General features: G+C 32.0%; 2 protein-coding genes across 4 annotated transcripts; one reads left to right on the forward strand and one right to left on the reverse strand.

Moving 5' to 3' along the window:
- Positions 1 to 36,853: 36,853 nt before the first annotated feature.
- Positions 36,854 to 101,155, reverse strand: LOC143047842 (PH-interacting protein-like). Of its 3 annotated transcripts, XM_076221137.1 has the most exons (36): positions 101,005 to 101,155; positions 100,855 to 100,913; positions 100,748 to 100,777; positions 100,505 to 100,564; positions 98,956 to 99,106; positions 95,814 to 95,909; positions 95,162 to 95,322; positions 94,343 to 94,564; positions 86,244 to 86,344; positions 78,688 to 78,859; positions 77,563 to 77,699; positions 76,876 to 77,020; positions 76,273 to 76,407; positions 75,657 to 75,785; positions 74,818 to 75,043; positions 73,927 to 74,193; positions 72,754 to 72,910; positions 71,061 to 71,148; positions 70,492 to 70,629; positions 69,980 to 70,026; positions 68,872 to 69,136; positions 66,066 to 66,305; positions 65,714 to 65,838; positions 64,635 to 64,717; positions 57,773 to 57,884; positions 57,458 to 57,519; positions 56,788 to 56,808; positions 50,954 to 51,227; positions 50,127 to 50,252; positions 48,853 to 48,979; positions 48,196 to 48,351; positions 45,996 to 46,148; positions 44,347 to 44,471; positions 43,627 to 43,859; positions 41,334 to 41,453; positions 36,854 to 40,538 (listed from the first exon to the last, which is right to left on the reverse strand). In XM_076221137.1, the coding sequence occupies exons 1-36, from the start codon at positions 101,057 to 101,059 to the stop codon at positions 39,904 to 39,906; spliced, it is 5,433 nt and encodes a 1,810-aa protein (XP_076077252.1). In that variant the 5' UTR covers positions 101,060 to 101,155; the 3' UTR covers positions 36,854 to 39,903. The 3 variants fall into 3 exon arrangements, with proteins under 3 accessions (XP_076077252.1, XP_076077253.1, XP_076077254.1); XM_076221138.1 differs by lacking the exon at positions 56,788 to 56,808; XM_076221139.1 differs by lacking the exon at positions 100,855 to 100,913 and having other exon boundaries at positions 101,005 to 101,113.
- Positions 101,156 to 101,313: 158 nt separating this feature from the next.
- On the forward strand, positions 101,314 to 112,803 carry LOC143047845 (dehydrodolichyl diphosphate synthase complex subunit DHDDS-like). Its single transcript, XM_076221141.1, has 8 exons — positions 101,314 to 101,439; positions 103,547 to 103,736; positions 104,847 to 104,989; positions 106,209 to 106,325; positions 107,011 to 107,112; positions 107,766 to 107,880; positions 108,323 to 108,430; positions 109,526 to 112,803. Exons 2-8 carry the CDS (start codon positions 103,554 to 103,556, stop codon positions 109,754 to 109,756), a joined length of 999 nt encoding a protein of 332 aa, XP_076077256.1. The 5' UTR covers positions 101,314 to 101,439; positions 103,547 to 103,553; the 3' UTR covers positions 109,757 to 112,803.
- Positions 112,804 to 120,218: the final 7,415 nt, after the last annotated feature.

The following is a 120,218-nucleotide window of genomic DNA, read 5'->3' on the forward strand; positions in this document are numbered from 1 at the left end:
GTGACTTGGATAGAAAGTTGTCTCAATGGCACTCATACCACATCTTCTTAGTAAGGTCTTTCCTTTCACTTTAAGGAAAGACCCTACTCTATTTCTTCTTCTGATTATTATTATTATTTCCGCCAAACTTTAACGATTTTTCTCCAAAAAAATTACGCGACATGCTAAAATGATATTAGGTATCTAGTATCTAGTATCTTTGACCAAAAGCTATCTTACGGTGAGGGCACGACCCCGTAACATTTCCTTTATAGCGGTTATCTGCCCTAACACCGAAAACCTTGTTATCATTTTAACTCCGTAACCACAATAGGTAGATAAAAAAACTAAGGTTGGAATCTGTTCAGGGGCAGACCCTGGTTCAGCGTTACATTTGGATCGAAAAGATTCAACGACTCATTGGTAGGGTTAAGCTCCTTTGAAAATTAACTAATGTCGGTTGGCCTTTAAAACCCAGAAACCATAAGTTGTAACCACCTAGGATCTTCACCAATGATCATAAATTAACGTGGTTAAAGAGGCATTAGCTCACATATTTAAATTAAAGATCACATGAATACGGATTCAATGAGGTCTAATTTCAAGTGAATAATTCATCAGTGATGTTTTATTCACTTGAAACTAAAAAAATCATCAGCGATGTTTTATTCACTAAAAAGTGAATGTTTCTTAGCATATTTTGACAAAAATGAACCAAACTTGCTGTTAATAGTGAATAATTATTTCACTTTTTCACTTAATGATTGAAACCAATAAAATCATTTTTTTTCTTTCGTAGCTAACGCCCTGTTAGAAAACTTTATATAAAAACACTTTTTGAGCCCATTTCATTAAATATTAAATGAGTTTGAAGAGTCCTCCTGTCGATTTATTATTTTTTTCTTTCACTTTACTCTTTGGATGTTTATGTGAATTTGACTTCATAAACGCGAGACAAAAACGATTTTAATCTTATGCAACGGATATTTCTCGTTTGACGTCTGGTTTGTCTACAAGATAAATGTCACTGTATATATTATAAACGTGATAACAAATGCATTAAAAATGGTCTGAAAATAAATTCTTTGATCTTAAAATAAGTTCTATGAACTTAAAATACATGCTTTGGTCTTCGTATGAATAAAATGCATGTTCAAATTCATTTTTAACTCACTAAATATAAGGCGGACACAACAGAACAACAAGAACAATGAACCGCATCTTATGTTAGTATAATATGTTATTGTTGATGAAGGCAAAAATATAACGAAAACGTAATTGGATGAGATAAGTTACTTTTTGGACCTTTTGGATTATAGCTCTTCATCTTTTATATAAGCTTTGGATTTCAAATATTTTGGCCACGAGCATCACTGAAGAGACATGCATTGTCGAAATGCGCATCTGGTGCAGGAAAATTGGTACCGTTAATGTTATTAGTAATTTTAACTCCAATTTTGTCGAATCTTTAAATTCAAAGTATTGTAAATCCTGTAGATTCTTGAACTATCGACCTTATCTTTTGACAAATCGTAAATATTTATTGTTCAATATCGGATAACTGTTTGGTTAAATTAATGGAAAACATGTTTTCACAACTTATTTTGTGTTGCTCTTTTGTAAAAACAATGATATCAGCACTTACGTAAATAATAGGAAAAGAAGAAAAAGGGTCAACTATGGCTTTATACCTCTGCTTTATTTACATTTCTCTAGTGTTATTTTTAGCAATGACATTTATGTTGCTTCCAAATCAGACCTTAACGCTAGACACTATGTATATGATAAGTAATTTGTTCACTTTTAAATGTCAATTTCATTATTGTGTGAAATTGAAAATGACCCTGAATAGAGTGTTTACCATTTTGAACCTTAATCGGGTAGGTTAGTTGAGAGAAATGTTTAAGGTCAAATTCACATTATACAGCATAGAAATAACAACATAGACTCAGGTATACGAAAACATGTAAGACATCATTATCTTTTAAGCACTGTTTTGTGTACATGTGTACTTCAACAAGTCCATTTTAACCCTTATGTTTTTATTTATCAATAGTTTTGATCCATCTTTAAAAATATACTTATTACACACATAATCTACCAATCAGTGGAGCACATGAGTTCAATGCTATACAGAAAGCTCTCCCTGGTAGTTCTTATTGATGTATATTTGATTACTGAATTTACCTTTATAGATACATTTGCTGCACTGAACCAAAACTACAAATATGTTTTTTTTTTATTGAAATGAGGTTTAGTTCAAATAAAACATTCGAAACTGACATGTACATCATAAAATATTTCTATACACCAAATAAAGTTGACATATGACATATCTTATTAGAGAAAAAAGACCGAAACTCAAAAACTCGATTTTGACAACTGACCTATGAAAATGATTTCAAGGTCAGATGACACTTGCCAGTTGGACATATACATCATACAATCCTTCAATACACCACATATAGTAGCCCTATTGTATAGTGTATAAGGAAAATAGATCAAAACACAAAATTTAACTATAACCACTGAATCATGAAAACGAGGTCAAGGTCAGATGACACCTGCCAGTTGGAAATGTATAAATAATTGTATGTATAAAACAATGGCAATCGGTTGTATAAAAAGTAAAATCACAAAAATACTGAACACTTAGGAAAATTCAAAACGGAAAGTTTCTAATGAAATGGCAAAATCAAAACCCTAAACACATCAAACGAATGAATAACAACTGCCATATTCCTACTTGGAACAGCCATTTTCTGATGTAGTAAATGATTGATTGAACCTGGTTTTAATTATAGCTAGCTTAACCTCTCACTTGTATGACAGTCGCATGTATCAGTCATACGTGATAAAATCGATATCATTTCCGGTTGCAAAGGTTTTATCCAACCCTTGATCTGTTATATGTTATTTTACATAAAAAATAATAAAGCATTTTATAATCAAGTATACTTATGTTTTATGACTTTTTTGATATCACACACCATTTAAACAGTTTGTTGTAACAGATAGTTCATTACATCATTTGAAGGACGTTCTATGATATCAAGAATATCAACATGAAATACATGATGACGAAAACATTTCTATTTGTATAGTTGGTATTTACCTTAAACTAAGTTTATTGTAATAAATTAGCACGTGACAGTTTAGTCTACCTCGATGTGGGTTTTTGAACTGTTTATTGTTCTAAATCCTTAGAAGACTGACATTTCAATATAATACAAAATAAATATGAGTGTGTTGATGTGTAATTTATTTTGTATTTAATCCATTTTTTAGTTTTTGTGGTCATCAAGGATAGGCAAAGTATATAAATTAAAAATCATTACTTAAATTTCATTATTATTCCTCAATATCAAACAGACATGTTTTTCTTAACAAAGTGTAAGGAAAAATTTAACTGTTTAAAGAATTTGTCTTCGGCCTCTAAATACCAAATTGATGATGAGGAAGAGTTATTGTTTGCCTCTATTATTCAAGGCAACTTTAAAATGGCTGAAATATTGATCGACGGGAAAATGAATGTAAACTTGCGAAATTATTCTACACCTTTGATAACAATATGGAGAACAACAACCAGAAAGCAAGAAACCGATGACATTTTTGATTTTGTCAAGTTTCTTTTATATAGAGGAGCAGATCTTCAACTAACAGATATTCATGGAAACAGTGCTTTTAATAATGTAGATAGAAACTCATTAAAACGAGTAAAAGAACTGTGTAAAGAATACAATGAGGCATGAGTAATGGGTTTAAGTGAAAACAAACCAAATAGTTGGAACTCAGATATTCGAATATTCAACACAAATAACGGATGAAAGTGTCAATACATCAACTCAATTTATCTGGGTTTTACATACCAGAGGTTCATAAAGAGAAACCACTATGGAATAAGGAGATCAAATGCAGAGAGGAATAACCCCAGCTGTGTTTATCTAGTTAAGAATACATCAATCAAGAAAAATGGTAAAAATAAATACTTGTAGTATATGCTAAAGTACTGTTTTATTTATTCTAACGGTTAATGTTTTTTTTTAATTGCTGCATATATGTTTTGTTATATATCAATAAATTTAGAAATGACTTAGTATCTTTGGTTTCATCTGCCTATTACAGGGTTGATATCAGTGGGATTAGCTATTTAATGGCGATCTACATGTTCTCGTACTAAGAACACCAAAATTATTCAATTAAAATGTAAAAATATTTCCATATTTATTAAATGTATACTTTACAACGAAATTATTTTCAATAACCTGTGTACATTATTTTATTTGGCGTTATTTGGCCCAGGGTTATGGTTGTCTTTCTGATATCGTTTAAAATTTCACCCCTTATTTTATAAATTTTGTATTTACATTGCATCTTAGATCCAATTCATTCGCTCAGTGTATCTTCTCTTGTTTGTGTTGATATGCCTTTTGATTGAATTAAACCATTTCAATTGATATTTTATAGTGTGATTTTTTTTCTATGTTGGAAAGCAATAAGATTGTTTCAGGTAAACCCGCTGCATTTGTTTGCACCTGTCCTAAGTCAGGAACCTGATCTTCGGTGGTTGTTGTTTGTTGATTTGGTTCATATGTGTTTCCTTTTTTTTTACATAGATTAGACGGGTGGCTTTCCTGTTTGAGTGGTTTAACACTTGTCATTTTTGGGGCCCTTTATATCTTGCTGTTCTGTGTGAGTCACGACTCCATGTTGGAGACCGTACTTCGACCTATAATGGTTTACTTTTACAAATTGTGACTTGGATGGAGAGTTGTCTCATTGGCACTAATATGCCATCTTCTTAAATCTATATGTTGTCTTCATAAAGTAAAAAGGTTTAGAGAGTCATGTTTTCCTACACTTACACAAACAAGGCTCAGACGTATAAGTTGGCATACATACACGCAAGAAGGTTAAAATGGACATGATTTCGTTACTATACACAAAAGAAGGAGATTGACATTTGTAAGTGATGGAAGTACAAATAAAACAGATATTAAGGTTTGACGTCTGTTTGGTTAGCAGTTAAAATTTCAGTGTGCGTTAGTTATAACCATTATAAGTGTAAAATTTAGAAAGTCTTTTATCTTTTTGCTGACATCATTTATTTTTCTGAAAGCAACAACAATATAATTGCCAGTTAAAATAACATGTTTCCATTAAATAAAAGACATAGTTGTTCGCTATTAAGGAATATAAGTATAAAGTTCAAACGTAATGATCAATTACTTTTTGTTCTCTAGTATTGTTTCTTATGGTTCCACTAAAGTCAAAATATAGGACACTTCATAAACATATAAACTTTGCCTGTATTTTTCAAACTATATTGTATAAAGTCCTAAACTATGGGAACATGTGTTCATTTAAACATACTCTACATATACACACTGTGAAAATTGTAAATAAACTTGAAATTTTTATGTTGTAGTCAAACCGGTTTTGGGGGTGAACACTAAATTTTCCAAAAAATCTGGAGGTTTGCGAGATGACTTAATTTGTTTAAAATGGGTATGAATGAATACTGTAACATATAAACTATACAAAGTTTAGACATTACTGTAGTGTCCTATATTTTGATTTTAGTGGAACCTTGGTTGTTATCAAGGATTTGTATTCACTATACAAATCCTTGTTGTTATCAATAAAATCACCCGAAATTTTGTAACGAAATGTGCAAAGAATTGAAATAGTAGTTTGTGCTTATTTTCAAATAACATTTATTCCAACATAGTATGTGTATTCAACGAACTAAAGGTTCATGCAGTCTATGTCCCCTACGTCGTCTTTCACTTCAAAAGACTAAGATACGGTCAGATAGGTCGGTTATGTCGCGTAATCTCATTCTATTAAAAATCTCTATTAATATGACTTTAAACCTCAGCCTTATTAACATTTTTGTTTTTTTCACAATGACATTAATATTGCTTCCAAATCAGACCTTAAAGATAGACACTCTGTATAGAATTTATACTTTGTTCACTTTTCAATGTCAATTTCATTATTGTGTGAAATTGAAAATAATCCCGAATAGAGTGCTTCTCAATTTGAATCTTAATCGGGTACGTCAGTTGAGAGAAATGTTTAAAGTAAAATTTTTAATTTTACAGCATATAAATAAAAACATAAACTCAAGTATATACGAAAACATATACCTCTCCAAACAAAATCGTGTATGTGTCAGACAACATTATCTGTTGCACAGTTTTGTCGTGTATGTGTACCTCAACAATTCTTTTAACCCTCATGTATATTGTATCCATTGTTTATTACGGTAACAAAGCCTTTATCAAACCCCCAACCTGTTTTGCGTCATTTTACATCAAAAACATAAAAGGATATACTATTGTTATTATCATTATAAGTTACCGGTTTTTAATAACATGAGCAACAGCTGAAGCTGGATCTGCTCACCTTTCCGGAGCATATAAGATTATTCCAAACTTTAATGGAGTTTGTGTTGTTTAGTCTTTATGTTCTATATTGTGTTTTGTGCACTGTTGTTTGTCTGTTTGTCTTTTTTTTGATTGACATGGCGACTTATAATTTAAATGTCGCTCTGGTATCTTTCGGCTCTCTTTTATTTGATTGTTTTTTTTTCAATATCACACATCATTTAACCTGTGTGTTGTAAGAAATACGTCATTACACAATTTAAAGGACATTCTATGATATAAAGAAGAATATCAACATGATGATAATGATGACAAAACATTACTATATGTATAGTTGGTATTTACCTTAAACTAAGGTTATTGTAATAAATTAGCACGTGACAGTTTTGTCTACCTCGGCGTGGGGTTTTGTTCTGTTTATTGTTCAAAATCCTTACAAGACTGACATTTTAATGTAATATAAAATAAATATGATTGTGTTGATGTGTAATTTGTTTTGTATTTAATCTATGTTTTGTTTTTGTGGTCATCAAGGATAGGCAAAGTATATAAATAAGAAATCAAAAGTTAAGTTTCATTATTATTCTTCAATACCAACCAGACATGTCTTTCTTAACAAGGTGTAAGGAAACATTTAACTGTTTGAAGAATTTGTCTTCGGCATCTAAATACAAAGTCGATGATGAGGAGGAGTTGTTGTTTGCCTCCATTAATCAAGGCAACTTTAAAATGGCTAAAATATTGATCGACGGGAAAATGAATGTAAACTTGAGAGATTATTCTGATTCTACACCTTTGATAACGATATGCAGAACTACAACCAGAAATCAGGAGAACGATGACATTGTTGGCTTTGCCAAGTTTCTTTTAGATCGAGGAGCAGATCTTCATCTTACAGATATATATGGAAAATGTGCTTTTGATTATGCAGATGGAAACTCATTAAAACGAGTTATAGAATTGTTTAAAGAATACAACGAAGCATGAGTAGTTGGTTTAAGTGAAAATAAACCAAATAGTTGGAACTGATATTCCAATATTTAACACAGATTTGAGGTGAAAGTATCAATATATCAACTCAAATCATCTAGGTTCAACATACCTGATTTTCATAAAGGGCAACCACTCTGCCGAAAGTAGAAAATACAGGTAAAAAGGCAAAAAAACGTGGAAAATATATTCATGTAGTATATGCTGAAATACTTTTTTTTGTTATTCTATGTCAGTTGATGGCTTTTTTTTTAATTCATGCATATATGTTTTGTTATATATAAATAAATGTAGAAATTACTTAAGTATCTTTGCTTTCAACTGCCTTTTACAGCATTGCTATAAGTTGGTTTAGCTATTTCATGACGGTCTGTTTTCATACACATTCACGAAAGAACATTGTAATGGGCATGTTCTTGTACTAAGAACAACAAAATGATAAATTTTGTAAAAAAAAACATGTCCTTTTTCAATTACTGTATACCTTACAACCAAAAAATTTTCGTTTACCTGTGTACAATATTTTATTTGGCGGCATATTGTCCAAGGTTGTGGCTGTCTTTCTGATATCGTGGAACATCTCGTCCCTTATTGTATTGTTTTTGTATTTACATTTTGTCTCAGATCAAATTCATTCGTTCAGTGGTTGTCCACTTATTTGTGTTAGTATGTCTCTTGATTGAGTTAAGCAATTTCGACTGTTATTTTATAATGTGTCTTTTTAAGTTGTATTGTATATTATATTATAACGTTAACAATTGCTGCATGTTTTTGCATCTGAACCTGATGTTCAGTGGTTGTCGTTTGTTGATGTGGTTTATAAGTTTTTCTCGTTTTTTCTTTACATAAATAAAACGGTTGGTTTTCCTGTGCGAGTGGTTTTACACTGTTAATTTTTTGGGCTTTTATATTTGCTGTTTGGTGTCAAAGACCGTATTTGGACCTTTAATGGTTTACTTTGATAAATTGTGACTTGGATGGAAAATTTTCTCAATGGCACTCATACCACATCTTCTTAGTAAGGTCTTTCCTTTCACTTTAAGGAAAGACCTTACTGTATTTCTTCTGATTATTATGTCACCCGATCGACAATATCGGGTGACATATTGCTTTTCCTCCGTTTCTTTTTATTATTATGGCACCCTCAACGGAGTTGGGGTGACATATTGTTATTGTTCGTTTCTTTTTTTCTTATATTTATTCTTCCACCTTTTTTGTCCATGCTATTTCTCAGAATTGGCTTGAACAATATTGATAGAACTATACCATAATGAGGACCACTATACGAAATTGTGCAATCGGGATATGGCATAATCAAGATGGCTGCCGTTGCCATGGAAACTGATAAAATGTGAAAAAAAAATGCAAATTTTAAATCTTTTTTTGTAAGAGCCAACTTAATGAAACTTTATGTAAATGTTGGCAGTGGTGCCCTGAGGTACCATCAGTACTTACCTTCTAAATCTCTACAATTGCCATGGAAACTGGAGAAAAGTTTAACATTGAACCTATGGGAAAAAACATCAAACCAGCCTTTTCTAAAGGAATATAAGATCAAACTCAAAGAATCTTTATGAATATATAACATGGCATAAGTCGATGTTGAAACTGTTGTTGGAATTTTCGAAATGGACACCGTTACCTTGGAAACAGCAAAAATGTCCAAAAATCTCAAAATGCTCAAAACTTGATGAAACTCATTATAAATGACCAATGGCAAGTAAAGATAAGACTTTGGACTTCGGAATTTCCAAAATGGCCGCCGTTGCCATGGAAATCTACAAAAATTTCAAAAAATTTCAAAATGCTCCAAAATTGAGGAAACTTTACAACAATGTCTAAAATGGACATTTGTAAAAACGGTCTTTGACTTTGGAAATTTTCAAACTGGCTGCAGTTTAATGGCAATGTGGGAAGTAAAGATGAGACTTTTGACTTCAAAATTTTCAAAATGGCTGCCGTTGCCATGGAAACAGCAGAATTGTGAATTTTTTTAGAATGCTCTCAATGTACTGAAAATTTACAAAAAGATGTATTGCCATGCATATATGTGCATTCACTGTTAAACAATTTTGAAATGGCTGCCGCTTAGTGGCAATTGGGGGAAGGGTGACATCCGCTATTGCTTGCAATGGCAATTCTAGTTATGGCACCCTAAACGGAGTTTGGGTGACATGTTGTTATTCTACGTTCCTTTTTGTTTTTTTTTATTTTTATTATTATTTTTCTTCCACACATTTTTGTCCAGTCTGGAACTCTCATGGGAATGGACCCAAAAAGATGGAACTATACCATAATGTGAACCACCAAATGAAGATTTGCTTTTTGGGGTTGGCACTTTCAAGATGGCTGCCGTTACCATGGATACCTAACAAATGTGAAAAAATCCAGTTTTTTGTTTTGATGAACTATTTGGATACTATTTAACTCAGAATCATTATATTTTAATACAATGTAGGTGCCCACTATATACAGGTGTTGAATGATTTTGGCACTCATTGGAACTACTATGTTGCCATGGAAACTACTCCAAAAAATTCAAAAATATCAAAATGTTTCAAACTTAATGAAACTTCACAGTAACGATGAGCAACATTGAAAGATGTGGAATTTGGCGTTGGAATTTCCAAAATCGCTGTTGTTACCATGGAAACAATGCAAACAGGTCAAAACTTTGAATTTTCACAGAACATTCTAGAACATCAATGTTTAATTTATTCTAGAGACATTAAATGGTATATGATTGTATATGATTATGGAGGGGAAAAATTGCAGCGGGGGTTTGACTCTGGATTATTCAAAATGGCCGCCGTTACCATGGAAACAGCAAAAATACAAAAAACTTCAAAATGCTTCAAATTTATTATATCTTATAACAAATGTTGCTCAGCTAATGTAGACTTGACTTTTGAGTTTAGAATTTCCAAAATGGCCGCCGTTACCATGGCTACCGCTCACCTGGCAATAGGGGAAGGGTGCCATCCGCTATTGCTTGCAATCGCAAATCTAGTTATGGCACCCTCAACGGAGTTGGGGTGACGTATTGTTATTCTACGTTTCTTTTTTTTCTTATTATTATTTTTCTTGCAACAAATTTTGTCCAGGTGATTTCTCGAAATCCAATGGACCAATGTTGATGGAACTCTACTATAGTAAGAACCCCCAGGTGCAGAGTTGCAGGAAGCATGGAATGGTTCAAGATGGCTACCGTTTCCATGGAAACAGAACAAATGTGAAAAAATCCAGTTTTTTGTTTTGGTGAACTGTTTGGATATGCTTTATCTCAGAATCATTATATTTTAATACAATGTAGGTGCCCACTATATACAGGTGTTGGATGATTTTGGTGATCATTGGAACTACTATGTTGCCATGGAAACTACATCAAACATTTCGAAATTCTGAAAATGCTCCAAACTTCAGAAAACTTCACAGTAACGATGAGCAACATTGGAAGATGTGGAATTGGGCGTTGGAATTTCCAAAATATCTGTTGTTACCATGGAAACAATGCAAAAAGGTCAAAACTTTGAATTTTCACAGAACATTCCAGAACATCAATGTTAAATTTATTCTAGAGACATTAAATGGTATATTATTATGGAGGGCAAAAAATGCAGCACGGGTTTGACTTTGGAATATTCAAAATGGCCGCCGTTACCATGGAAACAGCAAAAATATGAAAAACTTCAAAATGCTTCAAATTTAAGGAAACTTATAACAAATGTTGCCTAGCTTATGTAGACTTGACTTTTGAGTTTGGAATTTTCTAAATGGCCGCCGCTCACCTGGCAATAGGGGAAGGGTGCCATCCGTTATTGCTAGCAATTACAAATCTAGTTCTTATTCTTCTCTTTCTGACCCCTTAAACTGTCCTACCATTTTTTGGAAGCAGTAGGGGATGGAAACTTTATATTTTTTCTGGGTATGGGTCTGCATCATAGGGGTTGCAGAACCCAATGTCCGTGATACCAGGGTGTCATCTTGGCATAATTAGGGGGGCTCAAAGATGGGTGGGGTCAATTTTTTTTTACATTTCTTAAATTTTCTACTGTATGTAGAGTAGATGGAATAATGATTACTTCTATGAATATTAAGAGACACATGTCTGCTTCAACATGGAACTTTTTTTATTTCAGTAGGGGGTCTCCTGGCATAATTTTAGGGGGGTGAATTTTCATGGAACATTCCAGAACATCAAAGTTAAATTTATTCTAGACACATTTAATGGTAAATGATGGTATATAATTATGGAGAGAACAATTTGCAGCAGCACTTTGTCTTTGGAATATTCAAAATGGCCGCCGTTACCATGGAAACAGCAAAAATATGAAAAACTTCAAAATGCTTCAAATTTAATGAAACTTATAACTAATGTTGACTATCTTGTGTACAATTGACTTTTGAGTTTTAAATTTTCAAAATGGCCGCCGTAACCATGGAAACAGCAAAAATATGAAAAAAATCAAAATGCTTCAAATTTAATGAAACTTATAACAAATGTTGCCTACTTGTGTAGACTTTAATTTTGAGTTTGAAATTTTCAAAATGGCCGCCGTTGCCATGGAAACAGCAAAAATGTCCAAAATAAATAAAATTCTTCATATTGAATTAAACTTTACACACACATTTTTTGGCATCAATGATACCGCAGAACAATGATGTGGGGTCCGTTTTGGTGACTTTTGTGTTAGCATCCTAACACAGGATTACTTGTTATGGCACCCTCAACGGAGTTGGGGTGACATATTGTTATTGCTCGTTTCTTTTTTTCTTATTATTATTATTATTATTTTTATTCTTCCACACTTTTTTGTCCATTCTATTTCTAAGAATTGGCTTGAACAATATTGATGGAACTATACCATAATGTAGACCACCACATTCTATAGTGCAGTGGGGTATGGCACCATCAAGATGGCTGCCGTTGCCATGGAAACGAAACAAATGTGAAAAAATCTAGTGTTTTGTTTTGGTGAACTGTTCGGATATGCTTGAACTCAGAAACATTATATTTTGATACAATGTAGGTGCCGGCCATATACAGGTGTTGGATGATTTTGGCACTCATTGGAACTACTATGTTGCCATGGAAACTACACCAAAAATTTCAAAAATATCAAAATGCTCCAAACTTCATGAAACTTCACAGTAACGATGAGCAACATTGGAAGATGTGGCATTTGGCGTTGGAATTTCCAAAATATCTGTTGTTAGCATGGAAACAATGCAAAAAGGTCAAAATTTTGAATTTTCACAGAACATTCCAGAACATCAATGTTAAATTTATTCTAGAGACATTAAATGGTATATGATTATGGAGGGCAAAAATTGCAACGGGGGTTTGACTTTGGAATATTCAAAATGGCCGCCGTTACCATGGGAACAGCAAAATTATGAAAAACTTTAAAATGCTTTAAATTTTATGAAACTTATATCAAATGTTGCCTAGCTAATGTAGACTTAACTTTTGAGTTTCGAATTTTCAAAATGGCCGCCGTTGCCATGGAAACAGCAAAAATTTTCTAAATGGCTGCCGCTGGCCAGGCAATGGGGAAAGGGTGCCATCCGCTATTGCTTGCAATGGCAAATCTAGTTATTATTATTATTCTTCCACCTAATTTTGTCCTGCAGCTTTTTTGGAGCTAATAGAACCAATCTTATTGATAGTTGAGTATAATGACGAACACAAAATTTCGGGTTGCAGTCGGTCTTAAGAACATAAAAAATGGCTGCCGTTACCATGGAAACGGAACAAATGTGAAAAAATCCAGTTTTTGGTTTTGGTGAATTATTTAAAGATGCTTTAACTCAGAATCGTTATAGTTTGATACAATGTAGATGCCGGCCATATACTAGTTTTGGATGATTTTGGCAATCATTGGAACTACTACGTTGCCATGGATACTACACCAAAAATTTCAAAAATATGGAAATGCTCCAAATCTAATAAAACTTCACAGTAACGATGAGCAACATTGGTAGATAAAGAATTTGGCGTTGGAATTTTGAAAATGTCTATTGTTACCATGGAAACAATGCAAAACAGGTCAAAATGGTCCAAAAACCTTAAACTTGCATTTACTTTCGTAAAATGGTTGGTCAAATTGATCGAAACTTTGATGGTATGGTCCCTCTCATGTACTAATGTGGTATATGCCATTAAATTCTGGGAATGGTCTCTGTTGCCATAGGAACCAATCAAAATGTCAAAAATTTCAAAAGTTTCAAAATCCTCCATAAATTGATGAAACTTAAGAGGACTGTTGACTGTCAAGTCTGCATGAGACTTTTGAAGTTGGAAATTCCAAAATGGCTACCGTTGCCATGGAAACTGGAAAAATGTCAAATATTTTCAAAATGCTCTAAAATTAATGAAACTTAATATTATTGTAAACTGGCATGTATAGATGAGACTTTTGACTTTGAAACATTCAAAATGGCTGCCGTTGCCATGGAAACAGCAAATATGTCATGTTTTTAAAAATGATCTAAATGTACTAAAAATTTACAGAAAAATGTATAGCCATGCAAATACGTGCATTCACTGTTAAAAGGTTATGAAATGGCTGCCGCTTAGTGGCAATGGGTGGGGGGAGGCTGACATCCGCTATTGCTTGCAATAGCAATTCTAGTTATTATTATTATTTCCGCCAAACTTTAACGACTTTTCTCAAAAAAATTACGTGACATGCTAAAATGATCTTAGGTATCTAGTATCTAGTATCTTTGACCAAAAGCTATCTTACGGAGAGGGAAAGACCCCGTAATGTTTCCTTTATAGCGGTTATCTGCCCTAACATCGAAAACCTTGTTATCATTTTAACTCCGTAATCACAATAGGTAGATAAAAAAAACTAAGGTTGGAATCTGTTCAGGGGCAGACCCTGGTTCATCGTTACATTTGGATCGAAAAGATTCAACGACTCATTGGTAGGGTTAAGCTCCTTTGAAAATTAACCAATGTCGGTTGGCCTTTAAAACTCAGAAACCATAAGTTGTAACCACCTGGGATCTTCACCAATGATCATAAATTTACGTGGTTAAAGAGGCATTAGCTCACATATTTAAATTAAAGATCACATGAATACGGATTCAATGAGGTCTAATTTCAAGTGAATAATTCATCAGTGATGTTTTATTCACTTGAAACTAAAAAAATCATCAGCGATGTTTTATTCACTAAAAAGTGAATGTTTCTTAGCATATTTTGACAAAATTGAACTAAACTTGCTGTTAATACTGAATAATTATTTCATTTTTTCACTTAATGATTGAAACTAATAATATCATTTTTTTTTCTTTCGTAGCTAACGCCCTGTTAGAAAACTTTACATAAAACACTTTTTGAGCCCATTTCATTAAATATTAAATGAGTTTGAAGAGTCCTCCTGTCGATTTATTATTTTTTTTTTCACTTAACTCTTTGGATGTTTTATGTGAATTTGACTTCATAAACGCGAGACAAAAACGATTTTAATCTTATGCAACGGATATTTCTCGTTTGGCGTCTGGTTTGTCTACAAGATAAATGTCACTGTACATATTTTAAACGTGATAAAAAATTCATTTGAAATGGTATGAAAATAAATTCTTTGATCTTATAATAAGTTCTATGATCTTAAAATATATGTTTTGGTCTTCGTATGAATAAAATGCATGTTCAAATTCATTTTTAACTCACCAAATATAAGGCGCACATAACAGAAGAACAAGAACAATGAACCGCATCTTATGTTAATATAATATGTTATTGTTGATGAACGCAAAAATGTAACGAAAACGTAATTGGATGAGATAAGATACTTTTTGGACCTTTTGGATTATAGCTCTTCATCTTTTATATAAGCCTTGGATTTCAAATATTTTGGCCACGAGCATCACTGAAGAGACATGTATTGTCGAAATGCGTATCTGGTGCAGGAAAATTGGTACCGTTAATGTTATTAGTAAATTTAACACCAATTTTGTCGAATCTTTAAATTCAAAGTATTGTAAATCCTGTAGATTCTTGAACTATCGACCTTATCTTTTGACAAATCGTAATTACTTATTCTTCAATGTCGGATAACTGTTTGGTTAAATTAATGGAAAACATGTTTTTACAACTTATTTTGTGTTGCTCTTTTGTAAAAACAATGATATCAGCACGTAAATAATAGGAAAAGTAGAAAAAGGGTCAACTATGGCTTTATACCTCTGCTTTATTAACATTTCTCTAGTGTTATTTTTAGCAATGACATTTATGTTGCTTCCAAATCAGACCTTAACGATAGACACTATGTATATGATTAGTAATTTGTTCACTTTTGAATGTCATTATTGTGTGAAATTGAAAATGACCCTGAATTTTGAACCTTAATCGGGTTGGTTAGTTGAGAGAAATGTTTAAGGTCAAATTCACATTATACAGCATAGAAATAACAACATAGACTTAGGTATACGAAAACATTGTAAGACATCATTATCTTTTAAGGGCATATCCAACAGTTTATTTTTGACGGTGAGAATTTTTTCCCTTGAAGATATTTCATTCTTCAATTGACAGAGAATCAAATTTTGCCAAAAAAAATATATGTCGTCGATATCGTTTTTGCAAAATATACTGCTGAAAATTGAACATTATTGCCATTTTGAGGAAAAAAATGTTTTTATTTAAAAAAAATAAATATGATTTTATAATCAAAATATACTTATAAAATGGGGCTCAAATTGAAGCCAAATAGTTCAAGATGGTAAGAAAAATCTAACTTTACCATTTAAAGCATTAGTTCTTACTCAAATACAGCCAAAAACGTTATGGTGGACCCAAACAACGGCAAGAAATGAACATTTGAAATGCACATTTTTTATTTTTTTAAATATTTCCAACGGTGTCGATTTGGCCAAAGTAAGATATGTTGTTCTTTGAAAAAAATGGAACGTCATAACGTTTTGAAAAATATTTGTCACCATACTCGTTTTTGAGAAAAATCGAGTAATATAATATTGTTTACTTGATCCCTCCCGTAAGCCTCACAAATTGCGCCAAAAATTAAGACGTTTTGGGACGTAACGTTATATTTCCCCGCTTATTTTTCAAAGGCAGTGCGACGGTGTGGCAGACAAATGTATTTATACACTGTGACTTTGTTGGATAGTTGTCTCGATAGCACTCATATCGCATCTTCTTATTTATAATGGACCAGTATATGGACGAGATAACAATTCAGTTAGCTTTACTAATGTGTTCGTCAAAATTGTGAAACCCGGGTGTGAAACATGCAAACCATGGAATTGCAAACTATTGAAATAATCCCCGAAACTCTGGTATCTTTCATCCCTTATTTAAAACAAAAGTATTACACGTTAGAAATCCGTTTCTGTGTGTCGGTCTATAGTACAAAGCAGGGTTAATTTTCATATTATATTTACATTTGATGTTTTTGTTCTGAATATTCATTTAATATGACACTTGACGTCCGTCATCCTTAATCATTATTTATGTTACCGTTACTTTACAAAGAAGTGTTTTTTTTAAATATTTCCAACGGTGTCGATTTGGCAAAAGTAAGATATGTTGTTCTTTGAAAAAAATGGAACGTCATAACGTTTTGAAAAATATTTGTCACCATACTCGTTTTTGAGAAAAATCGAGTAATATAATTATTGTTTACTTGATCCCTCCCGTAAGCCTCACAAATTGCGCCAAAAATTAAGACGTTTTGGGACGTAACGTTATATTTCCCCGCTTATTTTTCAAAGGCAGTGCGACGGTGTGGCAGACAAATGTATTTATACACTGTGACTTTGTTGGATAGTTGTCTCGATAGCACTCATATCGCATCTTCTTATTTATAATGGACCAGTATATGGACGAGATAACAATTCAGTTAGCTTTACTAATGTGTTCGTCAAAATTGTGAAACCCGGGTGTGAAACATGCAAACCATGGAATTACAAACTATTGAAATAATCCCCGAAACTCTGGTATCTTTCATCCCTTATTTAAAACAAAAGTATTACACGTTAGAAATCCGTTTCTGTGTGTCGGTCTATAGTACAAAGCAGGGTTAATTTTCATATTATATTTACATTTGATGTTTTTGTTCTGAATATTCATTTAATATGACACTTGACGTCCGTCATCCTTAATCATTATTTATGTTACCGTTACTTTACAAAGAAGTGTTTTTCTTAATCTGATTTATATTACACTGTCTATTGTTTCACATATCGAAATCAATAAAGAGCACGTGAAATTTTCAACCCAACACTTGTCTAAAATCTCACCGACTCCGTAATATATATATATTCATGTTGCAGTTCAAAGTTTGGGTGGTTTTTTTCTTTATAGGCTTCTAGCTATAACAAAAATCTGTATGTTGATTCTTAGTGTTTTGAATTATATGTGTCGTTGGGTTGCTGTCGTATTTATGTATACCTTTAAAATCTTTTTCAAAACAAAAAGATTGATTGGGTTTAGAAATATTCACATCTCTGGACTGCTCCCGTCTGACAGTTACGTGTATATCTTTGCTAAACAGATCAGTAAGACATTAACTGGAGAATAAACGAAACGGCTGAAAAAAGTTGAATGTTATTATAAATTGTGGCCATTTTTTTCGTGTGTTTTTTCTTTCATGACATATTTACTATATATATAAGTATAGAAATTGATAGTAATTTTTCCACCTAAAGAGCCTGACTGCCGTGGTTTTTTACGCTTCAATATATGAGTTATTGCATATACACAATGGAGTTTTCTGTTCTACTGCCCTCCACCTAGTTTGGCTGCATACAATGTAACCATTGATGTAGACTACTTTATCATTATTGATTATTCAAACAAATGAATTCAAAGAGAAAGATCCGGAAAAAATTCTAAAATTTTCGTTTAGAAATCAAATATAAAATGAAAATAAAATGTCAAAACTGGAAAACTGTTTGAGACAATCAGCAGTTGAAAACTAATGATTATGCATCACTACATGAAACTGATGAAATGCTTGCTCCCGTGCCCCAGTGGCAAATATATCAGGCATATTTAGGACGAGGCGAAAGTGGATCTGAAGTAAATGATTGATACATTATCAAGATAAAGGGTTTGCAGCGGTAAAACGTATGCCGTACTAGATAAAGTTGAATAATGATTAAAATCTTGACTTAAGGTATTAGACCCCCCTCTCCAAATTTTGAATTATGTTATTTCGATGGCTGATTTTTTTTTCCTATCCTGTTATGGACCCGCAGACATAAGGAGGCGTGTCTAATTAGTCAAGACCTACTTCAAGACCTACACCAGTTTGTTTTGTTAAATTATATGTGTTTCCTCATACATAAGTAAACACCAACATCGTCATATATTTTCAACTTGTATGTCGGTGTATATATTACAATGTTTTTCCTATTTCATTTTTTTTTATTGCTGTGTCATCTTTTGTTCTACATTATTTACCAGTTGAAGGTCGTATTCATTTTAAAGAGCTACTGTATATTAGCACTTCAACGCAAAGCTAGATGCATGATAAATGATAGTTTACGCTGTATTTTATTTTTCTAAAAAAAAACATTTTTTTTCCATCTTTCTCAAGTAAAACCAAACTTTGAGTTTTCTATCCTGAATGACAAAATCTCAGAAAAGAATTAATTACAATTTGTGTTGCATTCTAAAGCAATAATAAACCATTACGCATTTGCTCTCGTTTTTTTCTATTGTATTGAAGATAATTTGAATAAAACGGACACTTAAGTGAGTATGGTCTAGTAATAATCAAGATAATGGCAGTTCTTTATAAAAGACCAAGAGGACAAAGATATCTTTTAAGTTTTGAGTTCTAGTTCTGTTAATATTCTGTTTGAGTTTTTTGCCGATTCCCGCCGTGGTGCCCTTTCCTTTGAGGAAAGAAACCGCCCTTTCCAGACGGCCATTATGACGTCGTTGAAACAACGTTAAATTACGGGAAACAATAGACGACGTTTACGTTTGTTATTACCTCCCCTGAAACTGTTGGATATGCCCTTAAGCACTGTTTTGTGTACATGTGTACTTTAACAAGTACATTTTAATCCTTATGTTTAATTTATCTATAGTTTTGATCCATCTTTAAAACTATACTTATTACACACATAATCTACCAATCAGTGGAGCACATGAGTTCAGTGTTAAACAGAAAGCTCTCCCTGGTAGTTTGAAATAAAACAATGTTCTTATGTCACTTTCAGTTCAGCATCTAATAAAGGCAACAGTAGTATACCGCTGTTCAAAACTCATAAATCCATGGACAAAAAACAAAATCGGGGTAACAAACTAAAACCGAGGGAAACGCATTAAATATAAGAGGAGAACAACGACATAACACTAAAATGTAACACACATAGATAAAATCCCACGAGAATAACAAATATAACATATATATATAACATCAAAACCAAATACATGAATTTGGGATAGACAAGTAGCGTGACACGTCTTATCGCAATGTGAATTTACACTCAAAAATAAGAGAAAACAAACGACACAACGTTATAATGTAATACACACAGACAACGAACTATAATATAACAATGGCCATATTCCTGACTTGGTACAGGGCATTTTTAAAGGAATAATGGTGGGTTGAACCTGGTTTTGTGGCATGCCAAACCTCGCACTTTTATTGCCATGTGAAATATAACATCAAAATGACAACACAGGACTACAATATAAATAAATTGGAGAACACAATTGACAAAGAATCACATGAACAACAGCCAACAAAAGGCAACAAGTTCAAAATTTTAATACGCCAGAAGTGTATTTTGTCCACACAAGACCTACGTGTGACGCCCAGATACAAAAGTTTGAAAGCCGAAACGAGTACAAAGTTGAACAGCATCGAGGACCAAAAGATCAAAAAGGTTGTGCCAAAAACGGCAAGGGTTTTCTGTTAGTTACCAGAAAATCCCTATAATTTAGAATAATTTATACTTTTGCAAACAGTAAATTTTATAAAATGAATATTCAAAAGATGTACATGATAAAACTGAAGTATTAACTAATTACAGGAAACAACTGAAATACATTTACATAACCAGACATTTGAAACACAAAAGTAGACACATCCGAATAAGTTTAAAGCTCTACGCCAAGTGACGTCCTATTTGAAACTGAAAAATGACGAAAAAATGACGTCATTAGAATTCGTAAAACAGGTCATCAAAAAATGAAAAATGACGTCACATAAGAATGAATAAGATAGAATTAGGATTGATTTAAGATTATATATTTGAACTAAATACTGATATTGCATTTAATAACAAAGCACATTTTAATACTTATTAATATCAAACTAAGGTAGCAATTAACTATATTATAAAACTATGTCCGGTTTGTTTTGAATCTAACTTCAAACGTAAAATATCGTACTGATTACGTTGAACGAACATCACTATCGCAAAATAAATAGAAACTATGACAAACAAGATTTCACACGATGAAATATCTCGCCTTCTTTACTTATCATTGATATTATATTAATAATCCTAAATATTAATCTTAACTACAACTATCACATAAACTTAACATGGTCCAATAAAATAAGTATAAGATCATATAAACCGAAAGAGAAATATATGTACAGCTTACAACCATTCAATACACCAAATATAGTTGAACTTTTACTTATAGTTGCTAAAAACAGACTTAACCAAGAAAACTAAACATTGACCAATGAACCATGAAAATGAGGTCAACTTCAGATGAACCATGCCAAACAGACATGTATACCTTATAATGAATATATACATTAAATTTTTGACCTATTGCTTTATAGTATTTAAGAAACAAATTTAACAATGAGAACATAACATTAACCAATGAACCACCAAAATGAGGTCAAGGTCAGATGATACCTGCCAGATACACAAAAGCAGCTTACGATCCTCTAATACAAGAAATATTGTTGACCTTTTGCTTATAGTTTAAGAAAAACAGACCAAACGCAAACACATTACACTGTGCAATGAACTGAAATGAGGTTTAGTTCAAATAAAACATTCGAAACTGATATGTACATCATAAAATATTTCTATACACCAATAAGTTGACATATGACATATCTTATTAGAGAAAAAAGACCGAAACTCAAAAACTCGATTTTGACAACTGACCTATGAAAATGATGTCAAGGTCAGATGACACCTGTCAGTTGGACATATACACCATACAATCATTCAATACACCACATATAGTAGCCCTATTGTATAGTGTAAAAAAAACCAGACCAAAACACAAACTTTAACTATAACCACCATCATGAAAATGAGGTCAAGGTCAGATGACACCTGCCAGTTAGACATGTATAAATAACTGTATGTATAAAACAATGGCAATCGGTTATATAAAAAGTAAAATCACAAAAATACTGAACACTTGGGAAAATTCAAAACGGAAAGTCCTTAATGAAATGGCAAAATCAAAACCTCAAACACATCGAACGAATGAATAACAACTGCCATATTCCTGACTTGGAACAGCCATTTTCTTATGTAGTAAATTTTTGATTGAACCTGGTTTTAATTGTAGCTAGCTTAACCTCTCACTTGTATGACAGTCGCATGTATCAGTCATACGTGATGAAATCAATAATCATTTCCGGTTGCAAAGGTTTTATCCAACCCTTGATCTGTTATATGTTATTTTACATAAAAAATAATACAGCATTTGATAATCAAGTATACTTATGTTTTATGACTTTTTTTAATATCACACACCATTTAAACAGTTTGTTGTAACAGATAGTTCATTACATCATTTGAAGGACGTTCTATGATATCAAGAATATCAACATGAAATACATGATGACGAAAACATTTCTATTTGTATAGTTGGTATTTACCTTAAACTAAGTTTATTATAATAAATTAGCACGTGACAGTTTAGTCTACCTCGATGTGGGGTTTTGAACTGTTTATTGTTCTAAATCCTTAGAAGACTGACATTTCAATATAATACAAAATAAATATGAGTGTGTTGATGTGTAATTTTTTTTGTATTTAATCCATTTTTTGGTTTTTGTGGTCATCAAGGATAGGCAAAGTATATAAATTAGAAATCATTAGTTAAATTTCATTATTATTCCTCAATATCAACCAGACATGTTTTTCTTAACAAAGTGTAAGGAAACATTTAACTGTTTAAAGAATTTGTCTTCGGCCTTTAAATACCAAATCGATGATGAGGAAGAGTTATTGTTTGCCTCCATTATTCAAGGCAACTTTAAAATGGCTGAAATATTGATCGACGGGAAAATGAATGTAAACTTGCGAGATTATTCTGATTCTTCACCTTTGATAACAATATGCAGAACAACAACCAGAAATAAAAAAACCGATGACATTTTTGATTTTGTCAAGTTTCTTTTATATAGAGGAGCAGATCTTCACCTTACAGATATTCATAGAAACAGTGCTTTTGATTATGTAGATAGAAACTCATTAAAACGAGTAAAAGAATTGTTTAAAGAATACAATGAGGCATGAGTAATGGGTTTAAGTGAAAACAAACCAAATAGTTGGAACTCAGATATTCGAATATTCAGCACAAATAACGGATGAAAGTGTCAATACATCAACTCAATTTATCTGGGTTTTACATACCAGAGGTTCATAAAGAGAAACCACTCTGGATTAAGGAGATCAAATGCAGAGAGGAATACCTTCAGCTGTGTTTATCTAGTTAAAAATACATCAATCTTTGGTTTCATCTGCCTATTACAGGGTTGATATAAGTGGGATTAGCTATTTAATGGCGATCTACATGTTCTCGTACTAAGAACAACAAAATTATTCAATTAAAATGTAAAAATATTTCCATATTTATTAAATGTATACTTTACAACGAAATTATTTTCAATAACCTGTGTACATCATTTTATTTGGCGGCATGTTGCCCAGGGTTATGGTTGTCTTTCTGATAGCGTTTAAAATTCCACTCCTTATTTTATAGATTTTGTATTTACATTGCGTCTTAGATCCAATTTATTCGCTCAGTCTATCTTCTCTTGTTTCTGTTGATATGCCTTTTGATTGAATTAAACCATTTCAATTGATATTTTATAGTGAGTTTTTTCTATGTTGGAAAGCAATAAGATTGTTTCAGGTAAACCCGCTGCATTTGTTTGCAACTGTCCTAAGTCAGGAACCTGATCTTCGGTGGTTGTTGTTTGTTGATTTGGTTCATATGTGTTTCATTTTTTACATAGATTAGACGGTTGGCTTTCCTGTTTGAGTGGTTTCTGTGTGAGTCACTACTCCATGTTGGAGACCGTACTTCTACCTATAATGGTTTACTTTTACAAATTGTGACTTGGATGGAGAGTTGTCTCATTGGCACTAATATGCCATCTTCTTAAATCTATATGTTGTCTTACGCATAAAGTAAAAAGGTTTAGAGAGTCATTTTTCCTACACTTACACAAACAAGGCTCAGGCGGATAAGTTGGCATACATACACGCAAGAAGGTTAAAATGGACATGATTTCGTTACTAACACAAAAGAGCTATGACGCATATTTAACGTAGGCATTTTCAAATTTATACAATAAGGAGATTGACATTTGTAAGTGATGGAAGTACAAATAAAACAGATATTAATGTTTGACGTCTGCTTGGTAAGCAGTTAAAATTTCACTGAGCGTTAGTTATAACCATTATAAGTGTAAAAAGTTAGAGAGTCTTCTATCGTTTTGCTGACATCATTTATTTTTCTGAAAGCAACAACAATATAGTTGCCAGTAAAAACAACATGTTTCCATTAAATAAAAGACATAGTTGTTCGCTATTAAGGAATATAAGTATCAAGTTCAAACGTAATGATCAATTACTTTTTATTCTCTAGTATTGTTTCTTATGGTTCCACTAAAGTCAAAATATAGGACACTTCAGAAGCATATAAACTTTGTCTGTATTTTTCAAACTATATTGAATAAAGTCCTAAACTATGGGAACATATGTTCATTTAAACATACTCTACATATACACACTGTGAAAATTGTAAATAAACTTAAAATTTTTATGTTGTAGTCAAACCGGTTTTAGGGGTGAACAATAAATTTTCCAAAACATCTGGAGGCTTGAGAGATGATTTAATTTGTTTAAAATGGGTATGAATGAATACTGTAACATATAAACTATACAAAGTTTAGATATTTCTGTAGTGTCCTATATTTTGATTTTAGTGGAACCTTGGTTGTTATCAATAAAATCACCCGAAATTTTGTAACAAAATGTGCAAAGAATTGAAATAGCAGTTTGTGCTAATTTAACATTTATTCCAACATAGTATGTGTATTCAACGAACAAAAGGTTCATGCAGTCTATGCCCCCTACGTCGTCTTTCACTTCAAAAGATTAAGATACGGTCTGATAGGTCGTTTATATCGCGTAATCTCATTCTATTAGAAATCTCCATTGATATGACTTTAAATCTCAGCCTTATTAACACTTTTGTTTTTTTCACAATGACATTAATATTTCTTGCAAATCAGACCTTAAAGATAGACACTCTGTATAGAATTTATACTTTGTTCACTTTTCAATGTCAATTTTATTATTGTGTGAAATTGAAAATAATCCCAAATAGAGTGCTTCTCAGTTTGAACCTTAATCGGGTACGTCAGTTGAGAGAAATGTTTAAAGTAAAATTTTACAGCTTATAAATAAAAACATAAACTCAAGTATATACGAAAACATGTACCTCTCCAAACAAAATCGTGTATGTGTCAGACAACATTATCTGTTGCAGTTTTGTCGTGTATGTGTACCTCAACAATTCTTTTAACCCTCATGTATATTGTATCCATTGTTTATACGGTTACAAAGGCTTTATCAAACCCCCAATCTGTTTTGCGTCATTTTACATCAAAAACATAAAAGGATATACTATTGTTATTATCATTATAAATTACCGGTTTTTAATAACATGAGCAACATGAAGGGTGTCACAGCTGAAGCTGGATCTGCTCACCCTTCCGGAGCATATAAGATTAATCCAAACTTTAATGGGGTTTGTGTTGTTTAGTCGTTATGTTTTATATTGTGTTTGGAGCACTGTTGTTTGTCTGTTTGTCTTTTTTTTTGTTTGACATTGCGACTTATAATTTAAATGTCGCTCTGGTATCTTTCGGCTCTCTTTTGATTGTTTTTTTTTTTTTCAATTTCACACATCATTTAACCTGTGTGTTGTATGAAATAGGTCATTACACAATTTGAAGGACATTCTATGATATAAAGAAGAAAATCAACATGATGATAATGATGACAAAATATCACAATATGTATAGTTGGTATTTACCTTAAACTAAGGTTACAGTTATAAATAAGCACGTGACAGTTTTGTCTACCTCGGTGTGGGGTTTTGTATTATTTATGGTTCTAACTCCTTACAAAACTGACATTTTAATGTACTATAATATAAATATGATTGTGTTGATGTTTAATTTGTTTTGTATTTAAATCTATTTTTTGTTTTTGTGGTCATCAAGGATAGGCAAAGTATATAAATAAGAAATCAAAAGTTAAATTTCATTATTATTCTTCAATACCAACCAGACATGTCTTTCTTAACAAGGTGTAAGGAAACATTTAACTGTTTGATGAATTTCTCTTCGGCATCTAAATACAAAGTAAGTTATGAGGAAGAGTTATTGTTTGCCTCCATTAATCAGGGCAACTTTAAAATGGCTAAAATATTGATCGACGGGAAAATTAATGTAAACTGGAGAGATTATTCTGATTCTACACCTTTGATAACGATATGCAGAACTACAACCAGAAATCAGGAGAACGATGACATTGTTGTCTTTGTCAAGTTTCTTTTAGATCGAGGAGCAGATCTTCATCTTACAGATATATATGGAAAATGTGCTTTTGATTATGCAGATGGAAACTCATTAAAACGAGTTATAGAATTGTTTAAAGAATACAACGAAGAATGAGTACTGTTTTTTTGTGAAAATAAACCAAATAGTTGGAACTGATATTCAAATATTCCACACAGATTTGAGGTGAACGTATCAATATACCAACTCAAATCATCTAGGTTCTACATACCTGAGTTTCATGAAGGGCAACCACTCTGGAGAAAGGTTTTCTCAAGTAGACAATACAGAAAAAAGGCAAAAAAAATATATTCATGTAGTATATGCTGAAATACTTTTTTTGTTATTCTAACAGTTTATGGTGTTTTTTTTTTAATTAATGCATTTATGTTTTGTTATATATAAATAAATGTAGAAATTACTTAAGTATCTTGGCTTTCAACTGCCTATTACAGCATTGCTATAAGGTGTTTTGGCTATTTCATGGCGGTCTGTTTTCATACACATTCACGAAAGAACATTGTAATGGGCATGTTCTCGTACTAAGAACAACAAGATTATAACTTTTGAAAAAAAAACATGTTCTTATTCCATTACTGTATACCTTACAACACAATAATTTTCATTTACCTGTGTACATTATTTTATTTGGCTGCATATTGTCCCAGGTTATGGCTGTCTTTCTGATATCGTGTAACATATGCATCTCTTTCCCTTATTGTATTGATTTTGTATTTACATTTTGTCTCAGGTCAAATTCATTCGTTCAGTGGTTGTCCACTTATTTGTGTTAGTATGTCTTTTGATTGAGTTAAGCAATTTCGACTGTTATTTTATAATGTGTCTTTTTAAGTTGTATTGTATATTATATTATAACGTTAACAATTACCGCATTTGTTTGCATCTGAACCTGATGTTCAGTGGTTGTCGTTTGTTGATGTGGTTTATAAGTTTTTCTCGTTTTTTTACATAAATAAAACGGTTAGTTTTCCTGTGCGAGTGGTTTAACACTGTTAATTGTTTGGGCTTTCATAGTTGCTGTTTGGTGTCAAAGACCATATTTGGACCTTTAATGGTTTACTTTTATAAATTGTGACTTGGATGGAAAGTTGTCTCAATGGCACTCATACCACATCTTCTTAGTAAGGTCTTTCCTTTCACTTTAAGGAAAGACCTTACTGTATTTCTTCTGATTATCATTATTATTATTTCCGCCAAACTTTAACGATTTTTCTCAAAAAAATTACGCGACATGCTAAAATGATATTAGGTATCTAGTATCTAGTATCTTTGACCAAAAGCTATCTTACGGTGAGGGCACGACCCCGTAACATTTCCTTTATAGCGGTTATCTGCCCTAACACCGAAAACCTTGTTATCATTTTAACTCCGTAACCACAATAGGTAGATAAAAAAACTAAGGTTGGAATCTGTTCAGGGGCAGACCCTGGTTCATCGTTACATTTGGATCGAAAAGATTCAACGACTCATTGGTAGGGTTAAGCTCCTTTGAAAATTAACCAATGTCGGTTGGCCTTTAAAACTCAGAAACCATAAGTTGTAACCACCTAGGATCTTCACCAATGATCATAAATTAACGTGGTTAAAGAGGCATTAGATCACATATTTAAATTAAAGATCACATGAATACGGATTCAATGAGGTCTAATTTCAAGTGAATAATTCATCAGTGATGTTATATTCAATTGAAACTAAAAAAATCATCAGCGATGTTTTATTCACTAAAAAGTGAATGTTTCTTAGCATATTTTGACAAAATTGAACCAAACTTGCTGTTAATAGTGAATAATTATTTCACTTTTTCACTAAATGATTGAAACCAATAAAATCATTTTTTTTCTTTCGTAGCTAACGCCCTGTTAGAAAACTTTATATAAAAACACTTTTTGAGCCCATTTCATTAAATATTAAATGAGTTTGAAGAGTCCTCCTGTCGATTTATTATTTTTTTCTTTCACTTTACTCTTTGGATGTTTTATGTGAATTTGACTTCATAAACGCGAGACAAAAACGATTTTAATCTTATGCAACGGATATTTCTCGTTTGACGTCTGGTTTGTCTACAAGATAAATGTCACTGTATATATTATAAACGTGATAACAAATGCATTAAAAATGGTCTGAAAATAAATTCTTTGATCTTAAAATAAGTTCTATGAACTTAAAATACATGCTTTGGTTTTCGTATGAATAAAATGCATGTTCAAATTCATTTTTAACTCACTAAATATAAGGCGGACACAACAGAACAACAAGAACAATGAATCGCATCTTATGTTAGTATAATATGTTATTGTTGATGAACGCAAAATGTAACGAAAAAAACGTAATTGGATGAGATAAGATACTTTTTGGACCTTTTGGATTACAGCTCTTCATCTTTGATATAAGCTTTGGATTTCAAATATTTTGGCCACGAGCATCACTGAAGAGACATGCATTGTCGAAATGCGCATCTGGTGCAGGAAAATTGGTACCGTTAATGTTATTAGTAATTTTAACACCAATTTTGTCGTATCTTTTAATACAAAGTATTGTAAATCCTGTAGATTCTTGAACTATCGACCTTATCTTTTGACAAATCGTAAATATTTATTCTTCAATATCGGATAACTGTTTGGTTAAATTAATGGAAAACATGTTTTTACAACTTATTTTGTGTTGCTGTTTTGTATAAACAATGATATCAGCACTTACGTAAATAATAGGAAAAGTAGAAAAAGGGTCAACTATGGCTTTATACCTCTGCTTTATTAACATTTCTCTAGTGTTATTTTTAGCAATGACATTTATGTTGCTTCCAAATCAGACCTTAACGATAGACACTATGTATATGATTAGTAATTTGTTCACTTTTAAATGTCAATTTCATTATTGTGTGAAATTGAAAATGACCCTGAATTTTGAACCTTAATCGGGTAGGTTAGTTGAGAGAAATGTTTAAGGTCAAATTCACATTATACAGCATAGAAATAACAACATAGACTCAGGTATACGAAAACATGTAAGACATCATTATCTTTTAAGCACTGTTTTGTGTACATGTGTACTTCAAAAAGTCCATTTTAACCCTTATGTTTAATTTATCTATAGTTTTGATCCATCTTTAAAAATATACTTATTACACACATAATCTACAAATCAGTGGAGCACATGAGTTCAGTGTTATACAGAAAGCTCTCCCTGGTAGTCTTTATTGATGTATATTTAATTACTGAATTTACCTCTATAGATACATTTGTTGCACCAAACCTACAAATATTATTTTTTTATTTGAAATTAAACAATGTTCTTATGTCACCTTCAGTTTCAGTTCAGCATCTAACATCACTATCGCAAAATAAATAGAAACTATGACAAACAAGATTTCACACGATGAAATGTCTCGCCTTCTTTAATAATTATTGATATTATACTAATAGTCCTAAATATTAATCTTTACTACAACTATCACATAAACTTAACATGGTCCAATAGAATAAGGATAAGATCATATAAACCGAAAGAGAAATATATGTACACCTTACAACCATTCAATACACTAAAAATAGTTGATCTTTTACTTACAGTTACTACGAAACAGACTTAACCAAGAAAACTAAACATTGACCAATGAACCATGAAAATGAGGTCAACTTCAGATGAACCATGCCAGACAGACATGTATACCTTATAATGAATATATGCATTAAATATAGTTGATCTATTGCTTTATAGTATCTAAGAAACAAATTTAACAATAAAAACATTAGTTTTCTCGTTTGAATTGTTTTACATTGTCTTATGGGGCCTTTTATATCTCACTATGCGGTATGGGCTTTGCTCATTGTTGAAGGCCGTACGGTGACCTATAGTTGTTAATCTCTGTGTTATTTTGTTCTTTTATGGATAGTTGTCTCATTGGCAATCATACCACATCTTCTTTTTTTATATAACATTAACCAATGAACAACCAAAATGAGGTCAAGGTCAGATGATACCTGCCAGTTACACAAAAGCAGCTTATAATCCTCTACAACAAATATAAATGACCTTTTGCTTATAGTTTAAGAAAAACAGACCAAATGCAAACACAGAACACTGTGCAATGAACTGTGAAAATGAGGTCAAGTTCAAATAAAACCTTCGAAACTGACATGTACATCATAAAATATTTCTATACACCAAATAAATATATTTATTAAAGGTATTAAGTCACATGACGTTGTAACGGTCAAGTGATTGTTTACTATAAACACGGGTGTGTGTTTATATCAAGCACATGGTGTGTGTTTACGTTCAATTTGATTGGATGGCATATACTCGTATTGCCAGTTTTACGGGTATATGCCCTCATGATTTTCGTGAAAAGCATGATTAAGTATTACTTAAGGGGTTAGTTTAAGAAAATAAAGTTATTCGAAGTTTGCCTATAGTTCAACGTAGCAGCATTCGTTATTGTGGTATGTCTGACTCAGAGAAACTTCTAGATTCCGACCATGAATATTTGCCAGCTGGTACTAGTGTACATTCGTTGCGTGATGGTATTTCTGCACATCATACTGGGAATAACGACTTGGTGGATACTTTCTCGCTATTTAAAACTTATCTTGACGGGAAGATCGCTATTCTACCCAAAGATTTGGCAGTTGGCAACGAGAATTTTGCTACCAAACTCAAGCAGGAAGTTTCAGTTAAACTCAACGGTAAGGGCAACCAGATAGAATTCAACTTTAATTGTGAAATCATGGCCGACCTTGTTAAGCTCCAGAGGCGTATTCCTGATGAAGATGCAGCATGTCTTAAATTGGTATCTGGAGCTATCCTTAAGGTTAAAAAGCGAAAAAAACTCATCCGCATTGCAGACAAATCTCCCGCAGGATGGAAAACCATCCGTGAATATGAAAGCGACGACCTTGCCTCCGACTCTGAAGATGAGAAGCGCATTCGTTCTGCAGAAACCTGTGCCATCAGGAGTATCAAGGAAAAGAAAATACCTCATCCTTATAGAACCGCTACAGCTACTGTTTCTGCTCCTTCTGCTCCTATGCCTAATCAACATAACGTTAGACAAAATAACTACCAACAGCCGCCCTTTCGGACCGGCAGACGGAGGGAACCTTCATCTCATGACATCTGTTACAACTGCAACCAGCTTGGTCACTGGCGAACTTAGTGCCCACTCCTATTCAGTACAAAACCAGGTGTCCCAGGGACAACAAGGCAACATAATTAATGATAAGTATTTTTATACTACTTTTTTAGATGAAAGTAATCTTTACGGACAGTTTGAACTGTTTATGTCACATGCAAAATATTTTGATAATATTGATATTTCATCTGTTGCAAAAGGGGTGAAATATAGTTTACGCAAGCATATAAAATTTTGGAAACATATAGGTGCTAATGAATTTGTTCTTAATACTATCAAAATTGGGTACGTTATTCCTTTTTTGCAGACTCCTACATCTATGTCATTTAAGAATGACAAATCGGCTAATGTCCATTCTAAATTTGTAAATGAAGCAATTTCAGAATTACTTAATATCGTGTGTGTTATTGAAACTCCATTTCAACCATTTGTTGTAAATCCGCTTAGTGTTGGAGTTCAAAGTTCGGGCAAAAAAGTCTGATTTTGGATTTAAGTGAACTGAATGTTTTTATTAAAAAAGAAAGAATAAAATTTGAAGACTGGAAAGTGACTTTAAACTATTTCACAAAAGATTGCTATCAATTTAAGTTTGATCTTAAGTCTGGTTATTTTCATTATGACGTATGTACTAAACAACAAACATATTTAGGATTTTGCTGGAACAATAAATTTTACTGTTTTACAGTGTTAGCCTTTGGTCTTTCATCTGCTCCATATCTATTCACTAAATGTTTACGTCCAATCGTAAAATACTGGCGAGAAAATGGCGTAGATATTGTACTTTACTTAGATGATGGACTTGGAATGGGTAAAAATAAACAAGAAGCTTCCGAATGTTCATCTTTTGTAAAAACGTCTGTGTTAGAAGCAGGGTTTCTAATTAACATGGACAAATCTATTTTTGAACCAGTCCAATGTTTAGAGTGATTATGTTTAGTTTGGAATTCGTCTGATTTTTCAATTAGTATATCAGATAGACGGATTGAAAATACCATAACATGATTGATTGATGTTTTGAATAACTTTCCTAATTTCACAGCACGTAAATTGGCTCAGGTAACGGGAAAAGTAATTTCTATGTGTCCAGTCATGGGTAACATAACTAGTTTAATTACCCGTTATTTACACTGGGCTATTGAAAACAGAGTAAAGTGGGATTTAAAGTTAATATTGGAATGTCCGGATTTTGTATTCAATAAGCTCTCATTTTGGCTGAATAACATTCTAAGATTGAACAGAAAACATTTAGCAGGTTATTCTTTTCCCCACGGGGTTGTATATTCTGATGCTAGTAATGTAGCTGCTGGTGCTTACTTGATAGGTATTGACTCTAATATTTTTCATCAGATGTGGACTTTACAAGAGTCCTTACAGAGTTCTACGTGGAGAGAACTTCAAGCTATTTTGTTGGCATTGATGTCGTTGAAAATCGTTTAAGAAATAAATGTGTTAAATGGCATACAGATAATAATAACTGTGTTTTCATTGTTGAGAAAGGTAGTACAAAAGTACATTTACAAGAGATAGTTATGAATATTTTTAAGTTGTGTTCTGAATTAAATATTACGTTAAATGTTGTTTGGATCCCGAGATCTGATAATACTAATGCTGATTATATTTCAAAAATGATTGATATAGAAGACTGGGGAACAACTTTAAATTTTTTAAATTCATAGATGATATGTGGGGTCCGCATACTGTGAACAGGTTTGCGAGTAATTTAAATAAAAAATTACCCAGGTTTAATTCTAAATTCTGGAATCCAGGTGTTGAAGCAGTTGATGCGTTCACGCAAAATTGGAATAATGAAGTTAATTGGATTGTTCCTCCAATTTCTGTTGTCTGTAGAGCAATTAAACATTTGATTTTATGTAAGGCTAGAGGCACTTTGATAGTTCCAAAGTGGCCTTCCTCGTCATTTTGGACAATGATTTTTAAAAGAGGTTCGCATTTGCAACCATATGTAATTGATGTATTAGAATTTCAACCAAATCAGAACATTTTTATTCATGGTATGAATAATAAGTCCTTGTTGGGATCTTCTGAATTCGTTTCTAGTGTTTTAGCTATAAGATTGAACGCTGAGTTCACATAAGAATTTACGACAAGGCTGTTGAGCAAGGTCGCATAGTAAAGACAAGGCCAATTTAATAGCAAGGTCGTTTATTGATGACAAGGCCAAATTTAATAGGCAAGGTCTCACTGACATGGCCAGTGTGAAAAATTAATCTGGCAAGGTCATTTAATTATATTGTAAGCTAGTAGTATAGTAGATTATATTTCTATTTCATATGCACGTTTTTCAGATATTTTTTCATGTGGAGTATGGAAATCTTTGCCTAAGCCAGTCGACCAAGATTTGTCATCTTTATCTAATTGCCTACCTGAGTTCTGTCTGCGTTCGAAGGCCGAGAATACCAAAAGAAAATATTCATATGCATTTAACAATTTCTGTAAGTGGTGTAATAACTATTTATATGTTAAACCTTTACCAGCTTCAGATTTTTATGTTTCATTGTACTTAATAAACCTATCAAAGACATTTAATTCGTATGCTAAGGTTGAAGAAGCATATTATTCCATAAGCTGGGCTCATAAACTAGCTGGCTATCCCAATCCGTGTTATTCACAGTTGTGTATATCGGTTAAAAAGGAGCTCATAGAAAGATTGGACATGTTATTGTAAATAAAAAAGAACCAATTACACCAGATATGTTAAGGAAAATTGTTATTAAACATGGTGAAGAATGTAACAATCTTATAGAAATTATAATTTGTTGTATGTGTCTTATTAGCTATGCAGGGTTTTTAAGATTTTCTGAAATGGTAAATTAAAAAAAGATCTGATTTAAATTTTACTGATACACATGTCTCTTTGCTCATACAGAAAAGCAAAACTGATCATTATAGAGAAGGCACACAGGTTTTAATTGCTAGAACAGATACACAAACATGCCCTGTTAATATGTTAGAGAAATATTTATTATTATCCAATATTGACGCATCATCTTCAGATTATATATTTAGATCCATGTATTTATGTAAAAAATATAAGTCTTATAAACTGAGAGGTCTCAAACCTTTCTCATATACTAGAGTAAGAGAAATTATATTATCAGCTCTTGAATCTATCGGTTAAGATAAGTCCAAATTTGGATTACATAGCTTGAGATCAGGTGGAGCTACTGCAGCTGCATCAGCTGGCATTCATGATAGATTATTCAATAAGCATGGTAGATGGGCTTCAGATAAAGCAAAAGATGGCTATGTAAGAGAAAATATAAAAGAAAAACTGACAGTGTCTAAAAGTTTGGGAATATAATTTTCATAAATATACTTTATATATGTATTACTCTTTGTTCACATCTCCTTGGCTTTCTTTGTCTTTCTTTGAAAGGCTGCTACAGCTGTAGGCATACTTATCCTATTTATGTGTTGTTTTATTTATTCAATGATTTATATTCGTTTGAGTTGGCGAATTAGAATATAAATATATTTATTAAAGGTATTAAGTCACATGACGTTGTAACGGTCAAGTGATTGATAACTATAAACACGTGTGTGTGTTTATATCAAGCATATGGTGTGTGTTTACGTTTAATTTGATTGGATGGCATATACTCGTATTGCCGGTTTTACGGGTATATGCCCTCATGATTTTCGTGAAAAGCATGATTAAGTATTACTTAAGGGATTGGTTTAAGAAAATTAAGTTATTCGAAGTTTGCCTACAGTTCAACGTAGCAGCATTCGTTATTATGTTTACCCACCCACCCACCCACCCTTTTATGAGATGGTTATCATCAATGGGAGTATATGCATATATTACATTATATTAATATGATTTTTTCCTCTTTTGTATATTACTGTGCTATTGTATGATTGGATTGGTAGTGTGCCTGAATTTAAAGTGAAGGACTTTAGTTTGAGAATCATATTGAATGTAAAATTAATATTAAAGGCTGCTACAGCTGTAGGCACACTTATCCTATTTATGTGTTGTTTTATTTATTAAATAATTTATATTCGTTTGAGTTGGCGTATTAGAATATAAAGTTGACATATTACATATCTTATTAGAAAAAAGACTCAAAAACTCGACTTTGACAACTGACCTATGAAAATGATGTCAAGGTCAGATGACACCTGCCAGTTGGACATGTACACCATACAAGCATTCAATACATCAAATATAGTAGCCCTATTGTATAGTGTATAAGAAAAACAGACCAAAACACAAAAACTTAACTACAACCACTGAATCATGAAAATGAGGTCAAGGTCAGATAACACCTGCCAGTTGGATCTGTACACATCACAATCCTTCCATTCACCAAATATACAAGTCCAACTGCTTCAAGTATCTGAGACATGGACTTGTTCACTGAACCATGACATGAGGTCGAGTCAAGTGAAAACTGGTCTGACTGGCATGACCTTGCAAGGTACGCACATACCATATATAGTTATCCTATTATTCACAAGAGAGAAATTAACATTACAAAAAATCTTACCTTTTTTTTCAAGTAGTCACTGAATTATGAAAATAAGGTCAAGGTCAATGGAAATGTTACACAGGGAAACTTCGTCACATAAGGCATCTGTATACAAGTTATGAAGCATTCAGGTCTAACACCTTCTAAAATATAAAGCTTCTTAGAATTTAGCTTACGCTGCAGCAATCCTCATGTCCCTTAAGTTGCACATATTTAATACTTCCAAGGATCAGATCTCTTTTTAAAAAAATTATGGTCCACCATTATAGAACTTGTCCGAGATATTGCTGATATTAACCTGTAGTATAAGTTTTATAAAAATCTGGCAAGAATTGTACCCATCAAAACGCAATTGATGCCCTTTTCCATAAATTTAATATTTCCAAGGGCCATAACTCTTGTCCAAGATATTACTGATATTAACCTATACTATAAGGTATAAAAAAAATCTTGCAAATAATGTACCTGTGAGAGGGCTAATGAGGCAATTTTCAAAAAAATAAATATTTGTTTTTTTATTGTGATTAAGATTTTACAATTTTGACTGCTGTATCCCTATTTTTGACATTTTTGCCTATTATGTCTGTTTGTTCCCACTAATCATCGTCACCCTTTCTGTCTTGAATTCAACATAATCCGAATTTTCATTGTCAGAGCTTAACAAGAGCCTTAATGCAACACCATTTAGCAATGTTTAAATATCAAAATTCTTCCAACAATGTAAACTGAATCAGGTATACCACTGAAGACACTGGAAGCCTTCTGACATCGACAAATTGACTACTGATGTTTACCTCCACTTTCAGCCCTACTTGCTATTTTGAGTGGAAGTTTTATTGGTGAAGGGAGCTGGATTGAACAGAGAACCACTTACCATTGGCAGGAGAATTGATAATTCTAGCCAATTAAGTTTGGAGCTGAATGCCAAGTGATGCATGAAGCATGTACCACAATATTACATAAACGAATGGCATGCCAAAACAATAAAACAATTAAGATCTGAAATGCAGTATGTTTCATATTTTAATATAAAAAAATACAAATAGATATTATCTTGCAATAAAGTCAAACATTATAGAACCTTTGAAATTTTTCCATGAATATCTACTATGATAAATTAGTGAAAATAAGGAAATTCCCACACAGTTGGAAACTTTCCAATTGATATTTATTATTACTCGTAACTTTTTCATGTATTTATTTATCTTTAGCTTTCAAATGTTTTGTTTCTGAAGAGCTAATACAGGAAAATGAATAAACTTTATAAGAGTTATGTTCATTATAAAAAATGTCTGAAATGTTATTTGGTTGCTGTTTCAATTGCACTGCCTCAATTTTTCCTTCTTCTTGAGGAGCTTTATAAAGAAAAAGATCCATAACATTGAGCTACTGGCATTTAATTTTGTGGTTGAAGACTGTTTTACTATTTTGATGGTACCTACTTTAGGATACATGTGAAGCTAGAATAGAATTCTTATCTATTATTTATAATTTTTTCCTTCTCGTTGATTGAACCAAATTCAATAATTTACCCCTCCCCCTTTTTTTCCATGAAATCTACCCAAATGGGCCTCTTGTTTAAGTCAAAAATTGAAAATTGGTATCCCATCAATATTGAGGAAAGACATAGTATATTAACTAATGATGACTTTTTTACCTCTATAATTAATCAAATGCTAGTATTAAATAAATCTTTAAATCAAATATTTACTTTTATAAATCACAATAAATGGCAATATGATATACATCATGTACATGTGTATGGCTCAAGAAGGGATACTTAGGTTAAGGGGGAATAACTCTAACAAATTACTTGGAAGTTTTTCATAATAACTTCTTAGTAACAAATTTGAATTCTGCTTCAAATGAATGTTTCAAAAGTCTGGATCGAAACTGACTATTGCAAACGTCTTACTGATTTAAAGAGTTATTCCCTTAACTTTGGTCTAGTTAGTTGAAAGAAAAATACCAATTCAAGAGATCAAATTATACAACCAATACAGACTAGATTGAGGTAATAAATATTCACCGGTGAAAAATAATATATACAAATCACTATATTTCCTTGTATTTGAACAACATGGAAATTAATATTTGTATAAAGTTCTTCCCTTCAGGTAGAAAGGTTGAAATATAATTATTATATTATTAAATATTCAATATTGACTTGTCCTTTCTGTGAAATAATGTCTTGACACAAAAATATATTAAATCTGTCACGTAAAAATTCATTTTCAATAAATTTTTAAATATAGAAAAAAAAGTAATATAATGATTTTCCACATGCACATGACCACGATGACTGTTTGCAAATCTATTGTTCAGAATCATTGGTCACCATTTTGTCCTTTCTCCTCGTAGACCCCCAATTGGATTGTTTATTTGTCATAATAATGGAAACTACTGTAAATTCAGAAGTTATTGCCTGTTTTTATTATTGTCATTTTGTCATTTTGTCATTTTGATTTTTATTTTTTCGATATTTAGAAAATTCCTGTTTAATTCATATGAAAAACTTCAAAAAGCCAGTTTTAAAATTTTTGTGATTATTACTCATCCCATATTTTTGCATTAATAAAAATATCGCAATAATTTCTGAATGTACCATGTTTACAGTATGTGAAGTAACAACTATTCTCACTAGTTTACTCCAAACATGTTTACAATTATTTTCAAAAAAAACATTCAAACATTTTTAGATAGAAGTCTTTTCAACTACAGTCATCGCTAAATGAATAAATATATGAGAAACTTGCTTTTATTCTGTTAAACAATAAATGTATAAAAATTAGGAGATGTGGTATGGTGACCAATGAGACAAATATCCACCAGAGTCTAACTGATGTAGATGTAAGCAGCGTACTTAGTTTTGTCTTCATTGTACAAGTTCAAAATTTGGAGTTTATTTTAATAAACAATACAATTTTGCCTACAACCTAATTAAAATATAAAGATAAACTAAACTCTACCGATTGCAGACAAAATTTATTGAAATTAGCTGTATATTGGTAAATCTTTACTTTGTTTCATTTTCATTGTAAACTTTTGTTTGTTGTGTGTAATGCAGAATAGTTACACAATCAAGGCCATAAAAGTGTAGGTTCACAAAAGGCAAAAATTACGCCTAAAATTTAAGGCTTTTGGAATAGATCCATTTAAGAATCAATTTATGACCTTCTTTCAAAAAATGATAAAGTTGCAATTAAAGGCTATATTTGGCCAACATTAAACCTTGTCTTTTCCATGGTCACTGACATTTCCTATCAAATATTTAACAGGTTGGTGAATAATTAAATCTACATAGATCAATTGTATATCCTGTCAAATAATCTACTATAATTTTGAAATCAAACAAAATCATACAGAACGAACTTAATTACATTGTTTAATAAGAATATTGAGAATAAATAAACCAGATACAAAAACAATCTAAAAATCAGTAAACATCATTTTTAACTTTTTGACCAGCAAAATTTTGACTGGGAAAAAAAACTCACAATAGCACTTATTTCATCAAGATAAAGCAAAAAGTTATAACAAGAAAAATAACAATATAGGTTTTGTCTCTCACATAGTATTCAATTCATCGTCCTTATCTATTTTTCCCACACTTGGGGAAAAAACTTTTTAGTGAGATCAAAAGTTGTATAAGAATTATACAAAATACAATGTGTATACAGTTAAATTACCACAGACACTTAAATGTCTTGAGTTTATGCTGAAATAAAACTTATTACCTAGTGGAAATTATCTTTTGAAAATGACCCATGATATAAGAATAATTCCACATGATATGTATAGAAAATTTGCCATCTTACTATAAAACATTATAAAAGCCTGTATTTAATACTGTAATTAAATGACTCAAACAATATCTATATATTATCTTTATAATTCCATTATCCATTTTATATTTCTCAATTTTGAAGGCTGAATGAACTCTAGTAAAGAAATTCTAATGTGACAAAACAAATATCCATGGTAATTTAAAAATCATTGCAGACATTTCAGAAATTGAGCAAATATTTTTTTTATATATTAACAATAAAGTACAACTATGAAGCTAAATTGGCCCGTGCTCTTGGTGTCATTTTCCGTAATCGTCCCCGACTACTGACAGTGACAACAGGTGTGGAAGGTTCAGATTCTTCGGTGTCAGAGTTGGATCCAGATTCTGATTGATCCTCCTCCAAATCACTTTCCTGAGTATATTTTATCGTCCGTTTACCCTTATTTCGCGTACTACGAACAGGTCCCTCACTGCCATTAAATGTTTCTATTTGCTTAGTACTTCTTTTAGGTCGCCTCCTATTATCAGATGTTCCTGCTCCTTCTTCACCTTTTATGTTTGCTTTTAATCTAGGTTTTCTTCTATGGTTTGGCACTCTGACTGTAGGAGCTGATTGCACTGTTTTGTAATCACTATTAAGTGATTCAGTGTCAGACCCTGAACTGTTATTATGAGAATGGCGGCTGGATGAAGATGACGATGATGATGATGATTGAGGTCGTGACTTTTCATTCAAATTAGTTTCTGAGTCTGAGTCTGATGATGAATGAGAATTTTCCTGATTTTTGTCCTCGTCTGTAAATGATCCATCGGCACAATATTTACGAGGTTTTATAGATCCTGTTGCTGCACGAGTTGTGTATGATTTGGATGAGCCACCATTTGTAAGTGATGGCTTCACTGTAATTAGAAAATAGACAAAAATAAAGATAGCATTATTTTTTTCAGTCAAAATTTAAATACAGTCGAATCCTGTAATAACATATTGTACTTACAATGACTTGAAAACTTCCATATTGTGGATTAATTTATCATATCTTCCTGGATATCAATTTAAGTGGACCCAGGAAAATTGTATTTTAGTGATATTTGATTTTGTGGTTTTGCAAAACTTTGCATACAAGCATATAGAAAAATGATCATTGGCTGGACATTAGAATTTGTTGTTTTTCTTTAATCCACAGAATCCACATCACTGGTATTCCACAAATAATAATGAATCCACAGTAAGTCTTGTGCCAGTTATTGTTTCTTTTATTCAATGCATTTATATCCCTTCTGTTGATTTCTGCTGTTTTGAAATATTAGTTAATTTGACTATATTATAAAAACTGTTTAAAGATAAAGAAAAATAAATTATCCAGTGTGTCAAAGATTTGCATACAAGTAAAATTTTAAAGAAAATAGGTTTCACAAGACGGAAATAGCATTTCTCCTCATTGCCAGTTAATTAAGAGTTTTTTTCTTTTAGGAGTAATACAACATAGTTTAGCACTGCTTTGATGAAAATAAGACTGGTCGATGTAAAGCCAAGACTCCATGTTGAAGACTGTACATTGACCTACAATGGTTTACTTTTACAAATTGTGATGGAGAATTGTCTCATTGGCACTCATACCACATCTCCTCATATCTATATATATAGCACTGATCTGAAGTTAATAGACTACAGCACTGCTCTGATCAATATTTTACCTGGAGATTTATTTGCTGCTGTCCTCTGTGGTCTCTTGCTGGTCTTAACTTGTTCCTCCTCATCTGTGGTCTCTAGTTCTGTTTCAGAATCATAATGATTAGATTCTACAACAGGCTTTTCTGTAATAGAAATTTTGATAGTAATTTTATAAATTTCCTCCTGTTAAATATTTTCACAAATATTTTTTTGGTCTTTTTATTCCACTATATGAAATATAAAATCTTTCACTATCATTTAGATAAATATTTTCATACATTTTTGTAGATATATTATCATTGCCACGACAGAGGCATGTTCAGAGATTCTCCTTGACAATAATTTTTGTGCTTTTGTCATAATCAAAGATTTGTTCTGAATAAAGCAGGAGATGCAAACAGCTGTTCAAAAGTCATAAATCAATTAATAGAAACCAAATCCAAATAAAACCGAGGGAAACACATCAACTATAAAAGGAAAACAACAGAAACACCAAATTGCAACAAAAATTTGCAACACCAACATATACTGAGCGACTAAAGAAAGGATACACTTTTATTTTTTGCATAATTTTTTAAAAAGAAAAGATATAAAAATGAAACTTGATACACGCGTTAATTAGGTAAAACTATGTCCCATACATATTGATTTTTTACCTGTACAACAACTGAGTTCTTCACAGTTTTTAAATTCTAAATTTAGGAAATTTGCACGTGCAGAGAAATTTGTTAGTAAAATTTGACTTAATTTATTGTTGTTTCTGTATCCAGTCGTAAGTTCACAAAATTTCAAGAAAACATTTCAAAATGACCCGTCTTACGCCCGCACTACGGGAATGTGCAATTAGCATGATTCAAGCAGGCATGGGTATGACTGCCGTGCCAAGAGCAATTGGCTGTAAACGTTTGACATTATATCAGCTACAGCAGAGATTCCAAGGGACTGGATCTACGGCGGATGGACCTCGGTCTGGGCGGCCACGGGTAACAATTGCTGACGACAGATTCATTCGTATACGACATTTGAGGGATAGGTTTATGCCTTCTAGGGCATCAACTGGTGTTGTTCAGGGCAGACGTATCAGTGCTCAAACAGTCCGTAGAAGACTCCGGTCTTTTAATCTTTGTCCTAGACGTGCTTATAGGGGACCCACAATGACACAATGACACAGACAAAAGTGGTTAAGATTGTGTCAAGCTCGTTTACGATGGAGACTCAATAATGAATGGAGCAATATTTTGTTTTCTGATGAGTCCAGATTCACTCTCCAGCATAAGAGTTTATAGACGATCAGGTAAAACATTTGCAGATTGTTGCGTCCAACAGCATGACAGATTTGGTAGTGGTAGTGTCATGGTATGGGGAGGCATATCTACGCTCAACCGGACTAATCTCGTGATATTCAATGGAACACTAAATGCCCAACGCTATAGAGATGAAATTCTGTCAACGGAAGTGGTTAATTCATTAACAGATATGGACCTGGAATAACATTTCAGCATGACAATGCCCATCCCCACACTGCTCGTGTTTCAAATGCCTACTTGCAGCAACAAAACATCGATGTGTTGCCATGGCCATCGAAATCTCCTGACATGACTTCCATCAAGCACATATGGGATGAACTGAACCATAAAGTTCGCTCAATGCAACGCCAACCTGTTACACTGCAAGAATTGTCCCAAGCATTACAACAGGAATGGAACAACATTCCTTAGGCTAAAATTTCCAAAATTGTCTTGTCTATGCGACGTAGGCTCCATGCAGTAATTAATGCCAATGGTGGACACACAAGATATTGACTTATCAAACTGTAAACATCTGATGAAACGTACTGTTATTCGAGGTTTTTGATCTCATCTGTTGTTTTTGAAGTTGTGCCAAAACTGTTACTCCGCTGTACTTTATTTTTTTTATATGCATAATTCATGGTCAATCATTCATACATTTGTTATTGTTAATTTTATTGTAAAACCTATTTCTTGAAAATTTGATAATAAATAAGTGTACCGTTTCTTTTGTCGCTCAGTATACATTGAAAAGAGCTATTTTATAACAACTGCCATATTCCTGACTTGGTACAGGTCAAAGTGCTTGTAAACACTGAACGGTAAAGATTGCTTAATTTTTTCAGTGAGAAGTTAATTTAAACATTGCATTGTAAACACATTGGTTGTAGTTGATTCAGTATACAAGTATAACATCATTTTGAAACTTGAATATCTGAATGAATATTCCATTGATAAATTTCATATGGTTTTAACCCAAAACTCTGGTTTGAAAAAAAAGTTCTCTTTATCTGTATCTTTAACTTACTTGCTGGACTAGGAGCTGCCCTTGTTGCTCTAGCAACAGTTGCTAGTCTTATACCTCTAGAAGTACTTGGGCCTGTAACATCTACATCCTCTTCTGTAGTACTACTACTAACAAATCGTGCCCGTCTACCATTACGAAGGGCTGATGAGGTAGATCTTGAAGGTCCAGGTACTGATACTTTGGTATCACGTGATGTACCAGCTCTGGTGGAGTATGAGGTAGATGGTTTGATTCTGCAACAACAACAAAAAATCTTGAAAGGCTAAATTGCATACCTGCCAACTTTCCAAAATTTCCATGGGCGATTTTAAGCAAAAGAAAACCTAATGCAAACCAATGCATGTCATTACAGTGTTTAACTTGAACATCTATCTTTTTGAATGTGTACCCATGTGTTTAAATGTATTTTTAATCCTCTAAATGCCATTTTCAAAGTATTTAGTCTAAACAATTGATTATTATAAGTATCAGGTCAACGCCTCTCATTGAAATTTGCAGCAGAAGGTTTTGAAATATAAAACCTTGTATTCTCAAATGTGCAAGTAACATTTTTTTATAAAATATTTCCTGAAATCACAATAATTTATCTCACATTATCTTCTATTGTTCAACATTCATATAAAAAAAACATGTAAATATTACTGAACTAAAAGTAATAAATTGGTAGCTTTACACACAAGACTGAAATATTTCATATCTACAAAGATCATAATTACATACCTTGGCGAGAAACCTCTGGGTGCTGGAGATTTCTGACTTCTCTTAACAGCAGTCTTCCAACCACTTATTATATCCCTGATCTGTTCTTCAAACATGGCTGACAATCTCAAGGTCATAGTGTAGATCTAGCAACAAAGTAAACCAGATGAAACTGACAATCTCAAGGTCATTGTATAGATCTAGCAACAAAGTAAATCAGATAAAACTGACAATCTCAAGGTCATTGTATAGATCTAGCAACAAAGTAAACCAGATGAAACTGACAATCTCAAGGTCATTGTATAGATCTAGCAACAAAGTAAATCAGATAAAACTGACAATCTCAAGCTGTCAAGACTAAATTTGAAGGTGAAGACGAGGTCAAGACAGGTAGAGCTTTTGTCATGACCACTTCAGACACATATTTATAAAGCACTGAATCCAATTTATTAAGTAAAGCTGAGACTAAAGTCGAGTACAGTTAAGTACTGGTGAGATAATGTCGAGCCTAGTCAAGTAAAATCTGTGCTCAACCTTACTGGTAGCACAAAATATGGTTTTTTCCGACTCAGAGCAGTTTGTAGAGGTCATTGTAAAGGTCATTCTACAGTTCTAGCAACAAAGTAAATCAGATCAAACAAAGTGTCTTCCTCTTTTCTTATTACTAATTCATTCATATCAAAGATCTGAGAACTACATTTTGAATTCTTTGATGGTTCCAAAAACTTCTATGACTTTTTGAGAAAGAATCTCCATCTAAACATAACTATAGACATACTATATACATATTTCTCTGGAAAAAAAAACATTTCAATCAAAGTGAGTTACCCAGAACACCTACATGTATACACATACAGGGCAATATTGTTTCCATACTCCAACACCTATACTTTTTATTTTCATTTGTTACAGAATGGAATTAGCTTCCACCTGAAATAACCTCATAAAAAAATAGCATGTGGGGTCCAAACCCCTCGTACATGTTTTCCTGAAAGAACTTTTAAACCAAAGTTTGTCAACATCAAGTATACTGTGGATTCATTTATTTGTGGGATACCAATTTTCAAGGATTTTGTAGGTAAATGGGAACCATCAATTTCAATGTAAAAGGAAAACAAATTTGCTACAGGCTTTTATAAAGTTACAGACATTGCAAAACAATGAAATCAAGAATACGCGAAAATTACAATTATTGTTCCTCAATCAATGAAATTAAATGAGTCCACAGTAGTTGAAATTTATACACATGTCACTATTACAGTATTCACGCTTAAGCACAAGTCCTAGGCCTGCTATAAATTATATTTTACGTCTGTAATGTTTTTTTTTAAAGTTTCTAAGCATAAATAATCTTGTACATTGTAACATTGTTAACAGTCATATTTTTTTCATTTACAATAGTCTCTTACCCTTGCCCTTTTGTTTGAATTGTACATCTTTGAGTTTGTAAATAGTTTTAACAATAGTCTCTTACCCTTGCCCTTTTGTTTGTATTGTACATCTTTGAGATTGTAAATGTTTTTTAACAAAAGTCTCTTACCCTTGCCCTTTTGTTTGTATTGTACATCTTTGAGTTTGTAAATGTTTTTAACAATAGTCTCTTACCCTTGCCCTTTTGTTTGTATTGTACATCTTTGAGTTTGTAAATGTTTTTAACAATAGTCTCTTACCCTTGCCCTTTTGTTTGTATTGTACATCTTTGAGTTTGTAAACACTTGGCGACAGTCTTTACACAAGTCCTGTGGGTTGTCATAATAATCGTCCTGAAGTCTCTGTCTTACTGAGACTAAGTCCATAGGATTCATAACAATATCAAAGTAACCCTAACAAAATAGAAAATAACTAGAGGCTCTCAAGAGCCTGTATCGCTCACCTGATTCTACTTGGGTTTTTGAAATCATATAAAAAAATATAAAATTTGGCTACAAGTGACAACACAACCTCATTTATAAGGAAAGGAACATGTTTAATTTCATTCAAAAGTCCCCCACTGGCGGCCATCTTGGATGACGGATCGGCTACAAAGTAACAACACTTGGTCAGCACCTCATAAGGAACATTCATGCCATGTTTGGTTTTATTCCATTCAGTGGTTCTCTAAAAGAAGTCATTTGTATGCATTTCCCATAGGGTCCTATGTTAAACTAAGTCTCCTGCTGGCGGCCATCTTGGATGATGGATCGGCTACAAAGTAACAACACTTGGTCAGCACCTCATAAGGAACATTCATGCCATGTTTGGTTTTATTCCATTCAGTGGTTCTCTAAAAGAAGTCATTTGTATGCATTTCCCATAGGGTCCTATGTTAAACTAAGTCTCCTGCTGGCGGCCATCTTGGATGATGGATCGGCTACAAAGTAACAACACTTGGTCAGCACCTCATAAGGAACATTCATGCTATGTTTGGTTTCATTCCATTCAGTGGTTCTCTAAAAGAAGTCATTTGTATGCATTTCCCATAGGGTCCTATGTTAAATTAAGTCCCCGCTGGCGGCCATCTTGGATAATGGATCGGCTACAAAGTAACAACACTTGGTCAGCACCTCATAAGGAACATTCATGCCATGTTTGGTTTCATTCCATTCAGTGGTTCTCTAAAAGAAGTCATTTGTATGCATTTCCCATAGGGTCCTATGTTAATCTAAGTCCCCCGCTGGCAGCCATCTTGGATGATGGATCGGCTACAAAGTAACAACACTTGGTCAGCACCCCATAAGGAACATTCATGCTATGTTTGGTTTTATTCCATTCAGTGGTTCTCTAAAAGAAGTCATTTGTATGCATTTCCAATAGGGTCCTATGTTAAACGAAGTCCCCTGCTGGCGGCCATCTTTGATGATGGATCGGCTACAAAGTAACAACACTTGGTCAGCACCACATAAGGAACATTCATGCCATGTTTGGTTTCATTCCATTCAGTGGTTCACTAGAAGAAGTCATTTGTATGCATTTCCAATAGGGTCCTATGTTAAACTAAGTCCCCGCTGGCAGCCATCTTGGATAATGGATCGGCTACAAAGTAACAACACTTGGTCAGCACTCCATAAGGAACATTCATGCTATGTTTGGTTTCATTCCATTTAGTGGTTCTCTAGAAGAAGTCATTTGTATGCATTTCCCATAGGGTCCTATGTTAAACTAAGTCCCCCGCTGGCGGCCATCTTGGATGATGGATCGGCTACAAAGTAACAACACTTGGTCAGCACCTCATAAGGATAATTCATGCTATGTTTGGTTTTATTCCATTCAGTGGTTCTCTAAAAGAAGTCATTTGTATGCATTTCCCATAGGGTCCTATGTTAAACTAAGTCCCCGGCTGGCGGCCATCTTGGATGATGAATCGGCTACAAAGTAACAACACTTGGTCAGCACCTCATAAGGAACATTCATGCCATGTTTGGTTCCATTCCATTCAGTGGTTCTCTAGAAGAAGTTCAAAATGTAAATTGTTAACGACGACGACGACGGACGACGACGGACGACGACGGACGACGGACGCCAAGTGGTGAGAAAAGCTCACTTGGCCCTTCGGGCCAGGTGAGCTAACAATAATAAGTCAATATATAAATACTAGGTGATGCATGAAGAAATTGTAATGCAAGCTTTTTTTGGGTTTTAAGTTTAGGGATAAATCTGCAAGCATGCACTATCACATTTACATGTTACATGAACCCAAAATCTTGCATATATTTTAAAGAGGTTAACATCTTAATGTAAACAGGTATTTTCTTTGGAATTGATGACAATTTCATAGTAAACCACTGTAAAACTAAGACATACTAAATAATAATGGCACATACAGGTTAACATGAAGACTGTATGACATAAAATAGGACCTTAATCTACAATAATATGAAATAAAGCACTCACTGGAAGTTCATCAAGACCTACAGGTCGCCTGAATGGTTCTGAGTCTTCACATCGTAACATGGTTTCCAGTAACTGACGACATTGAGCTTTCCAGGCATGAGGGTCAGTGATTCCAGTTCTCTTTCTTTTCTTAGTTTCTGGCAACTCATCATCAGACTAAAATTCATACAAATTGAAGCAATTTTTTTTTGGCAATAAAAAATCATCATATATAATCCACCTTAGAAAAGGTAACAAACTGCTGTCTGCATCGGAACAAATTTTTGGACACAATGTTTATAAGTCGAAAACATGTGTCTGATCCATTTGTCTTTCGGAACAATAAAATATGTAAATACTATCCGAACAGTATCCAGTGAGATTAACACACATTTTACATGTTTTTATTCACTGATCACAAAGTCAGTAATCCAATATTAAAATCCATATTTGTGTGCAGCTGATGAAATATAATCCGTTAATGACTCTTGTTATTAAAAGATGGTTAGTTCTACCATTAAAATATTTCACTTTATAGAACAGCCTCTATCAAATGATTGCATCTAGGTTCTGAATTTTATTTTGCATCTATTTAACCTAAATTAAGATCAAAAGTCTTCCAGTTTTTATCCGTCAAAAGTTTGAGCTCTTACGTAATTTAATGAATGAAGTACTAACCCTCTTCCTTTTTCTGGTATCGGCTGTATCCTCTGTGTCGGAATCAGAATCAGATGTACCCCAGTTAAATTCCATTCCATGTGTTAAGTTACTGACTATTGACATAGGATCACAACAATCAGTATCACTGAAATAGAACATACATGTGAAAGCTATAAAAACAAGACCAATGCATGTACTGTGTCAGGACCTGCGCGCAGCATACTGTGGATTCATTTATTTTCTTGGGTACCAATTTTCATGGATTTTTCATGGATATTAAATTTTGTGGTGTTGGCAAAGTCTGCATACATTTCTTTCGAATATTTGTAATTTGTTGAAGATTTAAATTTAAATCAGGGTCAGCTTTATACGAGCACAGAGGTCAAACCCTGAACAGTTGGGGCAAGTATGGACACAACATCCAAGCTTGATACAGCTCTGAATTTAGATTGTCTTAATATTGGGAAATCATAAAGACTTTAACTGTACCTACCCCATTGGTTTAGCTCATGCTTGTTAAAAAATATCTCTAAGACAGAATGCATTTAAGGATGTACTTAGGTGAGGTTTTGGAATTTGTGTCAAATGTTCGGACTCCTTGGTGTTTTTCCATACAATACAATGTAAAATATTTTGCCCATAACACCAAGTTATTTTTTCATATAAGACTTAATAGCTCATGAAAGGTCATTTACCAAAATTTTAGAAGATTCTTAATTTTCTTTCTTTTGTTTTGAGACCTAATAATACCAATGCAAATATAAGGTAAAGTCCGAGTCAGTCTTTTCCCGCCATATTTTAAATCTCAAATATCTCGAAAAGGAGGTCCATGACCTATCAATATTTTTAGCTTATTTTTATACTTAATTGATGCTCTACCAGCTTATAGTATCAATTTTAACTTCTTAATTTATTAATTTTCACCTAACCTCACCTAAGTACATCCTTAACATTAAAATGAACAGCTCTATATGATTTTAGACTTGTTAGTTTGAATGTCCCTCTGGTATCTTTGGCCTCTCCTTTGAAGTCTTAACATAAAAAGTTATAAATTTAGTAAATTTTAACTTTCTGCAAAATCTTGCATTATATGGACAAAAATGATAAGACAGCTCATAACATAAATGGGTACCGACTGTACTAAACAACAAACAATATGCATCAAAAACAGCAGTATTCAATTTGATTGTACTTACTTTATAAACGTATTCAATTTAATTGTACTTACTTTATAAACGTATTCAATTTGATTGTACTTACTTTTTAAACGTATTCAATTTAATTGTACTTACTTTATAAATCTAAGTAAAGCTTCCGTTAAAATTTTAGCACTTTTTACAATAGGAGTACCAGCTTCATTAAACGTAACAGCATTAGTCTCTATGTAACGCACATCAAACTGGAGGGCATTGACTCTCCTGAAACACAAATTAGAACTGTCAATTCATGAGTGTTGCAAAAATGGGTACCATCATATTTTGAAAGTTTTTTTAAGTACTTGTTGCTTCATAGTTTCTCCCATATATTTTTTCTTCAGATAATATACGATATTTTTGTTGTTGACATATTGATTTGCTCGTAACAATAAAAGAAATATGTATATTCTTTTTTTTCCTTCTAAATATTATTCATCATGGATATATTACTCTTTAAAATGTAGTTAGGGATATAACAGGTTAATTCCTCTTTGTTTTTCACTCCTTCTGTCCGTTACTATAATATTATCTTTTCATTTTTTTTTTCATCTTCTCTTAATAAAGTGTCAAATATTTCCAACTTTAACGTATTGTAATTATAATATTTCACATGTTACAGAAATACTACCTACTGAGCAGGAGACAGATAAAAGAACAGACAACCCAAGACAATATTAGATTTCTGATTATCTGTCTTTTAACACCACTTTTATGCACTGATTTGGGGCTATTTGGTTGTGGACAATTTTTATTGGTGGAGGAAGCCAGAGTTTGAACTCATAACCTCAGTGTTGACTGGTTAGTGATTACAGTAGTGAATACTTAGACCACTCAGCCACCAAGGCCCCTAGTGACTATTAGAAAGGCTTTCACCAACATTTTTAGAAGTGACAATCATTGTAGATAAAATGGAGGTAACTTACCTATAAAATCTATTTTCTAATCTAGATTTGATTGTAGTTAAATCCATAGGATATTCAATAATAATTCCATAGATGGGGAACACATTTAGATCAACAGGGGTTAAAAATGGTTCAGCCACGGAGTGTTCCATTATCATTTCCATTCCTCTTATAATTCTGTCACATTCCTGATCTCTACTGCATGATGGCCATTCCCCAGCAGAGGGCGTGTACATGAGAGATATAATTTCATCCTGAGTAACAGGAACTCCCCCACCTGGGTCCTCAGGCATACCTGAAAAATAGAAAATATCATAGAAATATGGAAATGACATCTTTCTTGTCTTCCAGCATACTGGGGAAAAAAGATACTTTTGTCATAAAACTTCTTCCAAGTCTACATAAATATTAACTTTTTGTTTTAGTGAATATCTGATATTTCCCTAAGACACATTTTTCACATTTGTATCGAAGTAAGGATGTTGTTTATATCAAAGTTTGAATTCTTGCATCAAATCTTTGATGAATGTGTCAAAGTTTGGAAGCTGATGAGATATCAATTTTTAATTGTTTGGATGTAAAAGTTTAGATTATACAGATTAAATATTCAAAGCTTTTCTTTCAAGTTGTATTTATGCTACAAACCATTTCTTTGAACAATATGTAATGCTTCTAATGTATAAGACACATTTGCAATCCCGAGCAGTGAGTGCTGTGTCAAAAGTGAAAGTCTGCAATATTTGTTTAACAATTATTGTTGTCAACATATATCAGGCTGATGGTTATCTCTTCTAGTATGTTTCACATTTTGTCATGTCAGCCTTTTAGAGCTGACTAAAAGGTATGGGTTTTGCTCATTGTTAAAGTAAATACTTTATAAAAGGTAGTTTACATTATGGTCCTTTGGTCTATAGTAGATAACTGTTTCACTGACAATTATATCTTATTAGCTCATAACTTTTGTATCTTAAAATTTATAATTGATCATAAGAATCTGAAATTTTATTTAACCATTTTTCATTCCTTTTATTCAATTTATTTAGAATAATTATCTCTGACTGAAAAAAAATATTTGTATTATTTTTTTTTATTCTAAATGCACTGTCATTCATCTTGCATGAAAGTTAAAATTATGCATTTACTGACAAACAGCAAGCAATAGATATACAGGTTACTGTAGCATCCAAACTGACTACATAAAATAAGCTTATACAACACAGAAAGTGTGTGTGAATAGGTGTTGTCAACATTCTACTATAAAATTTATAAAAAAAAACAAGAATTTTGTGCATTGTACATGGATGCCCCACTTGCACTCTCATTTTTCTTTGTTCAGTGGACCATGAAATTTGGGTCAAAACTCTTTATTTGGCATTAAAAATATAAAGATCATATCATAGGGAACGTGTGTACTAAGTTTGAAGTTGATTGGACTTCAACTTCTTCAACCAGGTGCTCCACAGGGTGCAGCTTTATACGACCGCAGAGGTCGAACCCTGAACAGTTGGGGCAAGTATGGACAAAACATTAAAGCGTGATACAGCTCTGAATTTGGATTGTGATCAAATTTTTGACATTATATGGTTTTTTACACAAAACAAATGTCAAGATTTTACAAATCAATTAAAGATTTCTTCTTCAAACTTATTTAAATCTAAAATTAAATAGTTGACACAGCATAGGTTTCTGACACAGAATGAATGTGGTCTAATGAACTTAAAATTTTTTTTTTGCCTTTGAGCAATTCACTATGCTGTTAAATATTAATCCTCTCAAAAAAATGTTTGAAGAAATTTTCTTTTTATTTATGAAATCTGAAATGAGAAAAATTTAACCCCCCCCCCCATTTTTTTTTCACATCCCCCTTTCCCTTTTTCCAAAACTGATATCAATTCAAATTTCTAATGGAGTTTGCAACAATAACTACTCTTAAATACATCATAAAATATTAAAATGTAAAATAAAGTGCTTGTTATCACTGAATGGTAAAGAGTGTTTTAATTTATCAGTTGGTAGTAAAAGTGAATATACATTGTATATTGTATAAAACAATGATTTAAGTTGATTTAACTACTATTCTGAACAAAGAAAGATAACTCCAATTGAAAATTTCTTGCTTTTGCACAATATTGTGCAATTAGATATTTCTTGCTATTGCGCAATACTGTGCAATTGAAAATATTTGCTATTGCACAATACTGTGCAATTGAAGATTTCTTGCTATTGCGCAATACTGTGCAATTGAAAATTTCTTGCTATTGCACAATACTGTGCAATTGAAGATTTCTTGCTATTGCTGAATACTGTGCAATTGAAAATTTCTTGCTATTGCACAATACTTAATATAATAATTTTGGATCCTGATTTGAACCAACTTGAAAACTGGGTCCATAATCAAAAATCTAAGTACATGTTTAGATTCAGCATATCAAAAAAACCCAAGAATTCATTTTTTGTTAAAATCAAACTTAGTTTAATTTTGGACCCTTTGGACTTTAATGTAGACCAATTTGAAAACGGGACCAAAAATTAAGAATCTACATACACAGTTAGATTTGGCATATCAAAGAACCCCAATTATTCAATTTTTGATGAAATCAAACAAAGTTTAATTTTGGACACCGATTTGGACCAACTGGAAAACTGGACCAAAAATCAAAAATCTAAGTACATTTTTATATTCAGCATATCAAAGAACCCCAAGGATTCAATTTTTGTTAAAATCAACCTAAGTTTAATTTTGGACCCTTTGGACCTTAATGTAGACCAATTTGAAAACGGGACCAAAACTTAAGAATCTACATACACAGTTAGATTCGGCATATCAAAGAACCCCAATTATTCAATTTTTGATGAAATCAAACAAAGTTCAATTTTGGACCCTTTGGGCCCCTTATTCCTAAACTGTTGGGACCAAAACTCCCAAAATCAAACCCAACCTTCCTTTAGTGGTCATAAACCTTGTGTTAAAATTTCATAGATTTCTATTTACTTAAACTAAAGTTATAGTGCGAAAACCAAGAAAATGCTTATTTGGGCCCTTTTTGGCCCCTAATTCCTAAAATATTGGGACCAAAACTCCCAAAATCAATCCCAACCTTCCTTTTGTGGTCATAAACCTTGTGTTAAAATTTCATAGATTTCTATTCACTTTTACTAAAGTTAGAGTGCGAAAACTAAAAGTAATCGGACGACGACGACGACGACGCTGCCAACGAAGATGACGACGACAACGACGCCAACATGATACCAATATACGACCAAAAAATTTTCAATTTTTGCAGTCGTATAAAAACTACCTTGACCAAAATGTTTAACCTGAAAGAGACAGACAGACGAATGAATGGATGGACGAACGAACAAACAGACACACTGATTAAAAAAACATAATGCCCATAAATGGTGCATAAAAACGGGGCATAAAAAAGCAAATTATGCTATTTTTGTCACAATACCAGCATGAAGCTGATGACTGAAAAATTTTATTATAACTTTAAACTTTCAATTTAATTATATAATTATTGGTATGCAAAGCTATTATAGTAATTTAACTGGATCATATTTTGAGAAAATCTTATCTTGATGTTCTGAATTAAAAATGTTAACTTTAAATACCACATTTTCATAAATGTACCACCATTTAAAAAAAGAAATACGAGCAAAAATCTATAAAATATAATATCATGCAACTCCATCCAAGAAAAAAAAATTCCATATTTTAATTAATTTTTTATTTTTAGGATGTGGTACAGTTACCACTTTTTGTGTGCATAATTTTACTGGCTTAAATTTGTGACAATGATATATCAAAACAATATACTTACATGCTTAATTCAATGAATTATATAAAGTAAGATAATTTATAAAAAAGCAATGTGTTGCAACCAAATAAATAAATAAGTTTAAAGTATCATAAATAATGTTAAAGCAACTCAACTAGCAGAAAATTTGACTCAAAAGTAAACAAAGTACATTGAATATATAACCTCTAAATGTTTTTCGGTTTTTAGTGTAATTAAGTTTTATTGATGTAGACCCCTCATCTCTTTAAATTTAACCCTATAATGACAGGAGCAGTACTAGTCAGTTCAACTCCGATATTTATAATACTTGTCAGTTTTACTGTCATAGGTCTAGTTCTCCTTGGCTTCCTACACCAATAAAAACTTGTCAGCACAATACAACCAACAGCACTGAAAGGGGCTTTAAACACCAATTATCAATCAATCAACCAATAAATCTTTTTATTGATATGATGAAGATGGAAGCGTTTAACGACCTTGACTGGCTATATATCCCTTGCACTGTCGGTTTATTGATGTACTACTGTCTTACTCCTATCCATCATGCCTTCTTTTTCTGGGGCAAAAATGAAATCAGATCTTAGTTATCATCAAGTCACTTTAAAAAAGAATTTTTTGTAATATCATAACTTCGAGGAAACTTGAAAAAATTAACAAGAAGTAACCAGCTCTCTATAACATAACTGTCAACATGTTGCAATATGTAATTTTCTGTCAAAAATAGCTCTAAGTCTATTAAGGATGTACTTAGACGACTTTAACTAGAGGCTCTAAAGAGCCTGTGTCGCTCACCTTGGTCTATGTGAATATATAACAAAGGACACAGATGGATTCAAGACAAAATTGTGGTTTGGTGATGGTGATGTGTTTGTAGATCTTACTTTACTGAACATTCTTGCTGCTTACAACTATCTCTATCTATAATGAACTTGGCCCAGTAGTTACAGTGGAAAATGTTAGTAAAATTTTATAAATTTTGTGAAAATTGCTAAAAAATGACTATATAAAGGGCAATAACTCCTTAGGGGTCAATTGACCATTTTGGTCTGTTGACTTCTTTTTAGGTCTTACTTTGCTGTACATTATTGCTGTTTACAATTTATCTCTATCTTTAATAATATTCAAGATAATAACCAAAAACAGCAAAATGTCCTTAAAACTACCAATTCAGGGGCAGCAACCCAACAAAGGGTTGTCCGATTGGTCTGTAAATTTCAGGGCAGATAGATCTTCACCTGATTAACAATTTTACACCATGTCAGATTTGCTCTAAATGCTTTGGTTTTTGAGTTTTAACCCAAAAACTGTATTTTACCCCTATGTTCTATTTTTAGCCGTGGCGGCCATCTTGGTTGGTAGGCCGATTCACCGGACACATTTTTTAAACTACATACCCCAATGATGATTTTGACCAAGTTTGGTTTAATTTGGCCCAGTAGTAGAGGAGAAGATTTTTGTAAAAGTTAACGACCCAGGACGACGCCGGACGCAAAGTGATGGGAAAAGCTCACTTGGCCCTATGGGCCAGGTGAGCTAAAAAGTCAAGAATTTTAAATTGGTATCATAATTCAGAAGAGCACTAGTTACAAAACAAAACTTTTATCTTATATTTGCATTGGTATTCTTTTGGTCTCAAATCAAAAGAAAAGAGATTTTGAATCTGTTTAAATATTGGTAAATGACGTTTTTTTGAGCAAATGAAGGTATATATTTAAATAAAATGGGTGTTATGAGGCAAAATATTTTACCCTGTATTAAAGGAAAAAATCCAAGGAGTCCTAACATCTGACAGAAATTCCCAAAACCTCACCCAAGTACATCCTTAAAAAGACAAACTTAATGGTTCTTAAATCATATTCCAATAAGTTAATCTTAGACAAATAATATTTCATTTCATCAATAAAATAGATAAACAAAGTGAATTTATTCTGGACAATTCACTGATTCTTGCACTTTAATTTCTTTAATTTAAAAAAAATGTATTCTCTTTATAGTGATTGAGACTACATCTATTATTGCCAGCAAGACAGTGAGATAAGCATGCTATCTTACCCCTATGTCCAGGTCTGCCAGCTTAATAAAGGAAGAAAATCTCTATTATACTTTTTGTTAGATTTACTGACCATGAAATTGATCAAAAGACCAAAAAATGTATATATACTCCCTTTATTACATATATTCATCAATTTTAGTTGTTCCATTATATAGATACTTAATATTTATCAGGTCTTTTTATTAATTTGGGGTGTTTTTACTTTACTCCAATAAAATTCCAATAAAATTCAGATTTTAAAAACACAACTGTACAAAAATAAATCATGAATTTCTTTGTTTATTATAAAACATATGAATAAAAATTCTTTAAATCAGAAAAAATCATAAAATTGTCTTATTTAACACTCATAATCTATTTTTATCTCAAATCAGGTAAATGCATAAGTTAGATCAAAAATCAATCAATTATAATGAAAATTCAGAAATGTTTGCAAGGATTTTATTATTTTGAAAACTGTGACAGTAAAATTTGCAAAATAAAGCACTGGTTGTATAAATTTTGATAGAATTTATGCATACATCATTTTCCTGAAATCATAATAAATAAACTTGCAATTGTGTTGATTTTGACACAATCGTAATAATAAATGAACACAATAATTTCTGAATTTACAGTAAATTTGTCAAGACAAGGGCATCTACCAACAAAACCATCATATATACTTACTGCAATCAGCTATTGGTTCCATGTCCCATGGGCTTATCTTCTCTGTTTCTCCATTATCCCAACTGAAAATAAAATTTTGATGTTAAGTCATGATACAAATCTAGTTGTTAAGGCAATCTATAATATGATGTCTAAAAATGAAAATCATGCTAGTTTCCAAAATAATTATCCTTTACTTAAATTTGAAAGGAATCAGACATAGGCCATAGCTATGTTGCAAAAAGTTGATTGCAGACATTGAGATATAAAACAGGTTAATCATTATTCTCTAAGTGGGTATAAGGCAATTATTTACAAGTGTACATGGAGACTTACTGAACAAGAAAACATTGGAACATGCTGTCTGGGTGTTCTTCTTGGAATGGAAACTGTTCTTTTATAGATCCCATCCACCAGGCATCATCAATCATAGACCTAAATCTGTCACCTTTTTGTAAATAAAAAAATATAACTAAAACTGTCAATGCACAGCAAAATCAAACACTGCAATTTGACATATATGACTGTGATATTTTAATATCATTGTATGTGCATCAGGGTATACATCACGTACCATGTCTACTTATAAACTAAAATTAATCATTTGTTCATTGAGTAGCCTTTAAAGAAACTTAGAGATATATAAGATAACTGTGCAGTATACCACCCATACAATGTCTCAAAACATAAATTTTATTTGTTCTCAGCTCAAAACTTAAAATAGGTGAGAAAGCTTTAGAACCTACCTATATCAAACCTTGTAGAAATTAATTGTATATTAATATTTATGTCTCTACCTTAAAATTTAATGAAAATCTAATGATAAGTTTTAATATACAAAAATAAGAAGACACAGTATGACTGCCAATGACACAACTCCAGTAATCTGGAAGGTTTTTTTCACTATGGGCCCAAGGCCCCTCAAAAATAAATTCAATGGGCCATTTTAAAAAATAATGGGCCATGTTGTCAAATGAGTGGGCCATTTGAATTGACTTCTGTAAAAAAAAAGTATCAGGTTATTTTGGAAAAAAGATGTTGATACTTACCTTTATGATTTTAAATAAAATCATGGATAGTTCCGGTGATTTTTTAATCTCAATTTCAATGAATATACAATAACTTCTTCCAACCCCAACAATATTTAAGTCAACCTTTATTTACAATTTTTAAACTGGTACTGTTGCCTTGTTCATGTTCATGTTTTTTTTTGTACATTAAATTAGGGTCTTCATTGATACCATACTTGTTCCAGACGCTCTGTATCAGAGGACATTTCAGGCATTTCCTCTGCACTTCTTGTATTATTATAACTTCATCACGGTGACAAGAATAACAGTACAGAGTATCATTAATTCATAGAACAAAACAACAAATGGCTGAAGTCATGTTTACAAAATGTCAAAACGAACCAAAGACCAAAAAATGACAAGGACAGTTAATCGTCTTTTATCGAGACAAAAACTATATTCCTAAAAAGGCTTTGGGGTTTTTCAATCGAAATAATAGCAAGCTTAACTAAATGAGATTATTATTAGAGATAAATATCGTCTGTACTAGCCAAATTTCACAAATCTAAAGTTGTTTATAAAAAAAAAAATATCATGAATGATGGTTAATTACGTTTTTCGGGTTGTCAGTTAGACCGCATGGTGCTATTATTACAATAGGAAAACACCGAGACGTTAAATCGCATGGTTCTATTATGATGGGGAAACACCCGAGACGTCCCAAAAATACATAGGTGCTCCTATTATTGGAGGAACATTACACAGTTGTGTACACACACATGGCGGCACGGAACACGATCGGAAATTCATTTGACGATATCTAAATATTTCAAAACAAAGTGAAAAATATTGTGCGCCACGTGGGCGCTTACATTTGTCACTGTATGCGCCATTTTTTGTCAATATGCGCTATAGGCGCAGGGCGCACGTCCTTCCCGATCACTGCCACTCTTTACAAGAGACCAAATGACACAGAAATTATCACTTAAAGGTTGATGTACTGCCTTCAATATATACATAGATACAGCCTACAATAATATACATAGGTACAGCCTACAATAATATACATCTTTCATATACCTGTAGATGATATCCTTTCTTTTTGAGTTATCATAGTTAGTAAGTTTTCCAAATACTTAATGATTTATATTGCCACGGTATGAACATAAAACTTACCTCATGTACTGTGGATTCATATACATTTGTGTATAAAAACTTTGGTTGATTGTCAGAGGAAAAATTATAACTTGTTTTTTTTTATACTTGATTGTGTTAATTTCCCAGAGCTTGCAATTAAAACTAGTAAAAATGTGTACTTCATAAAGCATTTGTATATGTGGTTCCCTTAGCTACTAGCCTGATGCATGAGGTTTATGAATAATTAAGGTGGCTCGTGGGTACAAAAATTTCAGCAAAAAATTGAACCTTTATTTTTTCATTACTAATTTTATTTATTACACTATTAGTTATTACTATCTATATTATATATGATATGGTAAAAAAATCAACCCGAAAAATCGATTCGGTTTGGCCCCAGATGACTTTTAAAATGTTTATATCATTGAAAAAGCTCCAAATTATCTCCCTTTGGTGCAAAAATGCCATTTTTTGCCATTAAATTTGAAATATCTTATTTAACTCATTGGTGACTCATATTTTTTATTATTGTTTTCATATAAGCTGTACATAAACTAAATAATTGTAAAATTTAAGCGATTTCTGTAATTAGGTTATTTTTTTATTTCGATATTACCTCTATTACTCCTATTAGTTCAAAAGAAAACTAGAGGCTCTAAAGACCCTGTGTCGCTCACCTTGGTCTATGTGAATATTAAATAAAGGAAGCAGATGGATTCATGACAAAATTGTGTTTTGGTGATGGTGATGTGTGTGTACATCTTACTTTACTGAACATTCTTGCTGCTTACAATTATCTCTATCTATAATGAACTTGGTCCAGTAGTTTCAGTGGAAAATGTTAGTAAAAATTTACAAATTTTATGAAAATTGTTAAAAATTGACTATAAAGGACAATAACTCCTTAGGGGGTCAACTGACCATTTCAGTCATGTGACTTATTTGTAAATCTTACTTTGCTGAACATTATTGCTGTTTACAGTTTATCTCTATCTATAATAATATTCAAGATAATAACCAAAAACAGTAAAATTTCCTTTAAATTACCAATTTAGGGGCAGCAACCCAACAACGGGTTGTCCGATTCATCTGAAAATTTCAGTGCAGATAGATCTCGACCTGATTAACAATTTTTCCCTTGTCAGATTTGCTCTAAATGCTTTGGTTTTTGAGTTATAAGCCAAAAACTGCATTTTACCCCTATGTTCTATTTTTAGCCATGGCGGCCATCTTGGTTGGATGGCCGGGTCACCGGACACATTTTTAAAACTAGATACCCCAAAGATGATTGTGGCCAAGTTTGGATTAATTTGGCCCAGTAGTTTCAGAGGAGAAGATTTTTGTAAAAGATTACTAAGATTTACGAAAAATGGTTAAAAATTGACTATAAAGGGCAATAACTCCTAAAGGGGTCAACTGACCATTTCGGTCATGTTGACTTATTTGTAAATCTTACTTTGCTGAACATTATTGCTGTTACAGTTTACCTCTATCTATAATAATATTCAAAAGATAATAACCAAAAACAGTAAAATTTCCTTTAAATTACCAATTTAGGGGCAGCAACCCAACAACTGGTTGTCCGATTCATCTGAAAATTTCAGGGCAGATAGATCTTGACCTGATAAACAGTTTTACCCTGTCAGATTTGCTCTAAATGCTTTGGTTTTTGAGTTATAAGCCAAAAACTGCATTTTACCCCTATGTTCTATTTTTAGCCATGGCGGCCATCTTGGTTGGTTGGCCGGGTCACCGGACACATTTTTTAATCTACAGTGCTCTAGCTAGAATTCAAAAGGGGCAGGGTGCCAGTGAAGGGCAGGGCACTTTTTTATGATAGGAGAAGGCACTGCTCATTTCTTTTGTCTATGTCCCTGCGTGTATCACGAGTTCACATATTTTTTTACTGTATATATTGTCAATAAAGATGCATAAGTTGTTGTTATGATTATTTATTCTATAAAATTTGCATAAGAAAAGTCATTCATACTACATGTTCATATAACATGGCAATACACATTCATACTATTAACCAAAAGAGGCAAAATAAACTTACTATTCTCCCCCACCCCCTCTCCTTCCAAAAAAATGAACATAAACTAAACATCCCATAGTTTACCATACATGTACATGACAGAGTAGTTGTATTTCAAAATTTTCATCTAGAGCTTGGCCATCAGAACTTTTTTTATTGTTTGTGTTTAGGATTATATTATTTAGTGTAGCTTCATCATGTTGATTTGTGATGAGAGTTTAACTACACACTTCCATTTTTGTAGAGTTGATAGCTTGACACCATTCAAACAATTAATTTATACATATTTCTTACTTGGGAATGTATAAAACATGGATTGCCAAAAGTATGATTATCAAAAATAAATTGCAATATATTTTTTTTGTATGTTCAAACACAGTTAGTATCCTTAAGGTAACATTCTTATATAATTTTGTATTCAATTGGTTATTTTTTCCTATTTTTAGAGCTAGATAATATTTTAGGAGCACAATTTTGTAATAAGCTTTTTCAGGGGAAGTAACTCCAAAATTAATTTCCAACATGTTTACGTCTGCTTGTCGCTCACAAGTTGAGATGGACGATGTTTCTGTGAAGGCAACGTTGATTACTTCAATTCAATTCTAAATTCATGAAAGTCTTCATTCATACACTCTTCCATTGTGAATATATTTATGACAAAAAGGTACATTGTCTTAATTAAATTACCTAGTAATTAACACCTTTGAAGTCTTATCCACAATAATTGATTGTAATGACATGATTAACCTCGTTACCTGGGGGCAATCACCAGGTGTCAAATATGTAATTTAACTTCTGATAAGAAATCGATGAAAAAAAAGGCAATTTTACCAAAACGGCACAAGGGTTTTTCAGAAAACGGCGTCAGGGCAGAAGGGCGCGGCTTAGGGAACCCAGGGCGCGGCGCCCTTCTATTTTGGGCTAACAAGACCACTGAACTAGATACCCCAATGATGATTGTGGCCAAGTTTGGTTTAATTTGGACCAGTAGTTTCAGAGGAGAAGATTTTTGTAAAAGTTAACGCCGGACGTAGGACGACGGAAGCAAAGTGATGGGAAAAGCTCACTTGGCCCTTTGGGCCAGGTGAGCTAAAAAGGACATTAAAGGGATAATTCACAATTTTTCACTTTTCATCTTATTATGTTCATAATACCATAAAAAACATATTCACCAAGTTTTATTTTGATATGAAAAGTAATAAAGAAGAAAATTGGGAATTATTAATTCTATTTCTTCAAACTTCCTGACTTATGTGACATAGTTTAAGTCTTTTTGCATGCCGGGAGTGAAATTAATCTCATTTAAGTCTTGTTCATTAACCATATAATAACACTATTTAAAGCGCATCGACGACTTTTGATGTAGCTTTTAACCAACGAAAAGTGCTATTAACCAACGAAAAGTAAGTGATAGCCATGCAACTTTTAAAATTAGATTGTAGGATTTATGTGTGGATTTTTTTATACGAATTTTAGTAATTAAAGCAAGGATTTGTATAGTATTAAAGTAAATAATACAGTAGTACATTTTATGATTTTTTTTCTACAAATACTTTAAACAAACAGAATGTCGGAACAATTGTGATGATGACGAATTTCTTCCTTTATTCGGGAACAATTTAATTGATATATAAATCTGTGATTTTACTATGTTCATAACTTCGATTAACCAAAGCAAGTTATATATCGACCTGTATCTAAATCAAATTGGTTCTCTTCTTCTTCTTTTGGTAAACAATAGTCTATCGAATTCGTTGATTACATACTGACGGCATACATGGACTAGTCTATTTACAAAACTTTTACCCCAATTTACACAAAATGTATCTTTCTTTCTTATGTTCAATGTATACATGTATATATTTTAAATTGCGCTATAGTTCCGTAACTTTCTATCCAGGCGTATAAACGAATCGTCGACAAGTGCGTACATTTTTTTAAATCAATATTTATGGTATGTTCCAATCTGTCCTTTACTATTGACAACGAGTATATATTATTTCCCAAATTAACCCTTGTAAAAAATATGTAAATAGATTTTTATTTCTTAAAATCTATTTTTTTTTTTTTTAGTTTATTTATATTTTTATAATAATCTTGACACCAGAAATGTAATTTATAAACAAGCGTATGTGTTAAGTAATGACTAGTATATTACATCACTTTCAGACAGGCAAGACAAAGGTGTATATTATACACCTGATAGTTCAAAATGGAAAGTTATAAGTTATCGGCCATGTACACTGATCAATACCTACAGAAGTGAAACGATGCATGAACTTGCAAGCCCGACAGGAAATTGTTGAATACCTGGACAGGTCACCTCACACCCCTCACAATACCTTTGGAAGTAATACCTTTAGCCATGCTGGTGATCAGATGAGGGCAGATCCGAATTTATTTGAATAAAGTTTATTACTTTAAAGAATTATGAACGAATAAGATTTTCGAAAACAATTTTCATGGAACACTTATTTTTGATTTGAACTTTGACTTTTTAACTAATTCCAATATTAACAGTTTAAAAATAACAGACTATGGTTATTTAAAAAAAATAAGAACGTTTTCCGTATCAAGTTAGTTAGTCAGATAAAACAACAATACGATTGACAAGATATCGACACGCAATTACAACTACATCGGTTACTGTAGTTTTGGTCCTTTGTGGTTTATAGACATATCGTGATTTTTAATCGGAGAAGATGACAAAATGGCGGAATGCAGAGAATTGATACTCAAAATTTAAAATCGATGGTGATCTCTTATCTTGCGGAATAAAACTTTAATATCTATAAATTTGAGCATTTTTATACAGAATGGACATAATATCAATTTTTTATTTTTTTTGGCAAAGTTTCCATTTAACAAAAATGTATGTTTCTTCCGGAGGCAGATTTGTGAGCTTAATTGAACGTTTAAAGTATATGATAAAGTTCATTGATAAAAAAATATAGCAAAATCCTATATTAGAAAAAAAAATTGATTTATACCCAGGAGCCCCCTTAATCAGAATTACCTGTTTTCCACTTTCTCTGCATGGCTATATCATAATTCTGTCTGAGAACTAGAAAATCTATCACATCAGGCATATCATGGTATCTGTAAACATATATACATGTATAAATATACTAAATAATCTTAGGTAAGTTACAATTTACCAGTTTGAATTGAAACTAGAGGCTCTAAAGAGCCTGTGTCGCTCACCTTGGTCTATGTCAATATTAAACAAAGGAAGCAGATGGATTCATGACAAAATTGTGTTTTGGTGATGGTGATGTGTTTGTATATCTTACTTTACTGAACATTCTTGCTGCTTACAATTATCTCTATCTATAATGATTTTGGCCCAGTAATTTCAGTGGAAAATGTTAGTTAAAATTTATAAATTTAATGAAAATTGTTAAAAATTGACCATCAAGGACAATAACTCCTTTTTTGTGACGATTGTTCCCCTCAATCTTCTGTATATTGATGAATAGATTTGTTCCTTGTTGTTTATTTAATCAATTTAAAAAAATTTGATCTCAGTGTTGAGAGTCATCCTATGACTTGTACTTTTAGATTATCCCCTAAGTTTCTATTTCTTGTCCTATTTCATATAGCATATGAACGAAATATAATATAAAAATTGTATAATACTGGCAATTTTATAATATTCATTGTACTATCTCAATTTTTTTTTTTACCAATTTATACATCTCATTTAACAAAAACCCATAAGACAAATAGAAGTCTTCAATAATAGACAATCGTCTTTGTAATAAGCCAATCTCTAAATTGTCCAGTCTCAAATTATTGGTCAAAAGAGTATTGACCTTTCGGCAGGGTTAAACTAGTGTAATTTCAGAAATTATTGTGTGCATTTATTATTGCGATTATGTCATTTTAGACTAAAATGTGATTTAATTATTTGTGATATTTAGAAACATACTGTTTATTCATATAAAATAATTTCAAAATGGGAGTTTAAATTATTGTGAGTTTAACCCAGTCACATTTTCGCAATAATTTCTGAATTTACAGCAGTACAAGTATTAAAGTATGAGGGAATTTTTTTTAAATCGAAGTTTACTTCCTGTATGTCAAAGAACTAACTTGATTGAGATTGAGCCTCCTGTTGGTTTCCCTGTTGCTGGATCAATAAATGCCAGCTTTAAACAGACCATTCTGGGTGGACGAACTTCATATTTTATTCCAACAACTCTCATTAATTCTTGCTCCTAAAATAAAATTTGAAATATATTGAACTATTTGAATGATGAGACAATAGTATTCTTTGCTTTTAATCATTCAGTAAACATATCTTTGAAGAAAGATAGTTTGTTGTTCATGATAAAATTGTGCACCAAAAAAGTTAATTCAGTGTTCAATTTGTGCTTCTTCCGAGTAAAAATTTAAATGTAATTATAACTTGAATTCTTTGTGACAATTAGTATAAGATACCTACCCTAATACTAGGCATTTTATGCCATGGTAGGTTTTTATTTGGATCTATCTTGTAGGCATTTTTCCTTACTACTGCCTGAAGGTAGAGATCATGACCTTGTCTAAAGTACATAACTTCATCTCCCATCTGAGGTACATAAGGGGTTTTACGAGGCTTTGTATCAGTTAACCATTCTGATGGACGGAATTCCTCTGGCAGTTCTTGTATACCTCCCATTTTTTTAACGATTTTTTGCCTCCTCTGAAAAATAATACCAAAACATGTGTTAAAAATATAGAATATTCAATTTTTAACTGTAACATGCTCATACCCAAGGGAATGGAAATAACTTAGAGGTCATTTACCAATGATTGCATATACTTACTATCAAATTAATTTTTGAAAAACATATAGACAGAGAATGTATATTTTTTGGAACACTGTCCCTAATTCTAAAATTAAGGAAAATACTCCCCCCCCCCCAAAAAAAAACCCCAACCCAATACTAGATGTGTCAAAAAGATGAAAAATCTGCAATTTCAATAACACATGTGGACACAAACATGATGGTAGTCCCACATATAAAAAAATCAGCTGAAAATCTGGAGGTGTATAGAATAAAGTCTGTATAACTGTGATTATCAACAATTTTCAAAGTTGTAAACCCTTAATTTTGGCAAAATTAGCAGAGGGGAGCGGAACAAAACTTAAACTTGATCTGTAACTCATCATGATCGAGTAACTCACATACCAAAAATCAGGCCAATATCTAAGGCCAGGATTTTTTAATTTGTTGGTTTACAGATCCGCCGACCCGATTTTGCTGATTTGCAGAATAAAAATAAATTTGACTTTTCATGCTTTTTTATTCCCGCCAACCCTAACAAAAACATTATCCCTGAAAAATAAATAAAATACTCTTTTTTTATGAAATGAAATGCATTAAAATCAACAGAACTGATAACACTTTCTGTTGTGAAAAAATAAAACTTCCAATTTACGTATCTAAAAATAGACAAATCAATGATAACTGACCTTGAAATGTCATTTGCATATATAAAAGAAACATGTGTTTAAAACCCATTACACAATAAGTTCGTTTCCTGTATTTGTCATCATTCCGTAAAATGCATCATCTCATAGAAAAAATGGAAAATGCACTTGTCCAAGCGTGGTAGACGTACTAAATTAAAACAAATCATTTTGAATTTTCTTGTTTCATAGATCATAGAAAATCGTCCATTTGAATATATAAAATGGGAATGCATGACAACTGATGAACCTGATATCCTCGTTTTTCCAGCGGACGAATCTATTATGTTCTTGACACGTGTGTTGAAATTCATTTTTGTTCCGACTTTTTTGCAATTTTTCTTTATCAGTTGTCGTGCTTGAAGATCATTATTCATCAAATTTTTCTTGTGAAATGACGATCTAATTTCGACACTGTCACACAACCCCCCTTTTTTTACGGGAAATTATTAGATTGATGTCATACAATGATTATGACAGTTGAGCAATACTATTTCATGGAACTAAAATTTTAAGAAATGATGACAAAATAGCATATCAAACATTTTGTTTTTTGCATAATTTTCTTCCTTAAAAGATTTTTTACCGACCGACTGACTCAACTTTTTCATAGGGAAAATCCGTAAACCAACAAATTAAAAAACCCTGGCCTAAAAGCGTTTATATAAAAAGTCTGTAAAACTGTGATTTTCAACAATTTATCAAAGTCCATAGCCCGTAATTTCGGCAAATATTACCTGAGCGGAACAAAACTTAAACTTGATCTGTAACTCATCTTGGTTAACTCACATGCTAACAAGAATGTTTCCATAGTACACAAATGCCCCACTCGCACTATCATTTTCTATGTTCAGTGGACCGTGAAATTGGGGTCAAAACTTTAATTTGGAATTAAAATTAGAAAGATCATATCATAGGGAACATGTGTACTAAGTTTCAAGTTGATGTAACTTTAACTTCATCAAAAACTACCTTGACCAAAAACTTTAACCTGAACTTCGCACTATCATTTTCTATGTTCAGTGGACCATGAAATTGGGGTCAAAACTATAACTTGGCATTAAAATTAGAAAGATCATATCATGGGGAACAAGTGTACTAAGTTTCAAGTTGATTGGACTTCAACCTCTTCAAAAACTACCTTGACCAAAAACATTAACCTGAAGCGGACGGACGAACGGAGGCACAGACGGACGGACGGAGGCACAGACCAGAAAACATAATGCCCCTCTACTATCGTAGGTGGGGCATAAAAATCATCCCAATATCTGAAAGAGTTTAGAAAAAAAGTCTGTATAACTGTGATTTTCAACAATTTATCAAATTCCAAAGCCCGTAATTTCGTCAAAAATTAGTGGAGCGGAACGAAACTTAATCTGTAACTCATCATGGTTAACTATCATACCAAAAATCAGCCCAATATCTGAAGGTGTTTAGGAAAAAACTCTGTATAATGGTTTGTGACGGAATGATGGAATTTCGGAATTAGGGAATTGCGGAATTATGGAATTTTGGACAAGGGTAAAACTATATGGCACCGACAACTTCGTTGCGGGGCCATCAAAAAAACCAAAAACAACTATTATAAATTTTATTGACTTGACAACTGTTAAATTAAAACACACATAGTCTATACCAGTAACATTGCTTTATATACTTTTTTGAAAAGCAAAATAAAAAAACCATATAAGAGTTGAAAAACAAAACTGAAAAGAAGGCAGTTATGTATGACATTAATTTTGCCTTGCCTTGAAAAATCACAAATAGCAATGGTTTTACTGTCTAAAATACATACTATTGTTTTCTTGGTGGGCTTTGGTTCTTTCTTCTTTGGTGCAGGTTTTTTCCGCTGAGGACGAGGAACTTTGGCCTGGAATGTTTGGTCCCTATTTGAGTCCCTATCTTCATCCTTAGCTACATCATGTAAGTAATCGCTATCTATATCTTCTGTCTCAGAAGAACTGACTTTTCTTTGTTTACGTTTCCGCTGAGATGTACGCTTTGGTGGTTGTAAATTGTTACCTGTGTCTCCCATCCAATCAGAATATTCACTAGATTCACTGTAAAATAATTGTTAAACATAAAATCATCTCATCTCTACACCCAAAACCTCTTTTGTGGAGATTTGATTTCTGTGTTGTAAAGCCACTATTTTTGGGCTATTTTGTGGCAGCCAGTTTTATTGGTGAAGAAATCAGAAAGACCCAGGGAAATCACTGACCTACGATATGAAAACTGACAATCCTAGTCAATTAAGATAGGAATTGAGTGCACCAGAACTGTTGAGTGTAACTACTTAGACCACTCAGCCACAGAGGCCCTAATTGTGTAGGTGTCTGACAGATCTTAAAAGTGCTTTATATACATTACAACTCATCATTATCATGCTGCTGACCAAATATGAAGTCATTCTGTTCTGTAGTACCTGAGAAGTGTGTGACGAATTATTTTTTATAGGACTCCTATATAGATTGATAAAACTATCTAAAGGCGAATACTCAAATATTTTTTTCTTTTATTCTTCAAAAATCTGAATTTGTAATTTAAAGAGAAAAGAAAGCTATCAATCTCTTGTTGGCAGTTAACGTAATTTTAACACAAGTAAAGCCAGCCCCCCCATAACAAATTCTTTGTTTGAAGTTTCCTACCCATGCCTTCTATGGTAGGTAGGTAAGTAGGGATTTCTTTTTTTTTTCATTTTGTCCAACAACATATAAGTCATTAAGTTATGTTTCAAACGAGAAATCTACATAAGAGCACACAAAAAGCTAAGATAAAACATTGGAATTGATTTTTGTCATAAAATCTGTAATACAGGCTGTTTTTTTTTTAAGCTTTTTAGGAGGTACAATGTATACAGCAAACAATTTAATTTCATATTTGGTCCCAGATAAGTATCTTACCCATCACTACTGCTGTTCCATAGATCTGAGCCTGATCCATCTTCTTCCTAATAAATAAAATATGTGATTGTATTCATGTAAATTACTGATAGGAAGCAGCAAGATTTTTTTTTGGTTGATGATTAATTAGTAAGACCTATCTACCATTTTTTTCTGATATATTTTGTAATTTCTTTCATGAAATATCAAATGAACTTCCTAAATTATGGCTATATAAGATATTTATTCTTTTTTCTTTGTATCAACACATAAAACTTTCAAGTTCATCTGAGATTAATTACTACTTTTGTACAAATAAAAAGATGCACTGTGACAGTAAATGAGGCAGCAACCTTACAACATCATCTCATCAAAATAATACATCTACCTTACAGGAAATGTTTTTGTGCTTTCTCAAGGTAACCATAGCCATTTTTTTCATTAATGATTTGCAAAAAGTGGCTTTTTCACACCATCTCATTTTATTGCATAGCTATATGAACAAAACAATGATTTAAAGACTAAGCTGGTACCTCTTCAGTGTCATATAGAGCTCTGGTAACCAGTCTATTGGTAGCTGTCTGTTCATTCTCTTGTTGTACTGGACTAGCAGGTTCTTCTGGCACTTTCTTTTTCCCTTTACCTTTCTTTGGGGTACTGGCTGTGCTGGGCTAAAAATTAAATAACTTTTATCAAAATGGTATTTTGGAACACATTTAATATATTGTAAACATGATTTCTCATAGTGTAAACATTACCATTACTAATATGTAAAAAACGCAATTGCAATCTTAAAATTTTCAAAATGGATGCCATTGCAATGAAAACAGAAAAAACGTGAAAAATTCCAAACTAAATGAAATTTTACAGAAACATGACCTCTCATGATATTATGTCAAGTTAATACTTAACTTTATTTTAGTTTTCATTACCATGGAAACTGGAAGTTTTTGATGAAATTCCCTATTGCTTGCATTTGCATTTCTAATAAGAATTTTGTTTTTATTACATATAGTATATATTAATATATGATATCTGATTGTTAAATCACTATGACAAATCCAACTTTAATTTGATAAAAGAATAAATGAAATCTTATTACATAAGGCAACGTAGGTTTTTTCTTCCTTTCTTCTAAGAATTTTCTCATTTCTGCTTCTGAATGGGCTCTTCTTTCTTCTTCATTTTTCCTGTAACACAAATTTCTATTTTACATTACAGGGCTAATATGCATAAAACTACTTAAGTTAATAATGTAATACAGTCTATTCCACTTAATTGCATACCGCTTTATAGCATAATTCGGTTAATTGCATAGTTTTCTCCTGCACAAAACCATTTCCCATTCATCTAATGATAAATTGTCTGGTTATATGCATAGCTCTACAAGTAGCCTTTTGGTTTATTGCATGGAAAATTATTGCCGTCTAGATATGCTTAGTTAAAACTGACGAGATTTTTGACCGGGAATGGCAATTTGGTAAGTATATTTTTCTTGAATGCATCCTTATTTTCGTTATTATTTCATATTACTTTTGTGTTATTTAAATAAAGTTTTAAAACAGTTTCTTACATGTTTATATTATGGAATTTGATTTAAAAATAAACCTCGATGTCTACACAAGTAAAGTTTCCCATGTTCTATTTTAAGCCTCGAGGTTATAAAAATGTCAAACAGATAGTTGTTGTAAAAATGTAAAAACACTGACTCAAAGGGTGTTAATAATTGATTGGATTTAAACAATTGTCCATAGATTACATTTGGTGTTAATTTTAAAAACAATAACTCCTGCTAATTATCGATCATAACCAATGTGAACTCTATTGGGCTTGAGGTGATTTGTATTAATGTTAAATATTATAGGGCATTAAAAAATGGTTAAAGAATTTTATACATCAATCATTTATTTTCAATATTTTATGAAAAGAGCATTTACTTTTAATTATTATATTTTCTCACTTTCAACACTCGTGCCCAGCAAATAACCTGTACAGGGCCCAATTACTGCTTTGCATATACGAAACTAACGAGGTGTTACTTCACTGTCCAACTGCATATCAAAGGCAATTCATTACACATCTATTGTTAAAATAGTTATAAACTGTGAAGTATTGTTTAAAAGTTTATTTTAACTCTGTCATTTCCCATTTCGGATATAAGCATACTCCTCTTATTGCATAATTTTGTCTGACAAATAGGCTATGCAAATAACCGGAATCTACTGTACAACTTATTGTAGAAAAATCTGTCTGTTAGGAATAAATCTTAATTTTAGCAGCTTTAAGCATACAGGCCCAGTTGAATAAATTAATCATTTAAACCAATCTCACATTTAATAAAATCTTTTATCAGCTTGAAATAATGAAATCTGTTCTGTACAATCAATCTTTAAAACTTGTTTCAACCTTATATTTGTAGCTGTTATATGCATGTATTTAACATAAGTATGACATAAAAACCTATATAAAAAATAATAAAAACAAGAATGTGTCCATAGTACACGGATGCCCCACTCTCACTATCATTTTCTATGTTCAGTGGACTGTGAAATTGGGGTCAAAACTATAATTTGGCATTAAAATTAGAAAGATCATATCATGGGGAACATGTGTATTAAGTTTCAAGTTGATTGGACTTCAGCTTCATCAAAAACTACCTTGACCAAAAACTTTAACCGGACGGACGAACGGAGGCACAGACCAGAAAACATAATGCCCCTCTACTATCGTAGGTGGGGCATAACAATCAATTTATATACTGCACAGTATTAAAGAAAGCCTGTCTTTATACTTACGACAACAAAGAAGGATCCAGTTCCCTTACAACTATCCTTCGACTCCATGCTGCTATTTCTGACTGTGTAGCCCTCTGTTCTATATTGCTAAGTGATTGTCTTACACCTTCAGTTTCCCCACTTCTTCTGATACCAACTCTTGGCCCAGTGTTCCCGACTGCAAATAACAAATAATATTTTTTTTATCTCTTCAATGATTGGCACTTTCATTTTAAGAATCCTACTGTTTATATGCTAGCTACTAAAAGGGCCTGATCCTTCATTTCTGTATTCAATAAACATTTCAGGTCCTTTTTTTAATCTTTATATTTAGGTACAAAATATACCTTTTTATTCTCTATTCTGTTTACCCCCTCGAAACCCTTGTTAAAACTTATCATTTCCATCTAAAAAATTAACAAACAATGAGAACATATGGCTATATGAGTTTTGTAGAATTAGTTTTATAATGTTGCTTTACAAATTAATCCTTCAATATATTGTTCTTATGGTGTATGTGTCACTGAATAACTCCTATTTTACATGTATGTACCTAAAGTGGCTAGACCAGATAAATTCAGAAAAAATATTTAAATAACAAGAGTGTGTCCAAGTACAGGGATGCCCCATCCGCACTATCATTTTCTATGTTCAGTGGACCGTGAAAATGGGATAAAATCTCTAATTTGGCATTAAAATTAGAAAGATCATATCATAGGGAACATGTGTACCAAGTTTCAAGTTGATTGGACTTCAACTTCATCAAAAACTACCTCGACCAAAAACTTTAACCTGAAGCAGGACAAACGGATGGATGGACAAACGACCTTACGGACACACAGACTTGAAAACATAATGCCCATAAATGGGGCTTGATAAAAATCAATTGATAATTTGAAATATGTTCTTGGTCAGTGAATTTTTAAGAGTAAAGTCCCTTAACCTATGTCCTTATCATTTTCTCAAACATATTACTGTAGATTCATGTATTTTCTGTGGATTGAGGAAAACTTGCCTTTTTGTGGATATTTGATTTCGTGGTATTGCCAAAGGCTGCATTAATTCTTATTGAAAATTTGTAATTCATTTTACATTGGACTTTTAGTTTCCAGGTAACCACAAAATCCACGAAAATTAGTTTCTGACAAATATAATAATGAATTCTCAGTATCCAAAAACCTTGAATCTAATTACCAGAATTTGATCTATTAACTCTAGGTTGTGCCCCTGGAGGAGGGGGTGAAGCCAATGGAGCACCTCCTTGTCGTATAATCCTACTATCTTGCTGTCTCTGTAATTCTTGTATCATTCTATCTATACTGGCCTGTCCAGGTCCACCTGGAGCAAGCCCTGATGCTCCACCCAGAACATGCCCTGGTAGTTGTAGTCCAGCTGAAGCTTGCCCTGAAGGTCCTACTCCTCCTACCAATGGTTCTACATCTCCCATTACTTCCTGTTCACCTGAATAAAACATAAATTTCAAAACTCAATCAAATACACCTTATTTTTTTCTTTTTTAATTCAGTTTTGTAAAATTGTACTATGAATGCTTTTAAGAATAAGATTTTATATCTTTTAATATTTATACAGTCAAGAACAAAGTATAATGGAATCTTTAGATCTAAATAAACGACTTGATAATCACCATCAAATTAACATGATTTTGTTCCAACTTAGGAATTCCTCAGCAAACTTTAAAGATAACACTTCTGTAGAAATATAAAATGAATAATGGGTGCATCCTCAAATCTAACCCAAGTTAAACCAAAATGTAATGATGTAGATAACAGACAAAATAAAAATGTAGATATCCCACTTGCATCAAGTTTAAAGAGTGGAGAAATATTATAATCCACAAAATATAGAGGTGGAATTTGTTTCTCTAATGATTTTAAGACAATAGCTAAACAATGTTTATCCTTCCTCTCCAAAGATTTGCAGAAAGTTGTGGTCTTTACATCTTTTCACAAAACAATTGAGACATGTGGAAAAAGCATGCAAATTACAGAAAACTTAATTCAATGTGCCAATAGGATATAAATCTCTTATACAAATACAAATATGTAAAATATTGTATATTCTTACCTTCTTCATTAACTCCCATCTGGGGAATCAACTGATCGTGCCTGTTGTGTTCCCTCCCAGGGACTAGTTTCTGTAATCTGGGAGGGTAAGGATTACCATCGATATCAACGAGGAAGGGAGGGGGCATCAGATGTGGGGGCTGTTGTGTCTGTTCATCCAGAACATAATTATTTGCATCTCGCATTAGAGGTCTATAGTCTGTATGGAAAAATAATTCTTGAGGAATCTGAAATTACAGAAGGTATGAAAGTCATTAATATATCCTGAGATAGCAATAATAGTTTCTATTAATATATTATTTTTCTATAATTTTTTTGCTTCATATCTTTTTTATTTTAGTTCATATATATTCTATTTTAACATTTCTAATTTCATTAAATTCTTTAAAAATGAGCAAAAATCAACTTCCTCTTTATACTTTCATGGAAGAATAATGTTAACCTAATAATGAAACTTTCATACATAACCAGAATTATCTTCAACTGAGAGTGAATTCACAAAAGGGTACCCCTTTTCCATCCCTAGAATACTGTTAGAATTTAACTTAATTAGATTATCTCCCCCTTAACATGTTGGACTGGAATTTTATTCCTTTGTTCAATCCACAGATCAAAGACTGTATTTAGTTTTGGCAATATCAGTCTTGCCGTTAAGGAGGGTTTGGCTAATAAGAAACATGGACACAGGATAAATTCTGATATACCCCAAAAAAATGGTTTTCAAATAATTGTAGTTCAGCTCAACTTTTTGATCATACCATGGTGGTGCTATGATAAATTAATCTTTGTTTGTAATGTCAACAACAATGGAATAAATCCATCCAAAGTTTAATACATTACCTTTTTATGAATTTCACTGCCACCAAATCCAAAATTTAAAAAATGACCATGAGAATCTGTAGCAGCAAAGCTTAAACCATCAGGACTAAACTTACAGTCAAACATAGAGCCATGCCCTTGGCCTTCAATCTACAATAAAAAAAAAATATCAAACAGTAGTAAAATTAAGCTATTAATATAGAGAACCGTAAATGATTTTTTAAATTGGTAAAAAATACCAAACAAAAACATACTACTTATCATGTATATCACTTCTCATTTATAAGTTGGAGAATTTATCTTATATCACTTAAAATATCCTTTATAAATTTACAATTATGTTTTTTTTTGACTATTTTTTTTATGTGCATGTACTGGTTTCATGTGATGGATGGACACACCATATCCTTTGTTTTTCAATTATCATAGTCTCTGCAAGATTTTTTCATAACTAAGCTTGAGGAGAGCAAGAGCTTAACATATTGTACATACACTTGTCTATTTTTGCAAATCATACGTTGACATCTAAAGGTCTTTTGGTCTTTTGTGTCATAAGGGTGCATTTTCATTGAAAAATACTCCACATTTTCAAATTTGCCTTTTAATTTTCATATTCAAACGGATATCAAATACATACCATATTAAAGAAACTTTTGATTTTAACACCTTTCTGAATATCCCAGAGTATCACATGACCATCGTGACCAGCACTAAGTATAACTCTAGGATCCCATGGACTACATTCTAATACAAATACTTCATCTTCATGGTACTGAAACAATAACATTAAATTCTTTTTAGAATTTATTATAATAGAGAGACATCATCTCTAGAACAAATCACTGTAAATATACAGACTCTCATGATGTTTTAACCTTCAAATTTCAAAGCAGAAGTTTTCTGATATTAGTTTCAGTATATTGTACTCGTATAACAGTATTTAATTGGGGTGTCATACCTTAATGATGTTGCAATAAAGTTTGTCCAATTTAAAAGTTTATTCAATTAGGAAAAAAAACTGTAAAATATCTTAAAAAGTTATTTTACAAAGTTTAGCCCATATTTTCTTGAAAAGTTTACCCTGGGATAGAAAAACATAGGTTTTATACCATATAACATAGCATAACATTAATTATCTCAACAGAAACAAGAAAAATTTCTTAAATAAAAAAAGTTTTGACAAAAAATATCAATTATAAATTATATTGTAAGAACAAATGAACAAGAATGCAACATCTACCTTGAGTATGTGTAACAATTTTCCTGAACGAGAGTCCCAAACTTTTAATGTACAATCTGTAACAGCTGTTAAAACATATCTGTCGTCTGCATTCCAGGCTACCATGGTTACACCATACTTTGTTTTATCATCTTCTGATGTAGGTCTGAAAAATATATTCACTTACTAGATTGTCACAAAATATTACACATTTCAAAAAGTTGACATCAGTGTTATCTTGAGCCTATTGTCATCATTTCCTGAAGATCAGTCCAGATTTTTTACAGTGAATACTGGTGAAAGTGGTTGATATATTTCAACACACCTATCAGTATAGTCAATACATATTTTAAACAACACAGACATCAATAAGTAACATCATCTTAAATCACCACTTATTGTCTTCTTTCACAGAGATCTCTCATCCTAGATCCTTTAAGTATTCTCATTTTGTAAAAAAAAAATATGCCATTTTAACTGTCTAAACAATGCAATACGGTACTCCAATTATTGTTTGTCTGTTTTCCAATCTCTTCAAGTTATTCTACATAACCTCCAAAAAATTAGCTATTTCATGCATGACCTACTTGTATGAAATTTCGTCCTCCCAATTTCATTTTAAAGGAATAAGCCCGAACAAAATGATGAAGTAATTCAAGGCATTGCATGAAATTATGTTGAAGGATGGTAGTTAGTACATGTACTCACTCAAACTTAGTTGCCATATGGAGTATAATTGCCTTCCATTCCTGCCTATCATATCGCCAGATTCTGGCAGTGCCATCACAACTCCCACTGACAAATCTCTCTTCTGTATTACTATAACATATACTATCTACCCTCTCCTACAGAAACAAAGATGCATTATATTAACAATCAAAATTCAATTTTCTACTTGCCAATTTCTAGTGCAATATAGTTCATTTAAAATCCTATAAAGTTGTAACATTATCTAGAGGAAAATTAATAACTTCCAATTTCAATAATAAGCTCTCTAAGCTACAAAAAAGAGATTATTGCTGATATAAGTTCATGAATGAACTCTGAATGACTTTATACTTTGTAACGAGTTATATCCCTTCTAAGATGCAGTATCTGTTCACCGTTGCTGTGAGCGATGCATGAAGTTAAAATTCCCTCTTATTACTATTTCATATTGTAATTCAACTTCTAACTTCCAACTCAATTACAAGAGCCTGTCAGAATGGCAGTAAACATGTACAACATATTAAAATTTAATAAGCATTGGTTGAACGATTCATGCGTAAATGCATAGACACGACTAGAAATGCCATTTTTTCAATATTTCAAGAACCATCTCATGAACTGTAAAAGTGTAAAACATCGTTATCCTACTTGACCTCCATTTTGTCATCAGTAACAACATTAAAATTTTAAAAGCTTTGGTTGAATGATTCATGAGTAAATGCATGGATACGACTGGAAACACCATTTTTCAATCTTTCAAGAACCATTACTCCTAAAGAGTAAAAATCTAAATCGTCATTATTAACCATGACCTACATTTTGTTGTCAGTAATAACATATCAAAATATTAAAAGCTTTTGTAAAATGGTTCAAGAGTAAATGCAGGTACAACATTTGGCTGTTGCCCGCCAAACCACCCATCCAACTGCCTGCCGTACATCACCAAATTAATAACCAATTTTTCTTAAATATTGATTCATTGTTCAATGTTCATGAAATTACTATAAAAAAAGAGCTATATATATTACAGATAAATACAAGGCAGAAATATAATTATGGCCATAGTACAATGTATCAATAAACACCCTTTTTTCTCTTACATGTATGTACATATAATATACTAACTGTGTGAGCCTCTAATTCACAAATTTTCTCAGGAGTTTTTCCATGAACAAAATAAACTCTAACAACATGATCAGAACTCCCTGTGGCCAGGAATACACCACCAGGACTAAATGAGGAACACAACATTTGAGCTCCAGCTCGTGACTTCTCTATAAACTTTCCTGGTTTTGATCTGAAGAAAAATTAATTGGCAATTGAATTTATTTAAAAGTGGCAGTTAAAGAATTTTTGATCAAAATTAATTCAAATGTTTTTAGTTATGCTACTGTATAAATCAATTCAACCTACAAAAGAGGTTATATGCTATAAGTATAACCATCTAGATGAGATATAACTATATATAGATGCTATCAAAAGATAGAAAGATACTTTCTAGTTACAAGGCAAAATACTATCTGAGTATGTGACCGCTTGGATTGATAGATCCTACTACATCTATTGGTCCAGTGTGATATACCTACGCTTAAAGTCAAGTCATTTCTATCAATTACAATGTATTGTTTTATTGGTAGACTTCAAACAGCAAACATATGAACTCTACTGCACTACATATGCATTTACATGCCTTTTTATTATATTTTTATACTAAAACATTTACAATATATAAATATATATATGTTATTACATTGTAAGAAATGATTGAAATCAAAAGTAGTGCTAAATTGGTTCAATTGAGAATAACCTTGCATTGTAATATTTGGTATACTAAGAGTTACATCTCATGAAAGTATTCATATTCTCCAAAAATAAGTTAATCAATCAAATGATCTTCAATGTCATAATAAGCATTGGAAAACAGCATAAGGACCAATGAAATGATAAGAAGATGCATCAATAAAAATTATAAAAATATTTACTATTCTTGCAAACATACAGTACGATTTTCGCGAAAGCCATCCCAAACTCCAAACACCAAGTTTTTTCCTGGTGTGACACCAGGAAACTCTGACATCTCTCCCTAAATTCTCGGAGAAATTTGGGAGTATTCTCTCCGACTTCTGCGTAAATCCGCTACCTTTTGTTTATTGTATTAGCGACATCTCTCCCAGTCTGGTGTGACGCAGTGTCACACCAGGTAATTAATTGCCCTAATCCTTCTGATCTATGCCGGCAAGCGACAGTCGAGGTATGCGAGATTTCTAATGTAATTAAACAATTGTATTTCCTGTCTATTGATTATCAGGTAAATCTGATTGCTTGAAACAAATGAAAGATTAAAATAAAAAGCAAAGCGTTGTTGTTAATTCTTTCAATTACACTGAACATTTAAATCAAGTTTTAAAAAAACAACTATAATTTATTTTGACTTCCGTTTTTTTATCAGTAAATAAATATTTAATTTACTAAAAGAGGTATAATTGTGTAACAACAAACGGAGACTAACGCTAAATAAATGAGGGCAGTTTAAAGAAAAATTACACGTCTCAAAGTTTTTTTATACAAGTAAAAAAGAAAATATTATTCACTGTCTGTTATGCTAATAAGTCTACACGCCATTTCCATTTTACGATTACATAATTGCTTGAAACAAATAAAAGTTTTAAAAGCAAAAGGTTGTTGTTAATTCTTTCAATTGCATTAAAGTTTTATATAAAAAACCAGGTGCTCCGCAGGGCGCAGCTTTATACGACCGCAGAGGTCGAACCCTGAACAGTTGGGGCAAGTATGGACAAAACATTCTAGCGTGATACAGCTCTGAATTTGGATTGTGATCAAATTTTTGACATTACATGGGTTTTTTTTACACAAAACAAATGTCAAGATTTTACAAATTTTACAATTAAAGATTTCTTCTTCAAACTTTTTAAATCTAAAATTAAATAGTTGACACAGCATAGGTTTCTGACACAGAATGAATGTGGTCTAATGAACTTAAAAGTTTGTTTTTGCCTTTTAGCAATTCACTATGCTGTTGAATATTAATTCTCTCAAAAAAATGTTTGAAGAAATTTTCTTTTTATTTATGAAATCTGAAATGAGAAAAATTTAACCCCCCCCCCCTTTTTTCACATCCCCGTTTCCCTTTTTCCAAAACTGATATCAATTCAAATTTCTAATGGAGTTTGCAACAATAACTACTCTTTTAAATACATCATAAAATATTACAAGAGTGCACACGCTGAAATGTCTCGCCTTCTATACTAATCATTGATATTATGTTGATAGTATAAAGCTTTATTACAACTGTCATGACTGTCTCATAAACTTAACATTAACCAAGATAACTAAACAAAGACCAATGAACCATGAAAATAAGGTCAAGGTCAGATGAACCATGCCAGGCAGACATGTACAGCTAACAATGCTTCTATACAACATATATAGTTGACCTATTACTTATAATTTTAGAAAAATAGACCAAAACGCAAAAACTTAACACTGTGCAATGAACCGTGAAAATGAGGTCACGGTCAAAAGAAACCTGCGCTACTGACATAAAGATCATAAAATATTTCCACACACCAAATATAGTTGACCTATGGCATATAGTATTAGATAAAAAGACCAAAACTCAAAAACTTAACTTTGACCACTGAACCATGAAAATGAGGTCAAGGTCACATGACATCTGTCCGCTAGACATGTACACCTTACAATCATTCCATACAACAAATGTAGTAGACCTATTGCATATAGTATGAAAAAAACAGACCAAAACACAAAAATTTAACTATAACCACTGAACCATGAAAATGAGGTCAAGGTCACATGACATCTGCCCGCTAGACATGTACACCTTACAATCATTCCATACAACAAATATAGTAGACCTATTGCATATAGTATGAAAAAAAACAGATCAAAACACAAAAATTTAACTATAACCACTGAACCATGAAAATGAGGTCAAGGTCAGATGACACCTGCCAGTTGGACATGTACACCTTACAGTCCTTCCATACACCGAATATACTAGCCCTATTGCTTATAGTATCTGAGATATGGACTTGACCACCAAAACTTAACCTTGTTCACTGATCCATGAAATGAGGTCGAGGTCAAGAGAAAACTGTCTGACAGACATGAGGACCTTGCAAGGTACGCACATATCAAATATAGTTATCCTATTACTTATAATAAGAGAAAATTCAACATTACAAAAAATATGAACTTTTTTTTCAAGTGGTCACTGAACCATGAAAATGAGGTCAAGGACATGGGACATGTGACTGACGGAAACTTCGTAACATGAGGCATCTATATACAAAATATGAAGCATCCAGGCCTTCCACCTTCTAAAATATAAAGCTTTTAAGAAGTTAGCTAACACCGCCGCCGCCGCCGCCGGATCACTATCCCTATGTCGAGCTTTCTGCAACAAAAGTTGCAGGCTCGACAAAAATGTAAAATAAAGTGCTTGTTATCACTGAATGGTAAAGATTGGTTGGTAGTAAAAGTGAATATACATTGTTTATTGTATAAAACAATAAAAAAAACTTCATCAGCAACATTTTATATTGGCAAATTTCCAATAAAGTTATTTACATAAAGTTATTGGCAAATAAAAATAGAAAATGACATCATAGTCATGTCTGGCAAATGTCCAACATACATTATCTAAAAACATTTTAGATAAGATAAGGAAATAAGATGTAAAAAAAACTGCTTGTTATCACTGAATGGTAAAGATTATTTTAATTTATCAGTTGGTAGTAAAAAGTGAATATACATTGTATATTGTATATAACAAAGATTTAAGTTGATTCTGGACAAAGAAAGATAACTCCAATTAAAAAAAAATCTTGCTATTGCACAATACTTAATATAATAATTTTAGATCCTGATTTGGACCAACTTGAAAACTGGGCCCATAATAAAAAATCTAAGTACATTTTTGGATTCAGCATATCAAAGAACCCCAAGATTTCAATTTTTGTTAAAATCAGACTAAGTTTAATTTTGGACCCTTTGGACTTTAGTGTAGACCAATTTGAAAACAGGACCAAAAATGAAGAATCTACATACACAGTTAGATTTGGTATATCAAAAAAACCCATTTATTCAATTTTTGATGAAATCAAACAAAGTTTAATTTTGGACCCCAATTTGGACCAACTTGAAAACTGGGCCAATAATCAAGAATCTAAGTACATTTTTAGATTCAGCATATCAAAGAACCTAACTGATTCATTTTTTGTCAAAATCAAACTAAGTTTAATTTTGGACCCTTTGGACCTTAATGTAGACCAATTTGAAAACAGGACCAAAAGTTAAGAATCTACATACACAGTCATGACAGTTAGATTCGGCATATCAAAGAACCCCAATTATTCAATTTTGATGAAATCAAACAAAGTTTAATTTTGGACCCTTTGGGCCCCTTATTCTGTTGGGACCAAAACTCCCAAAATCAATACCAACCTTCCTTTTATGGTCATAAACCTTGTGTTTAAATTTCATAGATTTCTATTTACTTATACTAACGTTATGGTGCGAAAACCAAGAAAAATGCTTATTTGGGTCCCTTTTTGGCCCCTAATTCCTAAACTGTTGGGACCTAAACTCCCAAAATCAATACCAACCTTCCTTTTGTAGTCATTAACATTGTGTTTAAATTTCATTGATTTCTATTTACTTAAACTAAAGTTATTGTGCGAAAACCAAGAATAATGCTTATTTGGGCCCTTTTTGGCCCCTAATTCCTAAACTGTTGAAACCAAAACTCCCAAAATCAATCCCAACCGTTCTTTTGTGGTCATAAACCTTGTGTCAAAATTTCATAGATTTCTATTAACTTAAACTAAAGTTATAGTGCGAAAACCAAGAAAATGCTTATTTGGGCCCTTTTTGGCCCCTAATTCCTAAAATGTTGGGACCAAAACTCCAAAAATCAATACCAATCTTCCTTTTGTGGTCATAAACCTTGTGTTAAAATTTCATAGATTTCCATTCACTTTTACTAAAGTTAGAGTGCGAAAACTAAAAGTATTCGGACGACGACGACGACGACGTGATAGCAATATACGACGAAAAATTTTTCAAATTTTGCGGTCGTATAAAAACTATACTTGATTATGACCTCGGTTTTTTATCGGTTATTTATATAACTTACGAAAAGAGACATACTTGCGTGAAAATAAACAGAAACTAACGCTGAATATAAAATGTGAGCAGTGAGTTTAAAAAAAAATATGTGTCTTAAAACTTGTATATGCAAGTAAAAAAGAAAATACTTTTCACCATTCGTTATGCTTAAGGTTCATCATAACAAATGGACAAATATGGCCGAATTTTCACCTCAAAAACTTCTCTGTGTACAGACTTACCTGTGCTGTTTGGAAAGATTTAATGCCTAGCATCCACTAGATATATAAAACTTAAATGCATTTTGTGTTTAGGAAAGATAAAATCTTTCTTGGTTTTTGATGGGCATTTTTTTTCCTTTCTGCAGAAGGTGTAAAAATAAACAAACACCTGAATTACTTTGATACTGTCCACTGACTGACTCAGATAAACTCTTTAACTCACCTATAGTTGTGAAGATACCTCTAGTCCATGTCAATTAAGGACAATCAAACAATACAAACCGGTTTTTTTACCTGAGGGAGCATCTCATAGTTGTACTACAACTTAGTTAATTTTCACACCTTTTGCATGAAGGAAAAAAAATGCCCATCAAAATCCAAAAGAGATTTTATCTTTCTGAAACACAAAATGCATTTAACTTTATTATATCTAGTGGATGCCAGGCATTAAAACTTTTCCAACTTCACAGGTAAGTCTGTACTCAGAGTAATTTTTGGCATGTAAATACAGCCATATTTGTTTGTTTGTTATGATGAACCTTAATAAGTCTACGGCATTTTCTCTTCACTATTTGTTAGCATTACTTTAGGATCAATAATACATTTCAGCTACAACAGGAATACTTCTATAGCTGCATCAACTCGTCGTTGCATAATATTTATTTACGCACTGTGTGTTTTGAATATTTTTTAAAGCAATTAATTGTCGTGGGAAGACGATACGCATCTCAGTGATCAACAGTGCGTGGTTGAACTTGAACTTCACTTCGCTCACAATATTGAATGCTAAAAATAGTGACATCAATTTTGTCCACGAGATTTTTATATGGCGGGAAATAGTATCACGTAACAGTAAACTCATGTGACCTTTCTGGATAACCGTGGGAAAATTCATTCAAGGTTTAAACTTGCTTTGTAATGATTGACATTTGTGTGCGTTAAGATTGAGGCTCTAGAAGGTCCTTTTACAATTGATTAACCGGAATCTCAAATATAATCCTTTTCTGAATAAACGGACACGAGTCATTTATTTTTACGTTTCTCAGTCAACAAAGGACATAAACCTGAACATTATTCATACGTCCATAGTCAACACTATACATTAATGGTAGATGAAAACAGGATGCATATCGTTCAGTTACTGATGGGTGTTGGTAGAGATCCTCTGTGAAAATGTGTCGATCGTAAAAATCCGATCCACATTTTTTTTTTTACATATTTCTTTCTTGTAGAACACGATATAATTTCATTTCAATATTCTACAGTATTAATTGTTGAAATACTTTTTTTTTTTTTTTTATTTCGCCGAGGACTTTTAACGAGCAGTAAAATACGGATTGCACCAATCCAATTTTAAATAATAAAAGATCAATAACAGGTCATAACAGATACACAACACATGATTTTTTTCTTCATATAATTAAATAAGGTTGTGATTATTGTGTTGTGTCTGGGCGGGGAATGTCTCTTAGTATTTATGAATATAGGGCTGCCACATTGCATACAAAACGATTTGTCACTTTACAGTTTCTTTTTTAAATTCAAATATTTCAAGTCGGTAATCTACCGAGGTAGTGAAACATAATATTTTACATTTCAAAATAAATTGAAAGTAACAGAGTTCACTTGTTGATCCGATAAATGAACTCTTGGGTTTAGATTGGACAAATTATCGTAAAAAACGGCATTTTGTTTTAAGCCAGTTGATATTAATTATATAATATTGAACAATTAATGAACCGGAAATTGCTCACTGAGTTAGGTCATAAAAGGTTCTAATTTTGGTAAAATCGTCTTTGTTGAAAAAACAAAAATTTATGACCTGATCGGACTATAATGAAAATACAAAATAAGTGTTTTATTCGTATTTTTATTCGTATTTTTATACGTTTTATTTCATATGACAATGACATGTGCATATACATACAAGAATAATTAGCTTATTTTAAATGAAATTGTCACACTTTTATCTGACAAAGAAAGGACATTTAAATAACATATTTTAAAGCACACAGGTGCAATCAAGATCGATTAAATGTACAAAGGTAATAAATCTGGCTAATCCGATTATGTTGTCACGCGTCATTAATTTTCAGTACATCCGATGGGCATAAACCAATTAACAGCCACGCGGTGTTGGAAGAGAATCTTTGGAGGAAATTGGAAATATAATCCGTGATTCGCGGTGTCACACCGCTACACTCGGAAATCGGTGATCAGAGTTCCTCCACCAATAAAAACAACAAAAATAAATAAAATAAATAACAAAATAGAAGTCATCTGCACGATTCATGTGCATCTAATACATACTCAAATTTGTTAGTTGTAACATTCCAGAACCAAAAACAAACACAGCCATCACCTCCAGTGGACATTAATATTCTATTCTCACCATGTGATTGAGGGCAAAACTGTAACAGAAAGGGTAAGATATTGTTTTTAAATATTACATACACAAATCAACATACTAAATAATCAAAGCACTGTAAGCGCTGTAGGCAGTTAACCAAAAACCAAGCCAAACATAATTATAAAAACTGTTGCAATGTTGCTTCAATTTTTTTTTAAAGATTTTAAAAAAAAACAAACATTAAACATTCATATATTGTACATTTATGTTCATTTAATGAATTAATCATTAAGGCAAATAATTCATATTTTGTCAAAGTTTTTAAAAGCAACGCATATATCAAGTATATTTTTTTTCATGGTCATGAGTCTGCAGTGATACAAGTTTGCAATGATTGCAGTTCTTCTAGTTGATAGTTAACGTTGGTATTAGTTGACTGTTAGTAGTTCAAGTTGACTTTAGTACGAGTTTGTAAAAGTATGAATGGACTTGCTTCCCTGGAAAGAAAACTGAGTGTGTGTTCAACAGTACAAAAGTTATGAGACACAAATCAGACAAATGTTTACTACTACAGGGATCAAAAGTGAGGTCTGTCTAACCTGTCCATAGTAAATGTAAATGTCCCCCACCTTCACCCCAAGTCTATGATTTCTGAGTTTGGAATATAATGACAGGTAATTATAATAAAATTGAGAATGGAAATGGGGAATGTGCCAAAGAGACAACAACCCGACCATAGAAAAAAACAACAGCAGAATGTCATCAACAGGTCTTCAATGTAGCGAGAAATTCCCGCACCCGGAGGCGTCCTTCAGCTGGCCCCTAAACAAATATATACTAGTTCAGTGATAATGAACGCCATACTAATTTCCAAATAGTACACAAGAAACTAAAATTAAAATAATACAAGACTAACAAAGGCCAGAGGCTCCTGACTTGGGACAGGCGCAAAAATGGGGCGGGGTTAAACATGTTTGTGAGATCTCAACCCTCCCCCTATACCTCTAGCCAATGTAGAAAAGTAAACGCATAACAATACGCACATTAAAATTCAGTTCAAGAGAAGTCCGAGTCTGATGTCAGAAGATGTAACCAAAGAAAATAAACAAAATGACAATAATACATAAATAACAACAGACTACTAGCAGTTATCTGACATGCCAGCTCCAGACTTCAATTAAACTGACTGAAAGATTATGATTTCATCATATGAACATCAGGCACAATCCTTCCCGTTAGGGGTTTAGTATCATACCATCATAACATATATGAGAGAACATAACCCGTGTTATAAAAACAGTTGGTCAAACATTCTTGGGCTTGAAAGATATGTTTTTTTTAAAATGAGCCATATGAAAATGAAAATTTTTATAGGACCAGAAATAATTCAAATTATAATTAAGGTAAATTCTTTAAACCTACTAATTATTTTCCATCAATAAAATTTTTTAATTATCAAAAAAATGATTGTAACATAATGCTGTTACGAAGTCTTCCAAACAAAGCTCCCATAATTATTCATTCCCATGGTCGCCTGAAATTGGACAAGGTCTAGTACACATTGGTTAGGTCTAGCAAGGTGACATGCATATGTGACGCCCATGAGATTGACATTGTATGTCATTCAATCTTTTTAAAATGACAAACAAGAATGAATATGGTTTAGTTTAGGAGTTGGTATTTCAATCTTATACAAGTTCTCAAAACACACACAAGAGGGGATGGGGTGACCCTAGGGACTACCCTTATATTTCATTTAATGTGTTATCTTGTCCCATACAGGAATATATATGGTTTGGGGTGGGGATCTCAACCGTTATCAAGTTTTCAAACAGGTGGGGGTGGAGTGATCCTAGTGACTTCCCCTATATTTCATTTGATTTGTTATATTGTCCAATACATGAATATATATGGTTGAGGGGTGGGAATCTCATCTGTTTCTAAGTTATCAAACAGGACTGGGTAGGGTGAGCCTAAGACCTCTCCCTATATTTCATTTGATTAGTTCTCATACATGAATATATATGGTTTAATTTAAAAGTGGGGATCTCGACTGTTTCCAATTTCTCAATCAGGAGGGGTGGGCTGACTGCAGGGACTCCCCCTATATTTCATTTAATTTAGAGGTGGGGATCCCAAATGTTTCCAAGTTCTTAAACATGAGGGGTAGGGTGACCACAGGGACTTCCCTATATTTCATTTGATTTGTTATATAGTCCCATACATGAGTAACTGTATATATGGTTAAGGGGTGAGGATTTCGAATTTTTCCAAGTTCTCAAACAGGAGGGTGTACAGTGACCATAGGGACCCCCTTATAATTCATTTGATTTGTAATATTGTCCCATATATTGTCCCATACATAAAAATATATTGTTTAAGATTGTGGATCTCGACCGTTATAAATTCTCAAACAGAAAGGGGTAGAGTGGCCCCACGAACTCCACCTATATTTCATATGATTTGTTATATTGTCACATACATGAATATATATGGTTTAGGGGTGGGGATCTTGACCGTTACCAAGTTCTCAAACAGGAGGGATGGGATGAACCCCAGGGAATCCCCCTATATTTCATTTGATTAGTTATATTGTCCCATACATGAATAAATATGGTTTAGGGTTGAGGATCTCGAATGTTTCCAAGTTCTCAAACAGGAGGGTTTACAGTGACCCTAGGGACTCCCTTATTATTCCTTTGATTTGTTATATTGTCCCATACATGTATATGTATGGTTTAAGATTGGGGATCTCAACCGTTTTCAAATTCTCAAACTGGACGGGGAAGAGTGGCCCCATGAACTACACCTATATTTCATATGATTTGTTATATTGTCCCATACATGAATATATATGGTTTAGGGGTGGGGATCTCGACCGTTTCCAAGTTCTCAAATAGAAGGGGTGGGGTGACCCGCAGGGAATCCCCCTATATTTCATTTGATTAGTTAAATTGTCCCCTACATGAAGATATATGGTCTAGGGGTGGGGATCTCGACCGTTACCAAGTTCTCAAACAGGAGGGGTGGGGTGACCCCCAGGGACTCCACCTATATTTCATTTGATTATATATATATTGTCCCATACATGAATAAATATGGTTTAGGGGTGGGGATCTCGACTGTTTCCAAGTTCTAAAACATGGAGGGTCGGGGGTGATCCTAGGGACTTCCCCTATATTTCATTTGATTAGTTATTTAGTCTCTGACATACATGAATGTATATGGTTGAGGGGTGGGGATCTCATCCGTTTCAAAGTTATCAAACAGGAAAAGGTAGAGTGGCCCAATGGACTCCACCTATATATCATATGATTTGCTTACATTCAGGTATCATATAATATAGTTGCACTATTTGTGCCTGTCCCAAGTCAGGAGCCTGTAATTCAATGGTTGTCGTTTGTTTATGTGTTACATATTTGTTTTTTGTTATTTTTTTTATATAAATAGGGCCGTTATAGTTTTCTCATTTGAATTGTTTTACATTGTCTTATCGTGGCCTTTTATAGCTGACTATAGTGTATGCTCTTTGCTCCTTGTTGAAGGCCGTACGATGACCTATAGTTGTTAATGTCTGTGTCATTTTGGTCTCTTGTGGATAGTTGTCTCATTGGCAATCATACCACATCTTTTTTTTTATATAAGAAACTTCCAGCTATTTTAAATGACCTATCAAAATTGAGAAGAAAAAAATACCCCTTGAAATTGCAGTAATATGTTTAACTTTAAAAGCATCTAACATGCATTACCAACATTTATCACTGATAAAGAAAATTTATACTGTTACCAGGAACATATATATTGTCAGATAAACTGTTCCCAGCTGTCACATTGTATTGGATTTTGACATTAAAATTGGTGTACAAAATATTTTCTGCTTTTTCTTTCTTTTACATATATGTTTTGGTTTTCAATTCTAGTGTTTATATTTCTTTACCATGCAAAGATGTATTTTGTCACCTGTCTGGATTTTTTTAGTTAATAGCCAAAACCCGGGATTACCCTTATCCGCTTCCGGAATCGGATCCGATATTGTAATTGTCTTCTCGCGGCAGCCATTTTGTTTTCAATGTTGTTTTTGACAGATAGTGAGATACGATTTTACTCGGATTTACACATTATATGTCGGCGATTTTCTGTATAAAGCTAGCGGTTGAACAAATTGAACATCGCTGTCATAAATAGTAATGATGAAAATAAGTTTGAGATCGTTTATTAGATCGAAACTTTGGTAAAAACGTTTGCAAAGTTATTTTTTATTTTCTTTCAAGGTCCGTCGGGCGTAGCTAGTAACCAAGTAGAAAGTCCGACTGCAAAAGTGGAATGTCGCAGACCTCGGACAACCGCTAATTTGAACCCCTGCGTCCAAATTGAAAAGATACGAAAATTTCGTCTTCTAATTCAAAATTGCCGCCAACAGCGTGATCAGTTGAACGTATATTAATAGACTACTGACGTAGTTGACTACATATTGACGACAAACAATATTCCTACGACTTTTGCAATTTGGGAAATCTTAACTACTTGTCTTTAGACATTTACGGCGATTAAATATTTCATACATTTGTTCTTTGACATCTTAGCCAAAAGCTCAGGGGATAATAAACTACATAAGGATTCCTAATGTGCTCTACTTCCTATGTGCAACTTCAAAACTTTTGGGAAAATCGACGATCATTTAAGGTTTTTCTGGTCATATTTTTTGTAATCCAGAATGAAAAGTATGAAAAAACTGTCCAATAAGTTATAAATAACATAGTAGCCAGCTTGATGATAACAATGGCACGTATTTCAGCATTTATTGGGTAGAACACAAATCCAGGGTGCTCGCATAAGGCAGCTTAACTGCCTAATAAAACTGTTTGTGTAGCTTTTAGTTAATAGAATCAATCCATTAGTGTTTATATCTATTAACTTCTTAAGTGAAAAAAATAGAATTTATAGCTAAAATATTTAAATATTTGACAATCACTGGCCATTTAGTCAGTGTACGAGCTGTTATCCTTTCTTGTACATGTATTGATATATCTTAATGTAATAGAAATTTATAACATTTCTTGGTGTATATATAGTGAAGATTCAAAAACAAAAAAATCTACCACTCCTCTAATGTGAGAGGTTATTTGAAAATATTGTGAGAAGGTTACATGTATTTCATATTTGGAAACATAATTTTTTCTATAAAAAAAAAACATTTAGTAAAGTTAGATCTTCACACTAAGTGTGGTAGTAATTTAAATTTCAAATTCAAAATGAATTGCCAAACGTTTTTAAATTTAAAATTGGCAACAACAAACTAGAGGCTCTAAAGAGCCTGTGTCGCTCACCTTGGTCTATGTACATAATAAACAAATTAAAAGGACACAGATGGATCATGGATTCATGACAAAATTGTGTTTTGGTGTTGGTGATGTGTTTGTAGATCTTACTTTACTGAACAATCCTGCTGCTTACAATTATCTCTATCTATAATGAACTTGGCCCGGGCCAGAAGTGACAGTGGAAAATATTTCGAAAAAATTTATGAAGATTGTTAAAAATTGACTGAAAAAGGCAAGAACTCCTTAAGGGGTCAATTGACCACTTTGGTCATGTTGACTTATTTGTAGCTCAAACTTTGCTGTTCATTATTGCTGTTCACAGTTTATCTCAATCTATAATAATATCCAAGATAATAACCAAAAGCTGCAAAATTTTCTTAAATTACCAATTCAAGGGCAGCAACCCAACAAAAAGTTGCCTGATTGGTCTGGAAATTTCAGGGCAGATAGAGCTTGACCTTATGAACAATTTTATGTGCAGCATATTTGCTCTAAATGCTTTTGTTTCAGTGATATGAGCCAACCAGATGCTCTGCAGGGCACAGCTTTATAAGACCGCAGAGTTTGAACCCTAAACAGTTTGGGCAAGTATGGACACAACATTCAAGCTTGATTAAGCTCTGAATTTGGATTGTGATTAAATAGTTGACACAACATTGGTTTCTTCATGTTCTTACACAGAATGAATGTGGTCTAAGAACTTACACTTAAAAACTTAAAAATTTTAAATTGGACATTTACCTATTATGGTCCAATATCCAAAATATAAATACATGGTTAGATTGAGCATATCAAAGAAACCCAAGAATTTGATTTTTGATGAAATCAAATAAAGTTCAATTTTGGACCCTTTAGACCTCAATGTGGACCAATTTGATAACCAGGCCCAAATATCAAAAATCTAAATAATGGTTAGATTCAGCATATATCAAAGAACCCCAATTACTCAATTTTTGTTGAAATCAAACAAAGTTTAATTTTGGACCCCGATTAGGACCAACTTGAAAACTAGGCCTATAATCAAAAATCTTAATACATGTTTAGATTCAGCATATCAAAGAACCCCAAGGATTCAATTTTTGTTGAAATCAATCAAAGTTTAATTTTGGACCCGATTTGGACCATCTTGAAAACTGGGCCCATAATCAAAAATCTAAGTACATGTTTAGATTCAACATATCCATGATATCAAAGAACCCCAAGAATTCAATTTTTGTTGAAATCAAACAAAGTTTAATTTAGGACCCCGATTTGGACCAACTTGAAAACTGGGCCCATAATCAAAAATCTAAGTACATGTTTAGATTCAGCATATCAAAGAATCCCAAGAATTCAATTTTGGATGAAATAAAACAAAGTTTAATTTTGGACCCTTTGGGCCCCTAATTCCTAAACTGTTGGGACCAAAACTCCCAAAATCAATCCCAACCTTCCTTTTATGGTCATTAACCTTGTGTTTAAATTTCATAGATTTCTATTTACTTATACTAAAGTTATGGTGCCAAAACCAAAAAAAATGCTTATTTGGGCCCCTTTTTGGCCACACTTATTCCTAAACTGTTGGGACCAAAACTCCCAAAATCAATCCCAACCTTCCTTTTGTGTTCATAAACCTTGTGTTTAAATTTCATAGATTTCTATTTACTTATACTAAAGTTATTGTGCGAAAACCAAGAAAAATGCTTATTTGGGCCCTTTTTTGGTCCCTAATTCCTATACTGTTGCGACCAAAACTACCAATATCAATCCCAACCTTCCTTTTGTGGTCATAACCCTTGTATTTAAATTTCATACATTTCTATTTACTTAATCTAAAGTTATAGTGCGAAAAGCAATGTGTCTTCGGACGACGACGCCAACGACTACGCCAACGCCATACCAATATATGACAGCATAGCGGTCGTATATAAAAAACCCGCATTTTACCCTATGTGCTATTTTTAGCCATATCAGCCATCTTGGTTCATGGGAGGGGTCATCAGACACATTTTTTAAACTAGATACCCAAATGATGATTGTAGACAAGTTTGGTAAAATTTGTCTAAGTAGTTTCAGAGGAGAAAATTTTTGTGAAAGATTACAAAAATTTACAAAAAAATGTTAAAATTGACTATAAACATGATAAAGGGCAATAACTCCTTAAGGGGTCAACTGACCATTTTGGTCATGTTGACTTATTTGTAGATCTTACTTTGCTGAACATTATTGCTGTTTACTGTTTATCTCTATCTACATGTATAATAATATTCAAGATAATAACCAAATTCGACAAAATTTCCTTAAAATTACCAATTTAAGGGCAGCATCCCAACAACGGGTTCTCCGAATCATCTGAAAATTTCAGGGCAGATAGATCTTGACCTGATAAACAATTTTACCCTGTGTCAGATTTGCTCTTAATGCTTTGGTTTCAGAGATATAAGCCAAAATCTACATTTTACCCCTATCATGCCTATGTTCTATTTTTAGCAATGGTGGCCATCTTGGTTGGTTGGCCGGGTCACTAGACACATTTTTTAAACTAGATACCCTAATGATGATTGTGGCCAAGTCTGATTTAATTTGGCCCAATAGTTTCAGAGGAGAAGATTTTTGTAAAAGTTAACGACGACAGACGCCAAGTGATGAGAAAGCTCACTTGGCCCTTTGAGATCAAGCAAAACTACTTTTGTATATATAAATAATAATAATAAATTGTTTCAGGAAAACATAAGTTTTAGAAATCAAGCCATAAATACCTGTAAAGATGTTATCATTCCTGTGTGAGCACTTAAAACAGCCAGAGGAGTTTTAGTTCGTAAGCACCAAACACGAATAATTCTATCACAACTACCAGACGCTAATAAAGTGTTTTCATAATTAACAGCAATGTCAGTTATTTCAGAGTTATGTCCCCTTAAAGTTGCTAATAGTCTACTGTTTTCAGCATACCAGATTTTTATTAAAGCATCATCAGCACCCTGAAATATTTCAAAATGTTAATGACAAAAACAAATGGCATAAAAAATTCCATTGGATATTTCAATAAATTGATTTGACAATTTCAGTTGGTTACATCATAGTTATTTAGTCTCTTATGGATAGATGTCTCATTGGCAATCATACCACAGCTTCTAATGTTTAAAATGTTTGTAAATCTAATATGTATATATATATATACAATGCTTAATTAATTTTTCTTATGGATAACTTAAAATCAATGTATTAATTCTTCACTAAGCAATGTTTAACATTTGGATCTACAAATATTTTTTTCTTGAAAATGCAACTAGTAAGCCAGAAATATGACATTGATCTTTTGTTCATTATGATATATATATGTATTGAAGTTTTAAAACTATTTTCTCTAAATATGTATATAATCGGATTTGAAATTACCTTTGTAATAATTTTTTTTTTTTCTTTCTAATTTTGCAAGGCTTGTTAATTTGATATAAATATTAAGCACCATTTTCAAATAAAAGATTGTCATTTTTCACTGTAATACCAACACATTTTCAGTTATTCCATGCAAAAGATAAAATGCACAAAGATTTTAGGTTTTAAATACTACTTACTGTGAATATATATTTTCCTGTTCTATCAAATGCTACACAATAAACTGCTGCCAGGTGGCCTAATTTTCTGGCATGCAGTGCCACTTTGGCATAGATATGATTTGAAAAGGTATGGTCCAATCTTGAATGACCAGACATCTCTCTGCCTTTTAATACATGACCTGTACAAAATCAAAGTATGATGATAAAATGTCTAACATAGATTAAAATTACTAATAAACAATTTTTTTATAAATGCAATGACAATTTTTTTTTTAATATGTCTGTATATTGAAGAAGATCTCCATTCTGTCTTCAGTATCAAATTAAAATTTGAAAAGCTTTGGTTGAAAGGTTATTGAGTAAATACACAGGCATCGTTTTGAAATATTAAAACAAGAGAGATACTAAGGTTGTTTGGAGGTAGATGTTAATTCTGGCTTGTATATTAACAAGTGAAATATGATTATGTATTGTAGTTAAAAAATAATTTCAAAAATTGTCTTCAAAACTTATAAGTAATGCTAACTAATGTAGATTTCTTAAATTAGTTAAATGATGTCAAAGGGAAAAGATTTAATCAGTAAATTTGTTTTACAATAAATCTCTTCATAAACATGAACTAGTTTTTAACTGTTGATATTGATCACACTTGATATAACAATACACTTACCAACATTTGGTATAACAAGATTGTTTGGAGGAAGAAGTGGTCTCTGATGATGCATCACAACATGAGTAACTGGTGGCCATCTTGGATTTAATATTGCTGTTAAATATTTATATGAAGTATATGAACATTTGAGCAATCAATCAAGTACAAATATAAAACATGCATAATTTGACATTTCTAAATCTTTGTCTCTGAGCGCTGACTGTTAGTGCGATATAATAAATTGAGTTATTCCCCTTAGTCCAGACAATTTTAAGTATAACGATCATAATTATACATGATGATATCTGTTTTTTTTACACGTACAAATCAATAATCTAAAGGGATTTACTTCAGTTAAAACATATTTGCTTATACAATTTCTTTAATGATTGAACAATAAAAAAAAAACATACTTTAGATTTTTTGTAGATCTTGTAGCTATAGCCTCTTTAATATAATAACTTAATAAACTAAAAGTATAAATCAATTACAATAAGACTTATCTCCCATCTGTTTATATAATGTCATGTATGTTACAATTGAAGTACTTAAAATAAAGACATCATTGACAAATAAAAAATGATGTATGTTTATAAACATCTGTTACATCTATAATACTAAAATTACGAGGTCCAATTTGTCAGCCGTCATCGGGTAAAAACGACAAATCAAAGAATTCAACTCTATATATAACTAATATAGGACAATGGTGTAGATTAAAAATTACACCACTCCAGACCCTTTTGTTTTCCACATAATTAATATTGCCAATAATTAACAAGTTCCGGGTCTAATCCGATACCGATACCAATAGTATATTCACCTGTTAGCTATTACCTTATCTGTACGTTCCGAATTTGACAGACGCACCACCAAACGGTGTATTTAGGATTTTGCTATATACACAGGTCATAATCAAAGGGCTGACACTACTAAATTCAATCATTGTCAAATTGTTCCCTATTGTAGGTTTATCCAGCAATCAGCAAGACTTTCTAAGATAACTAATATAGGACAATGCTGTTGATTAAAAAATACCCCATTCCTGGATAGCCTGGACCTTTTGTTTTCCAAATAATTAATATTTCCAAAAATTGATAAGTTCCAGGTCGACGGGTTCAAACAGAAAGATTTGAAAGCAGAGAAAACTGTGTATCTTATAATCGACATGACTTTATCAGATGACAATACCAATTACTAAAATAAGGCTTAGGCATAGTTATATACTTTAATTCAGTCACGGGCCCCCGATATCACGGGTGTGTACTTGTTGTTACAAAAATTATATGTATATTTTAATCTAAACCAATGTTAGACATCAAATATTTATTAAAGTTTATAGTTTCACAGCTTATTCAAAGTTCTATATATATGTGTCTGAAATTCAAACTGAAAGGTGTTTGAAGGGTTGTGAAAAGTAATGTTGGATATACCTGTATACAACAATGCGATAGTAACACATGACATTTTTTTTTAAACAGTTCATTTCACTTTTCTTGATTATTTTCTGAGTCGTGGAGTAAACATAATGATAGAGTAAGTATGACCAGGTTCAGAACCAGCAGTCATAAACTTCATATTGAAATTGGTAGATACACTACACCAAAAACTCCTTTAGATAACAGGATTTGTAAGAACTGTAATATAAATTTGGTTGAAGATGAGTTACATTTTTTTTATTAAATTGTCAAAAAAAATTTCATTTAAGGAAGGAGTTAGTCTACAACTGTTTAAATAAAAACATTATTAATTCTACAAATATTAATTCTCTGTTTTTATAGTGATTAAGTAATGAAGACACTGATGTATGCAAAAGTATAGCCAATTACCTAAATATGTGTTTTTTACTTAGAATAAAAGTGTGAATTTTTGTTTGCTGCTTATGGTCCCAGACCACAATTATTTCGTAGTGCATTTCTTTTAGAACCTAAATGAAAATTAAAAAAATCCCACCTGCGCTTTCTCAATGAAACTTTTACAGTGTGTTGTACTACTTTTGGGACAAATTATTTCGAAATTATAGAGAACTTCATCAGCTCTAACTCAAGATATGGACAATTTTATGTTTAGGGAGTCTTGCAATCTTTTGACAGCTTCCGAAGTGCTAATTTTTAACCTTTTTCAGCTGGACCAAATCACTACTTTCCTTTAAAATTCTGGACCCAAATTTTTTTACAGTGTAATTTCACCCCCTACTTGCAATTTGAGGCATAAAATATGGAGAAATAAATTTGGAAGGGGTATAAAAAACATTGGCAAGTAACCCACTGTCAACACTAGGGACTATATTCATGAACAACGAAAATCAAGGGACGACAATTGTGGTCTCGGACCTTATAATGTAAAATAATTACTTATATTTTTACACTCGATTTATTCCCCTTGGAACACATATACTTTGATACTTGTGTAGTGTTAATTTTAGTTAAGATTGTTTAAATGTTATTCTTTGTTGTATCTATGGTATTAATGATTATGTTCATAATTGAGCTTTCTTAAATAAAAAATTCGTATTTCGTATATACAATTTTAGTAAATGTATATAATATTAATGATTTATATTTATTTCATGTGTTTCCAGTTTTTTAATATATAATTTAATATATATTTTTTGATGTCTGACAATCACACTGTACATGTACAAACATTCTGTATAACAGTTTCTATGTTTTTTCAGTAAAAAATAAACACTCCTGTTTCTATTTTTATTTTTAAATTAAATCAATAATGTTCATATAAGCTAAAATAATATAGCCAGTAACTTGGCCATTTAATGTTGTATTCACAATCAAAGTTTTTAATAATTTGTCAATTTTTACAAGCTTAACAACTTTATCTTTACAAATCCTAAAATAGTTAATAGATATTGCAATATTTCTCTGTAAAGAAAGATTTATTTTTGATGTACCTCTTAGAAGACTGGCTCGTCCTGAACATGCATGAAATATTTGCCACTGAACGTTAAGCAATCAACAATCAAGACTGATTAAAAAACAGTGATTTATATATTAAAAATATAAAAAATGAGGGTTTTAGCAACATCTGAAGTGTTGATAACTATGACATCGAGAAATTTAAAATAGTGAATAGTGATCAAGGCACATACATGTAACCATTTCACCAAAAAGATGGGAAAACATGTTAAACATATACAACTTACCGTCTTTTGTCCTTAATAAAGAATTGCTACCAGAACCAAGTAAAGACTGCACACCACATACACTTGGTTTGATATCTTTATCTAATAAAGGTCCAAGTCTCTTACATATGTGTAATAAATGGTTAGATGTCACATGACGGTATAGTTCAACCTGCAAAAATTATAATTAAATTAAATTTCCATTATTTATTCATTTCTCATTTAATGATAACTAAAGAAACTTATTTAGACAAACATTTTCAGTATTTCATTGATTGATAGCTATAGGTGTTTGATGGGTGGTCGGTATTTTGAAAATAAGACAAATGTGATTTGAATTGTCCATGAAATTATACTTTTATGAATAGAAAAGAAAACTTCCAGTGGCAGATCAAGAATTTTTTATAAGGGATGGTAATGGGGACACTAACTGCCTTAGACCTGCTTCTGTCATGCTTCAGTGATTCCTAAAACAATCAACCAAATTTTTTTTACAAAATGGGGAGGGCTCTAAATCCTCCACTGATTTCAAAAGACAAACAATAAAAATAAATACTAAAATAGAGCATTGTAGTCAACATGGTTATGAAAAATTCAATAAAAGAAGATATATTTTTTTTCATGTTCAAATACAAGTGTTGACTATCATAATAGTTTAATTAAAAGTCCCTGATAATAATAAAAATAAATCTGATGTCTAACCAAGGATTTGTATGGTAAGATACTACTATCCAAATCCTTGGTCTAACTAAAAGATATTAAATATTACTCTACCTCATAAAATATTTAATTTATTATTGTTCAATCTTTTATTCACATATAAATATAATTGTTTGTATTTTATTACCATGTATTGTAAATTGTTTATAAATCCATTCGGTCATTACCATTTATTGTAAATGCGTTTGTGGAACTTTGTGCCAATAAAATATTGTCTATTGTCTTTTTCTTTTAACTTTTAAAAAGTTGCACACTAAAAGATGACACCTTGAAATTAAAAATAAATGTACTTTGAAACTATTTCTTTAACAGTCAGTGTTGTAAATAACACAATGTTGTCAAAAATTTTTATAAATATTTTTCATGTTTAAGACTTCAATTTTTTAATCTGTTTGTATATTTAAAATCTGTACGGAATATTTGACAAAATTATTTATTTCAACAGAGACATATAATACGTATTATATGTCTCTGATTTCAAAAAGGAAAACAAATAAACTTTTATGCACAAAATCAATCACATCAATGATAAGTCTAGAGAAATTCAGAAGGTACTTTCTAAATATAGCTTGCTGTTCTCTCATTGGTTATAAATCTGAACTTTGGGGTCAATGACATCACACATGACCTTGTGCATTAGATATGATAATGGCCTCAAAGAAATTATTACAATTTCAAAGCAAATCATGAAAACAATTGATTTTTTAATAAAATTGACTTAAAAAGATGAAAATTACGTATATCTTAAAATAACACTCAACAGATAAAACACATGAAACAAAATGACGAACAAATCTTCTAAAAATGGAAAAAGGAAAAAATGTCCATTTCTTGTTTTTCGAAAACTCACCAAATTTTCAAAACTTCTTTCGTGTTCCCTGCCTTCCCAGTCAATTCTTTTTGGCAAAAGCTACAAAATTCCAAAAAATCATTATTCCAAATGTTCCGTGGAACTGTCCGTTTACAATGACAGCAAGAACAATCCGTAACAAATCTTATTAAATTTCTACATTATATTGCCGTTTTTTATCCGTTTTCTACCGTAAAAGCGCGTAATTTGGATTGAAAACATGACAAATTTTCGCACACTTACCTTGTGTTTTTCTAGTTCTTTTCGAAGTGCCTGGAAAATAAAAGGGTAAATTTAGTGTGAGGTCAGTCAAATGAACCCTTACGGACATAATAATGCCAAAGACTTACCTGTGCGGCATCGGAACAGGGTCCAGAAGACAAGAATCTGGCGATGAGGAAATATAACTCTGAAAAGAAAACAGAAAGACTGCTAGTACATTGGATTCAGTTTTATTCGTATAAACTACACACGAATTCAAAATAAAAGCATTAATTTACCAGCTTCTATTGATGATATTTCTCTGTTTTCTCTACTTGGCCCCCGCTTCATCATTAAAACTTAATTAAACAATGAATTGTGTGGGTTATTCAATGAGCGATATCGACGCCATTTCTGTTTACTGCCATGGATCGAAACGCGGAAGAATAATATTCTAAAAAATTTAAATCTATTTTGTTTTGTAAATATGAGCATTACTGTATTCTTTTTAAAGTATAATTTATCCGAATTATTTTACATTATAAAAAGAGGCTGACAATTCACCTCGTAAAATATAAATATACCGGACTATATTGTGAATGTTTGAAATTTAACCGACTCACAACCCGGTGCTACGTCACACATGGGGGTAGCCCTCGCTTCGTGATTCCCTCACTTGTTCTCAGCTGGTGTTTCATCATTTAATCTGTGGTTAATTGTACCATATATTGATGGTAAAGTATTCTGTACATTTATTGTTTTATAAATAATTTTATACATCTAACATATATACACCATATTTACACATGATTTCATGACCACTGTGATGTGCATACACACATTTTAGCATTTGTTGTTAAACTTTTTCAAATTAACAGATTAAGTAGACAAAGTTATATATATATATACATGTTTTGTACCTATCATGGTGCAATCGTTTAGCCATTTTATGGTCTATTCCCTTTTGTGTATTCTAGTAAAGAACTGTGGACAGATAGAACTAGCTCAAATTGAAATTATAGCTATAAACATGATTATAAAGCTAGGTGCATGACGTTCTGAACTCCAAGCTTCAACAGTGAAATAAATTAAGAACAATATAATATAATACCTATAGAAGTTCAGGATCAATTGAACTTAGTGACCATAAAATTCGTATCTCCAGTATCAGTAATATGAGGCAGGCATAACCTGTGAATGGGGACGAAGTCTATGATTTTTTTTTTATAAATCAAACATGTTAAAAAGAGAAACAGAAATACCGTTACGTTTCCGATTTTGGTTCTGGTGTTAGGGATTTAGTTGTGACGTTATGACGTTATATTCAATGTAAACAAAGAACATAACGTTTCCGATTTTGGTTCTGTTGTTAGGGATTTTAGTTGTGACTTCATATTCAATGTAAACAAAGAAACGCAGTCATCAGGTAACTTTTTTTTTATAACAAACAATTTTTAAAAATGAATTAGTATTGAGTTCCTTTCTTAGACTGATAAATATACATTTTATTCAAAGTCTCATGCAAACAAGACCAGAAACGGAAGTAGATTTCTGAGCAGATCCGGAAATTCAAAAATGCGACAAAAAAAAAAAATTGAAAGATTTTGAGTTCATCAGTACAATGAAAATATCGGGAAAATTTTCCCGATTTTTTTTTTTTTTTTATTGAATTTTCTACTGTTATTTGGGACTTCGTCCCCATATTATGGAACAATACTTGTATATAATTTATGTACGATATAAAAATATTTAAATAAGAAAATGGTGTATGCTAATCCAAATAATTATGACGTCTTGCAAGGCTAAATTTTTTTTTCTGGGACGCCTTTCTATGGCTGCTAGTCCAAATAATAATGACGTCTTGCAAGGCTATTTTAATTTTTCTGGCTTGGACTAGGTGTAACAATTATAACTAAGTTAACAATTATAGGTCACTATATGGCCTTCTACAAATTACCAATGAGCAAAACTCCTACCTTATAGCAAGCAATTAAAGAAATAACAAATTTCAAACAATTTAGACAAAAAAATGTGTGCCTGACTTCTGTACAAAACAATTATTGAAATATGATATAGAGCAACAAACAACAGGGACTTACAGGCTCCTGAATTGGGACTGGCTTACACAGAATTGGCTGGGTTCTGACATGTTTGCAGCCAACCAACCTTCCTGAAGTATTGTTTGTAAAATTTTAAAAATCAATAGGGTTTGTTCATGTCATTAATCATGTTAATGTAATTTATCAATATAATTTTTTTTTTAATTTTCAGTTTTAATGCATAGTAATTATATAAATACAAGATAGATACATTTGCTCTATCATTTGGGCAGATATATAAAGTGCAACTGTATTACTTAGTAAATTAACTTTTTTTTTGTCAACCCATAAACTGGTGTCGAGTAAACATAATAATGCTACATGTATGACTATTATTGAATCCTGCTAGACCTGAACATAACAGAAAAGTCAGAAGGGAGCTATTATTCTGTTTTGGGGGCCAACAAACTGGACATCAGATAGGAATTGGATCTTTTGAACTTGACAACCACAATGCTTAGTCATAAATTATTTGTCTTTTACCCTACTTTTTTTCCCATAGAGATTAGTTGGCCTGTCCTCTCAGTCAAGGTCTATTGACTTAAAAACTTTTGCATAGTTTTATACATGTTATGAGATCAGTTTCAAGGAAAACTACTTATGATGATTCAATAAAATCTTATATTGATTTTTTCCATGTTTATAATTATGTTCCTGTACCTTTTAAATAGTCATGTTTCATTAATTGATTGAAAGTTGTTCTTTCAATGATTCTGAAAATATCAATATTTCATTTCAACAGCTTCAATATGTCAACATGGTTCCCAGAGCAGCCTAAGGCATGGTACCACAGAATGTGTTTAAGGGTCCTTGGGTTTGGACAAATTCCTAAACATGTAGCCGTCATAATGGATGGCAATAGAAGATTCGCTGTGAAAAATAGTATGGAACGAGCTGAGGGTCATCTGAAAGGTTTTGACAAACTTACAGAGGTATTATATTCATTGTATTTTATATTTGAACTTCCGAAGGTTTTTTTATAAACTCACAATTGAAATCAGGAATAAATGGAGAGTTATCTTCTTTGCTAGTCTGAAAATAAAACCAACAAACCAATCAATTTCGTATTCAAGTCAAAGTTTTTGTTAGCAAGCTGTGTTCCTGATCATGATGATAAGTATATGTAGGTCTTCGAAATTGTTCCAATGTCACGTAATTTCACAAAATACATTTGAAGACAATCAATGGAAGTGGATGATAAGTCAAATTTGTATTACACCTTACTTTCTTTATACAAACAAACTTTCACTAGCAATAGACTAAAACTATTCACTGTTACATTGAAGATCTATCAATTTGACATGTTTGATGAATGTAGATGGGAAAACATTTTTTCCAATTGGTATTTTGAAAGGACAAGGTTTTTAGAAATATGTACTGTAAAAAATGACAATAATTGTTATAAAGATCCTAGAAGAATGACAACTTTTAAATGTTTAATGTTAACATAGACAGATACATGTACATGTATTGGTCAATTTTTAAGTGATTGACAGGTACCAGGCTTATTTGAGAAACAAACAAAATAAGTAACTATAAGGGGGTGAACAACATCTATCTTATGAATTTTAAGTAGTTTGATATTTCTCATTCTCAAAATAATGTATTAAAGCAAAGCAGTATTTTGTTTATTGTTAACATGGTTAATCTCATCCCTACTTTTGACCTTAAAAATGTTAAAATCAATTGAGATGAATATTCATAGACATGATAGATGACAATATTCAAAAGATTTGGAAGCAACAATTCATTAGATACATTTGATTTTTCCTATGATTTTGTTACATGTAGACCAAATTGCAGTGCAACCTTTATTATCTGACACCCTGGAAGACCAGAAAAAGATGTCCAAATTAAGCAGGGTGTCGGAACATTCTGTTTTTTTCTGCAAGAATAGGCAGATTTTTGGACCATGAAAATGTGTCTGTTTAAGCAGTATGTAGGAATAATCAGGTGTCTGATTGGACAGGTTACACTGTACATATTTTTTTTGGCCAAATAAGGACACAAACGTACTGACAACCTGTTTTGAAATTTTACAGGTTTTAGAATGGTGTTTGGACATTGGAATCACAGAAGTTACTGTTTATGCCTTTAGTATAGAGAACTTTAAGAGATCTAAAGCAGAGGTTGATTGTCTCATGGAACTTGCAAGGAAAAAGTTTAAAAGACTGATGGAAGAAAAGTAAGATTTAAATTGACATTGATATCCCATAGTTATTTCCCTTGGCAACCATGGCAACCATTTTGGAGACCATTTTGGAGAAATGAACAGTTGGTTTTCCTATTTGAATAACCAAATTAAGACATGTAATACTTACATTTAATAGAAATATGAAGATGTGGTATGAGTGCCAATGAAACAACTCTCCATCCAAGTCCCAATGTGTAAAAAGTAATCATTTATACATGTACAAAAAAAAACATGTAGGTCAAAGTACGCCTATCAACATGGAGCCTTGTCTCACACCTAACAGCAAGCTATAAAAGGCCTGAAAACAACTAGTGTAAAAGAATTCAAACAAGAAGACCAAAGTTCTACATAACGACAACCACTCACCACACTGTACAACAGGTTCCTGACTTAGGATAGGTGCAAACAAATGCAGAGGATTTAATCTTTCAACAGTCTGACAAGATATCCTTACTTGTTTGTACATTGTAGTTATTTTATAATTAACTAGGTCTTAAAGAAATAAAAATTGTTCAGAAAAAAAGCTTTTTCAAAAGTCTTGCACGGTATAACAATTTGAATTTGGCTGATTTATGAAGGCTTAAATTAGTGACAAAGGGAAGTAACTTTTGCCCAAATTTTGACAATCAAAACCTATCTATACATAAGGATCACTGTGTGCACTTAATTGAAACCAATGTGTAATTGAACTTACCTTGATAACCACTGAATACCTAATTTGTGTATAAATTTGATAGGAGTATATTTAGAAGAGAGGGGTGAAAGATACCAAAGGGACAGTCAAACTCAGAAATCAAAAATAAACTGACAACGCCATGGATAAAAATGAAAAAGACAAACAAACAAACAATAGTACACAACATAAAAAACTAAAGAATAAGCAACACAAACCCCACCATAAAGTCGGGGTGATCTCAGGTGCTCAGGAAGGGTAAGCAGATCCTGCTTCACATGTGGAACCCGTCGTGTTGCTCATGTTATAACAAATCCAGTATTTAGCAGTATACTTCCAAACAAGGGAAATAACTCATAAATACTTGTAATTTAAAATCTGATTCAGGTTTTTTTTGGAAGTGAATTTCAAGAAAAACCTGAAAGAGTATACATGTTTTTGTTAGTACAGTGTTATGTTTAAGAACAAAGCATGTTTTCAACTTTCCAAAAATTATGTTTGCTAATCATTTAAATAAATTGTGTTTTTATTTTTTAGAGACAAGATACAGGAGTATGGTGTATGTGTCCGTGTGCTTGGGAATGTTAGTTTATTACCCAATGATATACAGGAAATTATAGCAGAGGTTGTCACATACTCTAAAGATAATACCAGGTTTGTACTGAGGGCTATTCCAGAAAAAAATGTATGGGGGGTTGGGGGGTTGGAAGGCACATTATATGAATAATACATGGGTGATGGGTATCAGAGCAACTTTTCACACTATAATGCACTATAAGTCTCAATTCCAATTGTCTGGCTGGCGGATGCTGACAAAAAGTGCCTTCCAACCCCCCCCCCCCATACATTTTTTTCTGGAATAGCCCTGACATCATTTGTAAATTAATACAAAGATCAACTCCTTTAAAACCACAAGACAGATAGAAACCAAAGTTAGCTCCAGTAGTCTTTTATGATTTCAATCTTCAAGGAAACTTCTAAAGAAGACAAAGGTAAAATAAAACCCAGAACATTTTTAAAATCTTTTCAGAGTTGTTATGTCAGATCACATTCACAACTGCCATCAAACATGTCTGTCACTGTATTTGAAAATAGGAAATATTGACACAAAACAGTATATGTTTTGATAATTATTGTCAAATAAGTGGTTTAAATAATCATAAGCTGAAATTCTTTAAGTTTTTGAGCTTTTTGTTTACATGGTTCATTTTAAGAATTTTGAACATGACCCCTGGAGATGTCCTATATTTTTTCACATCGCAGTTAAAAGATATCTAACATGTTTTCAGTGTTAAAATTAATGAATATTCCATTTTTTATATATTTTGTATACTTACAGGGCCATATTGAATGTTTGTTTTGCCTATACCTCTAGAGATGAGATGTGTACAGCTATGAAAGAAATAGCAGAGGGTGTATCACTTGGATTGATAAAAGACAGGTACAGTTTTAGTTTTGAAAAATAAGTTTGAAGAATTCATAACAATAATATTCTTTTCCACAGCAAACAAGCTTTGTCTTCAAAAGAGATTAAGTCACTTGTTTTTTCTACAATTTTATCAATATTGAAAATCCATAAAAAATTCAAAGTCTATATTACAACATATATTAAATTCAAATATCAGAAATTCATTATGTTTGCTAATCATCATGAAGTTGAAGTATGAAGTTTTTGACAAATGATTACTTCATACTTTTGAAAAATATTCTCAAAAACTTACCAATGCTAAATTTTTAAAGCTTTTGACACACTGGATACAAAGTGGACATATCATGAAAATTTAAATTGGATCTGATTCAAAATATATACAAAAAACAAAGTTCCCTTCATTCTGTTTTAAAATATTTATGACTGAAATTTTAAATTCAAATTCAGAAGTGCTGAAAGAAGGGTAGGTAACTGTATAAATATAACCTGACTTGCTAATGTATTAGTTGATTAGTCTAGATAGGCCTTTATGAATAAGAAATTTATATATGGCTATCCTGTACCAATGAAGCTTGAAAGATAGCTTGGTAAATTTTTAGTACCAAATTTTCAATCTTTTATTGCAACTTTTCAGTTCATAGCTTGACTTTTCAATATATTTTTAGCGATGTATCAGAAGCATTATTAGAAAAAAGTCTGTATACAGGAAGCTCTCCCAACCCAGATCTCCTTGTAAGAACATCAGGAGAAGTTAGACTTAGTGATTTTTTACTTTGGCAGGTAAGCATGGGAACATTTTCCCAACTTAAACCCCAAAGAATGACATCATATTTTCAAGCTTAACATCAATTTTATTATTCATATAAATAAATTAATTTAAGAACCACTTTACACAGAAATTGAAATTTCTATTAAGATTGATTTCTGATTACTGTAAATTCAGAAATTATTGCGTGCATTTATTATTGCTATTTTGTCATTTTAGACTAAAATGCAATTTGAATTTTTGCAACATTCAGAAAAATCCTGTTTATGCATATAAAAAAAATTGAAATGCGAGTTTAAATTATTGAGAATACAACTCTTTTGCACTTTTCCCAATAGTAAAAACATTGCAATAATTTCTGAATTTACAGTATATATATATTTTTTATTTTTTTTTTTTTTTGCTGTTTGCATTTTGTGCTTCAAATTTTCATAATTGGAATTTTCTTTGTTGTAGACTGCATACAGTTGTTTAGCTTTTGTAAAAGTGTTATGGCCAGAATTCAGCAGGTGGCATTTATATGGATGTATTTTACATTACCAAAGAAACTATAAGCAACTTCAGGTAATCAGTTTTCAGATATAAAAGTAATTTATGATGACCTGAAACTTTTGGCAGAAAATATTACCCACCTTCTCTTTTTTTGACGAGTCATCTGATGCTTTGTATGCAAAACTAAAAATAAATCCACCAAAAACAAGGTGTTGAAATGTAGAGGAAATAATATTTCTAGAAACAAGAAAAAAAAACAGATAAAATTAATGAACATACAATTTATTTTCAACTGCGACAAACATTGTTGGGAGACATAGAAATTCCAGGCATCTGTCATTCCTTGTTAGTGCTACACATGAACAATTCTTCTCATATATTTATGTCTTATATATCATGGCTTCATATCAGCAAAGTATGATCAAACAAGTTTGAAAAATCAGTTCCGATAAATTATCTTTTAATGAGTTATGCCCCCTGGAACATTAATAACCTGGAAAATATTTTAAGTTTATACCCTTGTGCCATTAACAGGTGAAATATGTGCAATTCTATGGGCATTGAAACTCTGTTCTTTTATTAGATTGGTTGTGAAAGTTATAGTTCTTGCTTTTTCTATTTTATTTCCATTAAGGCCAAATAAAAAAGTATGTGTGGTTCCAGTTACATCTGAAAAAAAGTTAGGGTAGGTAGGTAGGGATTTTTTTTTATTTTATGTTTTTTTTTTTTTTACATTGAGTCTATGGGAGCAACATTCTGACTTTAACAGTGCTTAATGAAAAATGACAATAAAATCTTTAGGGTAGGCTATTTTTAAGCCGAAAAAGTAGGGACGGTAGGGTTACTGGAACCACACATATATTTTTATTTGGCCTAAAATGTCCATGCTTAATCATCGCCTTAATGTTATAAAAAGAAATAACTATCCAAGAATTATAATATCAAAAATATTCAAAATCTTGGATTAGTTTATATTCTTTAACAATTTTTTGTTGTTCTAAAAACTGCTTTTCAATATGACATTTTCAATTATATCAGGATATTCATTATATTTTAACTGTTATTTAGGCTTCATTTGTAATTATGATATAAAGATGTCTTTGAATGTTTCCTTTCATCCTGTAACTATTTTTGTTTAATTGCTTTCAATTTTTCTTCAATTTTCAGAAGGCCAAAGAACAGAATGAAGCTGACCAAATACGATTACAAAGAGAAAATGATTATGAAATTGTAGCTCAACAAATGGACCAATCAGAAACTGAATCTATACATACACTTGCCAAACAATATGCAAATGACAGAGAAAATAGAGTCAATAATTTTGTGCAATATCTTCATAACAAACGTGATAAGTTTTTCCATGATATAGCAGCAAAAAGCAAAAAAAGTATGACGTGATGTAGAATAGTCTTATCAATAATCTAAGGTGTTAATCCAGAGACACATTCCTAAATCCAATATTGTAAATTCAGAAATTATTGTGAGCATTTATTATTGCAATTTTGTTATTTTCGATAAAAAAGTGATTTTAATTTTTATAATATTGAGAAAAATCCTATTTAATTCATATAAGAAAATTCAAATAGGAGTTTAAATTATTGCGATTATAACTCTGTCGCCTTTATTTCAATAAAAAAAAACAACGCAATAAATTCTGAATTTACAGTATTTTTTTTAAATCTACACAAGGACACAGAAAATGATAGACTAAATCATGCATTGTTTGTTCAAGTGAATTTTCACCTTTCCAATAGTTTTATTCTTATTTCTTAATTTTACTTTAATATACTTTTTCTCAGCCAACCTCTTGTGGCAAATAGTTTTGTCTTGGTTGCAATAGATTTTGTAAAACCACAATTTCCTCTCTTATTATGACTTATGATACGAAATCAAACCAAGCAGCTTTACGCCAAATTATCTTTAATGATCACACAAACATAAATATGTCCAGCATATTCTCTCATAAGATCTGTTTGAATATACAAAATATTAAAAATAATTGGGACTGACCAAGTACATAATTGCATGAAACTATACTAAAGATATGGAAATATTTTGCACAATTAAAAACACAATACAGGTAACTATAGTTCTCAGTATTAATGGAATATTTGCAATTTAATTTTACTATAACTAGATACTTTGTGTTTACCAATCTTACTCTATTTGCAAGAAAATGACGTGTTGTGAAAAATAAAAGCTTTCACACTCAAAAGTCTATATTATAAAGTTAGAATAATTTTGTTGATGACTTCCTAGTGGAAGTAAATGGAAAAAAGATTTTAGAATTGTAGAAGTACCATTTACAGGATTATCACTTAGTGAATACTCCCAGTAGTATTACGTGTAAATGTTTCAAGCAAGAATGTCTGTTGATTTGTATGTTTTTATTTATTACTATTTCATTATATAATTTATGTGTTAATATCACTGTTGCAATATTGTTAAATAATGGTGAGAGATGAAAGATTTTATGTAAAGGTTTTTTTATTGATTTAAACTATGCTTTGTATTTGTTGGGTGCAATGTATTAAATCAACTTGTAATCACAAAAAGAATTACTAGATTTCGAGAATATAACTATTTGTCTTTAATTAATGTTGTAAAAGATTTCAGTTTCAAGATCACAGATAGATATGATATACTTAATGTACCATAAACATAAAAATTGTGTTAAATATTTCCTCAATATTAAAGTATTAACCATGAGGTTAAATCCGTCAGTTCTCCTTCATAATGACGCCGTTTGATGTCACCCCCTTTACTCCATAATGACGCCTTTATTGTGCCTCAGTTGAATCTTCTTGCCTACGAAAAATCTGTATCAGACTTAATAAAATTTGTATCTAGTGTAAAAAGGATATTTATGAGAACATCTGACTAGAATTTCATTGACGAAATATTCGTTTTCACAATGCATTAATACTTTTAACCCGATGATTTTTTTCTATTGAAAAAATCCTATGCAAATCAAGTATGTAAAAAACATAATTCCGTGGAGGAATGGGTTAAGAAAGTCAACAGAAAACAAGATGCATGTACTTGAAAAAAATATATTGGTTGTTTATTAGAATTACATTCATTTATACATGTTATAGATACCATAGAATATTTAACCAACATTTATGAATGTCAGTATAAAAGTATACTACTTAAGATTTGGTATTAAGGAGTTCTACTTCATATCCAGAAGCTAGTCATTTATTATTATGCTACAGTTATTTTTATGCCCCACCTACGAAAGTAGAGGGGCATTATGTTTTCTGGTCTGTGCCTCCGTTCGTCTGTCCGTTCGTCCGTCTGTGCGTCAGTTCGCTTCAGGTTAAAGTTTTTGGTCAAGGTAGTTTTTTAAGAAGTTGAAGTTAAATCAACTTGAAACTTAGTACACATGTTCCCCATGATATGATCTTTCTAATTTTAATGCCAAAATATAGTTTTGACCCCAATTTCATGGTCCACTGAACATAGAAAATGATAAAGCGAAGTTCAGGTTAAAGTTTTTGGTCAAGGTAGTTTTTAATGAAGTTAAAGTTACATCAACTTGAAACTTAGTACACATGTTCCCTATGATATGATCTTTCTAATTTTAGTTCCAAATTAAAGTTTCGACCCCAATTTCTCGGTCCACTGAACATAGAAAATGATTGTGCGAGTGGGGCATCCGAGTTCTATGGACACATTATTGTTTATGTAAGCTTTCTATTTTATAAAGCAAGCTTGAGTTTAACAAAGAATAAGACATATGATAAAAAAAAGGTGATTTGGGTTGTATTGGATGAAATGCAAGAAGGTCTGTATTTTCACTAGTTTTTATTTAAGTGACTTTTTTACATATAAAATTGTTAGGTCTGTCTGTTGATACCCATAGTATTTATAGTATTAATAATTAAAAGGAATAAAGATAGCCAGACAGTATGAATGAAAAAGCTTTCATTTTGATTGTTAAGCCTCTTTCTATGCATATATGAGGTCATAATAAAAAAAAAACAGTTTATACTACAGATTTATTTTTACTTGAATGATACCCTCTTTTTTTCATGGGTAAAGGTGAACTTTGAGTTTGTATGTTTTCTAAAAGCTTCTTTATTTTATAACAACACCATCAAATTTTGATATCCACAAAACTTGATTTTCCCCCATATACTAAATTTGGTACCTTTAAAGATAAATGAATCCACAGTGTGTTATACCTGAATATCTATTTTGTATTGAGGCTTGTTCAAATAAAGAATTTCCCATCTGTAGTGTAGTATTGAAGCATTAATAAAAAAAAACATTAGATATTTATATGGAGAAAAAAACATTTTACATTAATTTTGTAAAAGATCTAGAATATTAGTTTAGTACAGTATTTGATACTTGGAAAGCAGTTGTTTTGTTGTTATAACCAGTTGTTACAAAACTATTAAGAATTACATACAGCTAGTAATATATATTATGAAAAATCGATTTTACTTGTTTTAATAAAAAAATAAAAAAAATGTTTTAACTTTTTTGTAGCATGTGCCCTGTGCATAATTTTGCCTTACACTGGGGAGTTTTCTGATAGTTGCAAAAATACATTGTTTATGTTCAATTCAACTTATTTCTCTATTGCCATTATACCATATATTTATATATATACTGAGTGCCAATGAAAACGCAACACATGTTTTTCAAAAAAATCTTATAATTTTTATTTTATTTATATTAGAACATTGTATAGTTGGTTGAAAATTACTTTTAAGACAATTGTCAACAACTTTACGGTTGAGTGATTTTTGGAATAAATGCATGTAAGGGTTATTTTGAACGGACATAAACCAAGTTTCAACATACGCACCATTTTCACGATTTCGTCATTTAAAGCAGGGCTAATGTCATGAATTTTCCCGCCCTTATTGTTAAGAAACTGCAATACACATCTGAGTAAATGCCAGGACCTTCTGACAACCAGCGACATGCAGTTTTGGGCATGATCCAATGAAGCCTTTTACAGCATACAATTATGAGAAGACTGAAGTCGTAGCGTTTACAATAACCCAAATCATCCATAATTTAAACCAAAATGGATCATTCAATGATAAGCCACATCCCGGGGTACAAAAATCATGAAACTCTCAGCAAGACCGATACATTTGGTCTTTAACATATCCGATACCGACTCTGATGGCTGTCCAAAGGTCACTGGTGGTCACGGTAGAACCTTTGGAGCAATTTCAGTAAAGCACCATTTCCACAGAAATTGTTAAAGAGCACCACAGTCTTTCCGCAGTAACATCTAAACAACCGTCTGGCATAAACATCGAAGTAGGTAAACTGACCATTAAACATTCTTGTTTTGATATCGATCTATTGATAAAATTGTTAATTTTCAAGAACAATTTATTTTGAAAGATTATCATTTCTAATATAAATTTTATTTTTAAAAAACCAAGTGTTGTGTTTTCATTTGCACTCAGTATATATATATATATATATATTTACAGATCTAACATTGTTGGGTTGATGTTTAGACGAGTTGTATATATACATATATAAAATGTCTGAATAGTAGTCAACGATTTTCCCCACGAGGGCGCTGGATCGTTATATCATATGACAAAACGTAGCAGAACAAAAATCAACAATATAAGCAAGATTATTAATATACATAATAAAAGTAATTATTTCAAGACTTAAAGTCCCCTGTCCTGTACTGTTTTATAAAGGATCTGAGCCAATTTACCAGAATATAATAATATTAATACAAAACAAAACTTGGTTCTGCTCTTGTGAGTAATCAAAACACACATTAAATGACTTCAAAAAGTTTACAGATGATAATAAAATTGAGAATGGAAATGGGGAATGTGTCAAAGAGACAACAACCCGACCAAATAAAAAACAACAGCAGAGGGTCACCAACAGGTCTTCAATGTAGCGAGAAATTCCCGCACCCGGAGGCGTCCTTCAGCTGGCCCCTAAACAAATATATACTAGTCCAGTGATAATGAACGCCATACTAATTTCCAAATTGTACACAAGAAACTAAAATTAAAATAATACAAGACTAACAAAGGCCAGAGGCTCCTGACTTGGGACAGGCGCAAAAATGCGGCGGGGTTAAACATGTTTGTGAGATCTCAACCCTCCCCCTATACCTCTAACCAATGTAGTAAAGTAAACGCATAACAATACGCACATTAAAATTCAGAATGTAATAGTCTCCATTTTGACGAAAAGTTGAATCACAAAAATACAGAACTCGAGCAAAATTCAAAATGGAAAGTTCCTAATCAAATGGCAAAATCAAAAGATCGATGGAAATGATTATTGAAAGAAAGAACTGTTTAGATCGATAAATGTGATCACTGAATAAAATAACTGTTTATATTGACAAAGTGGATCACTGAATGAATTGACATTACTGGAAAGATCAATGGAAGTGATCACTGAAAGTTAAATTATTGTTAGGATCGATAAACGTGATTACTGAAAGTGAAATTATTGTTAAGATCGATAAACGTGATTACTGAAAGTGAAATTATTGTTAGGATCGATAAACGTGATTACTGAAAGTGAAATTATTGTTAGGATCGATAAACGTGATTACTGAAAGTGAAATTATTGTTAGGTTTGATAAACGTGATTACTGAAAGAAATTACTGTTAAAGATCGATAAATATGTTTACTGAATAAAATAACTGTTAAGATCGCTGGGAGTGATAACTGAATAAAATTGCTGTAAAATCGATAAATGTGATCACTGAAAAAATTTACTGTTAAGATCGATGGGAGTGATCACCAAAATCAAATGACTGTTTAGGTCGATGGAAGTAATCTCTGAAGGAAATTACTGTAAAGATCATTACATGTGATAACTTAATGAAATTACTGTGAATATCGATGGAAGTGGATCACTGACGGAAATTACTGTTAAGGTCGATTGAAGTGATCACTGAATGTAATTACTATTTAGAGCGATAAATGCGATTACAAAATGAAATTACTGGTAAGATCGATAAATGTGATCACTGAAAAAAATTAGTTAAGATCGATAAATGTGCTTACTGAATAAAATAGTTTAGGTCGATGGAAGTAATCTCTGAATGAAATTTATAGTTAAGATCGATTCATGTGATTACTTAATGAAATTACTGTTAATATTGATGGACGTGGATAACTGAAGAAAATTACTGTTAAGGTCGATTGAAGTGATCACGGAATGTAATTACTGTTAAGATCGATAAATGTGATTACTAAATGAAATTACTGGTAAGATCAATAAATGTGATCACTGAATGAAATTACTGTTAAAATCGAGTATTGTGATTACTGAATGAGATTACCGGTAAGATCGATAAATGTGATCACCTAATGAAATTACTGTGAAGAACGATTATTGTGATTACTGAATGAAATTACTGTAAAGATCGATGAATTTGATCACTAAATGAAATTACTGCTAAGATCAATTATTGTGATTTCTGAATGGAATTACTTTTAAGATCGATGAAAGTTTTCACTGTCTAAATTATTGTTTTGATCGATAAATATGATTTATTACTGAATACAAATACTGCTGATATCGATAAATATGATTACTAAATGAAATTACTGTTAAGATTGTTGAAAAGGAACACTGAAGTAAATTATTGTTAAAATCGATACATGTGATTACTGAATGAAATTACTGTTAAGATCGATGAATGTGATCACCAAATAAAATTACTGTTAAGATCGATGAAAAAGTAAAAACACAAAAATACTGAACTCCGAGGAAAATTCAAAAAGGAAAATCAAAAATCAAAAGGCAAAATCAAAAGTCCAAACACATCAAACGAATGGATAACAACTGTCATATTCCTGACTTGGTACAGGCATTTTCTAATGTAGAAAATGGTGGATTGAACCTGGTTTTATAGCTAGCTAAACCTCTCACTTGTATGACAGTCGCATCAAATTCCATTACATTGTCAACGATGCATGAACAAAACAAACATACTCAAAGAGTAAAAATGTCAAAAATAGGGGTACAACAGTCAATATTGTGTTATCATCTTAATATCACTACATAAACAACAAATGTAACAAAGTAGCACAAAAAGGCATACATCAAATTTAACATTCTCATTTTGCTTTTCTTATACGGCTGAATTTATCTATGTAAAGTCTACCCATAAATGAAAGAAGGTTTTCATTACAGGTGTAAAATTGCGCGTTTGAAATTCGCACAGATAGACATAAAAATAATTTTGTCGTATGACGGCATACATAAATGCAGATTCACGTAAAGTAGATATAACAAAAAACAGACTTACAGTAAAAATAATAAATAAAATAATGGTGTGGTTCAAAGTATGACGGGACACATAAGTACAGTTTCACGTCAAATACGGCTGAATTTATCTATGTAAAGTCTACCCATAAATGATAGAAGGTTTTCATTACTGGTGTAAAATTGCGCGTTTGAAATTCGCACAGGTAGACATAAAAATAATTTTGTCGTATGACGGCATACATAAATGCAGACTCACGTAAAGTAGATATAACAAAAACCTGATTTAACAGTAAAAGTAATAATAATAAATAAAATAATGGTGTGGTTCAAAGTATGACGGGATACATAAGTACAGTTTCACGTCAAATGTATATCATAAAAAACAGACTAAACAGAAAAAGTAGTCTTATTGAATAAAATAGTTTAGTCATTCATAGTATGTCAAGATCCTTAAGTAAAAGTAATATCAATAAATGAAATAATTTTGCCGTTCAAAGTATGTGGTTTTACGTAACCACAGAGTCACTTCAAATGAATATCTAAAAAAGACATATAAAAGAATACTATAATACGTAATTAAGATGATAACAAACGTCAGTACGCAAAATCTATACTTCAAGACCATCTTGTATTATTTGTGAAGTTGATACGGAATATTTATCAACAAGTTCTGGGTATCTTCCGATGAACTTTTTTAGAAAAAGGACGAGACGTTCTTTGACATACCCCTGGTTCATCAATTTTCTGCTCAGACACTGGTGACGTTTTACAAAGTCTGAATAGGAGCTGCAAGCTCTTGAATACCTAATAAGTTGGGAAATGTATATTCCATATGCAGGTGAAGTTGGTATATTACTACTAAGGTGGGGGAAATTGATAATTTCAAAATTAAAATCGTCTCGTTTGTCATAGATTCTGGTACTGAGATGACTGTGTATGTCAAATTCGAGGTATAAGTCTAAAAATGAGGCAGAGGAAGCCGTGTCTGTGGTCTCTTTAATTTCTAGTTCTGGTGGGTATATTAATGGAATCCAATCAGAAAAGTTCGGATTGTTAATGGAAAGAACATCATCAATATATCTGAAAGTGAAATTAAATAACCTGGCTTCTTTGATCTTCTTGTTTTTGACAAGTGTCTGAAGGAACTCCGATTCATATGAAAATAAGAAGAGGTCGGCAAGGAGAGGCGCACAGTTCGTTCCCATAGGAATGCCGACAATTTGTTGAAAAAGTCTACCTCCAAATTCAACAAATATGTTGTCAATAAGAAACTCCAGCATACTGATCACTTGTTCCTCTGTGTAGTATGTTTTACCCTTTTGTTCCTTATTAACAAAATATGCCTTATGGTATCCCAAAGTGATAAATTTATAGCGTATTCTACCATTTTTATGATGAAAAGCATTGTGAATTATTTCTTTTAGACGGGTTTTCAATTTCACATGGGGAATGGTTGTATACAAGGTTGAAAAATCAAAAGTTTTAATAGAACTAATTTCAGAAAAAGACCGAGATTTAAAATTATCCAGAAGTTCTTTAGAGTTTTTCAGAATCCACATATGGTTAATACCACTACGTGAGTAAACAGTTTCACAGTATATCTGAAGACCCTCTTTAACTGCGGACAGAATTTTAGTCAATCTAATGGACAATTCTTTAGTAGAACAAGCAGATGAGCCGGCAATGTACCGTTGTTTGTACGGAATTTTGTGAAGTTTAGGTATCCAATACAAACAAGGTAAGTCCTCCTATTTGTTGTTCAATGCAATGTTCATAGAAGCCATGAAGGACTTATGATTCGCCAAAATCTCATCCTTGTCAAATGATATGTTTTTGTATGTGGGATTACCTGAGTGTTCATTTATTCCTAATTCTTTTATAAGACACTCGTAGTAATACGATTTACATACAAAGACAATATTATTTGAAGCTTTGTCCGCAGGAACAACAACATACTTATCTTGAAGAGATGATAGACATTTCACAGCCTCTTTGTCACTGAAAATGGACTTAGGTCGATCATTCACACAGTTTTTCAACTTATGAATGCGACGTTTTATCAGAGACCTGATTGTTTTGACCCATTCTGACAAAGTGTCCAGTTGCACTTCTTCTCGCTTAGCCCATGCTCTGGCGTAGTTCTCAATGGAATCCATAATTATTTTGAAGTTATGGTTCCAATTGATGTGTTGGGGTTCTCTAAACTTAGGACCACGAGAAATCACCTTTCGGAGATTTTCATGTTGAATTATGTTTAGATCCCCAGTAATAACATGGCCAGAGGGGCTGTAATTGTAAGGCGAGTTGGAACAGTCACATGTCAGAGGTTTATTTAGGTATTGTTCTAAATCAAGGTCCTGTAATGCTTGTTTATAGTTAAATATTTTGGGTGCAATGGTTTTGGTGTAACTGTAGGATACAATAGGAACAGACTGATTTTGAAAATAAATAGGAATTTTAGATGTCACCTCCTTGTGATGTAGAACGTTGCTGATGTTGATTGCATCAATTCCTCTATTGTTAAAGTGAACAGGAAGGAATTTCCTCTTTTCCTCATGTAAAGGTTCCGATCTTACTGGTTTAAAGAGACGGAAAAGAGCTACATCACAAATTATACTGACATGTATTAGTACCTCCTTTGTCAAGTGCATAATCTCTCAAACATTTTAGAAAATTAACCGGCAGTGAAAAAAGAATAGTTCTAATGTAATGTAACCCTAACGGATGATGCAGATGAGAAAGAAGGTCATCAAAGCTTCCAGAGGCCGATCTCGATTTGGAAGACTTTTTTGAAAGTGATCACTGAAATAAGTTAATTACTGTTTTGATCGATGAATAAAATCATTGAAGGAAATTACTTTTTTGATCGATGACTGTGATCATTGAAGGAAATTACTGTTTGGATCGATGAATGTGATTTTTGATTGAAATTACTGCTTTGATCGATGATTGTAATCATTGAATGAAATCATTGTGGAGATCGATGAAGTGCTCACTGAATGAAATAATGATTGAGATGGATGAACGTGATCACTGAATGAAATTACTGATTCCACAAAGATGATTTTGGATGTGACCACCGAATGAAATTACTGTTAAGATCGATTGAAGTGATCGCTGAATGAAATTACTGCTAAGATCAATGGAAGTGATCACTGAATAGAATTACCGTTTAGCTAACTGCTTTATGAATGTTATTTCTGAATTAAATTATTGTTGATTGATGAATGTGATCACTGAATGAAATTACTGTTAAGAACGATTGAAGTAATCACTGAATGAAATTACTGTTAAGATTGATTGAAGTGATCACTGAATGAAATAACTGTTAAGATTGATTGAAGTGATCACTGAATGAAATTACTGTTAAGATTGATTGAAGTGATCACTGAATGAAATTACTGTTAAGATTGATTGAAGTGATCACTGAATGAAATTACTGTTAAGATCAATGATTGGAATAACTGGATTCCCTGGAGATACGACAAAAATGATATTGGTGGAAATGAATTCAATTATATTTGTATTGGTTGATTTGGTTGAAGCGATTTCTTAATATAGAATGATAGCATGTTCCGATCTAAGGCTTCTACGTCTCTACAATAGTTTGAAGTAGAA

The sequence above is a fragment of the Mytilus galloprovincialis genome, chromosome 10, assembly GCF_965363235.1.
Source record: "Mytilus galloprovincialis chromosome 10, xbMytGall1.hap1.1, whole genome shotgun sequence".
NCBI lineage: Eukaryota > Metazoa > Mollusca > Bivalvia > Mytilida > Mytilidae > Mytilus > Mytilus galloprovincialis.

Excerpts from the sequence above, each read along its gene's own strand:
- LOC143047842 (XM_076221137.1), bottom strand. The coding sequence starts at position 101,059 with ATGATGAAGCGGGGGCCAAGTAGAGAAAACAGAGAAATATCATCAATA. Across the intron at positions 100,565-100,747 it reads AAGAACTAGAAAAACACAAG|CTTTTGCCAAAAAGAATTGA; the intron begins GTAAGTGTGCGA and ends GGAATTTTGTAG. Across the intron at positions 94,565-95,161 it reads CAGGAAAATATATATTCACA|GGTGCTGATGATGCTTTAAT; the intron begins GTAAGTAGTATT and ends GAAATATTTCAG.
- LOC143047845 (XM_076221141.1), top strand. The coding sequence starts at position 103,554 with ATGTCAACATGGTTCCCAGAGCAGCCTAAGGCATGGTACCACAGAATG. Across the intron at positions 103,737-104,846 it reads GTTTTGACAAACTTACAGAG|GTTTTAGAATGGTGTTTGGA; the intron begins GTATTATATTCA and ends GAAATTTTACAG. Across the intron at positions 108,431-109,525 it reads GAAACTATAAGCAACTTCAG|AAGGCCAAAGAACAGAATGA; the intron begins GTAATCAGTTTT and ends TTCAATTTTCAG.